The sequence below is a fragment of the Xiphias gladius genome, chromosome 24, assembly GCF_016859285.1.
Source record: "Xiphias gladius isolate SHS-SW01 ecotype Sanya breed wild chromosome 24, ASM1685928v1, whole genome shotgun sequence".
NCBI classification, from domain to species: domain Eukaryota; kingdom Metazoa; phylum Chordata; class Actinopteri; order Istiophoriformes; family Xiphiidae; genus Xiphias; species Xiphias gladius.
In genome coordinates, this window is record NC_053423.1 from 22,862,522 (window position 1) to 23,006,700 (window position 144,179).

Genomic DNA, 144,179 nt, shown 5'->3' on the forward strand with positions numbered 1-144,179 from the left:
ATCGTAAGTCTGATACGGGGCTGACGCGCCAGTCTGGATCACATCCTCGTATCTTTGAACTTACAGAAGACCGAGCTCTTTCCCTCATGCTCACCGCAACAGCAGCCATACTGAGTGCAGGAACCCTCTGGGGAATTTTACTGATTTCCTGTCCAGGGGAGGGAGTCGGGGGAGGCTGTGGGGGCTGAGCGGGGCCCGAGAAAAACAAATCAGGTGTCCTCTAAGGCCGCGCTGACGGCTGCATGAGACCTGGGATTTTGACCTTCCTCCTCTAATCAGAGCGAGTCAGAGAGTCCCTCCTCATCCTCTGCTGTCGGTCCGGCTGAATCCCCAAGGGGATCATTAAAGGTTCATTTCTTCAAGAAGCACCTCACATCACGCTGCCCCCTCTGAATCATATCTGCTTGGCCGTATCTTCCTCCTCCACATGCTCTAATTTTGCTCTTGAAAAAAGAAATAAATAAATGAAATCTCTCTCTGTTGAGCTTTTTGTCTCTTCCTAGCTTTCTGTTGTTACATTGCACACAGAATCATCTTATTCAACCTCAGTCCTTCACTGATGGTGATCCATGAACTGAGTCTGGCTCTGCTGTATTTACTGTGAGATGCTCTGCGACAAGCTAAACAGGTACTCGTACCTCACAGTTGTAGCTGTACTCAATACTGAAGAATTTGTTTGCCGATTACCGGCTTGAAAATGGAGCCTGGAATCGATCTGAGCTTCTTCTTCTTCTTCCTCCTCTGCTCACCTGAAAGAAGAAGGAAAACAACAGCTCATTGAAAACCATGGGTGTTAAGAACAAAATGCGTGTTCGATTATCGTTTATTTTCTCCAGTTGAAATATGAAGGAAAACTAAGCATCAAATTTAGTTCATAAAACACAAAAGATTCAACGATTGTTTTTTGTTTGTGATCATAACTGCTTTTATCATCTCTGCACAGTTTTTCAGGATGTTTATGAAGATGTCTTCCTTTTTTTCTACTCTAAAAAGCAAGTTAATTTTTGGTATTTTTTTGAGACTACTTGTTTCTAGTGATTCAACATTCTGCACTTCATTGTTACAAGAACTATTTATTTTTGTGATTTTCAATGAATCTCACGAGAAGGTCAAAACCAACAATGTACTAGTCCAGCTCTCAACCCCTTCTGACTTCTCAGCCCTGTCTCTAGCTCTCAGCCCTAAGCCCACTGGTTCCTACTGGAGACATAAATCTATAAAAATAAAAGGTTTTTTTTTTCTTTTAAAGGCTGATTAATTTCTTAAAACAGCTGGACACTGCAGCTTTAAGCCAACGTCACTCTAATAGGAGGAAATACTGCATTTGTTGGGGGCTATTTTCAACACATTTAGCATCTTAATACACATTTAGTGAGTATTCGCAGATGGAGAACGGCGTATGTGGGGCTGACTCAAACTAAACCACCGTGCCCATGTTGATCGTAATGAAGGAACATGTTCCCCGGTGCAATGGCGGGACTTATTGATGTGTTTTTATCTGCTTCTGTACAGCCACAGAGGAATAAGATGTATCAGGATTTGGCAACTCAGGCAATATTTTGTTCGTAGTACGGTTCATTGTTGGTTTGGTCTTTTCATGGGATTCACTGACAGCAAGAAAAATACAGAATATCACCGGCCTTCTGTTTTAATTTTGAAAAACGCTCTGACATAAAGGACAACAATTAGCAACCCTATTGGCAGACAGGTTGTTGTTGATATCAGACAATTGTACAAAAACTGCATTTTAAAGTTTTTTAATATCCGGTGCCGGCATTTAAAAAATATCTCTCATTTTAGGATGTATACACATGGTAACTACTGTATGGTTAAGGTTAAGGAACGATTTTGGTCACGTTACCAAGTTCCAACAGTAACTGAACTCCTCAACAGTAATCATGCAACGGATGTAAATCGTGCCCTGCAGAATCATCCAATACGAAGCCAACTGCTAGGAAACTTGGCTGTAATGATGATAAGCATTGAACTTGATTGTGTCATCTTCGATATTTTGTACAGTAGCTGTGTGTGTGTGTGTGTGTGTGTGTGTGTGTGTGTGTGTGTGTGTGTGTGTGTGACTTACTGTCTGCCTTCTCACGATGTCAAATAAACCAGCCTGAACTGAACATACATCTCAAAAATAACATTCAACAATTATTGAGGGCAATCGCCTCTAAAAACAGGGATAATACCTGAAAACAGACAATAAGTGAATGTGTGCTGCAACATTACAATATATCAATTAGGAAAAATGTGACTTTATCCACCAAAAACGTTGCCACTTTGTAAGCAAAAGTCGTTGACTACTAAATAACCTAAATAATGATCTCTGCGGGTTCGTAATGACGTTGTGTTTCGTGGCGGAAATCGTGTTGCGGCTTTTTTTCATGACTTGATTGCTAAATTAGTGATTTGAAAAACAAAAACACACTCCATGTTTGATCCTCCTAAGGATCAAAAAGGTGTGTGTCATCCGAGCACCCTTTTCGCCGTTAAAGGTGAACTGGTGGATTTATTTAAAACAACTTTAGGGCTGCGTGGTTTCAGTCTCTCTGGACGTGAACTGACACACACTCGGTGTTCTGGGCTCGGCTGACCTTAAGAGATTTTCAATCGTTTTTAAGTTTAAGGTTTCCAGTCAAATTGTGGTCTGGTGACGGCTTCGTTTCGAGACGATCAATGACAAAAAATAGATTCCCTTTAAAGAATGTGGCCAGTGGAAACCTCACCATTAATTATTTAGGAACGCTGTACATTATTAACGATGACAACTGGAACCAAATCCGTCACGATGGATTTTAAATGATTGTTTGACATCATATTCTCTTTATGTGCACCTAGTAGTCGGGTCTTCGCTGATGCAGAAAAAAACACACACACACACACACACACACACACACACACACACACAAAGAAAATCAAACATATATTTAATTCAGTGTGCTGCACAGAATTGATCTCCAGCAGTGTATTGATTGCAAGTTTAGTGAAGGTATTGATGTATTGATACTTTAAGCTTGTATTATGAACATTCACTGCAGGCAGGCAAAACCTAAATCACTGTAATACATCTGCAGGGACCTCTTCTGACTTTATAGTGACATTAATCATGTTTTTCATCTACTATACTCACAATCTGCCCAGTATTTTTCTCTGTGAGCTGTCATGTGTGTATATTATTGTGAAATACATATTAGAGGATCACCAGAGTCGTCTTTGGTGAGGGAACAGCTGGCAAACAGTTGGGTAGATGTGTGCCAACTCCTCTGGCTATTTCTGCAGAGACAAACATGTAGCCCCTCCATCTGCGGTTCTTCCACGGTGCTTCTGCTGAACTCAGGTCAGCGCCACTCTTTCCACTTGAAACCTACGGACTCGGAATAAAATATTCATCTGCACGAAAACAGACAATAACTTGAAGGCAGCTGGCGAGAGTCTAAACTTAAGAGATTGAATAATAAAAAATAAAAAAAAACAACAGATCTGCAGAGCATGACTTTATCTAGTGAAGGATGCAGCGGAGATTTAACCTGTGCAAACTGAGTTCACATGAATATTTTTATCTGTTCACATACTGTAGATTGTTCATCACTATTTTGTCTCTTTGACAGTTAACAGTATAGTATAAACATTTAATCATAGCAATAGTATTATCTACATTTTCTTGCCAAAAAAATCACCAGTATTCAGGGAAAAAAAAGCCTCTAAAACCGAGACCTCAGGACACAAAAACCGACCACCGTGATGACATGTTTTGGGCAGGGTAAAATTCACTCAATAACCACTGAGGACACTGAGGTCATGTCCTCAGTATTTTGGGGGGACGTCGAGGTTTTTGCAACCTGTCACCATGTATAAATTCTTTACTTTCATGCACACATTTTTTTATTTTATTTGTAACATTACATTAGAGACAGGACCTTTAGTTAATTCTTAAATAAATTGATGTGGAAATGACCAAAATAATATGTGTAACCCTACTAGTAGTTCGCTTTTCTAACAAATCCAGCCCACATGTAGGACTCACGGTCCTAGAGTTACATTAGAGTTACAAAAATCCTGGCTACCTCCCTGGTTTTACTTATTCAACTGCAGGAGAAAGCCTGGGACGCATTATGCCTTTAAATAAAGTATTCGTTTGCATAAACATGAATAAATAAAATGCTTAAAGTGAATCCATTTTCACGTTAGCCAGAGAGGAATCTCTATCACGTTAGAGGAGGACAACATCACTGATTTCTGATATTTGATGGAAGGTCAATACTGACTGATATCAGCCAAAATGTAATACAAAGGAAAAGCATATGGTGATATAAAAATGAAAATGTAGTTATAAAAGAAGATTGTTTACCAATGGTTTTTTTTCGTATCCATGAAAATATTAATGGATAAACCTCAAAACCTTACAATAAAACAAATACTGAAACATTTCTGCCTTGCTTTAAAATACTGTAATTGGTAAAGGATAAATGTTTGTGAGGGATATCCCATTCACTCCAAACCTGAAAAGCCCAGCTACCTCGTGGCACTGACGCCGCAGCGCTGACGAGACCCTGAAACACTGACCGGCGTCGCCATGAAACTCTCTACTTTACTTGCTGCCCGCTGACCTGTGAGGTCAACTATTTGATCTGTTATTTTCCGCTGACTTGCCAGCGTGCATATTACAAAACCAACATGTCTGCTGCAGCTGACGTGTTTTGCATTTTACAACATTCAAGCTACATCTGGTCATTTTCCATCTTTTGGATCAATATGAGCAAACGTCTAGAATGGTTCTTGGTGGTTTTATTTATGCTTAATGTCATGTACCCTTACTTAAACAAAATCATATTGCATTTAATGCTGCTTCTGCAGGGTGAAGACGGCGCTGCCTGGAGGTTTTGGATCAGGACTACCTATTGCTGAGGAACACAAGCCAGGACTTGATGCAGAGTGCTGTAGAGATTTGCATATTATATTTTTCTGTCTTGTTGTTGAAGTCAGCAGTGAGTAATGGAGGCAAACAGCCTGAGCTACAGAGGCTGGGCCAAGAACAGGGAACAAGCCTCTGCTAATTTCCTGGCAAAAATTCATAATTAACACGTTAGATGTAGAGGCAGCGGTTGTCAAGGTAACTGATGACACCGCATTATCACTTGGCGCTTCTGCATCCTCCATCCTCCCTCTTTCCTCCCATTCATCAAGCAGCCATTGAACAGCTCCGAGCAGGGAGGAAGGGGAGGGCAACCCCCACCTAAACTCGTATTAAACTCCTATTTATTCACTGAAGAGAGTTCACACTCTTTTATTAGTGTGGTATCAATCTTGTAAAGACAATTACCATAATAGGTGATTATACATTAACCTACAATGGAGAGTGGTGGGCCTGGGAAATAATATTTTATTGCATAAACCATACTTTTATGGCTGTACACTTGAGTTTCTTTTCATGGGTCGGCTCACCCGAATTATAAAAAGGTCTATTTTGTCACTTACCTCAAGTATCTAGTCAAGCAGATAGTTGTGGATTTCTTTTCCCAGTACAATAGAGGTGAATGGAATTTTGTTCGCGGCGCACACAGCATTGAAAATTTACAAATTTATAAATTTGACCGGCAACATGTCTTTCCAGAATCAGTTTCCCCCTTCAAACCGCAGAACCCGCTGTTTTCATAAGGACTGTTTCTTTAGTGGAAAGTGGTTCCGATGAACTCAACAAAGTAACCTACTGGACTAGTTGTCGCCAGGAGTCAACTTCTGCTAACATTAACATTAACATTAAGGTCTGTTACCTTCGAGAATAGCAGCAGCTAACAATATTGAATCATGTGCTAAAGAGGAAAAGCTATTTGGATGGGAGGATCATTTTTGCAAGAAAAAAAAAATCACTTAAGAGGTCGTCATAAAAAAATATAACAAAAGGAAGAAACGATGACCGGACAACGCAAACGAAATTTGGATTTAAGCTAGCGAAACACCCGCGTAAACAGCAAACGTTAGCCGAGGTAGCAAGTGACGTCTACAGGAAGAACTGCTAATGAAAACAAATAAGGCTCGGTGATTCAAATACTGTAGGTTTAGTCAAACATATTTAAAAAAATATATTCGGATACATTAACCGTCAGCGCACTGCAGAGGTCTTTACATATCAGGAACGATGCGAATAAACAACGGGAAAAAGAGACGTCTTAAACGGCGGCGATAAAACAAACAAGATTCGGACAGCAGCTAGCTAAGTACAACCGGCACCGGTCTAGGTAGCCAGTGACACCTGCTAATGAAAACAAGTAGGACCCGGCGTTATGATTTAAAAAAGAAAAGCAAATTAAAAACTAAAACAGAAACAGACTCAAACGTCATGTCTGCCAAACAACACAGCTCCTTAGCTAACGAGGATGAGTAATCATTTTCGGTGCGTGCGTCCCTACTGAACTACATTAAATGTCAGCGCATTAATATTTACATCAACCGTGAGCGGCCGCACGACCGCGTGTCTCGGAAACTTAGCGACGGTTTCGAACGCGACGAGAGCCAATCACGTGCGAGGGCGAGAACTACCCGCTCCACGATTGGTCGATCGTTTCCGGTGTTCGGGCGCTGCGAGCGTGGGCAAGTGCCCTCTCGTCCAATCGGCGACTGCGGGCCGCGGAGCACGGCGGAGCCTCGGCGGACCCCGGCGGACCCCAGCGAGAGCGGTTTCCTCGTCGGAGAGTCGGGTTGAGCGACGCCACCGTGCGCGGGAGCCCCCTTGAGCATCGCCGGGAGAGCGCTCAGACATTACGGCGCAACGACGGGACCGAAACAACGCGACCAGACTCGAAAGCCGCGCGTCCTCTCACCGATTTTATGCGCTTTCCTCGTGTTTTGTTCGGTTTTATTTCTCCTCGCGTCGGAGGGGGAAACAGCGAGCGAGGCTTCACTGCGGCTGAATCAATTTTCTCTCCTCCAGACCTGGGAATTACAATGAAAAATGTAGGTGACACGTTTTCTTTCACAGTCCGGGAGCCACAGTAGGATCCAAGCGGAGAGGGCAAAGAAGACAGAAGGTAAAAAAAAAAAAAAAACAAATAAAAAAAAATCTGCGCTTCTTGTTGAAGAGACGTGGAAATTGTGAATCGAAGTGACATATCATGTGTCCAGCCCTGCGTAACTTCAAAGCTGGTCACATTTGGTGAAGGGGAAAATGGGTCTGTGGGGGTCGCGGTCTGCATCACAGCGTCCTCTCGGTTTCTTAATTGTTATTGCCGGCGAGTGACATTAAGTCGGAGTCGTCAATAATGCCACATTTTCGGCTCTAGGGCGCATGTGTGCCACTGCGATGTTTGCGCTTCATTGTTGAGCCCTCGTTTATCTTATTGAGGGGGGGACCTGTTATCTCCACCGCATTTTAGTTCAATTCAAACGATGCACTGTTTTCTCTCCCGTCTCTTTAAAAGGGGGAAAATGGTGACGGGCGCCGCATCTATAGGATCAGCATCCTCTCCGCGGAGCCCCTGCGTAAAGGAAATTACAGGTATTCTTATTTTTATTAATTTTTTTCTTTTGGTGCCTTCATTTCGTCGGTGCGGGTGGTGCTGCAGTGTGTCGGGCAGGCGAACAGGTTTCATCACGAGGCTCCGCTGCCATGAACGCACACATACGATGCAGGAACGCCTCGGCATAGTGCAACCAAACCCTCCCATTTTGTGTCTCACCGATGCCCCGAATGCAGCAGCAGCAGCAGCGGCAGCAGCAGCAGCATCGGTTACACTTGGAGTCACCTATAGCAGCTTGACAAAACAGAAATGGGGAAAAAAAAAATGTGTGTTTTCGTATGCATGTGTTTGCCAGCGCGTGCCACATGGGAGCCATGCAGAAAAAAAGACGGATCACACACATGCACACACACACACACACTCTCAGGGCCACGACTGGCTCCGGCGTGAGCATAATTGCCTCATGAATGCTAATGCATCCTGCTAACGCAGGAACACTGCAAGCCGACTGCTCGCCCCCTGCACTGCTGCCTCATGGGCTCGCAGGTGCTGCCCAGCCTTACCTAACCCGCATGTGTGCGTTTGGGCATGCAGGCGCGTGGGCGTCTGTGTAGGTGAGTGTTTGTGGATGATATCAGCTTGCATATGGTTGCAGGGGCCATGTGTGGTCGAGGGATGTGTTTTAACCAGGATTTTTTAGAGCTGCACACCTACACCTGCCTCAGCGGGTTACTAAAGTGAGGGTACATTAGAGAAGTGCTTCCCGTCCTCACACACTTAGATTTGGCCTCTTTGGACACATAAAAAAAAAAAAAAAATCCTGGTGTGATGCTTCACCTGTAGCAAAGTGACTAATTGAAACTTAAAATTCAAATACAACCTGAAACAGTAAGTGTGTGAAACAACAGCTTTTGCACCCTGAGCTAACTCTAAATAAAGACGGAGGATTTAACATCTGCATATCACACCCGGATATTATGAACAGCTGCCCCGGAGTTCGGTAGCAGGAAACGTTTCAGGGATCGAGGTAGCACTGCAACGTATGTGGCGTGTTTTCTTTCCTGATTGATCTGTCGATTCATTTTCAGTCAGTAAAATGTCAGTAATAGAGAAAAAATATCCGTCCTGTTTTCCAGAACTCATGGTGATGTCTTCTCATTGATGTCTTCACAAAGTCGAAAACTCAAACATATTCTATTTATAAATGTACAAAATGCAGAGAGGCTGAAATTCGTCACTTTTGAGAAGCTGTGAACAGCAAACGTTGAGCATTTTTGCTCAATAAATCACTCAAACAGTTAATTGATCATCAAAACATCAGGCTTTTAATTGTTTTTTTAAATCTATACTTGATCAATTGATTAAACATTTCAGGACTATAAACATGGATGATGTATCCTCTGAACACATAACATCCAAAGTCTCAGTTTTGTCTAAAATGGTGAAGAATGCCCGAGGTGATGCCTTAAAATTGCTTATTTTGTTTGACTAATGTTTTAAAACTCAAAGGTGTTTAATTTATAATTACATAAAACAGAGTATTGTTGCAGCTAAGGATTATTTTCATTATTGATTAATCTAGAAATAATTTTTTCTATTGATGGATCAATCATTTAGTCTATAAAATGTCGGAAGATTGTGAAAAATGTCCGTCAAACCTTCCGAGGGCTCAAGAGGATCCCTTAAAATTACTAATTAAGTCAAACCAACAGTCCAAAAAACCAGAGTTATTCCATTTACAATTACAATTTACAACTTTGCAATTTGGTTTGATAAATGGCTTCATTGATTGTTCGAATTGTAGCGTAGACCGATCTTCTGTCGATCAAGTAGTCGATTAATCGAATAAAGCGTCAGCTGTCAATGACACATTTCTATGTCAGGTCCTCAAAGTCAAGGAGCAGCGGCATCTTCTCAGAGCGTTTTTAACGTCTAACATCACCAATGACGGGTAAAAATCCTATGCAGGAGAGGAAGAGAGAGAGAGAGAGAGAGAGAGCACGCTGCACTCCCACAGCAGCCTCCATAGACCCGACTGCAGTGCAGCCACAGGACATGTTGCGTTTGAGTGTGGGGCATAGCTGCGATTATAGACGCGTATAACCCTACAGCTGACTGATCGCGCTTTGAAGCTGTTTGTGTGCCTATGTACGCCTACCTTTGAGTGAAATCAACAAGTTCACGCCCACTCTCCGGGGGCTGTTGAAAGGCATTCTGGGAAACGCAGGGAACCACTGACTGAAGTGGAGGCAACCGAGAAATTTGGTACAGCGAGTTGATGACAAAAGCGTTGCACATCACAGACGGATGACATAACAGCGTCAGAGTATCAGAGGGGGATCGTTCCTCAGAATGCAGTGTGCTTTGGGTGACGTTTACCTCGCTGTCTTAAAAGGCAGTCTAGACAATGATCTGAAGTTGCTGTCCCTCGTGGCACGATGGGTGACTTTAGCTCATTCACGGGTTGTGCTCATTCCCGATGCGGTGGAGGAGGTGGATCGTCTGCGGCTTCAGCGTCCATTATGGTCGTTTCATGAGTCAGCGGTGATTAATCTAATAGGTGGTGGTCAGGCTTTCAGTCCCCCCCCCGGAGAACGAGCTGGAAACGGGCTTTGTGCGTAGACAAGCGGCCTCGACCGCACCCCCGGATGTTGGGGGATTTTACCGGCGGCTTGTGGACACACTCAGGTATTCATGTCATCCCCGGCCGTGTGGGCACAAATGGCCGATGGTATTCTCTGCGTACAGCAACCTTCAGGAACAAAAAGCTGTTGTATTTGTGCCGCACAGTGACTCCTCTTCCTGGGACTCCTCCACTTCCTCATTGATGTGAGTGAGATATGTACTGTGCCTATTTACAGGTGTGGAAAAACCCAGATCCAACATCTGTAGGTGTATTTTTTTTAGATGATCATCTCTGAGAAGAGCAGCACACATAACCAAAACCTTTACCGTCCAGTGTCACTCGCTGCCTTTTAAAAGGGACACGATGTAACTGTGCACCATTCATTATTTTATAGAACAATTAAGTGACTTTTTAAAAAGTCCCCAAGAAGTGTAGAAACATTTAATAAATGTTTTTTACACACTATAATGTAGATGTAAAGCAGCTATAAAGACATTTTAAGTGTTTATTAATGTGCTGTACGTGACAACAATTTTAACCTCTCCTGAAGACATACTTTATATTATTACACCTATCGTCATTCATTATCTGTGTTTACAGCACCCTCCACTTATGGGTGTCCACAGGAGCAGGTATAGTTGTTAACATATACATTAATGAACACTTGTATCTACTTATAACTACATTTTAGGGTGTTATAAACACTATTATTGAATGATTATATACTACTACAGATGCTAAATAGGCGGACCTCAAGAACAGTGTTACCGGGATGTTAAACGTCTAATTTTGGAACGACCCATTCGTCGTCTGGCAGACGTCTTTATTAAAAGTTCCAGTTTAATGGGTGACATGTGGCTGACCCGGTTGGGCTCACTGCTGGCTGTTCCCAGGTCAGTCGGGAATGTAGACCGTGATAGTGGAGCAGATTCAGAGCCTGCGCGACAGGACTGGAAGCTATTTAGAGTCGATCGCATCCCTTATGCAAAGACAAAGTAGAGCAGCTTTTTATTCACACTTTGCCTGTTTCACTTCCTGGAATTGAATTGACTCTCTAGATTTGTAAAACAAGCTTTTTTTTTTTTGCATGAACTTCTCAGCTTCTGAGTATGTAGACCCAGCTTTAATATTGGCACATTGCCCCTGTGCCAGTGGCTCCTATAGGTTTCTGTGAATGAAAGAAACTGACTCCAAGATAATAAATCATTGGCTGTATACAAGATCTATCAGATTACTGATCTTGTGAATCTCCTACTGAAATGAACCCATATCTCCTACTCAATACTGCTTATAATCATATCACAACTTTAAATGAATAAATAGACTAAATCCCTGTATAATTAAATTGACAATAACAGCAACAACCAATAACGTCTAATAAGGTTGGGGTAGATGACTGTGTGACGCCATAGAGTATAAATTGTGACTAATTGTTTGAATAACCGTTTTAGTAATTTTTTAAGACAAAAATCTCAAATATTTGCTGTTCAACTGTTAAGATTTGATGCTTTTCTCTGTCACACATGAAAGTTTGTTAGACAAAACAAGACATCTGAAGATGTCGTCTTGGTCTGTGGGAAATAAAAGGCGTTTTCTACTATTTTCTGGCATTTTATAGACAAAACAATTAATCGGGTTATTAGAAAAAATAATGGACAGATTAACTGATAATGAAATTTTTTTTTTTAATGTGTTTGTCTAAACAATACAGTGGACGTCATTTGCAGCCCAAATTGAGAAAATGTCAAGCTCTTTGCCATAGTGCTTATACCGTGGTATCTATTGCTTTAATGCCTCTGGGTGTGTTACGCCATTGTGTGCGACGTTGCACACAATGTAACAGTAATGGTGTACCTTTTATTTGTGTTTAATTCACTGCAATTCACTGCCGCTAATTTTTAGGAAACTAAGAGGAAAGTTTCAAGGAAATTAAATGGACCTGTAAAATAAAACATTGCCCATTTTTTTTTGGGTTCGTCTTAAACGACCAGTGTGGAGGATTTAGTGGCATCTACTGGTGAGGATTGCAAACCACCTGAATACCCTCACCCCTCACCTTCGTAACGTTGGTTTGTCCGTTCTGGGCTACTGTAGAAACGCGGCGGGCTCCGTGGAAGAGGACCCCCTCCCTGTGTAGATATGAAGGGCTCATTCTATGCTAACGAAAACACAACGATTCCTCGTTTCAGGTGATCCTACACCAATGAAAACATTATTATGAATCTTATATTCCATTTTCTGCCAATAGATCGCCCGGATTCTTATACACTGTTCCTTTTAAATTTAAACATTTAGGAAGTCTTTTAGCAGGCAACATTGACATCCACTTTGTTTTTGCGTGGGAGCATGTCACTTTATTCAAAGTCAAGCAGTTGTTGACGACGCGGTTCTGGCTGCTAGATTTAATGACTTGCATGTAAAAGCATGTAGTGGTAAATCGAGTGATATTTTATAGCCACTTGAAAAAAACGGTATAGTGTTTTCTCCTTACTTTACTGTTACAGATACAGCTTGTAGTAATTTCTTATTTATGATCACAGTGCTTCCCGTACACAGTGTAACCCCTCACTTATATGCATGTAAATATTTTGTCTGGCATCTTCCCGCAACCTTTTTGTCTCGTTTTTCCCGGGAAGACACTTGGCAGCGGTCATGGTTGTTGCAAAGATTGTTTGTTGACACGTTCCGCCGATCCGGCTCGCCAGTGTTCATGTCTGAGCGGAGCCGAGCGGCCACCGAGTGCCACTGTTTCAAACTGAAATTATTTAGCGAGTGGTTAGTCATAGTCCTCAGGCCTGGAGTGGTGTACAGCTGGCATGATGAGAGCTGAGAATGTCCCTCGCCGGACCAACACCTTCCAGTTGGCTGCGAGGGAGGTGCAGCTCTCTCTGTGAGGCCTTTTCTTCCCAGTCATATCAACCACCTTCAACAGATGGGAGAGTGTGGCCACATCCCACTGCTGCACATACATGACAGCAAAACATTATGCTTAAATTTACGCCCTCTGAAGCTGTCACTGAGACAAAATTACACCGATGTTTCCACGGAAAGGGAATAATTATCACCCAGATCAGATTGACTAATTATACAGTCGATAATCTTTTGAAAGAAATAGTCAGAGTGGTTTCGCAGGCCAGCAGCATTGGGACTAATAGAGCAAAAAAAAAAAAAATGGACAGATTAACTGATAATGAAAATAATCGTCATTTGCTGCCCAAAATGAGAAAATGTCAAGATCTTTGCCATAGTGCTTATACCGTGGAATCTATTGCTTTAATGCCTCTGGGTGTGTTACGCCATTGTGTGCGACGTTGCACACAATGTAACAGTAATGGTGTACCTTTTATTTGTGTTTAATTCACTGCAATTCACTGCCGCTAATTTTTAGGAAACTAAGAGGAAAGTTTCAAGGAAATTAAATGGACCTGTAAAATAAAACATTGCCAATTTTTTTTCGTTTTTTGGGTTCGTCTTAAACGACCAGTGTGGAGGATTTAGTGGCATCTACTGGTGAGGATTGCAAACCACCTGAATACCCTCACCCCTCACCTTCGTAACGTTGGTTTGTCCGTTCTGGGCTACTGTAGAAACGTGGCGGGCTCCGTGGAAGAGGACCCCCTCCCTATGTAGATATGAAGGGCTCATTCTATGCTAACGAAAACACAACGATTCCTCGTTTCAGGTGATCCTACACCAATGAAAACCTTATTATGAATCTTATATTCCATTTTCTGCCAATAGATCGCCCGGATTCTTATACACTGTTCCTTTTAAATTTAAACATTTAGGAAGTCTTTTAGCAGGCAACATTGACATCCACTTTGTTTTTGCGTGGGAGCATGTCACTTTATTCAAAGTCAAGCAGTTGTTGACGACGCAGTCCTGGCTGCTAGATTTAACGACTTGCATGTAAAAGCATGTAGTGGTAAATCGAATGATATTTTATAGCCACTTGAAAAAAACGGTATAGTGTTTTCTCCTTACTTTACTGTTACAGATACAGCTTGTAGTAATTTCTTATTTATGATCACAGTGCTTCCCGTACACAGTGTAACCCCTCACTTATATGCATGTAAATATTTTGTCTGGCATCTTCCCGCAACCTTTTTGTCTCGTTTTTCCCGGGAAGACACTTGGCAGCGGTCATGGTTGTTGCAAAGATTGTTTGTTGACACGTTCCGCCGATCCGGCTCGCCAGTGTTCATGTCTGAGCGGAGCCGAGCGGCCACCGAGTGCCACTGTTTCAAACTGAAATTATTTAGCGAGTGGTTAGTCATAGTCCTCAGGCCTGGAGTGGTGTACAGCTGGCATGATGAGAGCTGAGAATGTCCCTCGCCGGACCAACACCTTCCAGTTGGCTGCGAGGGAGGTGCAGCTCTCTCTGTGAGGCCTTTTCTTCCCAGTCATATCAACCACCTTCAACAGATGGGAGAGTGTGGCCACATCCCACTGCTGCACATACATGACAGCAAAACATTATGTTTAAATTTACGCCCTCTGAAGCTGTCACTGAGACAAAATTACACCGATGTTTCCACGGAAAGGGAATAATTATCACCCAGATCAGATTGACTAATTATACAGTCGATAATCTTTTGAAAGAAATAGTCAGAGTGGTTTCGCAGGCCAGCAGCATTGGGACTAATAGAGCAAAAAAAAAAAAAAAATGTGTGTTATCTGTGAGATGCCTCACAATGGTCCTCATTCACAGTGGCTGTCACTATCTGTTTCACGGTCGTGACGACAGCATCTGGTGTAATAAACTGCGAGTACACGATGTAATCAATAACAACATTTACATATCACATAATAACTCCTGACACAAACAGTGATTCACCTCAGTATTGATTAAAGCTCTGCTGATTGAGTAAACGCTCACTCCTCATATAGTTGCTTTATAGACGATGTCATTTCACAGTTATTGGGCATTTTTTTTTTTTTTGCATCTCTTATTCTGCACGTCATGTTTTCTTGTTTGGTTCATTCACTGAGTTTATTTTTTGTAGTAGTTCATTTCAGCTTTATCATGGCACAACCAAGGGTGGGCACCAGTTTTATTTTTTTTTTTTTTACAAATGAGTGGTTCAGGTCAGGTTCGAGACAGGCTCCAATCAGACAGTCAGAATTCACATTTTTGGAAGGACTCACTGCTTTAGGAAGGTCCGTCTTTGCTATGCCAATGAAATTACAGCGAAAGGTTTCACTATTGTTTAAGCTGAACGTTTCTGAGAGTGTCATCCGCTACTGTTTTTCATTTACTAAACAGACTTTAGATTTAAAGACGCCCAACTCCACTTGTATTTGGCTGTAAATTTCCAAACTCACTGGGTCCTGGATGCTAAAAAAGTTAGGCAACAAATTCTTTAATTTATTCAGCACTTTCAATAATTTATTCATTAATTTTACCCCCCCCCCCCTTTTTTTTTTTTTTTTTTTAAACAAAATTCTCGTCCCGTTTCAGCCAAGTAGAAAATGAAAATGGCCCCATCAGGATGAAGTAGCATTAACCGGTGAACTAACTGTAAATATTAAAGGGACATTCCACAGATTAAACAGGAAGTCAGGTTATCTCAGCCTCTGATGCGTTGATTTTGATCATTCTTTTTTTTTTTTTTTTTTTAATAATACATGTCCTGCAAGTCCCCGAACGTGATAAAACTGCGATACAGAATCGCTGCGGTTTGCCTTTAAGACACGATTCCCCTTGATATCACTCCCGTTGTGTTTGTGTTTGTGTCGAGAGCAGGAGTGGGGCCCAGTAACTCTGTGTGCAGAGTGGTATCTGTAAGGTGCAGCATGTGATAAGGGAAAAATAATCAGTATCAATGGGGTTTTAATATTTAATGTAATACGTAATGGTATTGGCTGCTATTAACCTTTTGGTTGTGTTCAACCTCAAGCTCTTCAGGTCCTGTCGGGCTTCGGCGGGATTGTGCGCGTTGTCGAACTGTAAAAGGTCAAACCCTCTATTACATGTTAACAGGAGCACCGTGACAAGGTTTTGCGAGATGGGTTCTGCTGACTGGATCAAATTTAGAGTTTAAATAATAGTCAGACTTTAAAGAACTTGTGTTTGTCTAAACAATACAGCGGACGTCATTTGCAGGATTATATAGAACTAACTTTGTGGGTAATATAAAACCTTTCATGCAGCACCATTGGGGGTTGCAAAGGTTGTGAAATGGGCTGCTTTGAGCAAATTTTTTCAAAATAAGTAATTGTTTTCTGTGCCTCCCCAAAAATTGCAGGTAAGTCCCTTGATGATAGGAAATGGCATTTTAGTGGCGTCTGTCCTCAGGAATTGGTCCAGGGTGTTATGTAGGGACAGCCTTTGTAAAAGTAGGCCAGGTGGACCAGAGGGCAAGTCAGGGGCAGTTGTGTTCTTGTGCATAATCTTCAGATCCTCGAAAATGAATTGATTTTTAGCAATTGAAGATGAGATGAAGTAAATAGACCTTCACATGGATGAACGCCTTAAAGTTTACCCCTGTCCCAGGTTGATACTACTGTTGCTTAAGTTAAGATGTTGCAGGTGGCATGATGGGAATAGAAAATATGATGAGCGTTATGTATTTCATAGGTATCCCCAATGGTGTACCATGATACAACGACTAAATATTCACTGATTTTTACAGCACTTGTTTGTAGAGTGCTCATGTCATACGGAAGTTTTAGGACACTTGGAGGAATCACAACTCAAAATGAAGAAGACTTTGGAAAATGAGTCATTAGAGTTGAGTCCTGTTATCTGAATCAAAGTAGCTTCAGAATTACTGCATATATTGTAAGCGTAGGTGCGGGCGGCAGTCAGACTGCAGTAGGTGAGGTTTTAACAGTGAAGACCCACTGAAAGCAGTGCGAGGCAACGTGGCGTCTGCGATTCGCTTCACAAAGCCTTATGGGATTCCAGGCAACGTGGGGCCGACGGGTGATGTGAGAAATGGAAGGGGTCCAGGGTTAAAAAAAATTTCTAACTGGATGCAAATGTCGGCGAAGCTGTGCGCTTTGCAGTAATTCGCAGAAAAAAATGACAAAGAAAAAGTGTTGAAGCAGTGGGACAGGAAGCTGAGTCCTTTGTTGCAGTGGATGAGTGTCTGTGGAGACGATCATTTGTGGGATCCCTCTGTCGGACGTCCCTTGCCTCCAAGTTTACAGGTACAAACAAAGAGGAATTGCCCACAGTGACGGGCCAGAGGTGGCGGAGGCAGGGCCCTGACTTTATTCTGGGAAACAGCTGGTTGAAGCCACAGGTTTTGGCTGGTCTATCCTTAATGATACAGGAATTCATATTAATTTTCTGTCCTGGCAATATGTTCCATTTTTGTTAATCAATTTGCTTAACCGAATGTGTTATGGGTGTTTTATATTGTTAGTATAGTCATTAGAAATCTTATTAGATTGTTATTAGATTAGTACAGAGGGGAATTAGTAGTGCAATAAGCAAAACATTTCTATTTCCTTATTGTACCTTGTAGTGCTGAAATAATTAGTCAATTAATTGATTAGATAATCTACAGAAAATTTACAATCAGTTTAAATAGTTGATTAATATGTTTAAGTAATTTAGTAGTCGGCAAAAATGCCAAAAGTGAGTACAGCTGCTTGTGTTTAGACGACATTTAAAATTTGAGAACTTCAGTTTCTTTCCTTAATGGGAAAAAAAGGTTTTATAGACGAAACTTGTTTGTAAAAAAAGTATCGTTTTGGTATCGGTAAGGAGGTTTGGGTAAAGAGGGTATTGTATCAGCCCTGTGTACAGTACACGGTGGTTTTTGCCACGATTAGTTGATTAATCATTTAGTCGCTCTACAGAAAATGAATCGGGAACTGTTTAGATAGATGCCAAAAAAAAGAATAGCACCAGACTCTCAAATGTAAGAACTTACTGCTTTACTTTGACCTCCAGGATATTGCGGTGGGCATTTTTCACTGTTAATGTTAATGTTTGCTAAACAAAACAATTAATCAATTGCGAAAATACTCGGCAGAGTAATCAGTAATGAAAATAAATGTTTGTGGCAGGAGAGAATAATCCGATGGCAGCAGAAATGATTGGTTGGTTTAAGTCATTTATCAAAGAAAAACGCCAAAGTTTCACAGCTTCCAGTTCCTCATTTGTGAGGGTCTGCTGTTTTTCTCGGTTTGTATTTCATTTTAAATTGAATATCTTTGAGTTTTGGACAATTGCTCGGGAAAAAAGTCACCTTGGGAGTTTTCATAATGTTTAGAAAAAGGTAAACAATTAATTGATTATATGAAAAAATAATCAATAATAAACACAATACTTTAGTTACAGCAAAGTATGTACTTTAACCACCATAACTGGGCTTTGTTTCCCTTTTTAATTGAATTAGTATTGTTCATTCTGACTATAATTGGACATATTTTAATTATATTGTCCCTCAGAAATAGGATAGTTAATATTATAAATAGGTAGTTTTAATGTTGTTTCCTTTATTGTGGATTTTATTGAGCTCTAAATCTGATTCCTGGCGGCAGTGATAAAGTGTTTAATATGAGGCAATCGAGTTTATGAAAGCATTGTGAAAGTCGTGTACCATACATTTATGGTCTGCAAAATAAAAAACCCAAACCTCACTAAATGACTCACATCACCGTGCTTTGTATGTGTTCGTCAAGATGTAACGTACTTTGTTGAATTGTGTCGTTATGGCTCAACCCGCCAAACACCAGATTACTCAACTCTGGCCGAAATAAATCGTTATGACTTTTTATGTAGCGTCATTCTGATGAGAGTTAATGGAAGCACAGGGCCTTCTATAATACTCCCCACTTAACACTATCGTCTGAAAACTAGGCTGCATTAATGGATTTTTATTTTTAAACCAGTTTTATTCCACCGCCGCCGCATCACTGTGTCAGGACCAAGGGCAGTGCATTGACCTTTACGGACAGGGTTCACAGCGGCGACGGCTCTGCCAGCTTCGCCCCAGTCCATGTCAGAATGCAGAGCCATACTGTTGCTGCCGCCGCCGCTGCTATGTTCCCCTATGCGCTGGCACATTTCCCAGCATGCTTCAGAGAGGGGGGGGTCGAGGGGCAAAGAAGAGAAAGGGAGGAAGGGTCAGAGAAGAGGTGAGAGAGGAGGCAGGTGGAGTGCGGTGTGTTCATAAAGAAACCCACCACGGTGAGATGACAGCCGACCGACGTTGTTGATGTGGACGCCGCCGGACTGACTGACGTTTGTTTGTGTTACAGAAAAACGCACATGACACAAAGAAAGAAAAAGAAAAAGCTCCAGATAGTAACAGCGGGAACAAACGTCTTTTTTTTTTTTTTTTTCTTCTCCCCTTGTTTTTTCGCTTTCTCTCTTTTCAGTGCTGCAGTGCTATTCTGAGAGAGACGCTTCGGCCCACGCACTGCCAGAGAGGGAGGGAGTGAATGGATGGAGGGATAGTGTGTGTGTGTGTGTGTTTTACAGGGGGTCTGCTGCACTAACTCGTTGCCTGTTGGGGGGCTTCTGTGTCTTTTAAAGCTCATGTGTCCCTGCAAGGGAAAGTCAGGCGGGCATACAGCAGCGAGACAGATGTGCAGGCACATATATAGGTAGTAGGACCTGGGTGACTGGTTGAAATCAATGTAAAGATAGTAATACTATTTTTTCAATATTGACGTATAGTACAAAATGACATGTATACATAATTACCATGTGTAAATAATCAATGTGATGTTCAGTGCAATGAACTGCATTACATCAGATACTCCTCTAGGGCTGCAACTAACAATATTTGTTTGTTATTGATTCGCCCTTTCAGTTGCTCTTAATTACTAATGTATTAATTGTTTGGTCTACAGAATATCAGAAAATAGTGAAAAAGGCCGTCTTTGTCGTTCCAGCCCCCTAAATACCAAATAAATCCACAGTAAAATGATAGAAAATAGAGAGAGGCATCAAAAACTCACGTCTGAGGAGCTGGAAACTGTATTTGGCTTCATTTACTAAATTATTAAATTAGTGAAACTGTTAATTGATCATCCAAATTGTTGCATTAATATATGATCTCATCGATAAACTGCAGTATTACAATTATCAGTTAGTAGAAAGATGTCAGCCAGCCTGCAAAAACAGTGTAGACAGGAAAAAAAGATTGAGTATTGCAGAATTTCCCCTGAATACCAAGACTAAAGCGTTCACAAAAGTCAGATCCCTCTCTAACCTGAGGTTCTCTTTTCCATACGCGCTTTCCGAACTACAAGTTGTCAAGTTCCTTGTAATTGAAGCACAATGTGGCAGAGAGTCAACAGACTGGTACCACATCTCTAAATGTCTGAATCACTCAGGAAGGCATTGCTCACACATTTTAGGTTTTGTAACTCGCTGTGCTTAAAATAACTGCATTTTTAAGTAGATTTTCTTTGGAATTACTGCGGTTTGGATAAATTACTGGAGATCAGAAGATGCAGCATTTAGAAAGTTATATATCAAATAGCAATCTTAAAATTTACTCACAGTATTATTTAATTGGATCTGCTAAAATCAGGAGGAACCTGCCCTTTTCAACCCCCGGCAGATACTTAAAGCAGGGAATGCAGTAATATACAGTATTTGTCCAAGCTATTACATATTAATTCCAAGCCGGTTTTGAGTAGCCACGCTGGTGTGAACACACTGGAATAGTGACAGAAGTGTTCTCAAAGTCAGCGTGAAATAAATATTTCAAAGTGTGCCGGCGACAGACAGTAGTGTCCCGTAAATCACGGAACAAAGGAAATGCTGCAGAGGCTTTAAACAAATTGTCGGTGGTGAAACGGCATCAGATTGATCTTTTTGAAAACAAAAAATTAAGTTCAGAATCTCCTGGGAAACACTCAGCTCTCCCCCCTTGTGACGTTTAATCAGCAGTGGTTTTCAAAAGTCACAGTTTGTCATGAATCATGATTTTCCTTTGACTACAAAACAGTAGGGGTGGGCAATGTGGATAGCATCAAGGTATATGTCACTTTACTAGACCCCCCCCCACCAGTAATTGACCGGGTATGTGTCAGCCCATAAATGACTAGAAACTGAAGTACAGAACTTCCAAAGACATGTTTTGAAACGGCTCCACCATTTTATGGTTCGTCTCACAGAGAGTAGTGACACGTTTATTTATTTACTTTTTTCAAGTGTCCGGCGCATTTCCAGGCTCACCTTTTATATAGTGTATATTGTATAGTAGTAATATACTGCGTTGTGTAGAAATGGGACACGGCTATAGTGTTCCGGCACATGCTGTTGGCAGGAAGGCGGAGCAGCAGGTACATGTATACAAGCAGCGAGGAAAAAATCCATACATGTGTGCGGCACACAGAGCAAAGACAAATGGCCGGGCTCAGCAGGGAGACGGGAAAAGCAGGAAGATGGAGTGAGACCCTGCACAGGTTTATGCAGGCAGGCAGACAGACAGATACAGACGCAGCCATACAAGTAAGCCATAAACACAAGCAGTCATACAGTATATAAGAAAACCGGAAGACATGCTTAATAAACACGTTGCTGTAGCGGGAAGACATAATAAAGGTCCTATTTTCTCTGTCTGTTTGGTTTTGGCTGCTGTAACCACGTAATTCCCCTTTAGGAGTGATAGACTCCTTTCTCTGTCTCTATCATCTGGTTATTTTGAAAACTGATGTAAACTAACAGCAGATTTCATGTAAGAATTTTTTTAATTTGGGGGTGTAAACAGGGCTGGCGGTGCTTTTATTGTTATTTGCTTATGTTGTATTATAATCCTCCTATATTCATCACTGTACTTTCTCACAGTAAGTTTGACCCACACGCACAGAGTCTTAGATTAATAAACAAGGGGATTAACAAGCAGAATATCCTTTAAAAAAACACAGTCAGAGTCAAAATTCCATTACTTTAACTTCCTGGACAACAGTGTTGTCTTTAGTGTTACCTCATTGTGTTGTAGTAAGCATAAACAATAACAGCCAATAAAACAGTCCCCCCTCTGGCCCTTACATCCTGTTTTACCAGGCGATAATATCAAATTCAGGAAGAAAAATGGACTGAAAATGCTGCAGAAGTCTGTATCTTAATGTGCTATTCATTTAGAAGTTTTACTACCTATGTGCGGTTTTGCCGGCTGTTAAATTTTGGTCGAATTTATTAGCGAGTACCACGAAGTCTTACATTTATATCCTGTGAAACCGGCGGGCGCCCAGTCCATGTTTAATCCTTGAACAGACACATCCGTATCTGTGTGCACACATTCAGGATTTGAGTGTTTTTTTTTATTTATTTTGTTTCTATTTTTATTGACTTAATGCACTTATTGCCTAGAAAGCCGGCGGAAGTTCGGCGGTTGGTCAGCGCGGGGCTCCTTATTTCCCACATCTGAGGAAGCGGGTCGGAAAGGCCCCCCGGGGGGGGGTCGGGACACGCTGATGTGAAGCCAGGCTGTCAGGGCAGCAGAGCGCCCAGAACTGTCCGGCAGACAGGAAAGTTGTGGCCGCTAGGTTTGTGGGTTACTGTGGTCCAGGAAATAGTTCCCGTCAACTCCTCAACCCTGGGATCAGAACATCCTGTTCTCATATATTTTTCTCCTCCACTTACGTTCAGAGAGCAAAGTCCCTTTTCATCATTTCCTACGCTATAATTATTCTCTACCTTGCGGGTTTTCGTCTATCCGATGTCTTGTTGCACGTTTCGCCTTTTGAAACTGCAGCTCCGATGCTTCTGTCAGCTGTTGGGTTATGCTGTTGCTCCGGAGACCGAGTCTTGTCCTGCTGGCGATCTCATTTTTTTGTTTGCTACAGAAAGAACCAGCACCTAAACATAGAAATTCGAAATCTAAAAGTGCGTTTCCTTTACAGGGTCGAGCTTCCTGGTAAGAAAAACCAGGAGGGCCTGCGGGAATCTCGTCACAGCAGGATGAAGTCATTGCCGGACCTACCGTGTATGTCAGTCCGGGGTTTGATAGCATTTTGTTGAATCCGAATCCATTATCAGATCCTCTTATCAAACCTAAATCCTTTTGAATCCCTCATCGAATCTCTTAAAAGGTTTATCGTTCATCATTTGCAAGTAACTAAAGTTGTAAATAAATAGAAGAGATTGGCTTTAGATCTGTGATCACCTGTTGTTGGGCAATAAGCCGGAAATACAACAGTTTTTAAATGTTAGCTGCTAAATTCATCAACATTAACATTAACTAAGCTGGTCTAATTAATTTTCCCAACCTGTAGCTCCAACCTGAAAATGAGCTGAGCAGCAGAAGATATGAAATGTTGATTATTGATTGATATTGATTGTTGTGAAACAGCTGGAACCAACTGACCTTTAGACCTGACTTTTGAAAAAATACTTGGTCCAAATAATAGGGCTGGATAAAACAATAAATAAATTTAAAAAAAAAACAACCTTTTCTGATTAATCAGGATTTTTATTTGAATGATCCAGTATCGTTTCTTGAAATACCGAGTAAAGTTCGATCTTTGAGTTTGCCGACTGTCTCAGTAAACATGTACATCTCTGCTAAATGTTCTGTCTGCGCGGTGGTGACCTGTTGCATTTGTTGCAAGTCGGGGCCCCCTGATGTTTCAAATGTCTAATTTGTGGAAAAGGTCATTTAAAGTTAAAAAGGTAATGGTTATATGACCATATGGTTCTATGGTTGTATGAGTCGACCTGCATCGAGAGCGTTTACAAGCGGGACGGACTGGAAAAACGACTCTGCGCGCTGATCTGAGCTCTTGGTTTTGTGTTTGCTGAAGAAACATTCTGTCTGTGGCTGCGAGATGTGAGGCGGTGGAAGTCGAGTGAGCGGTGTGTGGATGCTGCTTTGTTCCGGGGCACCAGCTAACAGCGGTCTGCAGATACCAGGCCCATGTCTCGTCCTCACAAACAGATGAATTAGTGAGCAGACTTCCGGTTTCTGCCCTGCCTGTGCTCAGAGTAATAGGTAAAGCTGATGTGCCGTACTTGGTTGAAGCACCTGCCGCTGTCCGTGGGACAGCTTTTATTTTATTGAAACATGCCCTTGTACATGACACTGTAAAACGAGGCTTATAGTGAGTGGATCTGAACTGTGATTTTCTCATTACCTCATAGTCATCTGACTATTTCTGAATTTCTGTTCGGCGGGACGTCTGTGGGCAGGTTACTCTCTCAGCAGCTGTAGCTACCGGCCAACTGACGGACTTACTGCAGCGAATCGATTGCTCTCTCACAACCCTTTCCCTCCGACAGCTGGCATTTTTTTCTCACTGCCTCTTCGGGCTCATCATCTGTGACGGGCTGTAACCCTTGGCCGTTGGACGGATTTTCTCCCTGGCTAATTTCTGCGCTGCAGACGTCGGGGAGACCATGCGAACTTTCCGGCATTTATTACATCCGTGGCAGCAGAACGCGGTACGCCAGCCTTCGGAAGCTGCTGCAGGTTAAAACCGGACTAACAAAACACTTTTACGGCTGATTGACGCTGAAAGACTCACTGTAGGCGGACTTGAAAACGCTCGCCGGCCTAACAACGTTAAGACTGCAAACAAACCCATAATATAACAGCATAGTTACCATAGTACCAGTCAAAAATAACACCCGATGTCGTCAACGGTAAATGAATCATATTCGTCCTTGAGTGTGAGACAATCCCCACTTTTTCAAACCTTATTCCCAGTGAAAGATGTTGCCTTGTATTCAGGCCAGCGTGGAATCCTTCCTCTCGTGCGTGGTATCACAGGGGCCATAGGTCAAAGGTCATGAAGGTCACTCAGTACATAGACTTTATGGCAACATAAACTACAAGTATTAGATGAGGGTAAGAGCCCATCAGTTTTAGGGTTTGTTAGATTCTTTCCTGACAGCAGTGCTTTGCTGAGCCCCTCCCATTCCTGGCGCTGCAGGCCTCATTCTGTAAACAGAGCACGCACACACACACACACACACACACACACCCACACACACACACACACACACACACACACACACACACACACACACACAAGCACTCATGCACACACATACTTGTACTTCTGTCTTTGTGAGGACACTCGTTGACATAATGCATTCCCGAGCCCCTTACCCCAACCTTAGCCATTACAACTAAATGCCTAAGCCCAACCGTTGCCCTAAACCCCAACCTGACCTAAACCTCACTCTAACCTGAACCCTGAAAAACCAGGTCTCAACCCCAGAACGGCCCCGGTGAATGGGGGGTCAGAGAGTGAGGACCGGCCAAAATGTCGCCGCTTTCCCAAAATGTCCTCACTCCTTAAGGTATATAACTCAAACTGGTCCTCGCGAAGATGGAAGTACAAGTACACGCACACACACACACACACACACACATCTGTGGTCTCTTTCCTCTGTCCCTCTGTCAGTCCATATGGAAGCTGTCATGTCGTCTGCCTTTTATCAAAGTCGGATCACGACTGCTCCCATCTCCTCTGTCAGCTGATGTTTAATGTGTGTGTGTGTGTGTGTGCGCCTGCGCGCGCATCGTAGGAGCTAGTATGTGTGCTATAGCTCCTTCAGTTAAGCAGAATATCAGGTTTAATCAGGCATTCAGTAGCTGTACTTACAGTTGCTCAAGGCCAGAGCATTATATAAAATTACCTCCAACCTCCCGGCCTAAATCACAGTGTCTCCAATGACAGAAACGTCCTCTCTGCCCAAATTAAATCCGGGCGATGCGTTTGTGCATTTCCTGACACAGGAAGTAATAAAGTCAACCTTGTGAGCAATATCTTAAGTGTTTCCTGATAAATAGTGCGGACAGTTGGACTCTACTGACCTCACATTACTGGAATTAGGGATATTGTCTCTTGCCGACATTTTGAGGTAAACAATGTATTTTTACACTGTGGAGTTGGTTTTTTTAAATCAGTATTAAAGCTTAGAATATCTTTACATGGTTCACTAAAGGCCTCCCTGAAAGATTTTTTAATTTCACTCAAATCAGTAAAGGTCGCTGTTGTTGCTTAGATTTTTCTGAATAATGCACATTATTTTTCAAGTAAAAATACTAAAAAAAAAAAAAAAAAGCTTCAGACGTTGATATTTTCTGCTTTCCTCTGTTTTATATCTTTGTAAACTGAATATCTTCTGGTTTTGGACTAATGGTTGGATAAAGCAAGACATTTGAAGACGTCACCTTGGGCTCTGATAAAATGTCAGAAAATAGTGAAGAATATCTATCCCGCTTTTTCAGCCAGTCGAGAAAATAAGCAGCAGATAATTCGACGATGAAAACAGTTGTTATTTGCAGCCCTAGTTTGATATTTCATTACAGATGAAAATCAAATGTGAAGAATTGCTTTCACAGACTGGAATGATGCCACAGAACTCAGACATAACCAGCAGAATGTAATAATTTATGTTTTCAACGAAAATCAGGTATTTTTTTTCTTTTTGGCATTGATCAGAAATAATCAATCATATTAAACCCTGTGATTCCAGATTGCAGCAAACCATCAATGAGAATGTGTTTTTTTTTTTTTTTTTTTCTGGTAACAAAAAAGTTACTGAAAAATTACAACTTATGCAAAACATCTCCACCCACTCCCTGAAATGATTTCACATTTATAACGGTTAATCCCTGCCAGTCATTTAAATACGCTCATAAATTTGTGCACCACCATTGTTCACAGTTCAAAAGCTGTTTTAATAAGAAATTATGACAAAAAGGTTGAACTAGTTCACATCTTGTCGGTTTGGGAGAAGATGAAAAGAAGTTCACGCAACGAGTTGAGTGAAATGGGGTAGAAATACCAGTGATTTCTATAAACATTTCCAGACGACTATATACATACTGAGGATATGCTGAGTCTTTTTTTTTTTAACCAACATTTACGTCAGCACATTGCACACAGCAAAGCTGGATTGAATGTATCCTAACAAACACCCTGTGTGTGTTGTGTTCTTCTGTTGCAGTGTGAAAACTGCCGAACAAGTGGATGTGAACCTGTGAGGGAAAAGAAAACGGAGAGAAGGTGGAAGCGACTTGGATCCCGTCAGGACTGTCCCTGTTTTCAAAGCCCAGGCTTTAATCATTAACCATTCCAACTATTTTTATCGGTTTGATGTTGTTGGGATCAAGGTCCCAGACCTCCTCCCCTCTCGTCTGTCGTTTTGTTCCAAGCGAGACCAAAACCAGGTGCCAAACTGACTGTGTCAAGAGAACAAGCAAAAAATCTACTGAACTTACCATCAGCAAATCATCATAAGAAGAGTTTATTATTAAGTCATTTATCTTTGGAAACCCAATTTAGTACAGCTCCCTTTCTCTCCCCCTCTGCCCATGAAAACGTTACGACGGTCTGCATCCCATTAAAGTCACATTTCATCTCAACACGTCCATGACGGCGTATTAAAGAGATATTTTAGAAAACAGAAACAACAGTAAAAGTTTATATCCATTGTCTTCAGTCAGTGTGTGCTGCTAAAAGCCGAGAGATGATTCATACTGGGACGATGATCAGTGCATTATTGGTTCAAAGTGCTTTATAAACAGATCCTCCAGCTGATGGTTTGTTTGTAGTTGGTGGCGTGGTAAGCGGTGATAACTCTCTACGCCGTCTGAACATTCGAAGGCCTCGGCGGGACGGTGTTTGACTGACGGGCGACACGAGCCGCATCTAAACCTGCTAAATATAGGCACCGCTACCGCCGCCATCACCGCTGCCGCTGCTGCTGCCGCTGCTGCTGCTGCTGCTATCTCAAAGGCTTGGAGATAGGCCGTCGTCTCAGTCTGCGCTGTGAAACACTGTTGACACTTTTCCTATCTCCTTCTTCCAGTTGCTTATATGAGAGAGGCCTCTCACTCTTCGCCGTCTTCTGTTTCTTCCATATGCGGCGTTCGATTACGCCCCACTGAACGACCTGAAAGCCCCCTTTATCTAATCCCGGTGACCTCCTCAACCTTTTTTCTTTTTTTCTTTTTTGCATTCTTCCTTTTATTCTACTAAAAACATGCAATTTAAAACCTTTCACTGTATTTACACTTTTTGTGGAAGGAGACCCAATATTTAAGAAGAAGAACGTAGCCTAAAGCCATACTGAACACCAGCCATACAAATACCTTTCACATTTACAAAACACCTCACGATGTTTAAGATCTCTCCAACAAAGTGATCTTCGGTCACATCGGTGCACGTACACATTCAGGGAGTCAGTGAAGAAGCCGCTGGTGAGAGGAACCAGAAGCTTCACGCATTTGGGTGAAAGAACAGATTTGTAAGTCGTGACTTTTTCTACCCGCGTCTCTCACGATCGCACCCCGAACCGAACCTGGGACCAGACAGCCCGCGGTGTCCGTGGCCGTGGCAGTGAACGTGGCCGCGTCGAGTTCCCCGTCGTCATCCCGTGTTCCTCTGTGTTGACGGATGAATCCGGACATTTTCATGTCTGTTCTGTGGGCAGAACCTCGCTGCCCTGCTAGAACCGGGCCCAAGCCCTCATTCGTTCTCTTCTGTTGGGCCAAGCTAAATTCGGAGCAAAGACACTCACACAAGGGTATCGAACGCACATAGATCCTCACGGTTTTTTTTTTTGGTCTTTTCTTTCTGTAATTTTTGTCACCGGTTTCTCGCTATTGATCGCTCTTTTGTGAATGCCTTGACATGCTCAACTGATCTCCGTCCTCTAGTAGCTGCTGGAAGGACTTTTTCCTAAAGATCTGATGCTGCTTAATGCCGTCATCTAGCAGTAACCTTTATAAGTCAAAATCACCGTCCACAACTCCTAAATACACCTTTCTGCTATAATTTTAAACCAAAACTTCAAGCATATTGACCTTTACTGACTCTCTTCCTCGAAAAGTTTTAAAAGGAAGAGCTTGTTTTTTGGGCAAATGGTGAGTGTGATGTAGAAGAAATACAAATTTATGTCACAGCTTGTGCAAAAATATAGATCCGAGCTTGTTCGCCAAACAAAGCCGGGATCTCTAAAGCTGCCAGCAGTGTTTTTTACACACACAAGACACACGGAGCTTGAACATTTGATTTGATTTAAAAAAAAACCAAAACATTATTTTTCCATGTATGATTTACACATCAGTTTATCCACGCAGGACAACAGAAGTGCCAAACTCCCAACAAAAAATTCCCATTCTCATTCTCAAAGCTCATCAAAGGTGAAAAATAAAGTTTACATACAGCGCTAAATGTTTACAGACTACATTTCCCCATCGCGGTTCCTTACGTGAATCGTAACTTTCGTGCCATGAACAACTCCCACAAAGCTCTTTAGTAGGAGATATAGGACTCTTTGTTTTTGGAGGGGTCATTATATTAAGAGTTTACAGTTTTCTCGCACTCGTTGTGTTTACGGAAATGTAAAAAAAATTTACTGCCTGTTTTGAAGAAATTTTGAATTTTGGCCAGTGGACTGTAAAACACTGCTTCGTCACCCAACAGACCAAAATCGAATATTTGATACCCGCTGCCACAAAACAAACGCGTAGTGCTCTGTATTCACAATTGGTGGAAGTTTCAATTTAAACTGATTATTTTAGATCTATAGCCATTTTGGAGGCAGTTCGTATAGGTCCTAAAAGCTCCGAAAGACCTCAATGTTTACAAAAGCTGCTTAAGGGAAAGATTTGTATACAGAGAGAAATGTTTACATGAAGATGAGAGAGTGAAATGCCAAACGCGTTCATGACACACGGCTTGAACAAGGGGAATCCGCTGAACTCCAAGAGAAACCCGTTGCACCTGCGCGGTGCGTAGAACACAAGGAGGTGTTGGTTCATCAGACTGGAGTTCAAACTTTTCGTACAGAGGGTTTTTATAAGTCGAGAAGCTGCCATCTTGGAAGAGGAGGCTGGTAATTCCCAGCGAAGTAGGAACTGTTTTATGTGAAGTTTTCTAACATCGGCTCAAGACATTTGTGCTAAAAACAATGAGACCCGCAATTTCGAGAGGGATGTTTTGCTTGTCCCTCGTTGTCCTGCTCTTCTCCTGCCTCCCTGTGTCCACGGTAACCATCACCACAGAGCGACGCGCTGTCGACGGCGACGTCAGGACTCTGACCCGCAGCGGTGGCTCGGCAGCAGCCGGTAAAAGGAGCGCCACCTTGTTCCTCCTGACTGGCTACAAGCCACCGCTGCCACCGCTGCCCGCCGGACCCAAAGTGGCGCCAAAAGCCGCGGAGCTGGAGGACGGGGATAACCCACCAGTTATGGCCGAACTCCCTCCAAAGCCCCTCCCTCAGACCATGCTGCCAAGGAACATGACGGCAGACGCCTTGAAGCCTCCGCTCGGAGCGGCCCAGGTGGCTCCGCCTCCCAGACAGCTGGTGGATGTGGACGTGTGCAGGTACAACCACACCAAGTCTGTCACCTGTTGTGTGCTGTTTTGTGATTATTCTTCAAAAAAAGTGACTTCTTCACTGTTTATTTCGTGTTAAAGTCAGATTGAAACGGCAGCTACAGCATATTCACCCTCTTTAATGTGACATATTTGGAATATGTTGTCAGGTTTTAGTCACTGGAGGAGTTTGAAAAAAAAAAAATCCCTGAAATCTGATTGGATTGTTTAAAAAAGCGGGCGTGGCTTAGCTGATGCAATGTGCTGTACTACACAGACCTGTGGAGAGACATGTAGCCGTAGGACTGTCCCCTACACACATCTCCCTCATGCACATTAAGCGGGTTTCTGTCCACCCGTTTCTACTGTTTTCAACTTGCGCATTTAAAAAAACAGGAGTGAAAGCACTGAAAATTTGAAAAATTCCTGAAGTATCGCAAGAAAGTTTTTACACTGGGCCGAGGTGGAAAAGTTGGTTTGTCAATAAAAGCGAAATGTGACAAGGCGCAGTGGAGACAGACTTAATGAATAAATCGTGACCTACATGACGCGTGTGACTTAAACGTCCAATGAAGAGATGGAAAGTAGCGGCAGACAAAAACATCAGATCTGTGCGGAGTGATTAGGAGGCGATCACGTTCCTTAAGTTAATATCAAATTTAATGCCATATTTCCATCATATTTTCTACATTGCTTTTCACCATTTGAGGTTTGACTTGCACTTGCAATTAACTGCGTCCTCTTCTTCTGCATTGGTTCAAGGGCGCCTGACTGTACGAACCACCTCCTAATATTTGCATAACGGCAGTGGATGGAAATGTCCATTGATCCGTATTTTCCTTTGCCGATTTTCTCGAAATTCAGGTAAAATATAAGCCCTATTTGTATGGAAACCCACCTATTGTTAGACCAGAATAAGGAGGATAAGTCTGAAATGAGTAAACTAGAGCTCAGCCGCATTCTGCGTTTAAAAAAACAAAAAACAAACAAACATTTGTAAGCTGAAATCCAAATACACACCCCGGACAATGGAAATGCACCGCTAGCTAATGGTCAAGTGTGGTTTAATACGATAAACAGAGTTAGGTAGTCACCTCCCACCACATTGGCCCCCAAGTTCGAGATGAGTCATCGAAATATTTTTACAGGAAGAGTAAAGAGAGAGATTTCGATATAAAAATACTCAAAAGGGATTTTTTTTTTTGGATGAGAGAAGATACATGTAAAAAGATACATGTAAATGAGCAATAAACCCAGGGACACAAGATTAGAATTTGGAAAATGTATTTTCCATTTCACTGGGTGCATAAAAAGCCGATGGGATCGGATTTAATTAATTCACAATACAAAAATACCGAAAGCTAAGCAAGAACGCTGTAGTTACAAGGTTTAAAAAAAAAAAAAAGTACTTAGAGGGGCTCTAGTATCAACTTGTTTGATGGAAACTGTAGCGGATCAGTGTCCTCCCGCTGCAGAAGTCACAACACATTTTGGGCGCAAGGGGGACATGAAATCCCAGGGAAAGGCCGTTCAAAAGCAGTCTTCTCGGTTCAGACAAAGTCAGCGTATAAAGTCGGCTAAGTTAACCTTTAAAGTCAACTTCTAGGTGGGGGGGCACATCTCCTTTATAGCACTGATTTAGTTCCATCCGTGTAATGTCCGGATCACAGTGGATGCCATGAAAGCGAGGCGCACGATGATCCTTCTCCTCCTGCAGCTCTGATCTTGATCTCACCGAGGCTTATATATTGCGCCGAGAGGCGTCCTGCCGTTGCCAGGCAACGTGTAATCAGCTCTAAATCCGTTTGCGTGCTGGCGAGCGGCCCCACACCGCAACTTACCGGCAGCAGGGGCTCGTTCGGGCCGTCGGACGAGCGGTCAGACGAACAGATCTGTAACTTGCACAGGAGCTCAAAATTCCTCGCGGGTGCCCTTCTAAAGCCCATGTTTCTTTTAATGCGGTGGTCGTTTCTGTTTCCGTCAGATTACACAGCCCCCAGCTGCTCAGAAACAATAACCAGGAGCCTTTTTTTTCTCCATTCCGCTGCCCGTTGTTTGGTCGGTGAGTCCTAACCCTGCACCTTTATAGACGGCAAGAGAAAAACGCACCAGTGAGACCCAAAGCATTTATCTCCTCTGAGTTCACGTCTTGCAGCCGGAGGTGCACGGAGAGCTCCTCCAGCAACGAAGCACGGTGCCAAGAGTACGTGGGCAGGACACAAAATGCTTCAGACCCAAAGCAAAGGCAGCAAAACAGCAACAAAAGCCATAGCCGTGACAAATGTGCATTAGCTGATTGGAAAACTGCGTCTGCAAAGGACCAGCCCGTCAGTAACCGTGATGGAAGGTAACTTAAGTACCTTTACTCAGGTACTGTACTTTCGAGGTACAGTTTGAGATACCTGTACTTTACTCATGTTCTGCCAATCTATTACTTGTACTCCACTACATCTATTTGATAACTTTAGCTATTAGTTACGTTGCGGGTTCAGATTACATTATATAAGTACTTTTACTTAAGTAAAAATTTGATTGCCACGTGTATTTCTACACTGTGGTATTGCTCATTTGCTTACTTACACTATCCGTGTACTTCTCCCACCACTGGTTAGTAGAAATCGGATCAACGAGGCCGAAGGATCCTCAGAGACTAACCGTTGTTCCTTTGGCACCCAGGCCAGGTTTCAAGGGCATCGAAGACAAGCGGCAGAGACATCAAATCCCGTGACGTGGGTGAAAAATGTCTTTGTTAAACCTTGTTCCACAGGGGTTACTTTGACGTCATGGGGCACTTTGACAGCACGTTCAACTGCTCCAAGGGCAGCTACATCTACTGCTGCGGTACCTGCCACTACCGGTTCTGCTGCGAGCACCAGAGGAACCGGCTGGACCAGGACTCCTGCACCAACTACAAGTCCCCCGTCTGGGCAGACCCGCAGGTCCCCGTCACTGTGCCCGCGGGAAACAAGCCCGACCCGGACTTCGAGACGCTTCAGCAGCAGAACAGCAGGTGAGGGCCTGGACTCGTTTGTCACTTCTAGCGGTTGTTAGAAGCTTCGAAACTGAAAATCAGAGACAGGCGGGTGGATAAATGGATGAAGGTCTTTATTGGTCACAATGGGGAAATGCAACATCACAGCAGCCAAATGATACATGAATCACACAGAAACGAACAACAGGACACACAAAGAGATGTAAGAGAAAATCAAATCCTAAAAGCATAAATAAGTAAAAACCGAAAAATGTTTTGTGTGCTGCCTGTTTTCCTTCACTGACGGAGCTGATGTAATTACCTTCCAAAAAACAGTACGGCCTACGTGATCGGCGGGGTGATATCCTTCACGCTGGTGGTGGCGGTGGGCGTCAGGATTGCCTTCAGCAAGGTGGCGCGTCGACCCCGAAACAGAGACATCAACATGCCCAGGTGAGAATCAGCCGCAGGCCGGAGAACGAAACTGCAGTTTACTCCGCTCTGCTCTTAACTAAAAAGCAAAGTCTGCGCAGTTGTATTTCATTTTGATAAACTCTGAGCAGAAAACATTGAAAATCAAAACGCAGTACTTTCCCAGACAGAAATGATGTGATAACGTGTACTGAATATGTCCAAACACGTCCCTGTACGTAATATAACGTATACTGAGGTACGGTGGCGCTCACCCCTTTTACCATGTGAAAAGTGAGGATGCAGAAACCTAAGTGCTGTGGTGAATTAATGAAATGTTCTAGGCGAGGAAAAAGGAATTTTAAGACAAGATCATGTAAAAAGGCGTTAGAAGATTAGTTTGCCTCTGATTTTTTGATTAACGAAAAATTCACGATTAATTGACGAAGACAAAAGACAACATCAAAACTATGAAGTCAGGGGCGGCTGAATGTTCCAGTGTGTCCTCCACATTCTCATCGCTCTCTGTCTCCTCTCCTCTTCCTCCTACTCCCGTCCCTCCGTCCATCCTCTGCCGTGTCAGATCACTGGTGGATATCTTGCGTCACCAGTCGAGCCCTGTGCAGCAGGGAGAGAGGAACAACACCACAGTGTTGACCACCACCACCACCTCAGACGGACGCACATCCAAAAACCTCTACACCCCCATCCTGCAGAGCAAAGACAACCGCAGTAAGTGACGAGAGCTTCGTGTTAAAACCGCTGGATTTCGGAAGAAGAGGAAAAAAAAAAAAAAGAAAATCGTATGAATTACACACACTTGTCGGGGGGGGGGAGCATAAAACGAGGCTGTCACACTCAGGCGAAATGAACGTTTGATTCAGGGCATCTTGTTGTCTCCCCAGTGACATGCGTCGCACTTCGGGTGGAACACACTAGTTGGGAATTGAGATGGTTGATGTCAGTGGTTAGTCATTAGTAAAAATATTTATCTAACAGGCCTTTCAATTGCTCGTAGTGTGGATTCACCTCTACTCATTCTGTGTCTACAGTAGACGGGAACACGTCTACATGTATTGTGCCTGCAAAAATCGAGTTAGGATTCACTGCATGTGCATGAATAATGAAGGTCAGTTCGTTCACTTGTTGAATCTTTGTCTCGACATTAATATTCTTTTTGTGCCAGAAAAATTCTCTCCAGCATCTGGAACAATATCGACGACGACTATCTTCTTTCTTCGTTAATCCTCTCCTGTAATTCCCGGGGCAGGGGGGGGGGGAGCGCTCGTCTCTTTTTGAGTTGTCAGTTCTTGAGCAGATGCTGAGCCAATTACAGCTTTAACGTAAACAGTGTTAAATAAACGCTCGACGCGGTGCTGTCCCATGACCCCCCCCCGCCGAGGGTTGACGGGTTTCTAGTGTTTCCTCAAGTTATGTCTCGGCCAGATAAAAAAACTCTTTAACAAGTCAAACTAGCAGTTGGTTTAGTATTTAAAGGCTGAAATGCAGTGGAAGTCATCTTTAAATTTTCTAATGTGAGGGCTATTTTAATTTATTTATTTAATATTTGCTGACACAGATTGATTCTTTTTAACATTATTTGTTTTATATTTTTTTTATTACTTCTCTGGCAACTCCGCAAAATCAAGCGGTGATGCTCTCCTGTTTTTGAGGTAATCGGGGCTTTGACCACGGCTCCAAAATAGAGACAAACTAAACCCGTTTTTATTGCATTTCTGTTTTCTCATTCTCATGCATTGTTCCACATTCCTCCGCGCTGTTCCCGATGAGACAAGAACGATCACGCTCCTCTGGTTTCGGGGGGGAAAAAAAGTGGTGGATCAGAGCGGCGGTGAACGTATTTGTTTCGTTGTGCTTTAACAGTTCACACAAGTCCGGCGTAAACACACGGAGACAGCACACACTCTTCCCTCCTCACCCCTGTTCTGTCTCTCTGTCGCTGCTGCCACGGCCGCTCGCCTCACACAGAAGAGAGCCCTCTTCCCTCAGTCGCTCCAGGATTGGAATTGTTTTGTGCAGATGATGTTGTAGGAAATTCCACAAAAAATCCAGTCAAGGAAAAATGCGGCGCTTTAGTACAAAATGAAAATATGCTCAAAATATTGGATTTTTTTAATTGTAGATACTCCTCCTCTCCTAGGAGTAGGGGCACGGACATTACTGAATATGTAAGTGTCCGTGCTTTTTATTTTCTGAACAGGGCAGTTTAATATCAGCGCGTTAAAAAAACAACACAGTCTGATCCTTTGCAAATGACATGCGATTGTAAAACCGGATCTGGTTTATAGCTTGCAAACAACTAGGGCTGCAACCAGTGTTTATTTTCATCACTGGTTAATTTTCAGATTTTTTTTTCTCTGGGCGAAAGTGCAGTAAACTGAACTTAAACTCCTGGATGCAGAATAAAATCCACCTGTCCACCAACTGCCCACGTTGTACTTACACTCCTTCCTCTCTGGAGCTTTCGGTTCTGCTACGTAATGTGCTGATTAACAGTTTGACTGAATAATACTAAGTGAAGACAAAAAAAAAAGCTAATTCCTGGAGGGACTGTCTTCTTCTCTTAACTGTCTTTTTTCTCTCCCTGTCCTGTTTCACCCACGGTCTCTCTATTGACACAAATGCTTACTCGACACACACGCCCCTTGTGTCTCTCGAGTGGTTGTCCGTCAGTTTGTCAGCTCTGCTTCTCTTTGCAGCCGGGAACTTGCACCACCATTTTAACCAGCAGGGGTCTGCCTCCAGCCCCAAACGCTCTGCTACCATCGGTAAGCCTCGTGGTTAGCAGCACAGCCTAGCACGGGCGGCGGCGGCGGCGGCGGTGGCGAGCCGCCGGCCGGATGAACGGCCTTCCTACCGCGCTGTCTGTCTGTCTTGTTGTCGGTTTGACGGCTTGTCGCGCTGCGCTCTTAAAACAGCTGTGCCATTGTCAGCACCACCTTGTGGCAATACACATATTTGTGGTTTAAAACGCATCCGTGTGTTCATAATGATGCATATTTTTTCTTGTGACACGGTTGTGTTGGAGGTGACACATCGTTGATAAGAGTGTGAGCTAAAAGTTGTCTGGCCTGCCCTCTGCTTAATGCAAGCCTGTCTTCCCCACCACCACCACCCACCACTACCACAAGCCTGCTTCCTAATGTGCTTCTTCTTCTTCTTCTTCCCTCTGTGTAGCAGTGATGTGCAAGTGTGCTTACAGCTGACACTACACATCAGTGGAGGTCTTAGCTTAAGCAAGGCCACTGCACTTCCCCAGTCTGTTTTCCCAGGCTTTGCGCCAAGACAAAAAACAAACAAGTCAAAAAAAACAAAAAAAACAATGCAAGCGAAAGTGATTTATCTCCCCCCCCCCCCCAGAAAATTAATTGTAGTCAGGAAATAAGTAGAACTCCTGTTGTAAGTGAAATAATTGTCCGTGAAGGCTAATTTGGGGCATCTAACATGGCTGCCACAGAATTCTGGATAAGGTTTCTGTGGAAATGTGGTGAGGATGAAAATGACAAGCGTGATTTTCGCTTAACTTTTTAAGTTGTTTCGGTGCCAATTATTCCAAGCCATTACACCTACACGTGTGCCTCGGGGGATGAATTGCACAAGAAGTCAACTGCAAAGAATAAAAACGAGTCAGAGTAAGGACTAAAGTACAAGTTTAGCATAAATACTGCTTTCATGTGTGTTTTAAGCAAAGGTTGTCAGTCGTTCAGTCGCTAAGCTTAACTAGCAAGTCAAAATCCTTAATCCTTCCATAAATTAACTGAGAAACAGTTACACAAACTAATAATTAAGTGTATACAAATAAAATATAAATATAAAATACATATGTAAGTGTTAAATATTTTAGAACGGCTTTGTTTCTGTAAATGCATTACCTCTTTTGTAGTGCTTTTAAAACGGGGCAGCGGGTTGAGGGAATGTGCTCAATCGATGCCATGAACCTCGAAGAGTTTAGTTCATTCATGCCAGTTCGTTCTTCATTTGTGGTTGTGAAGGTAAAGTTCGGATATTTGCCCTCGGTTTGCTTTAGTTTTGTCCTTCCCGTGTTGGATAACGACGACAACAGCCTCCAAGGAGGATTCAGGAACAGAACGCTTCAACTCTCTGAGTCAGCTACTGAGCACACGTTGAAATTTCATTTTTTTTTTTCCATGACACCGTTATCAAACCTCTCTGTCAGCCAACGTAGGTGTTCCCAAAAAAAAAAAAAACCAGATTAGCTTGCACTCTTGGACATGACCAGGCTAAATTCTGTATCGTGGCACAAAAAGCAGCACATTCAACTCAATATTTGGCGCTTTTTAGTTGTGTTTTCTACGGCCTTCACGCTTTAAAAACGATATGATCACACAGCTGGCATTGCTTTTTTTTTTTTTTTCTTTCTTTTTCCTCCACCGTTTGTGTAAGATGCACGGTGCAGAACTCGATGTGGTGTGTGTTCCCTGGGTGACGCTTAACGGAGACATTATTGGCCATTATTGCCCATTACTGTCAATGGACAATGACCAGTATATGTCCAGCGGTAATCTTAACAAGATCGCAGCCCATAACCATTACCACCCTGAATGGACTCGACATCGATTTTGTCTGTCTCAAACACAGGAAACAACAGCAAATGGCCAATTTCACACCGTTACGTAATCTTTTATTGCCGCTTTATATTTTTACATTCTCCCATTTTTTTTTAAACCTTTTTTACGTCCTCTGCTGACAGCCAGCAGTTCATAAAGTTTCCCCCCTAGTCTCTCTTTTTAGAAATTCATCATCTCAAATTACTCCTCGGAAGGCAGCGAGGATCCAGCAGCGGGCGGCATGCGCTTGTCGATATCACGTGTACCTTTTGGATGTGAGCGCATTGTCCCTGTTTGAATGTACCGAACCTACACATGTCAGGTCACCGCCGGGTGCACCTACGGCACATGTTGGGTCATTTAAAGTGCTGTCTGTCGGCTGCTGAGAAAATATGAACGTACTTGTATACTGTATGATGTAACTGATATGAGTATACATGTTGCAAAACAGACACCCCTGCCCCTCCCCCATACTGCTAATCTTACGTAAGACAAATCATTTTTATGTGTATTGATCGATGTGCTGCTTTTGCACTTTGCATAAATGTGAATGTGTCTGTATATAGATCCCCCCTGATGCTATCAGTGTATTTCTATGTATTTACATGTGGCTGATATGTTTGTGTTAGAGCCTCAGATGAACTGTACAGAGTTGTATTTATAGACGGTCGCCATGGAGCTCAGAGACACTTCCTGTGTTTGCTGATCATTAACCAGCTTGTGTCTTCTTCTCTTGTTCTATCTCCCCTTTTTCTTCTACTTTTTTCTCTTGCTTCTCCGCTTCTTCTTCCTTTTCATCCCTTTCCGTCTCTATGTCTATATTCAATTTCCCTTTTTCCCTTTTCTCTTCCGTTCGATGTAATTTTTCGGTGTCTATATTCTCCATTTCTCTTTCTGTACTCCCCATTATATCTCCCTTTGTCCTCCATTCTTCACCACTACTGTTCCCCATCCTCTCCCTCCTTTATCCTCCATCTTTGTCTTCTTTCACCCCCCTGTTGTTCACACACTCCTTTCCTTATTTTCCTTATTTCCATTTCTTCAACCATATTTTTCCTCTGCTTTTCCCTCATTGTTTTTCTTTTTCTTACTCTTCTTCACCTCCAATCTTCCATTTCCCTTCCCCCCCTTCTCTTTACCCCTTTTCCTGTCGCTCCCTCCGTCCATCTCTCACTGTCTCTCTCCAGAGCGTGGATCCCGTATGAACAACACCCCCCAGCTCTCCTCTGGTCCCACCCTGCTTTCAGGTAGCGGTAAAGGTCCTGGTGGCGTCGGCGGTGGCAGCATTATCGGAGGCAGCATGAGACACAACAGCAGCCACCCGTCCTTCTCCCATTCCTTCCACAACCTGGCCCAGCTGCCGCCGTCCTACGAGGCCGCCATGAAACCCGAGATCAACCGCTACAGCTCCCTGAAGCGGCTGGGTGAGCTGGGGGGAGATGAAGGGATGTAGAAAGAGGCTTGAAATGCGTGAGAGGGAAAAGGGAGAACAAGGGAGGCAAAGAGGAAAACCTGAGGGAGAGACGGAGGCAGAGGGCAAGTGGGACTAATTGATTATTCAGGGCCAGTGAGGCCTTTCAGGTAATGCAACACACTAGCTAGCAGCCGTGCTGGAAGTGTGGAGTTCATGTGCTGCAGCACAATGGCTAATGTACATTTGCTGATTACATTTGTAAAACTGTCTCAAAGGCACGAATGACTGTGTACACATAGTTAATTTTGATCATTACGCCTCAGACTCATCTTGACACATCCAGTGTTGAAAGGAATTCCCCAGTGAAAATGCTTTGAAAGGTGGCTCTTAAAGGTTTGTAGTTTGCTCCTTTGTGGACGACGCAAGCTGTAGTCAGCGTGGACCCGGGGCGACCTTAAAAATAAAATATCTATTACAAAACCTTCAAGCTTCTCTTACCACTCTCGCAGTATGATAAACTTCTCAGCTGTTGGTCCAGACAATCCACACTGTGGCAAAAAAACAAACAAACAGTAAGTGTGCTACTTCTGGTGGAGATTCGGAGCAATGAGCAGGTGATGTAAAGTCGTGTATTTAGTTATGCTGCGTTGCGGAAAAACTTTCTTTAGTGCTTGAAACATACTGAACCTGCGAAACAACGGCAGAGCTTTGGAATTCAACCAGGGGCCGACATCCTGACTTTTAATCCCTAGCTCCAAAAACATTGGACCCTAAACTTCCCATGACGTGACAGCATCTTTCATTATACCCTCCCTGCGTGGTAAACACGCACGCCCTCTAAACTCCACGCCCCCTGTTTGCAATTCTTGGCCTTCTTTTACGAGCCCAAGCAAATATAACCCAGATGACATCAATATGAAATCATCAGGGTTATTTCTTTAAAAGCTCCTCCGAAGAAACAGAGGACTCTACACAAACGACGTAATATAACTCCCCACGACTATGACTATGAGTATGACACTGGCCCAAACCAGGGGCAGCATCCTTTTATCAGGCGTCACAACATTTCTCAAGTGGTTGGATTAACACTAACATTTTTGCTTAAAACATAAAAACCTACTTTGCCAGATTTTGGCCCTGGCTTTGATTTTGGTCACCCGAGCACATGAGCATGTCTCTGCCAACTAAAAGACTGAGCCAGTTATTCTCAAGTCAGCTGGCCCACTCCCACCCCACGACTTTCTTTGTGGGTATTTTCTCTTTTTGTGGCCTGATTAGTTAGACTTTCACACAACCGATTCTCCGGTGAACGAGAGCCCATTATGGCAGGAAGCAGGCACGGCCGCCAGGAGATTTGTGACTCAGCTGCAAAGCCAAATAATCATCTCAATGTAGCCTGAACGTGTAAACTGTTTCTGCTGAAGAGCCGTAACAATAAAGTAAACAAACTGAAACAGAAAGGGGGGGATTCAAATAAAGGGTTGGGGGGGGGGGGACTGAGAGAATTTACAGAATGGGAGGGAGAGGAGGGTGTGAGACGGATGATAAGAAGAAGGGAAAGGCTGGGAAAGAAGGAAATAATTGAAAAGACGGAAAGTGACAGACAGATGGGGTAAAGGGGGAAAAGAAAAGCCTCAATTTAAAAAGACTAAGTAGAAAAGAACAGAGGAAGAAGAGAGAGGCGGAGAAAGAGGGTAGGGGAAGCTGACAGATGAAAGAAATGGTTAAAAAACAAAACCGAGTAAACGTGAAGAAAGAGAATCAGGGGCAGCCAGTGAAAGAGCTGACTGGGCAAATAAGGATACAGCAGGAAGAAAAAAATAGACATTTAGGAAGATAGAGATGCAGAGTGTTCGACTGAGCAGAAGGAGAAGAATGAAGGGAGAGGAAGTGAAAGAGAGAAAGAAAGGAAGGAAGGGAAAGAGATGTCGAAATAGGGGGAGGGGCGTTGGCTGGCTGGTCTGCAGGGGCCTGGCTGCCTTGGACGGGGAAGAAAAGACGTTGGAGAGGCAGTGGCTGGCAACCTCTCTCTCTCTCTCTCTCTCTCCCTCCGTCTGTCTTTACCTCTCACGCCCTGTGATTGCTGAAGACTGCAGGGGGAGGGGAGTCGCCTCTGCAGGCTGAGTGATGGATGGTTGCTTCATGGGTGATCGTGTGTGTGTGTGTGTGTGTGTGTGTGTGCGTGCTTGTGAGTGTGCGTGCGCGTGAATGTGGCATGGCTATACGTCTAAGTGGAAGCAATAACGAGGTGAAAGCGGAGAACAGATGGGGATCTTTATTATTTCAGTTCAGTCAAAAGGAGAAAAACACTTCAATAGGTGTCGCTGTCCAGCATTTGAAAAACGCTTCCACATCAGACCTTCAAAGGTCATTTCACTTCCCGTCGTCTTCTCATCTATGAAACGGCGTCTGACGCTTTTCACGGCTCAGATCATGAAAACTGACTTGCATGTTTTGGTTTTCTGTTTTGGAATCAGTGGATAAATACCAGATAGAAAGAGATGCTCTTTCTATCATTCGACCTTTCTCTCTTCCTCACTCTTCGTTAGCTGTCATTTATAACCTGTTTCTCTTCCTTTGTCCGTCTCTCAAATAATTCTTATTTTTTTCTATTGGTGCAACAGCGATTTTGGAAAAAAATATGACTTAACATCCTCGTCCTTGACCTTCGGCTCATTGGCGTGGTTTTTAGCACTACGCTTCCCAGGATTCTCCTGTGATTAGAAGAGCAACGTTTGTGTATTTTCTGTTTGAGAATTTCGGAGAATTTTCCGTCTGCTCAGTCGTGGTGGTTGTCGCCTCTCGTCCTGGGCTGAATTCATTCGTCCGAACTTCCATCGAGTTTGTGGAGGCGTGTTGTTTCAAGTGCTGGTGATTAAATTAGGTCCTCTGATTAGAACATTAGAGTCTGAAGGCTGCTCAGACACCAGATCACGGCACAGAGGTTTGTGGTACCATGAGACCGGATTGTACAACTCTGGAAAGTCATGATGGCAGCAGTCGCTTAATCTTTCCTTGTTCTGATCACGAGATAAACAGCACAAATGGTTGTAATCCACCAGAAATGTGCACCTGCACATGTTTGATTGCCGTTGCAGTCCGGCAAAGGTTCAGCCAAGTTCATCCTTTTATTGCCGGACAACCCCGGGGGGTTTTGTAAGGAGCTCTTTACGTCGCCGTCCCTTGCTGCGTTGACAGACTGGCCTTATCGAGATGAATGGTGGGACTGGGTTTTTTTTCTCAGCTAAAGTCTGAATGCGGCCGTAGACCCTCAATGTGGATGAGAAAAAAACAAAACCAAACAAAAACAAAGTGTAACAGGAAAATAAAGAGAGAAACCTCAAGCAGAGCAGTGTACACATAGTAGGCAGAAAAAACAATAGTCAGAGGGCCGGATGCCGTCCAAATCCACAAATCAGGTCCACAAAGGACCTGGAGTGCAGACCAGTTCGGAGGAGGACCCTGAATTTTTGATAATGATAATAATATCAAGCGTATACTAATAAGTTTGACAAAATTTAGATACAAATCACCTCTATGTATATTAAGACAGATTTTCTTTTTATTCTTTTAGTTTTTACTCGTGACGTGTAGGTTTATTTATGAATCTATCGAGGTTGACGTTGTATCGACATCTCGTGGCCAATGTGAATTCTGTTCACAACCGCTCAAAAAAATATTATACGGGATCTCAGGGTGGGTCATTAACACGGCAACAGTTGAGGTCTTAAAACATCCGTCTCGTGCCACGTTTCTTCCCCTCGGGGCCTTGCAACCCCGCCGACTTGACACATCGTAGCATTTAGTAGCAGAGTCCGCGAGGCCCCAGTCTTTCTTTCTCTTCTGGTAATTCCGAACCAAACAGAAACACGCAAAGTCGTGTCCTCTGCAGCAGATTATTTTATTTCCCAGAATAGAGCTACGAGACACTGATCGCCTCAACAGAAAAAACAGATACAGGCTGAGTCACTGTCGCAGTGAATCAGTGACACAGTGTTTTCACTTGTCTGATTATCAAACGCCTGCTTTTTCAGAAGAACTCCCTCAATGTCAGTTTTGGTGGGACGCCCCTTCAAATAGAGACTAAAATTTTGTCATTATTAGTCAAAGAGAGGGAATGCGGCCTCTCGCCAGCCATTGTATGAAACCTGGGCCTTTTGATGTAGTTCCCCGTACGGCACTGCAGAAAGGACACTGACAAAGGCTTCTTTGTCTGCGGTCTTCAGCCAGAGAGAGACCTCGACATAATTTGGCCTTATAGGACGGGAGTAAGCGGAGAGAGGGAGAGGGGAGAAAGACCAAAAGGACGGAGAGGATGAGGACGTGAGACAGACAGCGGGAGACAGAGAAGGACGGTGGTGAAAAGAGACAGAGAAACCCCTGAGAGCAGGAGGGAGAGAGGCTGAAAAAGATGGAGAGAGAATAGGAGGAGAAAGATGAAAACAGGAAAGCCAAGGAGTGGAAGAGACAAAGGAAGAATCAGAAGGAGAGGTGAAAGGAGGGGATAGACCTGACAGAGAGGGAAAAGAAGAGGCGAGAGGGAAGGAAGAGGTAGAGAGGTGGCCGGTTAAAGGTCAGGTATAAATTGGCTCTTGGGGAGCTGCTTCCATGGAAATGCTTTGAAGATTAAAGTGGTCTCAGGCTATGGAGCAGAAAGCACAGAAACACTGTATCTCACTTTTAATGAACCTCACTAACTGTTCCATCCACGTCTGCGTCTCCTCACTTCTTCATCTCTTTCTTCTCTCTTTACGTCGTGTCTCTATTTCTTTGTTTTCATGTCATTTATCTGGGCCTATCTCGTTCTTCTCATCACCCTGTTTTAAACTCTCTTACTTACAGTATGTATCTTACCTCTATTACAGTCTGTTACTTTATCTTTTCTCTCTTCTGCCGCCGACTTCTCTTTTACCTTTATTCTGTTATGCCTCATGCAATGTACATTATATCTCTGGTTCACCCCTTTTTCCTATCCCTCTTCTTCCTATTTTTTTACCAGTTGACAGGAAACGATCCCTGTCTCTCATATTTACATTTATATATTTATCTCATATTTACATGTAGTGCTCTAATTATTATTCAGTTGACAGAAAATGAATAGATTTTGACAACAGTTTAATCATTGAAGTCTTTTTTTTTTTCAAGCACAGTTTTTGTTTCCACAGTTTTTGTTGATACTTGAGGATTTGCAGCTTTTCTCCTTTTTTCAATCATTATAGCTTGAACATCTTTGGGGTTTTGGAAAGTTGGTCAGAAAAAAAAAAGCATTTCGTGACGGTATTTTGGACTGGTGAGCATTTTTCACAATTTTACCACATTTTATAGATGTGAAACCAAGTGTTTTTTATTGCACAGCTGGTAGACAGGTGTGGAAGAAAATTAGGTCATGAGCAGCAAGCACTGAGTTTATTAGAGATAAAACATTTGACATTAACTCCTGCCAGCCAGCAAATTCACAATGTGAAACATCCATCCTTGTACTAAAACCACAGGATGTAGCAGCGAAGCCAAATTGATGGATCGGTTGTGGAGAGTAAACCTGTAACATTTAGTTCTGTCTTTCTTCTGCTGAACCAGAGAAAGAGCTCGACGAGTACTCCAGCTACTACACCTCCAAACGTCGCTCCAACAACGCTCCACCATCCTTCCACTCGTCTCAGCACCATCTGCCCTGGGGAGGCGACTACACGCTGGGGTCTAGGGGCACGCTGCCCCTCAACAGCTCGCGGCCCCGTCTCCACATCCCCGCCTCCACCCCGAACCCGTATCCGCTACCCGCCCAGGCGCCGTACACCAGCTCCACCTTTGACAGGCCGCCACGCCGCGTCCGCTCCCAGGACCAGCTGCTGGCACTCGGGGAGGGCAACACGCTGTCCCGCCTGTCCAAGAACCAGCAACACCAGTACTACAAAGCCATGATGAGCACCAGCAGGAGCTCCACCTCGCAGACGCTCCGCAGGTGAGACAAGAGACAAGAAGGGAAAGAGGACAGCAGAGGTGAGAGGAAGAAGATGAGAGATGAGATGCGATGAGAGGAAAATCAGATAAACCGAGCAGATGACATACGAAAGAGAAAGGAATGAGATCAGAGAGGGTGAAAGATGAGAGGAGAGCAGAAGAGATCGTCATGATAGCAGGTGACATGAAAAGGTGGAGGAGACATGACGGAAATTCCATGAAGAAAAAATAAGAGCAAAGGGAATCAGAGAATACAATATTAAATGAATGTCAAGAGCAGAACAGTTTCATTAAAATTTATAGAGTCTGACAAGGTGAGGGGTACACTAATGAATTTTTATAACACAGAAATTCTGTGCAGACCAATTTAAAACCTTGTTCCTTGTGAGTCAAATAAGTTAAATGTTGAGCTCCTCAGTTCTTTCTTGACCTGGGAAACAAATGATCCCATGTGGGCTGGGCACTTGTATATGTCTGAGACACGATAAGCAACTAATTAACTCAATAATAGCAGAGAGGATAAAAAAGCCTGTTTTTTTTGTTTCAGGTCCCACGAGAGGCTGCTGGTCTCACCTGACCGTCTGGAGGACCGGCTCATGGCGATGGGGCTGATGGTGGGAGGAGGCGACAGAGGAGGAGGAGGTGGGATGGTGCCCACCATGGGCCGGCTCAGCCACCACCAGAAGGCCCAGTCGCAGCAGAACATCTGCGTCACGCCGTCCATGGACCGCCACCACATGATCAAGATGAACTCGCACCCGACGTCAGGCCACGACCACGACCGCAGCTCCGCCGCCATGCCCGGCATGGGCATGCACAGCGGCTGGGACCCCCACGGGGGCCACGGCGGAGGCGGAGCGGGGACGGTCGGAGGCCACCCCAACGCCCGACGGATGGCTTTCGCCAGCAAGAGGCAGAACACCATCGAACAGCTGCACTTCATCCCAGGAGGAGGAGGAGGGCAGGGACTGCGGACTGGGAGTAAGAACGAGGTGACAGTGTGAGAGAAGGAGGGAGAGAGGAAGAGAGAGAGAGTGAGGGAGGGAGGAGAGGTGAAGGAGCTGAAGACAGGATGAGGAAAGGAAAGCAGTCAGACATTTAGCGGGAATATGAAGTAAAGGGAAAGGCGAGGTGACTGAAAAAGAAATGAGGAAGAGGTTTGATCTCAGCCGGCTGCACTCTGTCCTGAGAACGAGCAGAAAACAGACCCCCCCCCCCGCCCTTCATAAAACCAAAAGTGGTGGAAGACAACATTAATCTCATAGTGAGTATAGCAAATTGATTTTCTCCTTGTCACTTTGTGTGTTGAAAAAGAGAATATTCAGCCATTCTTTGTAAAGGGAAGACAGAAATGTCCACCTAAAAAGAGCAAAAAATATCGTATGAGTGCAGTTTGAAGGCTGCTGGGTATTCGCTGTGACTTTTATTGAAGGATACCTGCTAAGTCAAATTTATTGACTTGTCCTTGAGTTTTATTGCACTGTCCTCTGAGTCCTCGAGCGCTCTGACAGAGATGCATCTGTCTTTGAATCCACTGTGGATGATACTGAGCGCCGAGGCAGAGACGGACGGGTTTGCTTGTCTTTGTATTTATAAAAGTATTTAAAACCAAACAAGTTGCTTTTATATGAAATTAACCTGATGATGATAATAATAATAGTATTAACATTGCTGAGCCCTGTAGGATTTTGTGTGTACTTGGTTGAAAACATATTTATCCTGAAGCCGGCCAGTTTGTAATTTAAAGGCTGGTGATTTGTTGTGATTGGACTATCATGAAAAACATAAAACTGCTAAAATAATCCAGCCGAGTACAGTCAGCTGTCACTTGATTGCTTTACGGCTTGATTCACTCTACGTAAAAATAAAATGAATGCCATTGTTGGGAAAAAAAAAAAACTATACCTACATCAACACAAACTGTGAAAGGCCCAGTCACACCAGCATTTAAACAGTCAAATTTTGTGGAAAAATCAATTCATGTCAGTGAAATTGTTTGCAATCACTGGATTTTCTTACAGGGTTGAAATAAACACGCGCAGTTTAATGTGGAGTTTAACTTTGGTGAACTGTTCCAGGTGAATTCGACTGATAACAAACTGTCTTTCACTGCTGACTGTTGAGGGAACGGAGAGCCAGCGAGTCTAAAATGGAGGAAGCTATCTTAGCTAATTGGCTACGCGTTGCACCACTCACTTTTATTTTACCTCGTCTGTTGGAGTATAAACATCTCCACAAAAGAGGCATGGTTTTTAGACCGTTGTGAAACAGAAGTTGATGGTACAAATACATATTTTCAAGAAAAACTATGTGAACTTGTCGAATTTGTGAAATTTTGTGAAATTGTGTCGTGACCAAGCTAAGAAGCTAAATGCTAACTGTCAGTTCGAAAGCCTGTTAGCTTGTTTAGCTCTTTTTTTTTCCCCTCTTAAGTAATTGTTTATTGGATGAAATTATGTACAATGCTAAGAACACAACGCCAGAGAAGAGTAAATGGCACACTAGAGAAAACCAGAGCTAAGTATTGTGACTGACTGTTTCCCGACTGGCATTTTAGTGGTTAGCTCGCCAGCAGCAGTCGTTCAGCGGCTAACCTTGTCAGGAGCCACTACTTCCCCAAGCTTTTTAAATCCAGATACTTCACAAAAAAGACCTGTGGATGAATTTTGCTGTGCCTCTCTATGGTGTGACCGGGCCTTAAAATCCACTAAAATCCACATTGCAGTCTGATTTTAGCTAACTTGAAGCCTTTGTACAGTGAACTCTAGTGGGTGTATATCATCTATGATACATTGTGCTGTGACCCTTTGCGTAATAATTAGTCCGATTTTTTTTTTTTTTTAAATTAGAAGACTCAACCTCGTGCAGACTCTGTATGGGTCAGACATTTTAACACGGACCCCGACAAAGCAAATACCCCTCAAACACTGTTTTAACCTTTTCATTGTGAGTTTGTAGAGAGTCGCGGTTTACTTTTTTCGCGGCCGATCGCTATTAAGCAGACCCTCCCGTACGTCTACGACGCCACACGTTACCTGCGAGTTCAGCTGCTCACCTCGTATGAAGGGAAGGGGGGGCAGACGGGTTTGAGGCCGGGGACAATGGACACTTCACACCAAGGGCTATATACCGAATTATCTTTGTGTGTCTGTGCTCTGTACAGCGTCTGCGTCCCATATTCATCTCTTCTGCGTGTCAGTGTCAGGATGCATGCTTGTGCATATGTTCACCGTTTTTTTTTTTTTTTTTTTCCCCTTCTTGTGTAGAGAAAAAAAATACAAACATGCAAGGAAATTCAAAGCAAAAGGACTTTTGTGGAACATGTAAAAACACACGACCGTGAATTCTTGATAGCGATGTCGTGGGAGAGGTGGGGGCCATAATGATGTCATATTTAGTACATTTTTTTTTTTTTTTTTAGTATTTCTGGCAGAGAGATGGACCCTCTGGCCGTTCAGGCTGGATTTACCCTTAATGGGGGTTTAAGGGACTCATGAGGCCTTGTTTGAGCTTTTCAGCTTCCCCTCTGAGTTGTATTTCAGTAGACAGGCATGATTGCTGCCAGCCATTTTAAGTCTTTTTTAACACCACACACGTGTTAATGGTTTACGATCATACGTGTAAACATTCCCCCTCGATCAGACTACGAACGCTGTTATCATGATCCTTGTTTTTATTTATTTATTTCTTGTCTAAACATGTATTTATTTTTTTAATCTCTTTGAATTTTAATGTATAATCCTGGATTTTCAATATTCAAACTTTCTAGTGGAATTAAAAAAAAAAAAGAAAAGAAAAACATTTGTATTCTCGACAACAAAAAGAGATGATGCAATCAAAGAGAAAAAAACGAACCGCATGACGATGTCCGAAGCCAGTGTTGATGATGTCATAGTGCTGACTTATGATGTCATGGCGTGTATGTGTGCAAATGTACATGCGTCTGTTTTAATTTGTGTGCCCGTGTGCGTAACTCTCTCAGTGTCTTCTTTTGCTTCTTCTTCTTCTTCTTCTTCTTCTTCTTCCTAGGAATGCTGAACCTCATTTTTTGACCAAACGCGGGTCGTGTCTTCGGCACACGAAGGCGATTTTAAGACCCGGGTCTCGTTAAGTGTTCATATCAACTTGTGATGAAATTTCAAAGGCCTGTCGTTGTTTAATTTAAATTTAGAAAATGAATAAATAAATAAAGGGGACGCTGACCAATCACGGCTTTTCTTGTCGAGCTACGTTCACCAAAGTGGGGACTTTTTTCCAAACATTTGAAGATGTAAATTACTGAAGGCTCACATTGTGTCAGAGTTTTGGTATTTGAATAGAAGTGAAGCTGCCGAGTGCGTTAATTATCACTCGGTTGACGAGTTTGTGTCGCTGCTGTTTGACTTCAAAATGAAAATGCAAAAAAGCGATTTGTCTCTTGTAAGCAACTTTCTCATTTGTGCTCATTTGAACAGAACTTGAAAGGCACAAAAGTGACCCAACGTACAGTGTTAACAGCTTTTTAAAGTTGCAGACAAACAGTTGTGAAGGGGGAAAAAACAAAATTGCGTTCGAGTGTTTTTTTTTGTTTGTTTGTTTTGTTTTTTAGCAACGGCAGTTGTTGCTGAAAGTGGCTGACAGGACTGGAAAGGCTCTGTGGTTTTTACAATTGAAAACATCTTAACTTTTAAAAAGAGAAAGAGGCAAAAAAAAAAACAAACAGGAGGGGAAATGTAAATGACACGTGAAAATTCAGTTGTGTTTTTAATGTCTCTCTCATTTCTCCTCATACCTTCAAAGATCTGATACAAATGTTGTAATCCATGTTCTGTTAAATGCTCCCCCTGATAAAACTGTGTGCCTGTATGCGTGCTGTTGTGTGCGTGTGTGTGTGTGTGTGTGTGTGTGTGTGTGTGTGTGTGTGTGTTAACAAGACAGGGGTTGGGATGGGGGGGGCACGGGCATATTTGTGTTCTCAAAGCTACTCTGCATACCTCAAATTGTATGATACATTTATTTATTACATCCCCTTATATGTCTGTTTCCAAGAATATCCAAACAAAGGTCTCACAGATGTGCAACCCTTTTGTTATTGGTGATCAATTCTTGCGTTTGTAGAAATAATACTGTTTAATTGATAATAACAATAAAAAAAAACAAAAAACAACACTAAAACTGTGTGGTATGTGATGAAACTTGACTCTTTCTCTTTGAGTTTTTAAATTACAGGCTCATATCCACAGTTGGTGCCGAAACACAACGAGTTGATGAATCGAGTCGATCGACAGAAAATTATTCTACATTATGCAATTATTCAACAGTCCCTATAAACAATTATCAATAATGCCCAACTTTTGCTTACTTTATAGCTTCTCAAATGTGGGGATTTTTTTTGGCTTTTCTCACTTTTATATCATTGCAAATGAAATATCTTTGGGTTTTTGGCCTGTTGGCTGGAAAAAAAAAAGTAACTTAAATAAACGCCTTGGATGTGAATTTTTGGTGGACATTTTAAACTTTGGTAAAAAAAAAAAAAATTTAGTAGATGAAACAATTAACTGTTTAATCAAACTAATAGTAGCTAGATTAACTGATAATGAAAGTAATCATTTGCAGCCCTGTGCACAGTATAAGAGCATTGGCTTCATCTAACAGCTACTTCTTAGATTTTTAGTCTGTAAATTGTCACCAAAAAAAGGAAAATTTACCTTCACAGGTTCCCAGTGTGACAGTAAATTACCAGTAAATGTTTGAATTTTTTTTTTTTTTTTTTAAATGTTTTATTACTAGTACATAAAATCGAGAAAAGAAGCAGATCTTTGCATCTGAGAAACAGGAACTAGTGAATCCTGGGCATTTTTTCACAGTAAATGACATAAACAACTAATTAAGCAGAAGAATTTGCCAACAATATGTGTGTGCGCCAACACATACACACATACACACACATACACACAGACACGGGGGCTTAATGACTGTCAGAATGCACAGTGATATCTTTTTTTAATGGAGCGCAAACATGCATGTGATGAAGTGATGCCTCTTTCTGGTACTTTAATTTGAAAAACAAAAATGTTTTTCTACAAAATCCTTTTTTTTTCTTTTTCTTTTTTTCCCTCATTTTACAAAATAAAGCCAAAGTTCCCAAATGTTCAGTGTTTAAACACAAGCACCCTCACAACAACTTCGTCTGAATTAAATACAGTCTTAAAATTGGCATAATTTTGAATTAAATCAGGAACTGAACTATCTGATCATAGACAAAGTAAACAAGGCAGTACTGGATGTCGACTCTCTGTACTTGACAGATGTTGATCCTCGACTCCGATGACAAAAAAAAGTACTGAGGTTTGATAACCCGGCCCTAAATACACAGTAGATCCTCACCATGTAGTGAATAGGAAATGTACAGTATGTGCATTGTGTGCGTACATAATGTGTTCACTGCACTGTTGTGCTTTTATAATCAGTCCCGCCTCCCTGTGTTTCCACACCCGAGGGAGCAATTTGAGGCTCCGCACGGGGGGGGCTGCAACTCTCCATCCCATCCCACCCACCGCTTCAGCGCAAACTATTAAATTCATTACAGTCACTGAACTAAGAAAATTAGGGAAATTACAGGAGGGAACAGGGACGTGGCTGCGTTGCTAAAGCAGGCCGAGATTCTCTGCCCTCTACCCCACCACCCCAGTGACCTTTTTTGAATGGATGGGGAACTTTAGACTGGACTTACAGCACCCATTTCTGTTTTCTGTTTGTTTTTTATAGACTGTCTTTATAGACATTTCTTACTTGTGGTAGGAGGAGAGTGGCACTTAAAAGGGCACCAGCGGGATCCCCAAAGCTGCAGTACATCCCTGCGCTACAGGCGCAGGAGCACACTGGGATCCAAAAGTCTGGGAAAGCGGTCTCAGACTTCTGGATCCCGCCTAAAACAAAATGTTGTTTTTAGGATGATATCAGTTATTTCCAAACCTTGGTAAATCACAGAGAAACTCTCAAGATGAATAGATGGGTTTTCTGTGTAGTTTGTAGCTGTTTTGGGCGAACTGACCCTTTAATAGTCCCCTCGAGCTTTTAGTAAGACTCTGTTTATTCAGCGTCTTTACACAAAATATGATCCGGTGTTTAATAGTCTCTCAACAGGTTTGCTTACTCGGTACCCGTGCACGTGTAAAAATACATGAAACACGCGCGCCACTGCAGAAGTGCGCTACTTTTTGTCTAAAACACACGCGCATATACACACACACACACACACTAAGTAAACAGACGGACGCACACACGTTCAAACGCAGCCCCGCAGCCGCGACAGGCAGAGACACTGTACCAGCGATGGCAACTCTAGTTTTATGCAAATGGGGCACCAGGCACACAGCAGCGCGTGCGCGCCCACACGCACGCGCGAAAACACACTTTGTAATGTTATGCAGCAGGCGCCGTAATGATATCTTTAATTGACTAATTAACATTTCACACACTTAAGTGTGAAAACACACACACACACACACAGACACAGGGGGCTTAATGACTGTCAGAATGCACAGTGATATCTTTTTTTAATGGAGCGCAAACATGCATGTGTGCACACACACGCACACGCTCGCACGCGCACACGCACGCGCTTTATTTATTCATGAGCATCATGCTGGATAGGATCCATATTCTGCTAACGGAAGGGCAGAGGTGGATGTGAGCAGACGGGCGGCGGTGTGGTCGCGGCCGGACAGACCAACCTGTGCCTGGCTCTACCCGGAACCAGTACGCGGACAGGAAACTACCATTTTAACGCTAGCAGCATCGGAGGAGCCGTCGTCTTCCGAGGGGGGGGGGGCTCCTAAAAAACCGACACGGGCCGGAAAACAGGCAGCAGAGGCGAAAAGAGGGGGAAAAAAAAAAAAAACCCCACGACGGAAACAAAACAAAGGCGCCGTTTGGGTGAAGACGATCCGCGAGCCGGGCGAGCTGTAGGACTGTGGCGGCGGACAATGGACACATCGGGCCGGGCCAGCGGAAACAGTTTTTGTTAGCGAGTGAAAAGCAGCGCTCCCGGGCCGATGGAGAGCCAGGCCCTTCTCTGTGTTTTTCCATGGATGAAGAAAAAGGCCCCGCTGACAGGCAGTAGGGACCCCGCTCTCACGGCGCACTCCCACCTCGATGTTTCCACACTTTTACCCCCGTGTTTGTAAGCTTTTTTTTTTTTTTTTTTTTTTCCCCACCCAGACATCGTATGTTTCCAGGTAAAAACAAACAAACAAACAAACAAACAAACAAAAAACAAGCTGTTTCCAGCAGGAGTGTTTAAGCTAATGTGTTAGCTAAGCGCAGCTAACGGCTAGGCTAGAGCTGCTAACGCTATGCTATGCAGCCGGGATACCTCCTTTATGTCACTTTAGTTATTATTATCAGCAGTATAATGCTGTTACACACATTTGAGCTTCATTTACAACACCCTGTGTGTGCAAGTGTTAAAATGCGGATCAAATAGTGCGATTTTTGCCGGTTTTCGAGCCAGTATAGCGGTATTTTGGCAGTTGTTTGATGGATGCTAGCAGACCCTGGGCAGTGAGTGCTAACGGTAATTTGTTTCTGCCGAACCTGCTCGGACATCGCTGAAACCGTTTCAGACTGTCGGCCTAAAGTCACCGGTTGTCGGCGGAGAAAGCGGACAGTCCCGCGCCGCCACCCCCCCCCAAAAAAAACATACATATATACACACACGCACACACACACGCACGCACGCACGCACACACATATACATATACATACATACAGACACACACACACACACACACACACACACACACACACATCTATCTGAGATCCAGCAGGAAGCTCCAGACCTGCGGATCAGCCAGCAAAGCAGCAAACACCATGCAAACACACAGCTCCAACCGGTCAAACTAACTGTTGGGTTTAATTAGCCTCAATTTGTCCCTTTTGCTCTCCTCTGAAACTGCTCCAGATTGTCAACATTAAAACTGTGGTTTTGACGGAGATCAAGGTGGACCACGTGTCCTTTTAAACTCTGTACACCGAACTGATGTTAGAAGCTGCTGCCTACCTTCTGTAAAACAGTACTTTTTAATAAGGAGTGAGGAGCGTGTAAGTTGGTGTTTGATCGCACAAATATTTTGTAGCTACTGCAGGTGCACCAATACCACAAAATGCTATTTAGAGAGAATCACCTTGTGCTCCGGGAAATTATGTTCATTTTTTTTTAAGACCAAACAACTAAACAATTAATTGCAAAAAATGATAAGTGGATTATTTGCATGTGAAAAGAATCGGTGGTTGTAGGCCTAAGGAACGGCTAACTGTTCATTCATGATATTGTCAGTAGTGTGCCATGTACTAAAAAACTACTGCAAACCTGTGCGTCGGTTAAACCTAGTCGTACAGCGGAGTATCTTCTTAAATAGTCTACACCACAGAGATTCACAGCCTCGGTGGGGTCGCAGGTAATTTCTAAAGCCACGATACTGAGATAAAGATTGAAATCAATAAGATGGAAATGTATGTTGTCCTTGCTTTGCGATCTGTTTTGAGCTCCTCTGTGCTCTTGAAAATATAATACATCAGATGTTGCATTTTAAAGAATAATTACATATAAAAAACACACCATAATATAATTTTAAATTAAATATAGATGATATATGGCTATAATATAAAACAAATATATCTCGTTTCACATGACAACTCAACAGCTCTTCAGTTGTTTTTGTGATGAGATTCCTGGAACTGAAAATGAGGTCAAAGGTTAAAAAAAGGTTGAGAAACCCTGCAGTGCACAGTAAAGCTATTATTCCACAAGCTATTCTTTCTTTTTTTTTTCTTTTTTTTCATATGTTGCATAACACACTTAACTGCACAGAGAAAGATGTTTAATAAGCATGTTTCTGAACCTGTCGGATTTAACACGCTCTGTAAGTGAACAGATTTGCTGTTGCCTGGGCGAGAAAGCATCATTTACAGGAGAATGATAAGAAATAAAGATGGATGACAGATTAAAACAAGTCTACAGCTGTGAAAACGAGTCGTGTAATCAATTACTCCATTGATTTTGATAATCGAGTAATCGTTATAGTCTTTTTTAAGAAAATGTCATATTTGGTGTTTGTAGCTTCTCAAATATGAGGATGTGTTGCTTTTCTTTGCTACACATGATAGTAAACTGAATATCTTTGGTTATTTAGAACTGTTGGTCAGAAAAAAGACATTTTCAAGACGTCACCTTGATCTGTGCGTAATTATAAAAGGCATTTTCACTTTTTGGCATTTTGTAGACAGTACAATCGATTACTTGATAAAAAATAATCAGCAGATTAATTGACAAGAAAAAGAGAAAGCAGAGAAGCTCAGTTAGACCACTGTTTTTACAGTGATAAAATTCACCCAGTAGCACACTACTTGTTAAATTATTTAGGTCCCTAATTTTTCTTTTCATTTTCAGTCAATGCGAGATTAAAAAAACCCTCTCTTACAACATTTTTCCTTTCAGATTTTAGGCTGTAGTTGCAGTTATAAGTTTCCTCCCGCCGGCTGTAGATATAGATGTTGTTTTGTAAAACGCAGATGACATTTATGTTTTTTTATATCTTTTCATTATCTAGTGCTACTTTATTTGCTTTTTTTTGTGTGTTATTTTTTTAACCCTCTGTCATGTAACAGGACATTTCAGCAGAGAGGATGCTCGCTGTTTGGAGGGTTTTAGCTCAGGGTGTCACTCAGCACTACAAACACACAATATAAAATGTTTTTGTTTTTTTTTCTTTATCTTGGAAGGATAGTGTTTGAACATCCCGTTGCAAATATTGGTTGTAGTTTCCTGCAGTTGCTGTTACAGTGGGGAACTAACACTGGTTTGTCTGCACTTTTTTTGATGAGATCTAAGACCATTTTTAACACAAACGTTTTTCAGAGTGTGTTTAAATCTGTTGTGTAAACCATTGTTTTATTAAATTTCCCTGCTGTGTTTTCGCCTTGGGTGTCGTTTTCACTGCTACCACGCCAAACCAAACTGTAGCAAACAGACTTGGAAAGGTGGTTGCTCTCACGTCCCCTTTTATAAGTGTTGCGTACCGTTGGGAGGAAAAGTATCATTCAGCAACAAAAATGTGGCAAAAATGTTTTCACACTGAACAAGTCTGAGGTCAACCGGTCATACGTCTTGAATTGGTGGACATGTGCCGCTGAATGCAACCGAGAGTTTTTTATTTCGATCAGTCGGGCCGCAGGTGATGCACAGAGTAGTTGCTTCTCTCTGGTTAAAAGGTCACTAATCAGTACACTCACCTGCTGTGCTGATTAGCTGGGAATAAAACCTGTAGACCCTCAGCTGCAGGTGTTTCCCAGTCCCAGTTCTTCGAGTCCACACTCATGCCGTTTTTCTGACCAGCTAGTTACCTGCCATTCACCTGGTGTAACAGGTGGGAACTAGTTCCCTGGTAGTGAGCTGGAAAGAAAATCTGCTGCGTTAGGAACAGATGTGACACCTCGCTGCCTCCTGCTGTTAGCTGAAAAATGAATAATTAAATCCTAAATGTACTGAACAGACACATTTGTCTTCAGTTTGTAGTTTATTAGATTGTTAATGTTATGCATGTGTGTTTATTCTATGTTAAAGTACAGTGAATGAATTCATGATTATTTTCCTTATTGATTAATCTGCTGATTATTTTCTTGATTAATCGTTTTGTCTATAAAATGGCAGAAAAATTGTGAAAGGTGTCTGCTGTATTTTCCCAAAGCCCAAGACGATGTATTCAAACTGCTTGTTTTGGCCAAAACCCAAAAGTATTAAATTTACAATCAGATATGACAAAAAATGAGCAAATCGACACCTCTGAGAAGCTTTAAACGCCAAATGTTTTGAATTTTTGCTTGATTCATCGATTGTCAAAATAGCTGTGACTGATTAATCGACTGACTGTTGCAGCTCTAGTTTTAACAGATCCTTAAGTCGGTTGGGTGCCTTTTAATTCAGGCTGTCCCAGATACACAAAACTGGCAACTGAGCAGAATTTAGATAACTTTGCTTTTGTGCTAAGTCGTTGGACGGCAGATTGACATCTGAGTTTGTTATTTGGATCCTGAGCGTGATTTTTGTAAAGTTTGTAGTTGATCAATGTTTGTTTTTGGCAGTTTCTTCAGTGGGCTACTGCTGAAAGTCTGATCAGGATCATTTGTTTGTTCTGAAACAGCTTCTATAGGTGGAAAATATGTTTATAAAAGCCTGAAGATGGTGAACAGAAGCATCTCTCAGCATCATTTGTTTGGTAGTTTGGTGGCTTGTCAGCTTTCTAACAGTTATATACCTTGTAGTATTCAAGACCTTTCTGCTTTCTATATTGTTCCCCATATTGTTCAGAAGGAAAAAGGCATCAAGGCTTGTGATTTTGATGTTTATTACTGCTGTAGTTTGGTGATATCTTGGATACATGATCATCTCACGTTAAGAGTCCCAGGTGTGGCCGTGCCATGCTCCAGACTGCACGCAGATGTGACGGCACATATGAGGATGTTTGGCTTCTCTGGTTTCTGTGTCGGGGGAGAGTTGTTCATGTCGAGCGCTCTGTGCACTGGGAGAGGAAGGTCTGCACTAAGATCAGACGTACGCTCAGTGTTTGTAATGATATGTCGCCCAGAAAAAAGGCAAGATGGACGACACGAACGATAAATTATTTCTGATCAGGACTTAAATGATGGTGCTTTGGTCAGGGAGAAAAAGCAGCAGGTTGTTGCCCGCAGTGAAAGAGAGAAGCTTAATTTCCTATCGTAGCGAGGGCATCATTGTAATCGGATTAGGACTGGGGTGTTTTTTCATGGTCACTAGTGTTAATTATACAAAATTTAAAACAATAGAAATGATGAAATCCCCAACGTGACTCTTTTGAGCACTGATTCTGACCAACCGGGCCAAGACCTCGCTACCGGGTCATACTTGAATAAATGCAGGATATAGGCAGCATTAAAGCGATGGGCCACTTAACTTTATTCCACTTGCTTTTTGGTCTGTAGGGCTAAAAATTTTGAAGACCCCTTCTGTAAAGAATGAAGGACGGAAGATGTGTGGATGGGTGGACGTGCTGAAACAACTAATCGATTGATCCATTTGTTGATTGACAGAGAATTAATCCCCAATCAGTTTAATTGATTTATCATTTAAGTATAAATGCTCAAACATGAATTTGTTCCAGTGCAAGCATTTGTGAGAATTAGCCGCTCTTCTTTGCTTTGTTTAAGTTGCTTTGACAGTGAATAAATAGTCGTGTGTGTGTGTGTGTGTGTGTTACGCTGTTTGATCGACTGTAAAGACAGAGGTTGCGGTCACAGAAACTCACTCGGTGTAACAATAGAAGAATATTACTCTGGTTTTGAAGCGGAGGTAACAGATTTGATAGAAAAAGGCTTGGTTGGTGAGTCAGGTGTTACGTATTATGAGTCAGCAGTAAATGCTCTGCGGTGTAGAATGCTAAGTGATTGAGTGATAGCTGACACTAGAAATGACACTAGAAGCATCGGTTTCTGTATTGGAAGTGAGGCACTGCACTCCTTGATGCGTTGATCGGTTTCTTCCTAATTGGTTATAAAACCACCGGAGATTGAGAAACGAAACAGGAACATAAGCAGTGAAGTTAATCTAAAAAACGGCAGTCTCTAAATATCAGATTGCGTTTTTGATAGAAGGGATTTGCGGAGCTTGAAGGTTGATTCAGGACACTGTCCACCAGACCACCTTTTGTTTCTTTATCTGCTGTTTAGTTTGTGTCTGTTTGTGTGTTTTGGAGGCGACAGGCAGCCATGTTATCCTGTAGGAGCTGGAGTCATGTGGTATTTTGAGCCAGCACTCTCCTCCCTTCTCCCTCTGTGTCTCAAAATTCTCGAATTGGGCAGCTACGGTTAACCATCACCAATTTTTATAGTTGATTTAATCTGCCCATTGTTTTTGTTATTCATTTCTTTCTGTCTAAGTTTCCCAGAGTTCAAGGTGACATCTCCAAATGTCCTATTTTGCCCAAACAACTGGGTTAACTGGGTTCAAGCTGTCTGGTATTAGGAAACCAGCTGAAAAAAAAAAACCCCAAAAAAAACAAAACATATTTTACGTGATTGAACAAATAAACAAATGCAGAGCTCTCGCCAAGATTTCCAGAGTTGTAAGAAAATAATTGTGCAACAGCTGCTCGGGCGTCTGAGTGTGTATTCAGTATGAGGAGGGAAGGCAGTGGCCCGGTTTGCACTTCTCCTGAGTCGGACATTGTCAACATGCTTACACTTTATTGAAATTAATTTTTATGTTTTTGAAAACCACATAAAAAAAACACATGGAACTTCCCACCCGTAGAGTAAAACCCTTTACATCTGTAATATACACTAGTGCAACATGGCCAGAAACTACAGACATCATAACATTTATCGTCAGGGTAAATAACTAAGTACTGGAGTTAAAAACTTCACAACTGCAAGAAATAAGTTTATCACAGCTGAATCTAGTTAAGCAAAATCAGTTGCCTGTGTTTAAACTGAGTTGTTTATTTGTGGGGTTCCTTTTGTGACATTCAGCATCCGGCTCGAGGTTCTGAGGGCAAGAAAAGCAATATGGTGTCGTCGAACTAACTGTGCAAAAAACTGTTTAGTTTATCTGCTCCGTGTCAAATCACTGAATCGCTTACTGACATTATTGTTTCTTTTTCTCCAACTCTTTCCACAGGCTCCCAGAAGAACTCCAGGAAGGGACAAAAGGGCAGTGAAGCAATGGTTCATCCTCCAATGAAATAACGGACACACTCCACTTCATGGGAATGCTGACCTGATTTGAAAAATCAGCATACGGTTATGGAACACTCTAAAGAAACACTACAGACTGGTTTTTTAGTATAATTTAGTATATTGTCTATTTATGATCCTTTTTTAATAACATCCCACAGACGCACTTGAAAGCTTCACTCTTGAATGGAGAGTAATACTTTTACTCTCCATTGATATATTTATGTGAGAAAATCAAGCATCAGCTTTTGGTGGATTACAGCTTGGGGGTAGAAACCACGGCAGGACTACCTCCGAAAATCCGACCTTATTAGTTTAATAAGGGTTCACTGCTTTTTCCAGCAAATACGGACTTAGTGCACGGGGTTGTTGTAGACCCGGGACACTTTGCCACAGCTGCATTGGGAGATGTTCCAGTTCAGCAAGTACCCCATGGACATTTTAGAGATGCTAAGTGGACACCAAGCCCATCAATTCAAAGGCCTTGGATTGGAACGACAACTGAGCCACCAACAGCAAGTCCAACTGCAGCATCAGCAGCAGCTCCAGCAGCAGCACCAGCCCTCCGCTGACACCTCTGGAAGCCTCCTGTCTGGCCTCGGCCTCGGATCTCTCCAGAGCTCTCGGAGTAACGCGTTCGCTGACTCCTCATCATTATTCGCCAAAATGAGCGCTCCGCCCCCATCCATCTCCCATCAGAGCCAGTCGTCCTCTTCATCTCACAGCTCCAGGAAGTCCAGTAAGATGAGCAGTAGCAGCAGCGGGAGTGGGAGTTCCTCGTCGGGGTACCCCCAGTTCCTGCGGCCTTTTCACCCGGCCGAGGCTGCGCTTGCCCAGGAGCAGCTCCACTCTGGGATGGGACGTTTTGACTTTGGTGGGAGCGGCAGTGGAGGAGGCGCAGGGGTCATCGGGGGTGTCGTCACGCCTGCGCCTCCACCACCGCCGCTGCATCCAGGTCTCTCTGTCCCCCAGCCCTCCCCTGGTCCCTCCTCTTCCTCACCCTCCCCCTCCACCTCTGCTTCAGCCTCCAACAACCCTTCCGGCAGCACCGCAGTCCCCTTAGTCGGCCAGTCTGATCCCCGAAGCCTCCACCAGCAGTTCAGCTGCATGCTCGCCGCCAACCAGTACTTCCTGTCCGGGGTCCCCACCAACAGCAGCCTGGAACAGTTCCTCGTCCAGCAAGGCACTCACAACCACCTGGGCTTGGGCCTCGGCCAAGGAGCCACCGAGTCAAACTCGGCACTGGCGCCTCCCCCCGCCCTCCACTCCTCCCACAGCCACAGCCACACAGCTCCACAGCCTCAGCAGCAGCAGCAGCAGCTGACCCCTCATGCCTTATCTCATCCACACAGCCACACTCACCACCCGCACCCTCTCCATCCGGCCCCCCAGCCTGCCCCACTGGGTGGCTTTGATTTCCAAGGCATTCCGGTCCTTTCCTCCAACCAAATAGCATCGCTGATGCAGCAAGAGGCTGGCCTGCCCCTACCCCTTCCTCTCCACCTGTCCCTCTCTAAAGACGATGCGTCAAAGTCAGGAGACAGCTCATCTACATCAGTTTCGAGTGGGGGCAGCAGGAGAAAGAAAGCGATGGCGGGCTACCTGCCCCAGAGGAAAACGGACAGTAGTAGCCACAGTCACAGCAGCCACAGCAGTCACAGCCATAGCAGCAGCAGTGTTAGTAACTGCCATAACAGCAGCTCAAGTGGGCACAGTCAGAGCTCCTCATCGGGCCTTGTGGGAGGAGGATCTGGGGGTGTTGGGATAAGTGGCATCGGAAGCGAGCCACAGCATTCCTCTCTCCTCTCATCGTCCTCACAGCAGTCATCCTCCACCGTCTCCTCCTCTTCGTCTGCCCCTCCTTCCTCAAACTCCACCTCTGTGCTTGTAGCCAACGGTAACCAACAGTTGTCCAAATCCCAAGAAAGCCACAGTAATAGTTCATCAGGCCAGCCCGAACCAGAACCCCTTTACCACTGTGGTGAATGTGGTAAAACCTTCACCCACCTCTCCAGCCTTCGAAGGCATCTCCGCAGCCACGGCTTGACACCGGAAAGCCAAAGCAGGAAGTCAGATTGTAACTCACCCAGCCCGGAGAGGATATTCTGCTGTGGCGAGTGTGGGAAGAGATTTAAAAAGAGGGGTCACCTCATCCAGCACAGTGTCACCCACTCAGAAAACCGGCCTTTTGTCTGCAGCATCTGTCAGAAGTCCTTCAACCGTCGAGAGTCCCTGACGAGACACGAGAAGATCCATGACGAGAAGCCTTTCCGCTGCCCAGCTTGCGGACGCTGTTTCCGCGAGAGCACCTCCCTTCTCAACCATGCTGCTTCAGGTGCCTGCGGCAAACCTCCCCGGAGTTCAAAAAACCGGGCCGGCACCGGAGGGAATGGATCGTCCAACCCGAGCAGCAGTAAAATGGGAGGCAGTGGAGACAGGGTAGGCATTTCCAACGATGGGGCGGCAATGGCTAACGACAAGTATGCAACAGATTATTCCAGAAATCGCTACCAGAGCCAGTCGTCCTACAACAGCGGGGTTGACGACTACAGACGATCGCAATCTTCGTCCTTGTACTCCTCAGACAGTACGCTAGCCAGTGAAATGACCAGCCAGACTCTGCGCAAGGCCCCTTTAGCCCCAACTCTTCATCCCCACCCTCAAAGTCAGCAACAACAACACCACCACCACCAACCGCAACAACAGCAGCCACACCTACCCCTCTCCTCCCTATTGGATGACTCGGAGGATGAGGTCACCAGCAGTGCGATGTCGGCCATCGCTGCTGCAGCCGCAGCTTCCTGTGATATAAACACAGAGAGCCGGGAAGGAGAGAGGAGGGATATCATCGGAGGCCTGCTGGGGGGGTTGGGGTTTGGTAACCTGGGCGGGCCGTCATCCACGTCCAGCCTCAACGGTTCCACCATGCCTTTAACTCACCCTAGCCAGCCCCACACTAAGCCCAGGAGGCCAAGGAAGCCCAGAGAGAAAAGGGACCCAAGCACCATCGTCAGGAGGAGGAGGAGCCCTGCACCTCCAGGGGACGGCTCGGAGCGGCCGTACGGATGTCAGATTTGCGGCAAACGCTTCAGAAGGGCCGAGACACTGCGACGCCACAACCGCGTTCACACGGGGGAGAAACCTCACGCCTGCGATGTGTGTGGCAAAATGTTCCGCGAGCCTTTCCACCTCACCAAGCATCTGACTGTGCACTCTGGTCAAAAGAACTACAAATGTAATCTGTGTGGGAAGATGTTTGCCTATGCACAGAGCCTGGTGAGACACGGGAAGCTTCACAGAAAAGGGGAGATCGACAACCAGGGGAGGAGAATAAAAGGTGCCGCTGCTGCTGCTGCCATCAGTCAGGTGGCCAACTCAGGAAACTCTGACTACTTCTCATCCTGCTCCCAAGGAGAAAAGTCTCCAACGTCTGGCACCCCCTCTCAGAGGCTTTATACCTGTACAGTGTGCTGGAAGTCATTCCGCCACTATTTCCACCTGACGGCACATCAACAGACCGTCCACGGTGGTGGGGTGGGGCTGGAAAAGTCCTTTCGTTGTGAAGTGTGTGGCAAAGCCTTCGCATACTCCAACAGCTTAGTGCGGCACAAGCTGTCTCAGCACGGCATCGACCGCAACGGCCAGCGTGTCAACCAGTCCCAACCCTCCGGGTACTCGCCCCTCTTCTATGATTCAGGATCAGGTTCCAACTACACCGGGTCATCTCACATGCAGCAAGGGGCTTCTGGGCAGCAGCAGCAGCAACAGCAGCAGCAGCAGCAGCAGCAACAGCAGCAACAACAGCAACAGCAGCAGCAGCAGCAGCAACAACAGCAGCAGCAGCAGCAACAGCAGCAGCAACAACAACAACAACAGCTGCAGCACCCTTTTCACTACCGCTCAAAAAACTTCCAAAAACGGCATGGACAGACAAGAAAGCACCGAAAGAAAAAAAGGCGAGTGGTGATCCACAGCATCATGAGAGACGGAAAGCTGGTGGGTGTCCCACTGAGTAAAGACACGCGCAGGAAGCTGATGATTCTGAGGAAAAAGAGGGGCAGACTGCAGGCACAGCTCAACAAAAAAAAGCTCCTGGCCCAGCTGAGGATAAAGGGCAGCGTGATGAAAGTGAAGTCGTGGTGTGGGGGCGCCGTCAGAGTCACCGGGCTCAACTCAATGGACATCCCAATCAAGCGCTTCCCCTGCCCGATCTGCCCCAGCACCACGTACGCCAAGCAGGGTTCTCTGCTGGTCCACCACGCCATCAGGCACCCACCGAGAAACTCAGGCCGCCACGCCCGACTGCGCTGCCAGGTGTGTGGAAGACGCACCGGCTCGTTACACAAAGCCTTGAAACACAGGGGCCAGCATCTCAAACAAGCTGCATTCCAATGCCACAAATGCCGACACCGTTTCTGGAACCCCCGGCTCCTGGCCCGCCACAAGTTCTCCTGCCGGGGGATGACCGCCGGCAGCGGGGGCGGGAACTGGGGACTGATGAAGATGAAATCTCCATCGTCACACGACCGGTCAGATAGTGACCATTCACCAGTCCAGCTGTCGGTTCCAGTTCTGGTCCAGCCTGAGAGATCAACAGTCCTGACTGAGTACAGTCAGTGAAAAATAGAAAAAAAAACAACAAAAAAAAACCAAACAAAAAAAAAAAAGTTTTCTAGAATAGATTGTTTTGATGTTTATTTTTTTTAAATAATCCAAGAAGCAGCGAGCAAGAGCTAGCAGGTTTTTAACAAAAAGAGCTGGGAGGACGGGGAGGCTTTAGTGTAACTCCCGTAATACCCCCGCACCCCTCCCCGGATAAATCTGTAAACAATCCTAACTTACTACAGCAGAGGTGGTTGATAATTTAGCGAGGACTTCAAAAGGCCCAGAATCAGAACCACTCTAAGTATCTGTCTCCTCTTCCCCAAAGGCGAAGGAACGCCAGACCATGTGACAATTTTAATGACACCTGTTTGAAAAATGCATCGTCATCTTTTTTTTTTTTTTTTTTTTAAACCTTTTATTTGTAATTTTCCCATTAGCAGTGTTTGCCCATAATCATGGATTGGATGCCTATTGTAGGAGTGAGGTACCTTTTTAGTACCAGTTAATTTTTACAAATTGTTTTCACATTATTCACAGTTAAACGGTATAGTCCTCGTCTCCTGCGCTGTATGTGTTTATTTGTTACCCCAGTGGAGGATCTCTCTCTTTATAATGAGACGATTTCACTTGCCCTCGAGATAAAAATTTATCTTTTTAAGAAAAAACGAAATCCTGACCTGACTAAAAGCCTCATGAAAGCGACTTTTACAAACAGTAAATAGTCTCATTATCAGGCACGAAAGGCAGTGTACTAGTTGATGTGCTAAAGTGACTGAAAAGGAGAAAAAGGAGTCGAGACAAAATAGTAAAGTGTTGGTGACCTTGTTTTTAATGTACACTACTTTTTTGTCATTTTTAAAAAAAAAAGAGGCGTGGACGGAGAGAAAACACGACTCAAACTGTTAATGTGTTCAGGATTTGAAAAGGACAACAGAAATAACCGGAGTGTACTGTACAATTCGTATTATATTTTATTATATAATGATTATTTGCTGTTTTTTACTCCAAGTATCATTTCTTTTATCATTGTTGGTATTGTATGGGTGGGAGGGAACAAGTCGGGGGCTATCTTTGTAAAACAGCGGGATGAATATATGTATCGATGTGATATTTTTTTTTTTCTTCCCCCCTCCCCGAACACCTTTTACCTACTCCCTCATTGCCACGGTTATGCCCAATTTTTTGTAACAAAAGCGTGTACACATAGTTCATTACTTAGGTCCTGTCCAGACGTGTTTTTCTTTTTTTTTTTTTTTCCTGTAAAACTAAAACATGTAATATTATTACTAAATTACTATCCTTTTCTTTGCCTAAAAGTGAGTTGTTGACAACCCTCAAATCAAATAAAAAAAAAATCTGAAATGATATGTCCGCTGTCAAAGGCTTATTATCTCTGGATGTCAGAAATAATACAAGTCATGTTCATGCTTGTGGAATAATAATTTATGCGACACTTTATAATTTCCCATTAAATTTTTACTCAAAAAAAAACTATGTAATTTGGTGCTAATTATGGGAAAAATATTAATTTGTGTTAAAGTCCCACTTTAACACAAGTAGCTATTCATTAATTACTCAACTGTTATTAGAAACTGCGTTCCTCGTGTGTGTTGAATGTCGCGCTATCCTGTGGACAAATGAATTTTTGCATGTTAAGCTGACCTGCTGTGCACGAGCCGAAAGACTCACTAGATAACACCAGCATTTAATTGGAATGAACTAATGAATTAATTAGAAGTCTACTCATTAAACACACAGTTTCCCCTGTAATTAATACCAAGCCACGTGATTCTTTCCAGGAAACATCTTGAAAAGAAAAATTTAGAAAATATAACCCCTTAAATACGTTACCCATAAAAACCCAGGGTGAAAATGTTGTGACCTGACTGTAGACGTCCGTCGAGCTGGCCAAACGTGTTGGAGGGCAGGGGAAGAACGGTGCCTTTCTCTCTCCTACCGCTCCACAAATGTATTGTAACGTACTTCACTTCGTTCGTGTGATGTGACACGAAGCGGGCGTTTTCGTCGAGCACCGCCCGATGGCCGACCCGGGGCACGTTGAGGTAGAAGACAAGGTCACCTTTGTCTCCGGAATTTCTGTGAATGGCTTAGGAATAAAACTAAACATCTAGTTTGAGGAACCTGTGTTGGCAAACTTGACTTGGACGATCACACGTAGTGACTATAAGCTCTAGATGCTAAAATACACACGACCGCAGTATCGGAAAGATCTCCCCCAGGTCCTTGTTGTTTTCACTGTGCCGTCCGCTTGAATTAGAAAGAAGATTCAACATCCTCCTCTAATAATCGCCACAAAAAAAGAAAAAAAAAAAAACCCATGGTGATAGTTTTGGTTTTATTTGCCCAGATTTTGTGATATCCGCCTCTACAGGTTTCTGCCTCGGGCCCAATACAGAGAAGCTGAATGGAATTTAATTTACGGTGCTTTGAAACGTGGAAAAATAACTTTGAAAAACTCACAAAACCGCAATGTCCTTTCCCAGAAACAGTGTCACGGTTGTTCAGGAGAGCTCACTGTGAATAGTTTTCTTTGGAAGGACTTTCTTCAGATTAAATAACTTCCTTTTATAAAAAAAAAAAAAAAGCTGACAGTGTATTTCATCTGGATATATTCAGATTCAAATGAAAAAAAAAAGTGGCTGTCTTAAAAAAAAAAAAAAAAATTCAGTTTTAATATTTAACTATGTTCACTTTCAACTCCATTAAAGAAACACGTTTTCTTCACAGCTCAAATACTGTAGATTATGAATTGAAAAGTTGAATATCCAGTCTTCAAAGTCCTTTCTCATAAAGCGCCTGTTGGCGTAGAGTCGAGAATCGTTGAAGCTAATTAAAAAGGATGAATTATTCGTACGGGCAAGCAAGTAGTTAAACGTCGTCGCGGTGTAATGGTGATGGCGGTTCGGAGAACCGACTTCTGACCAGTGACGGGTTTGCGGTGGCTAGAAATGGTTTAAAATGATGCTGTGGTTTGGCGGGGTTAAGGTCAGCGGGACGAGTCCAGGAACAGATATTCTCGCAGCAGACGTCTGCGTTCAGACAACGCGCGGCTGCCATTCAGCCCGTGGTTCATTCCCATCAACCGGCAACAAAGCCCCAAGTCCAGGAGGATCCAGTGCTTTAAAGGGGCCGCAAACAACTGTCTTTCTGTAAAAAAGAAAAGAAAAATGCCATGAAAACTTCAACTAAACTCCAACTTCCTTCCTCTCAAAGCTTGTTTCAGATAAGTAATCCACTGTGTGTTTTTTTTTTTTTAATGGACCCTTTCTCTACAACAGGGACCCTGAAGTGGTTTTTCCTCTCTGACACATGCAGCCCCTGCACACAAGAGTAGGCTCAGAGAGCTCCAGGTGCACAAGTGAGTGACAGGAGGTCAGGTGTTGTGCACCTGGAGCACGCAGTCAGGTGAGCTGCTCTGAGTTTTTTTTATTTTATTATATTATTATTATATTAGTTAATTTGGGCTGGGAAGTCTCAGGAACCGGCAGTTGGAGGAGGTGAACAGCCGCTGTAACGTTTTGGTGCATTACCGACAACTGGCCACTAGATGGTGCCATTTAAACACAACATCCAGTAAGCGATGGCCGTCGCCCAAGTCCGGAGGAGAGAAACGTGGGGAAAAGAGTTTTACTTCGAAACGGCTCGTGAAACTCCAATCACACATTAGTGGAGTCAAGCTGCTGTTCCACACTTTCCCTGACGCATGCCAGCGTGCACACACTCCTACTCTGTGTGTGTGCGTGTGTGTGTGTGTGTGTGTGTGTGTGTGTGTGTGTGAGTGTGAGTGTGTGAGAGATTATTTTGGCCTCTTTACTACCAACACATTCCTGTCATGTATATCTGACAGCGCTCTGTCACCAGATAGGCCCCTGCAGGCCTCTCCAGGTCCTTCTAGGAACTGCTGCTCCCATGGTGCAGCTGCTGCATCTGATTCATGAGTCACGCAGATTAGTATCAACGGGAGTCACGTGATGTTGTTTATGTCTGATCTACTCCCTTAGTTCCTTTTATAGCCTGTTAATTATTTATATATATACATATTATACATAAGCATACAATACGTAACATTTGAAATAAAAAAAAAAGGGATGAATGATACACTACAGTGGTGGACGAAGTACTCGGGTCTTTTACTTAAGTAAAAGTACCAATATATTCATGTTAAAAATACTCCATTACTATCACATTACAAAAGTCTTGCAATCAAACTCCTACTCAAGTAAAAGTACTGCAGAAAAAAATCACACCTGTGACTGATACATTTTAATATAGATGAGATTTTTATTATTATTTTATGTAGAATCTTAATCTGAAAAGTAACTAGCAAACCTAATGTAGTGGGGTAAAAAGTAAAGTGTTTGTAATAATGTAGTGGAGTCGAAGTATAAATACTCAAGTAAAATATTACTGCCCCAAAGTCGTACTTAAGTACTATATTGGAGTAAATGTACTTAGTTACTTTCCACCACTGCTAAACTATCAGGTACAAAACATAGTTTGGCACCTTAACACGACAAAGAAAAATATTATGTTGGCAAAAAAAAAAAGGACATTCCTAAAGTTTTTATTTAATATTGAATTTTTAAACTATTTATCGATTCATTTTTAATACTTTTCTAACAACATACATTAAAGTTGACTTATTTAGATGGCTGTTTAAGTTTAGTTCTATATGATGTAGATAATGACAATATTGTGTGCTTTTATTTGATCTTTTTTCATTTTTATCTTTTATTACTTTTTTTCTTAATTACAATAGAATAACGTTAATTATTTCGTTTTAATGGTTATTTTATTTAAATGTTTAATGCAAACTTATTAAATAGATTTTTAATCCCCCCCCCCGAGCAGCCGACCACTCACGCGGCAGTAGCATGGGTAAACCTCTGGGCGGAGACTGTGACCTAATTTTAGCCAATGGGAGGCCGAGTGCGGCAGCGAGTGACCTATTTTCAGCCAATCGCGGCGCGGCGCAGTCGCCGGTAGGCAACAGTCGGCGCGTGCCGGGGCCATGTGCTTTCTCCGGTGTCGAGATGGGGACAGTCGGCGGGGAGAGACGCAGACGATCCGCGGCTCTTCCCTCCGTTTTCACGGTGCTAAATACATCTTAACCACTTTAAACGCCATGAGCTAAAAAAAAACCATTACAGCCTGCAGTTGTTGCAGAGGTAAAAACGCCCCTCGGGCTGCTGGAAGACACGTTAATAAACGCAAGTTTTACAGCCTACGCTCCCGACACATCACAACATGGCGGTTGCGTCTCTCAACGGCAGCAAACTCAAATTACGTTCAGATACAAAATGGAGTAAAACGCCCGAGACCCGTGTTTGCTGTGTTCTCACTCAAGTCCAGTCACGTTGTGGGTAAAAAAAAAAAGACAAACAAACAAACAACTGTCACATTTTCTCGCATTTCTCGCACAGAGCTGAGAGTGGGGGCGAGGGGTGATGGGGGACAGTGAAACGGCGACCAGCTCGATGTCTCAGGACCGGGCGTCCGGGCATGGTTAGTCGGACTCTCGATCCCGGGTCTTCGCCGTTGCCTTGGCCTCTCGGTTTAAATGACAGCGTGAGAGAAGAGGGGAAGGGCGGAGAGCGGAGTACAACTCGGGGCTGGAGAGAGAGGGGGGGGGGGTCGGGCGGACGGACTCGGTACGCAACAGTCCCAGCTGTTATCCGCTATTGGCTGAAAATGACAAGGAGGTGTTGTGTTTTAATGCGAACACGCGTGGCGTTCAGGTACCACGCGGTGGGGGTGGCGGGGGGGACAAACACACGAACAGTGCCTCTGTTCAAAGCGGGCGCCCCCGACGCATTTTTGGACCTAACGTAGTTTGGGTTGATGCACTGCTGGGACCGAAAAACTAATCAACCAACATCAAACAGTGATTCAGTTGAATAAGAAATCAGACAACAGAAGCAGGCTTCTATATCACCACCCCTTCTGGTAACACTTACTCCTGCCGTTATAAGCAGTGTATACACATTTAATAAGTGGTTTATTACACGCTCTAATGTAGCCTAGTTGTAAGCAGCTGTCAGGTCATTTTTTAAGAATTATTTACATGTCAACACTCACCTTCTCCTATGAAGACATGAAGAAATGTTTTATCATTACAACTGTGTTTTACTGTATTGTCATTGACTACCTGTTTATATACGCCAGCCTACATATATGGATGCCCCCACGGGTTAAGTCGCAGTTGCTAACAAATACATTTATTTATCTGTTTATAAGGATATTATAAGGTGTTACAAACATGTATTACATGTTTATATAATGCTTATTAATGCTAAATAGGGGGACTTAAAGCAAAGTGCTACCTAAATGCCACTCAATGTGCAGTAACTCCATTTAGAGTTGCTTCGAGAATGAGACAGATAAAGATACATACATATAGTTTTTATTGAGTTTCAAAAAGCTTTTTTGGAAAGAATTTTAATAATTTTAGATTTTTGGCTTAAAACTAGTATTAAATGTAGGACACGCTTGACTTTAGATGCTTTTAATGCCGCTCAGAATTTGGCTAACATCCAGCTATATCCCCTCCGTGATGCGTTGAATCTGTTGGTTTACAACGTAGGTTTTGAAATTGTCTCACGGGGGGAATGTTGTTACACGTGTAGCGTAAGATAATGAGAAAATACTAGTTGAACCAGCTCAAGCCATTCAAAGCCCAGTCACTCCCGTAGCCTGGTGCCGCTAGGCTCGGACCTAAACCGCAGCCCCCGTCTGGAAGCCGCACATTTCCCAGCTTTCCCGTGCGCCGTGAAGGCGTCCCCGTGGCTGGAAGGGGAAAGGGGGCGTCGCCCGGGCGGGCGGGGCCTCCGTATGCAAACGAGCCACGCCCCCGAGCGCCTTTCCCCCGTGAGCGGTGACGTCACGCGAGCGGCCCGTGTTGGTTCCAGCTGACAGAGAGAGAGAGGGAGGGAGGGAGGGAGAGAAAGAGAGAGAGGGAGAGAGAGAGAGGAAAATAACAGCCATCAGCTCCATCTATCTGACTCTCATACTACTGGATATTATTATTTTTGGGGGGGATCTCCTCATTTCCTTCATCTTGTATTTTTCGCTTGTTTGTTTTTGCTCATTTTTCTTTCTCTCTTCCTTGGAGACTTCTCCCACCGCCGCGGCTCGACTCTACCGTTTCTGCTGTTTTCTAATCCCCCTCTCTCTCTCCACTCATTGCATGGGACTACAGACATCCGCGTCTATTTCGGTTTTCATTTTCTCTTTGTGTTTCTTTTTTTTTCTTTTGCTTCCCACCACCGGGGCTAAACGTTCTCCCAGCGATCCGCCGACCGACCGACGGACCGGACCGGACCGGACCGGACCCGACCGTGAGCCCCCGTTTCATCTCCGCCAACTGGAGGGGGACTTCACTCCTGCGCCTCCGGGTTTGAATTTGTCTTCCTGCGACTGCGAGCGTTTATTAGTGCGGAGCTGAGTTTGTTTAAGGAGGGAAAAAAAGAAGAAGAAGAAGAGGAAGGTGACAGCGACTCCTGAAGGCTCAGCCGGTTTGAGAGGATAAATTAGACTCTGCCGACATGGTGCCATTTTGGAGATAAATCCCCCTCTTTTGGTATTTCGTTACTTTACTCCTATATTTCTTCATGGGACGGGCGGGAAAGCGGGACCTCAGGTGGAGATCTTGAGCGCACACAAGCGGCACCTTCTGACGGCGCGCCTGTCAATTAGTAGGCCATCACTGGACTAATTGGATTATTTTTATCTTTAACTTACAGTCTGCAGGTTGCTCCACTCCACCCCCTCGACCCCCCGCCCCCCAACCCCCTCGTGCCTCCCCTCACCCCCCCTCCCCCTCCCCCCCTCCCCTAGAAGTTATGTCAAGGCCTCTCACTCAGCTCTTGCCGCCGGATCTCCCCGCAGGGGCCACCAGCCCCCAGTTCGGGGCCAGCAACCCGGCTGGCAGTGGCCCCCAGGGTGGACACCTGACCTCCATGACCAACCTGAAGTCCCTGCTCCAGCTGCCAATCAAGACCGACCAGAGAGGCACCAAGGACTGCTGCGAGATGAAAGGTGAGTGTGTGCGCACGTGTGTTTTGGGTGGGGGTGGGGGTGTGTGTGTGTGTGTGTGTGGGGGGGGGTCGTACAGGCCTGAAACTCGAATTGAAACTTCTTAAAGGGATGATACCGGTCGCTGCAGGGATGCTCTGGAGAAATGCGCTTTTGATGTGCTCCCAAGTGCGCGACGCCCTTTCAACGCGCCGTGAGCACGGTGCGTGCCCGGGTCAGCTGTCGCTTCGCCGCTTCACAGCGAATTTCGTCGCGCAAAAATCAGCGTCAAGTGCGTTAAAGTGCAGCAAGTTCACCGTGGACTTCAACTGCGAACGCGCTGCTTGAAGCCCCCGCGGAAATATTCCGCGAATGTTGTTGATATGATGTGAGACGCCGCTGAAATCAGTGCTTGGTTGATCAGTTGGTCGATGACAGTAAAGTTTTTAGCAGGTTGGTTTTTTTTAAATTTTTTTTATTTTGGATAGTTGATTCATCATTTTGGTAAATTTTTCCTGCCACCAGCTTCTTAAAGGTGAGGACGAGCTGCTCTCCTTTTGGTACATATTTAATTAAACTGAATATATATATATAACCAGGAACGCGAGTACATCACGCAGTGCTCTGGGGAGTTGTAATGGGCTTTTTGCATTATTTATACTTTTTTTTTTTTTTGTTGAGGTGTCAAGCAGCCGGCAGATTCGTCGATAATCGACATAATCATTAGCCCTGATGCAGGAAATAGAGACCGTGATAAATGGTCATCAGAAGGGCCTCTGGTCGCAGAAACATCAGAGGCATATCGCGGTGATTATTCACTGGCGCGCATGTGAACGCTGCTTTCACTTCAGCCTTCCTCCTTCTGGCCCCCGCTGGGTTCCCACATTAGACGTTTCCCTTTCGCATCTGGTGCCGGAATGAATATGATCAGGAGTGGGAGGAGGGGGGAGGGGGGAGGGAGGAGGGGGAGTAAAAAAAACAAAACAAAACAAAACAAAACAAAACAAAAACAAAAAGGCAACACCGTCTGCAGCTGGAAAGAAAAGCAAATGCAGTAGAAGCAGTGGTTTGCGTCGAGATAAAGGCTACGGAATAGTTTCCCATCCACCAGCTGCCGTGACAAACATTAACCAGGCCGCGTCTCCTTCCTCTCCGCGCCGTGGGGATGTCATAACTCCCGGTCAGCTGCTGTCAAACACACACACACCCGTCGGGTCTGGTGGGCTCGCGAGGACATCGCGAGGACATCGCGAGGACTCGCTGCGCTCTCCGTCCTAGCCTTAAAGTCAGCCCGTTCTCTGGTTTGTCTTCTTCTTCTTTTTTCCTGTCACCGCGAGGACAATGCTTAACCTGTCCTCACAGGCGCAGCGGGCTGTCACGAGCCAGCCCTCGCAAGCGTAGATGGAGCCCAGCAAACACACGCGCACGCGCACGCACACACACACACACACACACACACACACACACACACACACACACACACACACACACGCGCGCACACACAGAAAGATAGAGGGAGAAAAACAAAGAAATCACATTGCCCAAACGCCCCCTGCCCGTTGGCGGACCCTGGTGGCTGCTTGGCGCAACTGCAGTTCCTTTCTTTGGAATTTTTTTCTTTTTTTTCTTTTCTTTTTGTTTTTTTTTATGTTGCTTTGCATGAGCAGGAGGAGGAGGTGGAGGAGGAGGAGATGATGGTGAGCCCGGCTGACAGGCTCTCCATGGAGTCAGAAAGCGGCTCAGAGGCCCCCGCCACAGCCCCTTTGGCAGCACTCGTGGAGCCCATGTCCCCCTAATGATAGGTGATGCGTTCAGGGGTGTAAGAAAGATGTTTGTGTGCGATGTTCCCGCATTGCCCGTGGCTCTCGTTGCCGCTCCCTCCGCCACCATGCGGAGTCGACGTTTTTAACTCCTTCCCCGGCTAGCTTTGTTTGACGCCCGCACAAACACCCACTCGTATCTATCACATCTCTCTCTCTCTCTCTCTTTCACACGTCTTTTGAGTTTTTCCTCTCACACTTTCCTGTCTCATCAGATCACTCCGTCTTCCACTCTCTTCTCATTTACATTTTCTCGGGCTTTGCCGTCCCTTCTTTGGCACCACGCTCTCTCCTCTCTGTCCCTTTTTCCAAACCCATTTTATTTGCAGTCATCTCTCTCTCTCTCTCTTTCCTCCCCCTCTCCTCTCACATCTCTGTCGAAACTTGCACAGATCCTCTCTCCCCCCTTTCCAGTCTTTCTGTTTCTGTCTTCTCACTGTAGCTTTTCCTTCCCCGGTGCTGCGGTCAGTTCCCAGTTTATCAGGCTCTAATGACTTGTCCACTTCACTTTGACGTGTCGCTATCGCTTTGATTAAGCTGTGTCACTTCCGCTTATTCCTCCCATCCATTTCCCCCCTCTCTCTCCTCTCATTTTCTCCTCCGGCTGCTTCTTAACAAAGGGATTCCCCGTTCTTTTGAAGTCTTCTCTCGTTTTCATATGGTCATTTTCCATTTGTCCTTTTCTACGGAGCCTACCCAGAAGGTGTCAGGTTTTAGAGCGCTGAAAGCACCAGTGCCCATTATGCAGAATGGCCCCTTTTTTCAGATACTGGATCATAATTATTGATGCACTAATGTGTGCATCCCTTTAACGCTGCAGCTGCTAATGGTGGAGGGGGATTTTAATTATTTTACACACTGCTGTGTAGCCTGTGAATTCACCCCTGGGGATCAGTAAAGTCTTATTTTAACCGATAATAATAATACATCGTGATTTATTTATTTAATCTAACCTGCAGTATTCATCCGAATCCGCAAAGTAACCGGTAACCAAAAGTTATCAAAAGGGCAGTTGAGTAAAAAGAACCCTATTTGCCTCTGAATCGTAAAGTACAAAGTGACAGAAAATGGAAATACTCAGGTAAAGTACGACTGCCTGCAAACAGTACTCAAGTTACAGTAGTTGAGTAAATGTACTTAGTTACTCTGCACCAGTGGAACTGAAGTTACAGGGTGTTGCGGTTACTCCGGTGGATCCGGGATGTGCGCCTGGCTGCTACGTCCTGATGCTGAGATGCCGACAAGCGCTCGGTCCCCCCCCTTCCCGTTACCAGAGTTAGGTTGCCACGTTTTCCGGTGTTGGGGCGCTACGGCACGCCGACCGTCGTCCCGGTCGGTTCGGTTCACATACATATCGCTTGCGTAGCCTGACGCAGGACCTGCCACATCTCGACGCTCTTGCCTCGACCGCGTCTGCTCCATCAGCGTCGCGAACAGGCCGGATCGCGGAGGCTACGCTAGGCTAGTCAGTAACGCACCTACTGCTCGGCCACTTCCGTAGGCGCATTACTGACTAGCCTAGCGTGGTACGTACAGTAAAAGCATCTTAAACTGCTAGCAAAAAAAAAAAAAAGGATGCGTAGGAATAAAACGCCGCGCCGAACCTTTTTGCACCTTTTGTAGCCGCTGACGACAGAATTCGCTGGCGACCAGCCAGGCTACCGTGGCTCGCAGCGGCGTTTGTAAGCAAGGGTGTTTTTTTTTTTTTTTTCGCCCGTTTGTCAAGTAAATGGCGACGTTTTCTGAAACAGTGTCTCGTTTTCATTTCTACTGCTGCTAAATAATCATAATCTGCGCACGCGGTCCGAGTTTAGTGACGAATACACAGGAAATTCGAGAGAAGCTGGCAGGGCGGCGGAGGAAGATGTGGCCGATGATAATGGCGGAGAGATTATGAGGGACGTGAATATGACGGCCTCGACTCCTCCGCTCTGCTCCTCCACCCACCCATCCACCTCCCTGTCCCCTCTCTGCTGTTTTCCTGCTGTAATCTCTCGAGTCTTTATGTTTTTTAATCCCTTTAACTTTAAATTTCCGGCCTTCCCGACGCTCTCCCTCAGCCTCTGTAGCGCTCGCTCGCTCTTTTCTCGCTGCTCTCGCATGCTCTGTCATCCCAGCCCAGTTAAATATGCTCTTTTATTACTATTTCATTGGGTTTTACTATTCAATGCGACATTTATTCAGTATGCTCTTTTTTTGGGGGCAGAATCCTTTTAGAATAATATTACCAAAGGATCAGTGAACAAAACATTCTCCCTCTTTCCATAGTGTTTCATTTGAATTAGGTTCCTGTTTTATTTGCAGGATTTCTTTTTATTTTTTTTTTCTGGTGATGGTTTATTGATGCCTGAAGTCTGTATCTATCTTTCCATCGGACTCCCCATCCCTCTCTGGCAGGTCAGAGGGGAGTGCGGGGTCAGTCAAGTCAGCTTTATCACCACATGCCTTTCAATGACCGTAACTAAGCGCTTTACGGGAACTCGAAGGACACGAGCGCCGGACGAGAAGCACAAACCACGGCCAATGTTGGACGAACAACAGCTCAGCAGCTGTTTGTCGACGGCTGTTTGCCTTTTAAAGTAATTTTCCGTCGCAGTATTGACACGCTGTTGCCGCCAACGAGTCGGTCCCTTTACATGAACGATGGGAGTCGGCTCCCGTCTGAGGGCCCGTTTCTTTTTTTTTTTGTTTTTTTTTGTGTGAATTAATTCAACACAGAATGGTAGGACGATCTTTTTCGCCACAGCGTTCTGCCACGGTCACTGACTGAGCGTCGCGTCGATGCGTCTGCTGTGCGACCGATCGCGTGTGACGACAGACAGGGGTCAAACCGTCAGGTTGGGGGGGAGTTGACGGTCTAAAAGCACAGAATGGTTGTGTTTTGGATAATTCACTGTTCATTTTTATTATTTTATTTTATTTGATATGGAAATTACAGTAGCGTTGGAATTGTAACGTACATTTCATGCGCAAGGCCCAGATGCGCTTTGTTTAGTGTTTGTAGCGAAACACCAACTTACAACGTTCAATGTAAATTAAACATTCAACACAAGTGTGTAATCGTGTTTTTACGTGAATGTTTTTATACCAAACGTAATGAAAAATATTGGTCTTCTGGAAATGATAAGGTTTAGTGTAACTACAGTTGAATAATTTAAGTGATATACGTGCAAACAAACCAATCATAGGTCAAAACATTGCTCAGTTTGGCTGAATTATAAAAGCCAGACGTGGTGCCGCATGAAGAAAGCCGAAAGAACCGGCTCTGATTGCTGGGCCGAGCCAAACGATCTGGCTCGCCGAGAGGATCCGGACTTCCCATCAGTGCGGCGGAGGCCTCACCAGCTGTCAGCGGATAAACGCAGGAAATCCTCGCTGATGTGGAGCTGGAACGAAGTGATCTAAGGGGCGGTCTGTCCATCAGATCTGAACCAAACTCAGTCACGTTTTGAGGTTTTTGTTTTTTGTTTTTTTTAATAAACCAATGTACAGAACAAGGTCCAAGAAAAGAGCCGGCGCTTGTGGAACCAAATGTCCGTTTTGTGCCGTGCTCAAGGGCTCTCGGAGGGCGATTCGCTCTCATGGGGGTCATGTGTAGTGTACAGTTCATACCAGCAGTGTTGCCAGGTGCACGATAATTATCCTAAGTGTCCAAATTGCAGTGGTTTGTACAATGTACGATCAATAACACTAACAACCTGTGAATACGATCATTTTGACACGTCATGGTTCCATAGTTTGTTTGTTTTTTTCACGAGAGCGAAATGGTTTAGGGCTGATGTGGAACCGGTCTTTTCTTTGGCGTCTTTGTGCAATTATTTGGTTTTCGGTATCCGGCAGCGCTGCACACCGGCTGTGTTGCAGAGTCTGGTATCTGTCGCCGCTTGACAGTTGATCCGTCTATGCAAAACCTATAAAATAGTGATGAATAATAAAAACATAATCTCGCAGTAGCATAATTAGATAAGACTCATAAAGCCAGCAAACTGACTCAGTAATAACAGTTACACAGCAAAATCTGAAGTTTAAGGCTGTAGAAGCAAAACCCGAGTGTATTAAATTAAACAAGCTTGCTTGATGTGCTTCATGCCGTGTGCGCTGCCCTCCGGGGATCAAACCTGGGACCACCTGGCTACGCGACATATCTTTTAAGCACTTCATCGAAGCACCAAAGTGTGTGCGGGGATATTTACAAGTAATCGGTTGGTCTCAAAACTTTTAACGCGTCCGTAACTGCACCGAATTAGTGGCATCGTTTATAATTGGGGATTGAAAAACGTTTAGTTTTCTCAAGGTAAAATCACGTTTTCGAAATGTTTTCTCCGAAGTGGACACAGTGTGTTGGATTAAAGGCCTGCGTTAGTTTGACAAGTACCCTGTAGGGTTTTGTTCCAACATCAATAAAGAGGACGCTTTAATTACAGTAAACTTATGAGTCTACTGTGGATGAGATTATCAACCTTTCTCTGCACAGTTAGAGTCACACCGACGGATTGTTTCGCAACGTTCCCGCTCTGATACTAAAACTCATTCCGTTTCCACGTGTCTGACTGCACATTTCCACGTTATCTTACCATGTCAGACTGGATATCAGTTGTTATTGGCGCTTATCTTCCTTTTTGCCCTTCAACACAAACACAGAGAGAAGGGAGGAGGGAGTTTCATTACCCTCTGTGAAAAAAAAAAAAAAAAGAAGTTCAAAACGCAACAGAGCCTCTTTTCGTATCTCGATGAAATCTCTGATAACAGCTTAATGTAAAAAACCCTTTCTTCCGTCTTCTGGACAGACAAAGACAAGCCCTTGGACTCTGATGAAGACTCATTGGGTGTTAACGCCGGAGGGCCTGGTGGGGCGGGAGGAGCCCCAGGCTCCGGCGCCCTGCGACCCAACTCCCAGTCAGCCTTCCTGGGCCCGCTGCTGTGGGAGAGGACCCTGCCGTGTGACGGGGGGCTGTTCCAGCTGCAGTACATGGACCTGGAGGAGTTCCTGACCGAGAACGGGATGGGGATGCACAGCAATGGGCCCAGCTCCACCAGCGCCCAGATCCCCTCCCAGGTAAGACCGGTGGAGACCAAACACCCGCAGCGTTACGAACTTTTCTTCAACCTCACCTGGGAGAACAAGATTTATTTTAATTAACAAGCCGTAGCCTTTTTCGCACTCAGCTACAGAATAAAGCTAAAAAAGGAACAAAGCCGTAAATACTTGATGTAAATCCGCATCCCGGAGCATCAGGGACCAATAACAGTTTGCCCATCATTTCAGTCAGTAGGGATTTTATGCAGCTCTCTCTTTTCCATCTTGTTGTTTAGACTACAAGGAATATTTAAGTTCGTTAGTTCACAGAGTTTTGAAGAGCAGGTTATATTTTTCATTTTTTTTTGTGCTCTCCTCCCAAGAGTTCACAGTCAGCGGTGCCCAACCAGAGCTCCCAGTGCCCTCCCACCTCTCCCCCACCCTGCTCCTCATCTTCCTCCTCCATGTCCTCCTCATCCTCCTCTTCCTCGCTGCTGGGACTGGAGACCGTCCAGCCACAGCCGCCGCCCCAACAGCAGCAAAGCATGATGGGAGGCCCCGAGTGTCTACATGGTGAGTGACCGCGAACTTCAGAACGATCACAGCAGTGAGCCTAGAGGAAATCTTTAGAACCCGGGGGCGCTGCCGGGCGGTTTTATTCCACTTTGACCTGCTGAGATGGACATTTAAATTGAATTTACGACAATTTAAAACATTGTTCATCGGTTGTTATCGTCTTTCATCTTTGAAACCTTTAAAACGTATAGAAATAAAACAACTTTCTCGCTAGAACCGAGAAAGCTTTTCTCACTGTCGCTCGCAACAGCCAGATTCACACTGACATCTTCACATGAGAGGGAAACGTTTCTGCGCCAACTAATGCAGTCAGGCGTATATGAAGCTGCATATGCAAAAGCCCTTAATGTGATCTGGCAGTAACGGGGACTCGGATCCCCGATACATTAAACCCAGTTCAGCCACACGACTCCTACACCAATAACCAGAGTAGGATTCTCTCTCTAATTATATCTCCATGTGATAAATGGCTGACACCCTGTTCTCCGGCCGTCCTCGGTTCCGTCCGACAGCCTGTTTTCATCCGTTATATATTCATAATTTATTGTTTCCTCCTTCTGATGCTTTTGATGTGAACCAGAACTGCCAGAACACAGAAGTGCCTTTCTGTCTGTCTTTCTTTTACTTTCCTTTTCTTTTTTCTTCTCTTGTGGAGATTTCACAAGTCTGACAACTTCCAGTTCTGACTTATTGAAAACATGAAGCCATTCTTTTAAACGCTAATGGTCATATTTTCATCCTGTGGGCCATCAAATGAATCACCAGAGCTAATTTCATGACGTATTGATGACAGATTGCCACGTCTCTGTGAACGTTCAGTGTGTATGTAGACATTTAAATGAAGGATGAGCTGAGAGCGGCTGAGTCCAAATTGTTTGATCACGTTTCACGTGTCCAAGTTAAGACAGAGCTGTGCTAGTGCGTATATACGCCTCGTTCCCCCCGCTGGAATCTGGGGATTTACCACGTATGTACCTTAAAATAGGTATAAGCACCTATCTGCGAAGTTGCAGCCAATCATGTTACAATTAAGTCAGTCTTTAAGCCCTGGAGACAAGCACTTGATTAAGGATAAACTTTCAAGGGTTCTCTTGTTTTCACAAATCAAGTTTGAAGGTGTTCAAACCGGCACGTATTTTGTTCGAACCAATCTTGAACAGAATCCACGGATAAATAGGTCTATCTGACGGTGAACTTTAAGCGCTCCCTCTGCTGGACCACAAGGTAAACTACTGAAAACGGTCTGACGCGCTCACAGGCTGTAATATATCGATTCTGAACAGCTCTCTACATTTCAAATATTTATTTGTTTGTTTTTTAATGTTCTAATTTCGAATACAAAGTGACAGCCCTAAAGCTTATGCAACAAATCTCCCTTCCCTTGCTGTGCTTCCATAACCTGCGAGCTTTGTTAAACGTGATGCAACAACCTGCGAACACAACAACAACCTATTTTCACGGTACAAAGTAGTGAATATGTTGGCAAACTGTTGTCGATTTACGCATTCGACCGATACGGAGCAGCATTAGCGCTCACTGGAAGTTAAATTTGTGTCACCTGATGAATCTAAGTCCAGCATTCCCTCTCTTTGAGCTCTGTTTTTGGTCTCCACCAGCTGCTGAGGGAAACTTCTGGCTCTGTAGCTGCTAAATGCTCCACCATGTTCACCAGCTGGTCTCTGACTGTGTCTGTCTGTAGTGTCTGTAGTGGGTAGTGTGCAGTGGGGCTTTTAGAGCTTTTTCCCTGAACGCGGCTGCCTGCTGTGCCTGTGGACAACGCTGACGAGAGCTGTGAGAGTGAACCAAAACAAGTAAAGGCGGCTGGAAACCAAACTAATGAGCTGAATGAAACTAAGATAAACGCTTCGCAGAGCTGCCGAAATGGATGATTTTTTTTTGCGGCTTCATCCTTTTCACCTTACACAGTCATTTGGTTCATTGCTAATATAAAAATATCGATCAGTGCACTAGTAGCTAGCTACAGACATGATGCGAACACACCCAGGCACATTATTAAACTGTGTCAAAAGTACAAAAGAATATCTTACAAATATACCAGCGGCAGTCACAAGGTAGAGAAGCGGTGTTAGAAAGGTGATCGCACACACAAGTATCGTTGATCACCTTAAGCATTTTCTAGCACCTGACTTTTGTTAAGCTACAGAACTACAAAAATATATTTATCCATAAATTCAGTAAAAAAAAAACAACATAAAAAACCCAGCAACCATTAAATCCATATTTTCCATTTAAATTTCTCCTTAAGTTGTTATAACATTAAAAAAAACACACCATCTTCCTGCATCGTGTGACAATGTTTTGTATTTATTTTGTGTCAGCTTGTTCAAACTCTTCATTGAACCGTGTGATTCTTTACACGCACTGCAGATTTGAATATATTTTGGCTGCTCGGAATACATTTGCAAAGAGAGAGACTCCTATGGACACTTCAGGATTTAAAAGGCTTGTTATTTGACATATTTGTTGAGAAACTGTTGTTGACTGGGTCACTTCGAGGGACGGTTTTTGTTCATGTAGAGATAATCATCTCTGTACTTAATGTCATCGTCTGTGCTTCACACTGAAATGGTCTCGTGCTTTTCAGAAAACTTGAGTACTATGAGTATGCAATATGAAGAGCTTGGACTCAGCTAGAGGCAGGGAGGAAAGAAAAACAGAAAGAGAGAGTGTAAGAGAGAGAGAGAGAGAGATAAACTGCCCAGCAGGATCAGATTCTGAGAAATCTGACTGGGACATTGTGTTTGTCTTTTTCTTCTGTGTCATAAATAATAAGAGAGGAGATGTTTCACTGTGAAAAAGAGCTGAAGGGTAGCTTGAAGAAAAAAAAAAAAAATAAAACACAAAAAACTGTTGGAAGATGAGACACAGAGAAACAGAGATGCATTAAAGCAAGCAGCCTGGATGGAGCTGCTACAGAGCAGAGAATACCACTGGATACTGCTGCAAGGCTCTGAGTGCGTCTGTGTGTGTGTGTCTTCATATCTGCCCTAAGTGCTTCTGCAAGTGTCTATGAATATACACCATCAGCGTGTGTTATGTATGCACGCTTCTGCTTGTGTGTGTGTGTGTGTGTGCGTGCGTGTGCGTGTGTCTGTGTGTGCGCTCGTGCGTGTGTGCGCACTGAACTTTGAACATGCATATCAGAGTGTCCTCTTTGTTTCGGCATTTGCATGCAACTGTGTAGGCTTTAATGTGAACATGCTTTCATCTCTGTGTGTGAGTGTGAGTGTGTGTGTGTGTGTGTGTGTGTGTGTGTGTGTGTGTGTGTGTGTGTGTTTTTTTCTCTTCTTTACTCTGAATCATAAACACGTGACTGGGTTGAGCGTGATGCATCCAGCCAGAAATCCCTCAGGTCTTTGTGGAGCTGAAGTGTTACTACAGAGCTGCAGAAAGAGAGAGAAGGAATCAACCAGAGAAATAGATGGAAAATAGACTGGAAATAATAATCCGATCCACATGTTTGATTTTAATTCATTCGGGGTAAATAAGGAGAGCAAGCTCAAGGGGAGGGAAATCACAGAAATATGGATGCAGCCGTGGCTTTATAAGGCAGTCCGATGCCGTTTTTCACCTGTTTGGTCTTTAAAATATTGTAAGTTACAAATAGTGAGGACACAAACTGAGGTCTTAAGCGGGAAGCGGTCAAAATGGAGGAAAACCGCATAGATAAAACAATTACTAAACCAGCTGTTAGGCGCCCTTGACCGTGAGAGAAATGGCGCTTTCCCTTCTTCTCCCTCAGCTTTTCCGTACCTCACAGATTCAGACTAAACCCGGCAAGCTCAGGCTTTTGCCGCAAACGTCCTCTGAGAATCAGCTGAGCCCAGGAGCAGGACCAAGCAGTGCTTTGATGTCATTCACTGTCTCCCAAAACCCCCAAACCTCGTGATCAAAGCTCCGAATTTTCAGCTTTACCTGACTTTTCTTTTTTTCAACGAAAATACTCGTAGTTTTTATAACAGAGCCCCACAAATCCTGAAGTTGTCTTTTTTGTTGTCTTTTTTTTTCTGCCGCAAAAAAACCCGATAAACACAGTTACTACTGCTGCACTTAAAAGAAAATATAGAAAATAAGAGGCAGGAGATGCTAATGAGCCTTTGATCATGTCCCTTAAGTATGCGATGTTATATGTATGTATAATAGTTTGTGGTGCAGATGGTATTTTAAGAATGCTTTTCACCCAGACTTTTTCCTTTTTTTATCACAATAAAAACAGATAAATTCCTGTCTCTTCTTTTAAAAACCGAATAATCCTTATGAGCTGATATTTAAAATCAGTGTTTTGGCTTCAAAATGGAACATTGATCTCTCACTGCGTAGCCTATTTCACATGTTAGTATTGTTCGGGAATCAATTTTGCTGGATAATTTAGAAGAAATTCATTCATTCGTTTCCAGTCCCCCAGTTTAATAAAATAGGGGAACTGATATCCCGGCCAGCTGCACTTTCGTCCAATCAGGTGCGTGAAGCGTTCATGTTGCTTGCATGTTGCTGACGATGCTCTCGACGCCCAACGAGCCTCAACCAGCGAAGTGGCCTTGTGATAAAAGAGGATAAGCAGAACTGATGAGAAGAAAACCATCATGGCTATTATTGTAAGTCAGACTATGTCATTGTCTGTTTAATGTTGTTCCCAGCAAGGAAGTGTGGTTGTGCAACGTCTTATTTTCTCCGTAAAGAACAATCCTTTCTTTCCTTGGCTCAAGGAAATAGATAATGAATTGAGAATCACCTTTACTTGTCGTTCAGAGCGAGCGGTTTCCAGGTCAGTTCGCGCGGTCAGAAGCCCTCCCGGTGTCGGACTGGCCATCGGGCAAATCCGGGACAAACCCCCATGGGCCGCTTCATCGTCGGGCCGCGACCGAGTGTCAATCCTCAAAACGACCCGGTGTCCGGGGCTGGGTTTCATTCCCCATCCAATCCTGAACCTTCTTAATCAAAAACAGATTTTTAACCTCAGATTCCCATGAGCCCGTGCATTCTGGAGAGTGCATGAACTCATTGAACTGCGATGTGAAAGTATCTGCCGCACAAGCTTTTCACAGCTTTTAGGAAAGCTGTCCTTAAGGGGGATCAACAACTAAACTGGACACAGAAAGATTACTGCACTTAACATGTGCACCAGACATAGAGTTTGATGAATAGACACCAGGTCTGACCCGCTGTTGTCAATACGTCACAACAGACGGTTTGACACGCGTGAGAAACTGCACCTGGATACACCTGGATAGAAATTCCAAATCTAAATAACAACCCAGATCTAATCAGTTGGCCATTTGCCTGAGGCTTATCTGTCAACCAGACTTCATGGGAATCTGTTCAGTTTTTACATCCTGCTTACAGACACACGGAGAGACTGACAGTGAAAGCAGAAGTGGTGAAGCTTGAGTGGGAAGTACAGACAAAAACAATCAAGCAGATATGAGAATTTGGCGTCTGTACTTCTATAAATGTATAGAAGCCCAGACATGCAAACGAGCCAGTTCACACACAGCAGCTAAATTCAAAACTTTATTTTTAAGGGACATTTACATTCGATTTGCTTTGGCTTGTTTACAGGATGGATTAGAGCTCAGGCCTCAGTAATTAACCACGTGTCATCCAGTGTCGGATCTTCAGTGGGAATGGGCTGATTTTCAGCTGTCAGATACCTCTTTGCCCTCCAGTTGTCTGTGAGTGTGAACGACCGCAGTAAGCGCGTCTAAATGGAGCTCAGGATCCCCAACGTAAGCAGAAAAAAGCAACACGCCTGATAAAAAATATCAGGTGAACAGTATTTTCTGTAGTAGGCATAGTGAAAGGAAGGTTGTACTTTATTGTTTAAGCTGCATTATTTAACAGGTATTTTGGTCACGTATCCACCATTTCGGACTTCTCACAGTATTTTGCGACACATAGCAAGTACTTTTATTTGCAAAATCTGAACAGACATGACTACGATTGCTTCTGCAGCGGCATTCGGGAAGATGTTGACCGATTGTTGACAAGTTGACGACTGGGAGGATATGCTTTGCTTCCTAGCGTTACAAAACACACACACATATATATATATGAATGGAATTTTGGAGAATGTGAGTCCTTGTTAGCCTGGATATCAACGGTGCACTGAAACATCAAATTTGTTGAACTTTGACCTGAGCTGCGCTGACTTCGTTGGCCCAGTCAGTCACCAGTCAGTCACCACTGCTTGGACTGAAGGGTGGATGAAAAACTGATCGCTTGTGTTTCTGAATTTTCCAGAACTGTACAATGACAAACTGGCCACAAAACTGGTGAAAACATAGTTTGAGCCTCTGAAACGTAGCAATCCACTGCCATCTACTGAAGCTATGGCACAGCGCCACCAGGAGCTCCGGAGTGGCAAATACTGCGCCGACCCACGCACAGCGCATTCAGGCCCTTGTTTTTCCGCCGTGATGTGAACACGCCTTTAGCTAAACCATGCTTCCCGGGTTAGCCTAGCGTAAATCAGCTAGCATCTTGGTATGAGGAACAAAATGGAGGACCAAGAGTTGAGGATCCAATGGGATCCGTGCGATGTTGAGCATAAGAAGGCTAGCATTATTTTTACAAAACAGTCCTAACTCAAGGTCCGCTTACCAGCTTTTTCTGTAGCTTTTACCCACATCACACTGTCGTCATCAGCAGATAGAGTTTGCTCAGTTGTTGCTGACTTGGCTCTGTCGACATGTAACCTCAGCGGCCTTCAGCCAACGCGCTCGAGCAGTCCTAAAACTGCTATGGGTAAAGTTGTGGCAGGTCCCGAGATCGCATTTCAACATCGATCCCTCTCTGTGACTGATTCCGACGCACCTGCAGTAAGCTAATATCGGCCAATACATCGACCATGCCGATTAGTAAATTTAGCTCCAGTTGGGAGCTCTGGAATCGCAACTAAGCGGACCTTCAGTTGGGTTTGTTTTCTCAAACTACTATTTCCAAAGTAAAAAATTAACTTTGATCCTTGCCAATCATTATGCTTCTGGACATAGCAGGCATCACTTATGTGTACAGGCAGACTGCACGAAGGCTAAAACGACCTGGGGTGACTCCTTTGTCTCCTGGTGTTTGATCTGCCTCCGGTTGCAGGAATAACGACGGCCGTAGTAACGTTAATCAGTGCAGATATGTCACCATACTCGGGTGTAGAAAAACACTGAATTTAAGTATGTGTAATACAGTTCCCAAGGGCCTGAGCCTTGTTGCAGTGCTCCCTCACAAGTGCTTAGTTTTGTAATTAAGTTGTAACAATAGTGACATACTGTAAAGCCTTTTGTTTTCTAGATTACTTCTCGATTACGTCCAAATGTTATCCTTCCAGTTTTACAACCGAAATTATGACCCATAATCCAATTACTAGATTTTTTTTTTCAGTTTTATCTTTTACATTTAGGTTTTTCTTTTCCACTCCTTAACCAAAAAATATATCAAAATGTGTGCAGAAAGGTCAGCAGTCAAGCCACTGCAGCCCACACGGTATAGACTACCCTTGGCCTTCTGAAACCACGCGTATCAATTCTCCGGCTGAGATGCAGCTACTTCGCCTCAAACAGAAACCAAATACCAGCGTCTAGACCAGAGGAATCCCAGATAAACCCTCGAGGAACCATCACCCAGTGAAATGAGACATACATCGAGAGCTTCAATCTGACATAGGAGGTATTAAAAGATGAATTCAGCTAAATCTGGAACGTGCATTGTTTAGGAAATGAGCTGATGTTCTGCCTCTTTAAAAGAAGAGATTGCGGGATAACGCCGCGCCGAGGCATTCGATTCAACATTCGGGGCTGGGATTAATCCTGGTGAGGGAAGGGTTAAACCAGACACTGACTCTGCACTCTGTAACACTGCACAGAGAGAGAGGGAGAGAGGGAGAGGGAGCACTTCTGGAGGGGGAGAGCCAGAGCCCAGTCAAGACTGTTCGCTTTGCATGTTTTGAAACCTCTCTCTCTCTCTCTCTCTCTCTCTCTCTCTCTCTGCGACTCACACGCTCAGGCCATGTGCGGCTGCCGCCTCACGTGCCGCTGCAGAAAGTATTGGAGCGAGAGAGCCAGCATGCGAGAGAGTGAGAGTGGGAGAGAGAGGGAGGAGAGGGGAAGGGAGGGGCTGGCGGAGGAAAGCGGAGGGAGATAGAGAGCGAGGGAGAGGAAGCAGTGGAGATTACAGAGCGAATAAACACCGAGGACCAAGCACAAAAACAAAGGGGAAAGATTCAGGGAGAGGAAGATCTTTGGGACGGCAGAGTGAGCGCTGATATACGGGGAGGATTTTAATCGTACCCAGTTACTGTCTGCGTACTGTACAAGTTCACAAATTCACCATATCAACATGTCCAAAAATAAGTCCCTCCTCTGCCACGGAGGACGTCCCCGGACCAACCCTGAAGCCACCCGGGGCCCGAATTCCGAGGTCCTCCAAAGCTACGCCACAGAATAAGCCTTCCAGAGCAGACCGTATGGGTGTTAATCTGATTAGATCTGATGCCCTTATCGACTGCGCAACATCGTCAGTTAGTGCCTTCCAAGCGCGAATGACCTTTTGAAAAAGAAAAGGAAAAAAAAAAAAAAAGAGTCGCATGACCTTTTTTCCACCTCTGCGGTTGAAGGCAGCAAAACACCGGTGGCACATTGTGTAGTGCGGATCCACTTGTAGCGACACACTACTGTCTTTCTCTGCACAATGTCCTGTAATGAAACAGTTCTCGTATCGCCGTAAATCGGACAACATACTCGCCGATGCTGATTTATCCGTGATAGGCCAATATCATCGGCCGACCGATATATGGGTGGGGCTCTACTCGTGATCATCAGGAGGGAGGATGAAATGATTGTGGATTGCTAATTTTCCAGTGTTGTAAAATCCGGTCTTATGGTTTAATGAATTGTTGTACAGTGTTTTTGGTGTAAACATTCATACTCACGAATCTGTGACTCACGCTGGCCTTCCCAGGTCCCATGTCATGGTCTCCCCTGTACCTGTAGCAACTTGCAGTAATACTACTTGGTTAAGGTAGAGATTGCGGTCATGGGTAAAAGAACGCAGCATGAATGTTTATCCCATTTTTTTTTCTTTTTCTTTTATGAGGACAGTCTCACCAAGCGCAGGCCTACGGAGCCCGAGGGGTGACGGGGCCCCTAAGCCAAAGACTCAGTATGTAGCGATTGTTAGCAACAGTTTTTGTTGGGAAGTAGGAATGTCCCAATCAATTTTCTTTTGCTGATCTAATATATATATGTATATACGTGTATATAAGTGTATATATGTGTATATATGTATATATATATATATGTATATATGTATATGACCAAAGGCAGAGTGTGAGCAATGACTTAGAAAGATGAGAGAGAGAGAGAGAGAAGGAGGGGGAGGTCACTATTGTCTCCACACTGTGGTGACATAACTCCCAGTCAGTGTGTTGACATAAGGAACAAGTCTCCTGGGGTGTGCCACCTGGACTGAATTGTTTCTGGTTTGTGTGTGTGTGTGAGAACTGTTGTCCTTGCACACTCATGTGAACGTGCACGTGCCTGACATTGTGTTTTGTAAGTGTGTGCAGACGCGAGTCCAAGCCTGCCTGGGTGTGTACATGAACGTCCATGTGTGTGTGTGTGTTCAGCGTCTGACAGCTCAACAGGAATTACGCTGAGACAAAACCCAGAGGTTAAAGATGCTTGAAAAAATCTGAGTCTGATTTAAAACGATCACGTGCATTTATAAAAATGGCTAGAATTAAAAATATTCTTTTACTTGATGTTCATTGAAAATGACTGTAATTTAATTTAGAAAATAATCTGTGCTTGTGCTTGTTTGAATCATAAACAGCAATCTAGTACATTTAAAAAAAAAAAAAAAATACAAGTCACACTACTCAAACTAAAAATGAAAAACTACCACAACCACACACTGCTTTTAGTGAGAGGTCACAAATGAAAAATGTTGGGAACCAATGCCTTAATGCCCTTTAACGGTGCCTTTTGTTCCATAAGCTTATTAAATTTTTAATAATGGAAAATATTAATCTCAAAAGTTACTAGATACTGCAGCTGTCAAATACATGTAGTGGAGTGAAAAGAGCACGAGTGCCAACATAAAGTAGCATAAAATGGAAATACCAATGTAAAGTACTAGTACCTCAAAAGTACAGTAAATGCACTTAGTTTCATTCCACCACCGGAAAATGTGCATGTCCTTTTTTATACTTTTGTATTTTATAGACCCAACAGCAAATTAATGAATCAATTAGATGCAGTCGACAGATTAATCAATAATGGAATCGAGAGAAGGAGCCTCCATGTTCTGAAAGAGGCAGAAGTCAAACATGGCGGCAGACGGGAGCGGCGGCGAGGAGCTGGAGGAGCGGCCTTCAGTGTTTATGTTACAGGGAGGGGAGCCCTCCTTATATAAGACACTTCCTATATCACATAACATGTTGAATTTCCAGCTCGTGTTTCTCTGTTTGGCCCATGCAGCTGCTCACAGTTCATCTCCCTGTCGTCCACTCTGAACAGGAAACGGAGACAAACTGAGCAGGAAACACTGATTACTGCTGCTGAGGGCGGCGCTAATACCGACACTACTACTGCTACTATTATTACTACTATTAGTACCTTGACTATTGATGTCCGTTTATCTGCTAAGAGACTCACACTGCTGCTACTGCTACTACTGCTAACAACACAACTGCTACCACTGCTACTATTATTATTATTATTACTTGCCACTGCTACTATTATTACTGCTAGTACTGTACTATTACTGCTGTTACTGCTACTACTACTGCTGCTACTACTACTGCTGGCACTGCTACTACTACTGTTATTACTGCTACTACTACGTACTACTGCCCACAACCACGCTACTGCTACTATTACTACTGCTACTACTACTGCTACTAATGCTACTACTACTATTACTACTGCTACTGCTACCGCTACTGCTACTACTGCTAACAATACAACTGCTACTACTACTACTACTGCTACTACTACTACTACTGCTACTACTACTGCCACTACTACTACTGCTACTACTACTATCACTGCTGCTGCTGCTACTACTACTGCTACTACTGCTAACAATACAACTGCTACTGCTAATACTGCTACTACTGCCACTGCTACTTTTTTTTTTCTTGTTGTAATTATTATTTGAAATGATTCTTTATTGTCCTTATAGTCAGTCAGTCTGTTTGCTCATAATTCATAATTGACTGTACCCATTATATGGGCTAAATGTTATAGTGTGTCATCTTGTTTCTACCAGAGCTCCTCTGTTGTTTCACCTCCTCTAAAGAGTAAATCTAATCTTTTCTTATATTATAAATATATATATTATTAATATATCTTGTATTCGATTAGTTTCTGTTGCGTTTTTAACAATCAATTTAAAAATATTGTTAGTTTAAAATATAAAAGTGACTGTCATAACATTAGTGTTATCTCAAAAAAACGTCTTTCTTGGGTGGTGTTGGTGTTTTACCGGTTCAGTGTATTAAAAATCAGTGATAACGTTGGTGCATGCAATGAATGTACACTGCCCAAATGGAACCTGGGCTATGCAGTTACGTGGCATACCACTTCGACCACTAGGTCACAAAAAATATTTTTTAGTTGTCTTTTTTTTTTTTTTTTTTTGTCAAGAAAAGCAAAAAGTTATTATAATTCCTATTTGTCACAGTAAAGGATGAAATAAAACCACTTAGTTAAAGAAGATGTAGACTGGGCACCTCAGTTTCAAAGCGAAGGGAGCTAATAACAGCACTTTAAATGTAGTGAAGTGCCTAACTTTAATGAAAACTCACTGAAGAAGAAAATAACTGACTTAAAAGCCGCTGGAAAAGTACACAAAAATATACTCAATTACAGTAATCAGAGTAGATGTAAATTGTTACCTCCATCCTTGTATAATTAGCATAATTACCATTCTGGTAATTGCATTGTTTCTCTTTATTACATAAGAAAGTACTGAAACAAGAAAAGGCATAATCACATTTAAAGGGGAAAGCTTCGTCCTGTTTTAGGAGAGTGGAAGATGGTGATGATGATGATGACGATGACGAGAAGTGTGTGTTGGAAGAGGCTTTTAATGTGGGAATTACATCTTTATTTTACCTTCTTCGCCTACCTCCACTTCAGTTTTTGGTTTCCGACGTTTCCCAAAATGCCGTTTCCCCCACCCCCCCACCCCTCCTAGGAGAGCAGCAGTGAGTTCGTTGCATTCAGCCGCTGGTTTGTTGTGTAGGTGGATCAAGTGAAAGTATAGTCAGACCAAGCGAGCGATTAGTCAAGAGGAAGAGCTGCTCACCTGACTCTCAAACCTCAACTTGTCTATTTTCTGCCTCCGTGGGCGCCTCTGCCCACTACGGCTGATTTCTCCTGTATGCTTCGAGGACACTGGAGCAAAATGGAGGATAAAGAGAGAAGGTGTTTGCTTTTAAAAGACAGAAGCTAAAAAATTTCCCTCGTCAATGTCAAGTTTTAAACATTTTCTCTTATCAGACTTTCTCTAAACCTCGAAACGGCTTCTCAAAAGTTTGAGAGAAAGAAGTTTAAAATGTTTCAAAGTGCTATATATCATCCAAATTCATCAGTATGCCTCAGCTCGCTCCATCCGAGGATCAACACTTCACATCCTGAGGCGAATCCTGTGATGGAGAATTTAGATGATACAGCAGCAGTTTTAAGATGAAGGATTTCAACCAGGATTTCTTGACTTGACAAGAATGTGAACAAGAAATGAAGGCTCTAATTCTAAACTCCTAAGTCCTTGAAAAGTCCTGAGTATGTCAGACTTAATGTAGGAAGTTTAGAGTTGCCGTTCTGGTAGACGCACGGGATGATGTGTGATGTTTTTGGCATGAAGATTGTCCAATTTAAATATCAGTAGTGCTTCATTTTACAGGTCCTGTAATTTCCAGATAATTCCCTGGAAACTTTCCTCGCGATTACTTCAAAATTGGCTGGTACTTACTTGTCAATTACAGGGATATTTTTCGAGAAAGGCCTACATAGTTTGTTTCTAATTATAAGGGACGTGGAAAAAATTATATTTGCTAGGGTCATTAAAGGTAACATTGTATTTGACTGGTCTTTTATTTCCTAATAATTTCTTGAACGTTTCCTGGAAAGAACCATGTAGTTTGGTACCAATTACAGGAAAAAAAGAGTTTTAGTTTACATGAAAGAAATGACTCCATGTAAACCCCGTTGACTATTTATAAGACGTTCATTTGTTGTTTGAAACGTTATTCTTCATTTATTATGAATTGTTGGTTTGTCTGTAAACATATTTCACATTTTGCTCGTGCAGCTCACCGGCTCACCTCTGAATTAAAGTCTCAAGGTTGCGCTAGCTTAGCATTTAGAAATAACTGGAGGTTTACCAACGGATCACTCTCTGTTTTACCTGTAACTAGTACCAAACCAAACAAGGTTCTTTTCAGGAAACTTCTTGGGAGATTGTTTGGAAATTTGGAAAACTAGGAAATGATGTAGTTGGTGAGTGGGAAAATAGTTCATAAACAGACGTCAATATGCAAACAAAAATTCTCAATTGTTGATGAGACAGAAAATGTTCCACACTGAGTCGCTTTGATTTACAGGTCTGGTCTGTGGAAATTAGGTAGAAATATGTTTGCAAGTGTAACTGCTGAGTCGGTGAAATTTTATAGCATGGAGTCTGTTTTCTTTGTTGATCGTCATCAGTTTGGCACACAAATCCAAGGAATATTCAGTGTAGCTGAAAACTAGAGGGTAGCTGGCCATCCAAACATTATGCAGCATAAACGTCAATTAAATTAATATTTACCGATATTTCCAAGCAGCTCAATAATGTATGGCAGTTCAAAGTCATGGAGAATCCAAATTAAGAATTTTTGTTTGTCTCTCAAGGAAACTGATGAATTTGAACTATTGTTGCATTGTTCACTTATAACGAGCAGGTACTTAATAACTGTAACGACTAATACTTTCTCCATTTCCCCTTATAATTAGTACCAAATTTCGTAGGCCTGTCTTATATATATCCTATCTATACCCCGAAATATCCTAAGAAAATTTTTTTTCGGGACCTGTGAAATAAAATGTTACCTAAACGTCATAGTTTTGGGTGGGAGTTGCTTCAATCCAAAAATAGCATTACTACGTACAGTATTTCAGCCTTTCAGCTGAATTCGTAGACGTGACAGACCGGAGGAGAGAGTGACAGGCAGAGTGACAGGCGGAAAGAGAAAAACACATAATCTTAGCTAAATTAATGAGAGCAGAGCGAGAATCCAAGAGTCAGCGGCTGCCTCCTCTGAATGGCTCCTGCTCACAAACAGGAAATTAAGCCAGACGAAGCCGCGGCTTGGCGACTGTTTACCCGGCAGCAGTGGGAGCTGTGTTCTTGAATCAGTTTCAGCTTTTTGCCCAAAATGGTTGTTATTAGGACGGGGCTTTGGGAAGACTTATCCAGGATCAGCCCGGTCCAGCTGCCAGAGAGTGAGATCAAGCCAGCAGCAGTTGATCTGATGCAGTCGCCGCTTCGGACAGATGGAGCGGAGGATGTATGGACGGATAAAGAGGGTGGATGGATTGTACGTTGCAGTACGGGTTGTGTTGTGGACAGCACTCAAAGAGATTCATGGTGACTTCATGAATGTTTGCATAAGCATGTGTACAGTTTGTATGTAGCATGTACTGTAAGGATGGATAGATGTAGAGTTGCAATTATATGGATTAAATTCATAATCTAGTTGTAATATCAATGGATTATTCAATTGACTGATCAATAAAATATCAAAAAGCCGCGAATATGCATAATTATAATAGAGAGGCGATTGAGTGAACTTGTTAGAAAAACATTTGCTTGTGTACACATCCAGCAGTCATGGAGAAACATTAGCTTTCATTTGGACTCATGTTTTTGCCATCGTGATGACTATTGTGTCCACTGGTCAACCTCTTTTAGCTCTGTTTTTGGTCTCCACCAGCACCCGAGGGAAATATCTGGCTCTGTAGCAGCTAGATGCTCCACTACGTTCACCAGCTGGTCCCTAACTGAGCTTTTTCTTGTTGAAAACGTGGTGATGTCGATGAGAGCAGCGAGAGTGAACCAAAGACGCTGTGAAGCTGAGGGCCGTTAAACCAAAACAATGAGTTTAAAGATGCTAAAATGCTCCGTAGAGATGAGGAGAAATGCGGAGTCAGGTGATAATTACCTGTCGGTTTTTCACAGCAAACAACCCCTTTCACATTACACAAAGTCATTTAATCCATGTTTAATGTAAAATATTGACAATAGCAGCTTTAATTTAAATAACCAGATGTGTTATTGAATATTTTTTAACAGCTTTCCAGATTCACAAGAGTGAATTCATTGAGAAAAACAACATGAAAAGTAAGAAACAGATTATTTACAGGAAAGAAAAGAAAAACAGGTGATGCTCATTGATCAAATGCTGTTGAGGACACCGTCACTATAACAGTGGAGATTTGTGTCTTTTGTGTCAGTTTGGGCAAAGTTAAATTTAATTTCCGCAAACAGAAACACGCATAAGTAGAAACACGCAATTCATGTTATCGAGACTGATTTCAAACAACTTAAACTTGGCTCCCTTTGTAACAAGTTTCCCCAGTATTGTTATAATAATTTAATTGAATTTCGAATCGCTGACGGGGGACTGATTTTGACTTGTACAGAAGGGCATGGCAGAAAACATCCTGGGAATCACTGCATTACATTAATTAACAAAACCTTTATATGGTAACACTTTACTTCATGTCCCGCTATCTGCCATTTACAAGCAACATCTTATAACCGGTTTATACCCCACTATAATATTTATTAATATGCCATATTTGTCAAACTTTATTACTTCTCAGATGAAGACATGTTTTACATCAATGCAACTGTGTTTTGCTGTGTTGTTGTTCATTATCTGTTTATACACCATCCTCCACTTCTGGGTGTCAACAGGAGGAGTTTATAGTTGTTGACAGATACATTAACAAACACTTGTATCTGCTTAAAACCACATTATACTGTGTTATAAACCATGAATTAAATGTTTATATACAAACTACATAGGGGGGCTTAAAGTAAAGTGTTAACCTTTAAATATATTTATATATGTGTGTGTGTGCGTGTTGTGGTTTTTCCATTGTTTATGTAGGTAAGTTGACCAGTAAGAGTAACATCACAGGCGCGTTTGGGGCAGTTTATGGTGTTCTTGCACCGTAGAGGGTGGTGGGGTTCAGTCCTGTAGTTCAGCGGTGGCATTTGAACAGTGGTGGCACCGGATAACAACACCGAGGAGCCTTAGAATTGAAGCCTCTAACGAGAGAAGAGGAATTTTAATCAGGTTTCGTCGGCTCTGCCAAAATGTCAGACTCTGCAGGACGGCAGGTTGCCAAGACTCTGCCCAGTAAACAAGCTACTGTATTTTTGGGTCCATGTGACTTTTGTTTACAAGCCCCTTGTCTGATTGCAGCCGGGCACGGGGAACCTAAAATATACAAAAAAAAAAAACTCAACTTTTCCCACTCTGTTTTCAGACCAAAGAAAACCAACCATTGAGGACAGTGACTGCAGAGTGGAGCAGAGTGATGCCTTCAGGTCACACTGGAGGTTATGTAAATCCAAGCTCTCATTTGGAAAAAAAAAACCCCACTGAGATATACCTTCTGTCGTTAGATACAAGTAGGGAACGCGGGATATATATTTACCTAGTATGTCACGACTCTCATTTTGCACAACAAACTGCGTAAAAGTGTTTTTTTTTTTTTTCATTTTGACCCTTGAGGGTTTTCATAAGCAGATCGAAATCACCGAGGAGTCAAACGATCGGATGTGAACACGGTCGTAAGAAGATTTCTATCTTAAGAGTCCAGAATCAGAGTATTCAACTCAAAAGCCACCATTCACAAAGTTCATAAGCCCGGAGTTTCCCACCCCTGCACAGTCAAGTGTTTTCAGCTGGAATTCGGGGGGGCTCGGGGATTTTTTTTTTTTTCTTCCGACGGCCTCTCTCCCTTCACACACACACACACACACACACACACACACACACACCCCCGCTCGCCGCGGAGTGTCAGCTTGATTTTTACGAGCCCGCGGAGGATTTGGCTGCGGTGTCGTGGTTGACACGCACCGTGGGACGACCGAGGGGCTCGCAGCATCAGTCCAGTAACACAAGTCGGTGTCGGTCGTGCTGCTCTGACATCCGCACAAAGCAAAAGCAACTGACGACCCGTCGGTGATGCTAAATCTGTCGGATCGATCATTAGCGAGAGGGACTTCGGGTACATTGATTAAAAAGCGACCAGAATCTCCCCTAATCTCTGCTGGTGAAAAATAACTGAACCAGTCGAGTCGCTCGGTGTCAACACGTCGCTCCTCTGTTTTAATTTGCTCAAGTATGTGAAATCTTTCCACTACTGTTTCAGTCGATGCCGGTCACCGGCTCTGCGGTCGTTTATAATCCGCGGCCCGGAGCCCGGAGCTCCAGAAAAGCGCCGGCTAACGCTTCTGGAGCGGGTTTTGGGGGGGAAATGGGGTCCGGTCGAGGCGTCTGATAACCGGCAGGTTGAGTGATACGACTGAAAATGGACCCGCTGTTCTGGGTTTCCGTTGCTTCGCGGTCACAAAAGCGGCGCTGAATGCCGAGTGGCCGCGGGGTGAACGCAACCATGGAGGGGTTTCACATTCAGGGCCACACTTTGTGCCACCGGGCTCCGAGAATCACTTCGACCGATTCAGCTTTGTCTCACACCAGTTTAGTCCCGGGGACATTTCACCACAACATCGCGTCTTCTTGGCCTATTTCCTCCCTTTAAGATCCGGTGTTTTGACGTTTATTTCATTCCCTGACACTGGTTATTTGCAACCGTTATCGTGCTTTTGGCAGCAGACGTGAAAATGTCACACCAGTGCGTTATCTGATGTCTTTCAACGGAGCATTTCTACGCGTCGCAGGCCCGATTCCCGACCGGATTTCTCCCATTTGCTATTTGTGGTTCGGACCGGAGGCATCCCGGGCCCGTGCCCGAGTCACAGAAGCCGACTCCCTCCCACCCGGCACCACAGAGGGTTAAACCAAAACCCGATCCGCGCCGCCTGCTGCACATCCAGGCACGACGTGAACCCGCTGCCCTCCCGAGTGCTCCCGGCTCAACGCTGACACCTGGTGGCGAGTCGGCGTCGCTGCAGCGACCGTGGGAAAGCAGTGCGGGAAGGCGCCGTCGCGGCCGCCGTTTCCACCTGCCTTTTGAACATGCGAGGCCACAGTTCAGAGAAAAGGAGAGAGGTGGACGGACGAAATGGAAAAGAAAAGAAAAAAAAGAAAAGAAAAAACCGAACGTCCTCACTTTGCCACTCCACCCCCAGTTTGAATAACACTTGAACATACTGTCCACTGTCTATAGGGTAATCCTCTTTATGGTTAACTCATCTCAGTGGGCCTCATTCTTGGCTGGCTGCTCTCTGGATGAAGTGGCAGAGAGAGAGAGAGAGAGAGTGTGTGTGTGTGTGTGTGTGCAGCGCATGTGACTGCAGCCCGAGGCCTCTAGATGGAAAGTGGCTGAACGCCACTCTTAACGCTGCGACGGTTTGACCTGTGCGGGATTTTAAAAGAGCCCGAACACCACTGAAATTGCCTGGTATGGAACAGATTTAAATCCGATCCCTCCCATGCTCTAGACCTGCTACTGCTACCGGCCAGCCACCACTCATACAAACGATAACAACCTCTATTTGTTCAGCACCCGTCAAACCAAACCGGTTCACTTTGGCTTCGCGTAAACGTAAGAGGAAATAAAAAAAGAAATACAGTTACAACCTATAATAAACGCAACGAAAACCACAAACGGTGAGATATTAGAAAATGGTTAAACTAATCTTTTAACCTAAATATCGTCTTGAAATTGTTAGAAAGCCTCGAAAGCAACACATAGAACATCATGGAACATCAACACTATCAAAGTTTATATTTCCAGGTTATTGCTGTGTGTTAGGGGCTCTTTATAGGCCGGGTGTGATGTGGGAAACGCTCCCTCTCACAAGTTTTTTTGTTTGAACCCATCACGACGGAGTAAACGTTGATCGCACAGCGTGCCGGCCGTGGGTTAACGACACCATCTGCATTTTGCACGGGCTCCCTACAAGCCTGGCTTCCACTATGCAGTGACGTCCGCCACCGGGCACGAAATCTCCACGGGGAAAACGGAGGCCCCGACTTAACGGCGCAAAGGAAGCGCGTCTGCCGCTGTGCAACCAAAACAGGAAGAGGGGAAGCGCTTCTGTTGGTCCCCGGTATAGGTCGGCAGCTTTCCCCCCGGGTAGCGGAAACGGCAGACGGCGGAACAACCGGAGTGACTGCGGGAACTCCACCCGGCGAAAGAAAAAGAGATTGATAGAAACCGAGGTCTGTTGCCACATTGAAAGCAATTTGAACAATATTCCCATCAGCCTCCCGTGTATGTTATTCTAGACCTGATGTCCAATGGGGATAGAGATTCAAAGGTTTCTTTGGTTCTGTGATTGAAAAGCTTATAATGCCCTTGTGTGTAGGTTGACTACGCAGTTTCTCAGTCCATAAAAATGTAAAATTTAGAAACAGAATCAGTCTGCACACTGAGACAAATCCTTAAATTCATACGACCGTGGTGAATTTAGAAAGTTGCGGAGTTGCAGTCACCAGAGAAAAAAAGACAGACTTTTCACAAGTTTTCTGATTGTTTGTCGGTTAAATCGAGTCCTCTAGTCACTAGGCAGCTGTCAAACCTTTAATAATTTCCATCGGTTTAAATCAATAACTAATAGATGTTGTTGTTTTTTTGTTTTTTACCATTGGACCTGGTTCTGGAGCAGGCCAAAGGCGGGGAAAACATGGGCTTAACCCTCCCGTTTGATGATGACGAGTTCGCATTTCTGTTGGGGATTGTGTCTCGTCATCGCCCCCAGTGCCTTCAGCTCTGCCGCTGCTGCTCTCTGACATGTGACCGTCCTCAGTGAGCGGGCAGATGGGCTCTAATCTGCAGATAAAACCAACACTAGACGACGATGATTGGACGGCTAAACGAGTCATTAAACCAGTCCTGCTGATTCTGTGTTTATTACATCTGAATGGACTGTCAAACAGATTATACACCGCTGGGAATAAATAGATGATTAACCAGCACAAACTCTGGTACTCTCCTCCTCCATGTGTGCCCCGTCCCTCTCTGAACTCTGTTAATCAATGTGTGGTTTTATTGATACGACTGCCGCAGATTGCCATCTTTTAACAAAGTGTAGCGTGCATGACGGCGGTGGAAGCAACGCGTGTGCTGCAACGAAACTCATCACAAAAATTTGAAATGCGCCACTATCACATAAAAAAAAAATCCCGGAACAACTGATTGACAACTGAAGACAAATAAGATGTGGCTGTAGATCGAAGCCAAAAAGGAAAAGGGTAATGAGGTTGATTTGTTCCTAAATTTAAGTCACTGTGATGCAGGAAAAACAAGAGTCGTACAGCTGGTTAGCGGATTTTTTTTAATTTTTTTTTATTAAAGCACAGGTCAAGTTCTGCCCCAACTGCCGACCTCGGGGCGGACTGGGATTTAATTCAACGAGCAACTGTTGTTAATCCTGACACGTAGCTTCTGCTGGATATATACACCATCTTGGACGACTTGGACAATTGTCCCATGGTTGGATGGACTTTGCGGTTTTGTCCGTGGTGGGAGTTTATTGGGCTTTTAGGCAACAGGAAGCTATTGTGGCTAAGTGTGATAGCCCGTCAATTAAGACACACATCAGAGGAACTGAACTACTGAAAAGCTTTTAGCTGAAAAATTGTAGCATCTTTGCTAGACGGAGGTCAAGAGTCTCTCACTCCTCAACTTCGATGCAAAGCTTTCTTGGCCATTTCCAGTTCACCTGAGGCCCTTGGTTGCTGCTTGGGTACAACAAACTAAATGTTTAACAAAAAAAAAAAAAATGTAATTTTAATTTAATCGCATTCTTTAATGACCTTTTTACAGCCACTTGACCGAGAGCTCAGGACCTCCATTACGGCTTCCAGGGCGCGTGTGTTGCATCGTCTATGCGCCGTATAACCACACTCTCTCTTTCACCCTCTCAGGTGGTCAGTCGGTGCCTCAGGACCCATCGCCCTCTTCTACCTGCCCTCCGGCACCCCCCGGACCTCCGGCGGCCGCCAACGGCGGCAGCGACATCCTGGTTAACTTTGACCCCGACCCGGCGGACCTGGCGCTGTCCAGCGTGCCGGGCCAGGAGGCGTTTGACCCGCGGCGGCACCGCTTCAGCGAGGAGGAGCTGAAACCTCAGCCGATGATCAAGAAGGCCCGCAAGATGCTGGTCCCCGACGAGCAGAAGGTACTACATCTCCCACAATTCTTAGCCTTTCATAAAGAAAAGTCTCTGACTATTCCAATTTGGGAATGTGATCGATGGGAAGTGGGACTCAGAGAGAAATTGATTGATAAGATTTTATTTTATTTTTTAAAATTCATTGAATTTAAATCAAAGCAAAAGTCACGTCTCACATGATCGTCGCTGAAAAAAATTAAATATGGAAGTAGGATTTTTAAAAATTCACTCTACTAAAGAACCAGGAGCGAGTGAGCTGCACCTCAGCTTTATAAAGGTTTCTAAAGATCAATACCACAGAAGGACTCACTTAAAAACCCTGAACCGAACCCTGAATCATGACGAGGCCTGCGGCTCTTTGACAGCTCCTGTATTAATGTGTAAAAAATTGAAGGAGCGTGACACTCGCTGGTATTGGGGCCTCCTGACGAGAGCCCTAAAATATTTTCCACTCAGGTCATTGCACAATTGGAGAAGCTCTGATCAATGGCTTCGTGCTCTCTCAGTTCAGTGCAAAGCAGCTGCAGCTCCGGAGGCGTTTGTAATTTACGGAGAGATGAAGGCGCTCACCTTCAGTGTTCAGCCGCAGCCGGTTTCATAAATCTTTTGTCCGCAGGTTTGGATAAAGGATCCCTGACCAGAGTTGAAGATGAAGCTCGGCTTACTCAGCAGGTCCTCATTATTGAGCCTTCAGAATCCGCTCTGTGTTTAATACCAACGCTGCACTGAGGAGTAAGAAAATCTGGCTGCGGATTAAAAAATCAAAGATACTCCAGGATCACAACGTTAGGGAGAATATGAATTTTAGATAACCTCGTTTGTCTTCAAAAGACTGACCTCAAAGCACTGAACCCTCTCAGAACGTTGCAAAAGGGAAATTATTTTTCTGAGTTTTACAGTGGAAGGATTTTAATTTTGCTAGGTGTACACACATCTGGCTCTCTTAGGAAACAACTCGAACCATTTGGGCCTACAGTGATTCCTCTGGCACAGATCTGTCAGAGAGAGACCGCTACAAGGTTTTACTTTCAAATTGGGTTCCTGCTTTGCACTCAAGGTCCAAGTTTAACACAACATCCCGGTTGTTTCCTATCTTGTTCATCGGCCAACAAATTTCTTTCATGCCCCAAAAAACAATGTTGCGGACTTTGGTGAGACAGCAGGGCACGGCTGCAGTGTATTTATTCATTCAGCTGAGCAGCCCAGCAGGGCAGGACTGTACAGCTGCATTAAGAGAGAGCTGCATTTCATAAAGACTTATTAACACAGTTTTCACTCCAATCATTGCTGTTGTTTTTCCATCTCACATTGATTCCCATCCTACGCTTTGCAAGACGCAAAGTATTGAATATTACTGAATTTAGCAGACTTTTAAACACTTTTGTATACACGCAAACCATTTGATCGCTAGGTAGCTTTATGTGTCCGTTCGTGACCTGGTAGTTGTCTGTTAACAGTGGCAAAAGCCAGTATAACACAAGGAGGTGTTCCGATATAAGAAAGTAACGGTGAGGCGGAGTCCGTTATTTTCTAGATGAGAACATCTTGGAGTGTATTATTGCTCTTATATCGCGGTCACCTACTACAGGCAAAAATAGGTAGCACGAAGAAGTGTTGTCAGTATTGCTAACTGCAGTTTAAAGTAATACTCCCCCAGTACCATCTTCTGAGTATCAACCCCCCCTCCCTCCGCTGAAATATAATTACATTTGTCATTTGTGATCAATGTAAGTTACTGCGGCCGCTAGCCGTGCTACTGCGGCGCTTGTGCCACAATGTATAGACGATAAATTCGAGCAGCAGAGTGGGGAAAACCATAAATGTCCGCCTCCTAGGTTTAATTCAACTCAAAATTAATCTTACTCAAGGATACCAGGAAGGATGGCTATAATATCTCACACTTGACAAAAACAACTGCAGAAGTCTCAGTCTCAAACTTGTGGCAAATGGCTGCAAATCCACCATCGCTGGCGGTTACATCTATATTAACACCAATGCGATTGATTGAGATCATTCAAATGAGCTATTCGCTGTCTGTATCTGCTTTCACCTGCTAACAAACCCCTACAGATATAAGACGGTTGAAAAAGCTAATTAAGGCTACCACTTTAATTTATTTGGGGTGACTACAAACGGTGGATTAACAGTGGAGGTAACTGTCTAGGAAAAAATGTGTGAATGCTCCCAAGTCAAAATAACCGCTAGAAGCGATTGTAAGGTGTCTATTTAACCATAGTTTGGCAAAAACTAAGGTGTTAAAGTGGGTTTACTAACATTCATGGATTCCTTTAACATACTTTGTGCATGGATTAAGAACCATTGCTTAATAATTTGATGTGGTGAGACACCTGCTAGTCATTCAGAAATGGCCAGGGGATAAAAATGATAATTATTTAGTCTTTTCATGCCAAGGTTCTCACAGTCCAGTAGCCTGTCGTGGTTTTCGTGTTCCGCAGTTGCGGTTATTCAGCTGTTGCTACCTTTCCGGCTGCCCTTCATCTTTTCCTAACATCCTTTCTCTCTCATCACATAAATGACCCTTCTCATCCCACTCTCTCCTTTTTTTGTTGTCTCTCCTCCCCCCACCTTCCTCCCCACACACCCCAACATACCACACCGCCGCCGCTGCCGACGACAGGACGAGAAGTACTGGAACCGGCGCGTCAAGAACAACGAGGCGGCGAAGCGCTCGAGGGACGCCCGGCGACTGAAGGAGAACCAGATCTCGGTGCGCGCCGCCTTCCTGGAGCGGGAGAACGCCGCCCTTCGCCAGGAGGTGGCCGACATGAGGAAAGAGCTGGGCCGCTGCAGGAACATCATCAACAAGTACGAGAGCAGGCACGGAGACTTGTGAGGCGGAGGAGGAAGAAGGAGGCGAAGGAGGGGAGGGGCAGGAGGGGAAGAGGAGATAAGAAAAGGGTACAAGGCAACCCAACGACATCAGCACTTTAGTTGAAGTGGCGAGGGGGAAGGCTGGCGTAGATCTGCAGTAAGTGCCGTGCAACACTGGGCGCAAACACGAAAAGTGTGTTTTAGTGTGTACGCTGTGCTTCAGGATGTCACGACAGGAAAGTGACGCACAGTGACGCCATTTTTTTTCCCGTCTGACTCTTTGTAAATGCTGCTTCGCTGAATCCACACGACGTACTGTATCACCACCTTGTGTCACCCCGGCAGCTTACGTCACCCTCGGTGCTGTGCTTACGCCCGGTGTCGCACGGCGTTTATGCAGGTAGTGCGTCCTAGTGCTACTCCGGCCAGTTCAAACAGGGTGTTGAATTCACATTATGCCAGTGAAATCTCACTTTTTAAGCTCAAGGCATGGACACAAGCCAGGAGAGGTCAGATGTGTAATTTTTTTCTATAAATAGGACAAAAAACATGTATATTTTTGAACTGGGCAGGAAGGCAAGACTAGTCCAGCAAAGAGGAGGAGGAGGAGGAGGAGGTGCAGGGTTTTCGTCCATAACGCAGAGATTTTGACATAGGATTATTGTATATTTTTCTATTAGCAGAGATAGTCAGGAGGAGGATTTTGGAGATAATCTTTTGTATATTTTATATATGGGGCGGGGAGGGGCCGTTAGCTGGGCTGTTAGCTGGACAGTCACGGGGCCACACAAAGCGCTTTTCCTCCCAGCTGTTTATCGCTAAACAACAAATAATCTATTTTCGATTTCACGGAGCAGGTTAGTCGGAGGCGGAGGCATAACAGAGAATGTATCATGGTTGAATCAGGTATTTCACACGGTGTGAGACGAGGCGAGGTATCTTAGCAAAGATTGTTTTTGGGTTAGGGGGCGTTGGAGCAGGATGGTGAAACAAAAATTGTATAGTTTTAAAAAAAATTTGTGTTCGTTTGTTATCTTTACGGGCTCGTTCAAGCACTTGATTTGTTATCTTCTATTTGATTCCGTGTCTGATTTTGAAATAATCGCAGGGCTTTTATTTTTGAAGATGAAGGAGAAAAAGAGAGAGAAAAACAGGAAGTAATTATCAGAACAGCTGGATGTGAGCAGATGTTTGAGAATAAATAAGGTGGAGAATTTCGCTGGCAGGTTTTTGCATTCAGTTGGGTGGACGTGCACTGCTCACACAAACACACTCGGCCACACAAAATGTTGATAATAACACAACACGGATGTGGTCTTTCTCTCTCTATTTACTCCTCAGTTTGTACAGAAAATGCAAAAATGAAATGTTAACTGGTTTAGGGTGGATTTGCCCAGATCGAACAGTGACTGAAACCTTCAGCATGCAGACACACAACAAAGAAACACGTAGACATGCACAGTCCTCACCCAGGTTTTAACCCTTATTGTTGTTGTTGATGTTGTTATGGACTTCTATGGTGCTGATCTGATCTGATCCTTCACCTGACGCACACACACACACACACACACACACTTTGACATAAATCACACACATGCAAACACACATAATAAAACACTTCCACCATCTCAAACACAGTACTGAACTGCCTATACCCTTTCTTTGTCTTTTATTCCTTCTTTTTAGTTTATTTTTTCTTTCTTTTGTTGCATATTGTATTGATAAATCGTATATAGATTTACACACCAACACTTGTCTATACCTCTCCTTCAAACTTTACCCAATGAGAAACGAGAAATGCACCCTACTGCTACTGTACCATACAACTGTACTATTGAATATTAAACTATTCTCTCACTAGATATATATGTGTATATGATATATGCTTGAATTATGTGATTATAGTTGTAATATACATAATTGAATATATTACAGAAAAACCCATTGGAATCATTTTGTCAGTTTTTTCTCAGGTGTTTTTGTCTGAGGTATTAAATACACGTATTAAAAAAACATGCAAAAAAAAAAAAAAAGAAAAAAAAACTTTGATTCGATCCCAGAATTTGTGGTTTGATTTATTTTGTTTTCTGGGGGGAGCATTTCAGAGCTGTTGGGTTTTTTTTTAATGTTATGATTCTCTTTTTACCCCACTTTATTACTAACTTCCCGTGGGACGGGAAACTTCAGACCAACTGTCCGTTCACTAAACCCCCCCCAGAGGTTACCGTCGCTATGCCTGTCAAGCTGCACATGCTAGAGCTTCGCGGTTACTGTGGTAACCATGGTGGCACATCCACCAAAAAATTCGAAATTCCGAGTCATTTCTTCCACAACAATGGCTCCTTGATTTCACACAGAGGTAAACAAAAGCATCTTCCAATTTTTTAGTCAGTGACTGTAGGGTTTGACCGGCTGAAATGACGGTTGTTGATTGGCAGATTTTATCAGCCGCTGCCAGCTAGCTTACTAACATCAGCTCCCTTGCTGTGTCCGACATGGTAAACGTAAACTCATCACTACTCACTATATAAATGACCCCTCAACAGCTTACCCTATAGAGAGCCCATGTGAAACCGGGACTAAGTAGCTGATGTGACAAAAGAAAAAACCTCATTACACTCCCAGTGACATTTGTAACTATGCTAATAACTAAAAATGCTGCCTTGGAACAGAGCGTTCCTCAACAGTAGGTCATTTGGCTCCCTTCATATGTTTAGATGAGAACGGCAGTTGTCGTTTATTCAGTATTATTGTTTTCAGCGGCACTCAACAAACACCATTTCCCATAAACCCTAGACGCTCATGGGCTAAATGTCACTGTTAGACAGAGGAGACGAGTCCATGAGCAAGTGCAATGGAGATTTTTACGGATACGTACAAAACCGGGTTAGGATGAAAGTTCCCTTGGTGCCATTAAATATGCATTCGATGGCGATGTTCGTGATATCATGCAAATTCAATGCTGTTTAATGATGCTGAAAAGACTGAGGCAAATGACAACCATTGCTGGCAGAGCTGATCAGCTGTGGCTTGCTAGCTAATTAAGCTAACATTATCATGGGAAAACACCGTCTCCGGCTGACTTTCTGATGTTTCCGGTGACTCATTTTAAAACAAGACCCCCCATAAAAGGGCTCATTATTTAATAATCATGTATAAAGCTAAAAGACTGGGGCTAAGCTACAATTCCAGGGCAAAAATTCAACATCCTCACCAGTTGAAGATCCAGGTGGATGTAAATAAATGCCTTTTTTCTACAGTTTTGAGCTAATTATCCCAAGTATTTAGATACAATTTTATAAGAAAAACATATAATACCAATTTGTTTTTTTTCTTTCAAGCATAGCACCATTCATAGTTTACAGTTGCAGATACATAGGAAGTCAGTTGGACAAACAACACAGAGGTTTGATTTATGTTTTAGTATTTAAAAAAACCAAAAAAAAACAAAAACCTTTTGCTATGATAATGTTTAGCTTTTAGGGTGAGGAGAAAAAACAATAATTTAATTTCACCAAAACTTCCACAAATTCACTAAAGAGCAGGACAGAGCCACTAAATGTACGTCAAACTCTGACATAGTTTCAGTCCAATGTAATGGAGTTCCCGAGTCATATCTTGGCCTCGGCGGTCATGCTAGGTGACTATCGAAGGTAAGTTAGCCAGGCGAGCCAATGTCAGCCCAACCCACATTGTAATCCATTTCTCCAACCCCCCCCCATCACTCTTACTACAGCCCCATGCACACTCCCTCAGTATGTTGAGAAACCCAGAGCTCGACAGACCTGCCGTACCCAGCTGCGGTCGCTAAGCTACGATTGGACGGTTGCTGTTCTGGGGGCGGGGTTTAGTGAACGGTTACTTTAGAGCTGTTGTGTCTTTATTTAGAGATGGCAACTAAATCTAGAAGATTAAAAGAATTGAAAGTTCTTTCATCAAACAGCTTGTTTTCTTCAGGGGAAGCTGTGATTTGATTCTCACCCAAATCCCCTTTTCGTTCCCAAGTACAACTTTTGCTTGATTTCCCATGAGCCTGTTCGCCGTTGGCACTGTTCACAGAGACTTACCCGAGCCCCAGGTGAATTATGGGAGCTGTGGTTCTGTCCTTGATAAAAAAAAAAAAAAATATATATATATATATATATATATATATATATATATATATATATATATATATATTTTTTTTTTTTTTTTTCTTGTCTTTTCTTTTTTGGGAATATGTTTAAAACTGTTACACAGACACAGACTTTTGAATTTAAATCCCTGGAAGAAAAGTCTCAGAGCTTCTTACGCTTCCATCTGTTGATGGAGGAGGGAAGCTGTGTGTGTTTTTTCTTTTTGATATCTGGGATTTGGGGATTTCTTCACAGACGTTTCAGAAACTTTTTTGACAGTGCTATTTTTCTATGTAACTGTGTTGTTGAGCGTGCCACAACTTTTTTCTCGGGCGGGTTTGTTTGCGGCCCGCTCTTCACACGGTGGCAGCGACAGTTTGCTGCTGCAAGATAAAACGGCATTGCGGGTAACAATGACAACAATAATAATGATGATGACAATAATGCACACAGCCTTGTTGTTTCTCCTTCAACTTTGTGGATTCTCAGCTAATTTCTCTCCTTGTTGTGACTGACTGTTATGAACTACAAGTTCCATGAGCGCAACACCACCCCAGCCCCTCACCAGTATTGTGTGCTGTCCACAGGGATGATGGCAAATGTGCCCTGGCTTTTTTCCCTCCAAACATCAATAAAGGCTTATCCTTACTCACAACCGAGTTTTTCTGATGTCTTGCTGTGTGATCTGAAGGTGTGTACAGACCCGGTGGAAACCGCCACACTTACTGTTAAGGCTAATGTGGGAAGTGTCGTCACCTGCAGGTCCGTTAATGGCCACAAGAGACGGGCTCTGCAGGGAAGAAAAAAGGACTATGCTGAAATGAGTGAGAAACTCACCCAACAGTCCAGAAAAATGCATACACAAATATACCCCAAACCAAAATAACACAAAGAAAAAATGTAGAAGTTAGATTCTCAGTAGCTCCTTTCCTCATGTGTGTTTTGAATAGTTTAAAACTGTATTGTTCCATTTGGAACCATTAAGGAACCATTACGGCTTAAAGAGAAGGCACATGAAAAGATAAGATTAGTTCTTTTTGTCAACAAATCCCACAAAAAAGAAACAAAAAAAACAAAAAAACAAAACCATCAGTGTATTGATCCGGCAGACAAGCATTGTCTCTGTATCTCATACCTACGCGCCATAGAGCTCCATTGTTTCCAAAAACTATTGAAAACGAATCACTGAGCCACACTGTTGCACTGGGTCACATGTTCCCTCATCACCATGAACACAAACACTGTACTTTATTTTGACCCAGTCTCACACACACTGTCCTGCTGCCCCAAATACTCACTAGAACAACAAATGTGTATCAATCCACCGCTTAAAATAGTCCCCAGCAAATGCACTATTTCCTCCTGTTTGAGTAACATTTGATAGGAGCTACAGTAACCAGCTGTTTTAGGAAATTACCGAGCCCTTTTTAAAAAAAAAAAGAAAAATTAATCTTTACATTTGTGATTCATTTCTTAAAATGAACATCTTCAGTAGGGACCAGTGAGGTTGGAGCTGAGCGCCACAGGCAGGGTCGGGAAGTCAGTCTTCTGAGAGCTTCTGAATAGAGAATAGTGTCAGCCTTATCCTTGAAGACCAGCAGCTTATTGTAGTATCGGTCTAGACTTCCTTTTACTCTGCTCGGCTTTGTAAATATATATGAAATCAGTTGTCACCAATCCAGCTTTTTCCAACATGAATGTTTGTGTTTTGGGTCGGGGTAGAAAAGTTGGTATTGAAGTAAGTGTTGAAAGATGGTTGTTTGCTCTTTTCAAGGGATTTGTTGACAATAAGAGACATACGGAGAACACCAGCCTCATCCTTTAACGCCCGTGTGTCCCTTGATTAGTTTCTTGATTGGTATCTCGGCCTATCACAGTCCACAATTGTGTTTGCTGCTTGCCCGTCCCCCCTCAGCTCCACCCGGCTGCACAAACCGTTGCAGAAAAAAGAAAAAAATCTGGATTTCTAGCCTCCAGACGGCGAGGAATGTAGTGGAGGTTGGGAAGTCCAATCTCTCAGAAACCAGAAAGCAGGTGACGACACTGACGCTGCCTCCGTGTTTTTCTGCGAACTGAAATTCGACGCTCATTCCAGTTGTCGAACGCTGTTGAGAATATGACGGCCCCGTATGTGAAGCAGACTATCCTGTAACCAGCCGGACAAAGTTGAGTGTTACTAACTGTGGATATGGTAGTTTGAGAAAATAAAACCTTAACCCGAGGTCTGTTTTTCTAACTTACTAAAGTTCAGGTGAGATTTTGTCTCAAACAGGACAAAGGTTTGATTCCCACGTCAGCCAGTTTTATGTCAAACCCCAAAGCATTTTACAGGTTGAAGTCTTGAGTTGCCATTTTTTTCACATGATCTGAAATTTAATTGCAATACCTCGGTATAATGATCCGTCTGATGTTATAATCCTGCCTCCCTCTGACTGTGTGTGTGAGGTATTGAATAATAAACTGAATGTTTCGCAGAAAGTGCACCAGCAGACCATTGGGAGGCACTCGGACCCTTCAGACATCTTCTCTCTTCACACATCACATCCACGGAGACGGAGTGTGTTGTTCGTGTTTGTGTGTGTGTGATCGCATCGTTTCCATGTGCATGTACAGTTGCATGTACAGTAAGTACATGTGTGCATGTGTGTGTGTGTGTGTGTCTCTTTTTAACTGAATACTCCGCATGCATGGATGCATGAATGTGTGTGTGTTTTCCATGGCCGCTCGCTAATTGTGGGTCCACTACAGATTAGACAGTGAAGACCCTCAACCTCAGTTATGTAACACACACCAGCCTGGCCTGTGCGTGCGTGCGTGTGCGTGTGTGTGTGTCTGTCTGTGTGGGAGTGGATTGCCTTGCCACCTGTACGTGGTGGGCCGTTTCAGCTGTTCGGCGATGTTTGTGTCACCAGCGCCCCCCCTCGTCGCACTGCCGACCATCTGCCCAAGCTGTTGCTGATGGTCCGAGCCAAAGCGGGCTACGCCGGCCCACTCTGTGCCACACTGTGCCGAAGCAGTGCCAGGTTGTGCCAGGCCCTGTTACCCTGCTGCTGAATTTATTTACAGTTAGCCCAGGGGAGCGCCAGATAACGGGGATTTGAAATCCATTTCATAAAATGCAGCTGCATCTCTCAGTTTTGGATTTTTTTAGAAGTAGACTCATACAAATCACCGGACCAGACACCATAAACACTGAGGTAGCTGATATATCCACACTAATTTAGTATTTTCTGCTCTGTTCTGTTATTTCCGTGGTTTATGTGGCTGCTCATGTTGACCACCCAGTCCATCTGCTTATTCCAAGTTCCACTGAATGTTAAAAGTGTTAACCACGACCTACCAGGACACTACTCAGGAGAAGTATGCGGAAGCAAACAAGTTGCCCTCACTGCAGCGAGGTCCCGGCTGCAAGCTGTCTATGTCAAACACCTCACTTAACTACTTTAGTGCATCTCATAGTTTGCCCTATGAGTTTTCCCGATTTTACATTTCAAATTTTTTAGTTTTTAATTCAATGATGTAATCCACCAGTATTCAACAATGTCACGCTGGGGGCAAAATATCCCAGCTGACAGATTAACGCTCTTCTCTGCTGCAGCCACATTTACAGTCTAAAGCCCTCAATTAAGACAAAAAAAAAAAACTGGTTGCATTTCCGAAGTGAATGTTTACCTCTGTAGGGATAAGAGATGTCAGAGAGTAACAGAGCCAACATCTGAGTATCCGCACACCTGCCGCCTTTTCCGAGCTGGGGCCAGAGATCGGATGTAGACATCACTGAGAGACTAGTTGCCGGGCCCGTCACCGAGCGGAGCACCGGTGCATCTCGTAACTCAGTGTAACTGTAATGCTGTGGTTCCACTGGCTAAATTAAAAAATGCAGGGCTTGCAGAGACTGGTTTAATAAGAAGTTGCATCAAAAAAAGATTGCGAATCTTGCAAAACGAATCGTAACGCAACAGGTGCAGCAGCCTCGTAATGGAAATATCGACAATACTTCTACTAATTCCCATCATTTTTAATGAGTAACGAAGACACAAAAAAAGGGGGGACAAAGAGGAAGTCAGATTCCCATCCGAGATGTTTCCTCTGGCTACGGGACTGTCACTTGTTTGGGTTAATGTGCTTGTTCAGACGAATCATGCGTAAACATACGAACAGCGATTTAAAGCAACACGAAATGAATTTATATGTAAAATCCAAATGTCAGATTGTTGAAAGTTCTTAAAGACTCTGTGGTTGTTATTTAGCATAAAGGTGAAAAACAGAAAAAGAGGCAGAAGCAGGTCACAGATTTTCCTTGTCGCATTGACTGTGTTCGTACGTTACAGTGTGTGAGACAGAGAAGAAAGAAGAGATCAACAGAGAGAAGAAATGGAGGGAGCCGGATCGAAAACCAGAGATACATGCTGAGAATTAATGCTGCCATTTTGAGTGAGAGTGTGTGTGTGTGTGTGTGTGTACTGTCGTCTTCTTCAGACCCAGAGGAGAATTGGGTGAGAGTTGAGTTCAATGTTCCACCTCAAGTCTCAATGGGAACCAGATGGCTGACCCTCCTCGCTGAAACACACACAAACACAACACAACACACACACACACACACACACACACACACACAAAGACCCACGTGGAGTTTAGGCATTTTACCTCGGATTGCCGTTCGTCCTTTAGTTCACTTTCAGTAAGGTTTAGTGTTATTAAGAGCCAATCTTCCCAACCAAGCTGTAATTTCATTAATTTAGCTTTTTTTAAAAATAATCAGTAAAACAAATGTAGGGATTACTTGACATGAGCAATGTACACACAAGACTTGATTAAGACACAGCAACATCCCCCTCTTCTCCTGCTTAAATGTTCCTGTCCCTGACTCTCTGTTGTCATCTCTTCAGTCTCTGTGGTTGCCTTGACGACCCCACGGGGAACACGTGAATGTATATGTAGAGTCACACACACACACAACACACATACACACACACACACACACAAGCAAAAGACCTCATGGTTTAGGCATTTTACCTGGTTTGCTGTTCGTCCTTAGTTCACTTTCAGTAAGGTTGAAGGTTACAGAGCCTGAATCTTCCCAACCAAGTTGTACTTGCATTAATTTAGCTTTTAAAAAATAACTGGTGAAAATATCAAATGTAGGATTACTTGACATGAGCAATACACACAAGACTTGATTAAGACATGTTAAAGCAACTCTTCTCCGTTTTAAATGTTCTTGCCCTGGACTCTTCATATTATCCTTCTGGGGGTCTCTGTGGTTACCGATGACCTTCAGTCAGGGGAACATTTAACGTATATGTAGAGTCACACACACACACACAAAGACCCACGTGGAGTTTAGGCATTTTACCTCGGTTTGCCGTTCGTCCTTTAGTTCACTTTCAGTAAGGTTTAGTGTTATTAAGAGCCAATCTTCCCAACCAAGCTGTAATTTCATTAATTTAGCTTTTTTTAAAAATAATCAGTAAAACAAATGTAGGGATTACTTGACATGAGCAATGTACACACAAGACTTGATTAAGACACAGCAACATCCCCCTCTTCTCCTGCTTAAATTTTCCTGTCCCTGACTCTGTTGTCATCTCTTCAGTCTCTGTGGTTGCCTTGACGACCCCACGGGGAACACGTGAATGTATATGTAGAGTCACACACACACACACACACAAAGACCCACGTGGAGTTTAGGCATTTTACCTCGGATTGCCGTTCGTCCTTTAGTTCACTTTCAGTAAGGTTTAGTGTTATTAACAGCAAATCTTCCCAACCAAGCTGTAATGTCAATAATTTAGCCTTTTTTAAAATAATCATTAAAACAAATGTAGGGATTACTTGACATGAGCAATGTACACACAAGACTTGATTAAGACACAGCAACATCCCCCTCTTCTCCTGCTTAAATTTTCCTGTCCCTGACTCTGTTGTCATCTCTTCAGTCTCTGTGGTTGCCTTGACGACCCCACGGGGAACACGTGAATGTATATGTAGAGTCACACACACACACACACACACACAGACAGACACACACACACACAAAGACCCACGTGGAGTTTAGGCATTTTACCTCGGTTTGCCGTTCGTCCTTTAGTTCACTTTCAGTAAGGTTTAGTGTTATTAAGAGCCAATCTTCCCAACCAAGCTGTAATTTCATTAATTTAGCTTTTTTTAAAAATAATCAGTAAAACAAATGTAGGGATTACTTGACATGAGCAATGTACACACAAGACTTGATTAAGACACAGCAACATCCCCCTCTTCTCCTGCTTAAATGTTCCTGTCCCTGACTCTGTTGTCATCTCTTCAGTCTCTGTGGTTGCCTTGACGACCCCACGGGGAACACGTGAATGTATATGTAGAGTCACACACACACACACAGACACACACACACACACACAGACAGACACACACACACACAGACACACACACACACAAAGACCCACGTGGAGTTTAGGCATTTTACCTCGGATTGCCGTTCGTCCTTTAGTTCACTTTCAGTAAGGTTTAGTGTTATTAACAGCAAATCTTCCCAACCAAGCTGTAATGTCAATAATTTAGCCTTTTTTAAAATAATCATTAAAACAAATGTAGGGATTACTTGACATGAGCAATGTACACACAAGACTTGATTAAGACACAGCAACATCCCCCTCTTCTCCTGCTTAAATTTTCCTGTCCCTGACTCTCTGTTGTCATCTCTTCAGTCTCTGTGGTTGCCTTGACGACCCCACGGGGAACACGTGAATGTATATGTAGAGTCACACACACACACACAGACAGACACACACACACACAGACACACACACACACACACACAGACAGACACACACACACACACACACACACACACACACACACACACACACACACACACACATTTCCTGTCTATTCAAGGCTTATAGCCAACACTCTGGTGTTGCTTATGAGCTGAAAAAAAAAAAACCCCAGAAAAAAACGTACTTTAACGCTCTTGAATTGCTCAATTCTGTGTGTGTGTGTGTGTGTGTGTGTGTGTGTGTTTTATTTAAAGGCGGCAATTTACAGTAAAATGATTTTTTTGGGATGTTTAACCTGATACATTTTTAACTGTAAAGGCGTTTTGTAAGTGTTATTTTTAGTGGAGAATATTCTTGAACTTAATGCACTTCACACAAAGTATCTTCACTCGATTCCAACTTAGTGTTCACTTCCTGCTTTTTAGGTCAAAGCGATTTTTTAGGGGTCAAACGTCGGTTTCTAAGGTCAAGACCGAGCTTTTAAAGCGTTGAGTTTGTTGCGGGTTTTTATTTATTATTTTTTTTTTTAGGAGCCTGCTGACCATTTGTACCGGACACTGCAAAACCTGGAAAATCAGGAAAACGAGTGCGAACATCGTTTCTTCCGGTGCTTCTCTCTGAATGAAGCATAGTCGCTCAGCTGGCTCCAGTATGCTCCACGGTGATTGGCTCGTCCGCGACCCGTCGCGTCCAATCGTTTTAACGCAGGTGCAGAGCGCGGATATTAAAACGCCGACTGCCGGCGCAGGTGGAACCAGTCTGTGCTTCCTGTTTCGGACCCGCCCGGTCGAGGAGTAAGTGACGGCGCCGTGCGTCCTCTGCCGCCCGCCCACCGCCGGGGTCAGCCGGTCGTCAAACCTCCATCACCTTCGGACGCTGCGGGACAGAGGCCAGAAGTTTATCCCGCGTTCGCCGCCCTGCTCCCTGGGTTTCCACGCCGGGGTCTGAGTTAAGTGTCTGCTGCCCTGCGGGTTGTGCTGTCAACCATGTTTGGGCTCAGTGCGGGTTGTGTTTCCTCGCCAGTGCCGGTCAGCTACAGGTGCGTCGTTGTTGTGGTTGTTGACTGTTGTCATTTCTTGTGAGTTGTTGTTGTTGTTGCTGTCATCTGTTGTTGTTGTTGTTGTTGTTGTTGTTGTCTTTGGTTGTTGTGATTTTGTTGTTGTGGTCGTGGTCGTGGTCTGTTGTTTGCCGCTGTGCTGCTGCTCAGATTCAGCCTGTGATGAGGATGAATCCGGGCCCTTTACGGCCTCCGTTATCATGCTGTTGAATCTCTGTGAGTTTATTTGCATTCAGATGGTGGTTGGTGGTTCCTGGCATCTGCTTCTCTTGTTGTTAATGCCTCAAGTGATAAATTTGAATACTCCTGTTGATCTTTGGGTATTTCTTAATTTTATTTTTTAAATATTTTATGTATTTTCCCCCTTTTGGCGGTTCGGCGTAATGGCACTTTATGTCATAATTTAATCTATTGCTGAATTTGGCCAGCTGGCTTGCATAAGAGCAGCTTGCATTTTTATTTATTCTTCTCCCTGCACAGTCTTAAGTGGTTCAGTCTGGTTGTAGAAGGCTTCCCTCGGATCAGGATGCCGTCGGTGCCCTGTTGCGTGTGCGTGACGGCAGCCAGGATGTCGTCGGAGCTCGTCTCGGATGGGACGAGCTTTGCCAGCATTCGGGGGAAATTTCAACGCGCTTGTTGCGTCGATTCGGGATGGCGGCTCTGTGGTTTCGGGGGCTCCCCTCTAGTACTTGTGAACGAGGGAGAAACCATTCCTCATCGCTGCTCAGGTGTCTGGGATCAGATCTAACCGTATAAACGTTGGCTATAAATGGTTTGGACGAGGCCTCTTGGTTCCAATGAGGAGAAATCCTAATGCCACATTTGCAGTAGTTTGTGATTGGCCCCTTCCTGTTTCAGCCTGACAGTGTCCCCTCTGGACAAAGTTAGGCGCATGAAGAAATGGTGTTCCCGGTTTGGTTGGGGATGGGGGGGACTCGCCCGTGCTCAACCCCATCCAACGCTTCGGGAATGAATTGAAACTCCGACAGTGAGCGAGATGCAGGGTGTCGCTATTCCTGTCCGGTTTAATCGTGTGAACGGCGAGGAAACGTCGCCGGTGACGGGAAGAGACGGGACCTGCGCGTTATTGTCTCATGACCCTGGTAGGAAAAAAAAAAAGGACCACTCCGGTGAAAGTAGTAGATACTGAGAAATAAAACTCAGCTCTGTCATCGACAAGTTCAACCCAACAACAGACGGTAACGTGTACCTAACCTGCATCAGTTATCTCTAACATATACACACACACACACACACACACACCTCCCCTCATACCTGACGGGTAAGTGACACACACACACTTACCCGTCAGGTAAGAGGGGAGGTGTGTCTGTGTGTGTGTGTGTGTGTCAGTGTGAGGTTGAACCAGGCAGTGAAATGTCAGCGGCAGCATACTGATGAGAGAATCAGGTGGCCTGATCTAATTGTCTCTAGGCGGCTGCAGTCGTCCTTCTGTGGGCTCAGTCAGACAGATGGCAGGGATCAAGGTCCCACAATGCATTTCTCAGCCTTCAGATTTTCACACTAATAACTCACTGATGAATCGCCCGGTTAGAAGCTGGGCTTAGAAACGCGCGTGTGTGTTTTTACTGTTGTACGTATATTTATTTGTTGATTATGTTTTATGACAATATGTTGGAGATGCGAGGTTTTCACACAGGACATTGTCCTACAATAGGACACAGCTTTATTGATTCCTGTCCTGCTTTTGACAGCAGGTCAAGCGTGTGAATCTCGAGCAGAATACAACATGGAGGATGACGTGACATGTAAATCGGCGGTAATCTATGCAAGTGTCTCCACGTGCAGTCTGTCTCTACGCGCAATAATCTGTGTGTGAAAGATCAATGCGATCAATACGCGGTAGCATCAGAAATATGTAACAGAATCATTCTTATCAAAATAAGGGCCTTTCCCACTTTAGCTGCTTTTATTTCACTAGGAGAAAGATTAGCTCCACGAGAACATGGATGGTTCTGATTTAGGAAAATACAAGGTTTACATTAAGCGTTTGCTCCAATATGAAACTGGGAGAAGCAGAAGAAAGTCCCCTGAAGTTCAAGTAGGAGTTCATATTTCATATATCTCTCTCTCTCTCCTCTCTCTCACATTATAATTGTGGTTAAATTCTACTCAGGTCTTATTTTTGTCTGATAGTTCTGATAGTGATAACATTGCCCCTCACCGACATACAGTAGCTCCTGAAATCCAAAGCGGGCTGGTTTTAAAACATCCAAGTCGTTAGACCCATTTTACGTCGACGTGAAACAGAACGTGAGTTTTAATCATCGGGATGAACACGCTGGCATAGCAGGGTCATCACTCCTGAGGACATCCTGCGCTCGTACGTCAGTGTCTGCCGCTGGTTGCTGGGATGCACAACGTTAGCAGAAAACAATCGGGAAACTTGTGACGCCGGTTAGATGATATTCAGCCGCTGAACATATCTAATGCTTTATTTATTTATTTTAAAAAATGCAGCGTAACGGGTAAGCTATGGGATGGGCTGTACGAGACGTAAAGGAGTCAAGGACATGCCTGCACAGGCGTTCCTAAAACCTGAATAAACCTAGTCCAGTATCCTTAAACTTCAACAGTCCACTTATAGAACCAGCTTTAGCCGCCTGGGGATGGGGGTGCAGTATCAGAGGACACCCCAGCACGCCTACTTCCCTTGGGTGTCTACACACCAGGTAGTTTGCAACGGGCAGTAATTTCACCCTGCACCTTATTTTGTTTTCCAGATAAGTTTGAGTAACCTGTGGGTTTGTCTACAACCTGTCTGTCCCCCCCCCCCAATCAAACTTCTTCTCAGGGATGTTGCTGTGTTCTCAGATAACAGCTGTTAACAAAGTGAGTCCAACTTTATCATGATGGATTAAAAACGATGGATGAAACTACCAAATCTGAAAATAAGATCCAAAGGGCAGTAAAGTGAAATTATTTACGATCTTGTAAACATTGTAGCTTGGATCTTAAAGGCCCCATAAACAACCTGTCAGGGTGAAGTCTTCACCTTTAAAGAAGCCTAAACCAGTAACCCTGGTCTCCACTGTGATGATGTGGCCTTGCCAGAGCCTGCTGACATTTCCCGGTTTCTATGGAGGCTCCGGAGCGACTAGAGTCAACAGAAAGGTGGAGCTTGATTAATGAGAAAATGGCTGAAGTGCAGATGTGCAGAGGAGACAGATGTGATCTCTCTGGTTTGTTCCGACAGAGCAGCCTGACGCACACTTATATGCTCTTTTAGCCACAATGGTGCCGTTAACACTTAGCTCACAGCAGAGCCTCTCATCCTCAGTTCTGATTCGCTTTCGAATGTATTTTGACGTTGCAAATTATAAAATAATGCGTGAAATGTGTAGGCGAAGAGGTTGTGCGACGACGACGACGCGTCTCCACCTCCTCCCGCTGTACAAACATGAAGCCAAAATGTCCCGGATACGGGCGCTGCCATCTTTGCGCTGGGGACGTCATTTGGAGCCTGAGTCTAGTGATCAGGCGGGTCGAGCCGATGGTCCCGCCCATACACCCGCCTGACTCAATCGCGAGCGCACACACACACACACACACACACACACACACAGCTGTCAGTCATGACGCCACACCCCCTTTTTATAGCATCACATAGCTCGTTGAAACCAAACTTTTTCAGAAAAATAAACACTTGAACATACATGAGTGTGACAAGAACTACCTGAAATGACAGAAAACATCTCTGGGAAAAATTTATTTGACATGTACTTTATTTTATTTTATTTTTTAAAATGTATTTATTTAGGCTCATTTCCCACCTGATAACATGGAGGCGGCAGGGTTTATGACCTATACTGCAGCCAGCCACCAGGAGGCGATCGAGATTTCCTTTTTTTGGCTTCACTTCACTTTTGGGGAGGTTGTCCTGTCGTCCATCTTTTATTACGTCATCACCGTGTAACGAGTGTGGAAGGAACAACAAACACACAGTCAGAAAATGAACAGTCAGCTGACGAATGAAAATTTAATGTGGAGCTAATTACAAGTCATACAAAATATCGGGGTATAAAAAAATTCAAATGCAGCGGAGGAATGAAAGGGTCTGGTTAGAGATTGTTTCATTTGACAGGTGCAGGTTTCATTGGATCGTGTGCTGCAGTTGTAAGATTTAAATATGTGAGGTAGTTTGGAGGCTTTAACGTTTTATACCAGCGAATGATTTTTCCTGCCGATAAGCAAATCCACCTAACTTTGACTTTATATTTGATACTTAGAGCGATAAAAGCAAAGATATTAATGATTAACTATTGATCAATTGTCCCTGTTTGTATTTTTTTTTTCGTGTGTCTTGTCACGAATGCTAACACTGCTTAGCCAAGCTGCCAAATGCAAGTGGCAGTTTGTCAAATCTTATCTTGTTCCTCTAAAGCAAACACAAACCTTAACTCCACTTACTTGCTTTCAACTGCCTTTCATGGTCGTCTTCTGTGGATGGCATTACCTCTTAGTACGAAATCGTTAAAAACTGCTGTTACCAAGGTCAAGAACGAACTTTTATGAGTATTATATGATGGATTTAATTTTTTACCAAGACACACATGGTTTTCATGTCTCAATATTTAATTTTTGTCGTACGTGTGATTTGTGCTGGTAACTCTGAATCTTTTTAATATTGTTTTTTTTGTGCCACAAATGTGGGAACGTGGCCACTCTGAGCTGCAGTCTAACGGCCAGTGTCATAAAGTTATATTACCGCAGGTCATGACTTTTTATTCTCATCGACAGTGCCTTTTGTGTGTCTCAAAGTTTTTAGCTTTTAATAATTTAAAGCCAAACTGTTTCCATAGAGGGGACTGGATGAGAGAAAACAGCAGATAAAGTAAATACATAAATGAAAAGGCTTGAATGGTTGAGCAAAGTTTATGGGACCAGAATAAGAAACATGCAGTGACTGTTTTTTGTAGGATGAAACTCAGTGAGAAGGAAAGACTCATTAAACTTGCCGACTGTGACCTAATGATAATGGGCCTCTTTATTAAAGGGGAAAAAAAAAAAGAATAATGTCTTTCTGCAAACTGACAAGTAGCTTCAAAATAATCTGTACATGAAAAGAAACGGACGACCTTCGACCAAGAAGAATTTCTTTACAGCTAAAATGTGATGCTACATTTTATTCATCCCTGATAACTTTGATCAACAGAACACCTGCTGTATTTGGTAGAAGGCTTCCTTTTTACCGCCAAGTTATCATGGAAACTGGGACACTTGTATTTTTGTCCATTCCCGGAACGCTGACTTTTAACTTATTTATTTTTCCTCTTCTGAGAAGGTCAACGTTTTACTCATTACAGTGTGATTCAGCGCTTAAATTGGACCAGAGTACGGGTACGTTAGATTTCTGTGCAGCTGAGTTTGGTTACTTCTTACTAAGGGCCAGAGACGGAGTAAAGAAAAACCCCAAAAAAACCCAAATCTTGTCCTTTTAGTGAAAAACGTAATGGCGGGGCGAAAAAGGCCTGTTCCCAGACAATGTCCAGCACGCACACACTAGTTATTTAGAGATTAATTATTCATTTCATTTATTTATTTTTAAATAAAATCAAGAGTTTGGGCAAATAGTGTTTTTGTGAATACCATTCATTAAACTAATGCTAGCCAGATGGAGCAGAGAATAATGCATTGTTTCTGTTTTTTGTTTTTGTTAACGTTAGAGTTGTTTCTGAAACGGTAGAGGGCAGGTGAAGTTTTTCATGTGTCGGCTTCATTTGTTCGAAACTATCTTAACTGTCAGTGGAGTTAAAGAGATGAGAACACAGCGTGAAACCCATTTCGATTTATTAAACTGAGAGATGATTTTTCGTTGAGAATTTCTTCTATATTGAATTTTGAGCCCCCCCCCCCTTTTTTAAATAACTTGTGGACATTAATTAGTTTTTTTTTTTTTTTTTTTGTAACCTCTTGTGCGGGATTTACACACCGACGTCTCGCTTGTGCATGTTAGATCCTGAGACGATCTGAACCTCTGAACTGAGCCCCAGAGCAGGTTAGCCGAGGAGCAGAGGTTACCACGGTGATTTGACCCGGGGGGCAAGAGTCAGGCAGCTTCCAGAAGAGAGAGAATCTGGGCTTAAGCTGAAGCTTTCCCTGCTGACTGTCCAGTCTCGCTTTGTGAAAGGTCGTGACGAGCCCCAGTTATTGATCAGAAACCCTGCCAAACAGACTTGAGGTGATTTTGTGTATAAAATCTTTCTGATCAGGTCTTTAAATACTGAGAAAGAGACTCAGGAGGAGGCAGGTTTATTTATCTACCCCCCCCCCCCAAATCGAGGTTTCATCCGCTGCAGACTGACAGAAAAATCAACTGCAGGTCATTAGGGCTTCAGCCAGGTCGGATATACATACAGTCCATCAAACTCACCCATACATCCGTTGTCACACATTCAATAGCCCATGTACCGTCCCTCCACGTGACCACACATAAATCAATTGTCCTTCTCTCTTTCTATCCAACTTTTGGCCCCGAGCCGCCATATCGTTGACTTGGCCTGACACTCGGGGCCGCTAATGATGTGATGGAGTGCTCATTTGTGTGTTTCTGCGACTGTGGGAGGCCTCGATCTGCTGGATTTATCCTCATTAGGTGCACCGCTGAGATATAGCGACTGAAAATGTTCCAGGTATACAGTAAATATTGCCAATATTGGTTGTCAACGAGAACTATTATACACAGGAAAATGGGTTAATCAAGCGCAGCTAAGTGCATGCATGCAAATAATCAGCAGAGAGAGGGAGTTCTTCAATTAGTTTCAGTTTTCTCCATTAGAGTGCATTAAATTAAGGCTGATTAAAGCTACGGAGAGAGTAATTAAATATAATGGTGTGTGAGTGCTGTGGAAATCCACCTTAATACGAAATTGACAAGAATTCTGCAATATTAGTAGTAGCAGAGCTCTAGGGCTTAATGTTTATTAGATAAAAGTAAAAAAAATTTGATGATGATGATGATGATGATGATACTTCTTACCTGTAGTGACCAGGCCAGTTTTGAGCCTTGATTTTCTAAATATTATAAACCTACTATTGAGAGATTTTTAAGACTTGATTCCTTTCCTGTTTGTGCTGTAAGTAGAAGTTTTGTATTTTCAGCAGCCACGTGTTCAAAACGATGGAAAAGCTGCTGCTGCTGTTGTTGTTGTTGTTGTTGACTGAAACCTCTAAACACCGGCTCGGTACTCGCTTCCTTCGGTGGCCATTTTGTGTCGGACAGGCAGCGGAGTCAGTCCCAGTGCTGAAATTGTAACTTCCTTTCGTTACTCAGCTCCACATCCTCCACGCCTACACGTCGCATCTTTTTCTATGTAACACTAGTAGAAATAGAAATCCAGACACTGCACTTTAACAGGCAGGCAGCCCTACAATTTCAAAGGGATTTACTGACCATCAGACCATCGCCTCAGAAGTGCAGTTACGCAACCTTCGAATCTAAAATACAGGTGACTCCTGAATGTACGCATACAGATATCATCTGCCAAATTGGCCAAGAAGACACGAAGTTTAAACAAGACAACTTTGGAGTTAACTGCAGTCGCATTTCTCTTTTTCTTGGTGTAGGCCAAGGCCTACCATGCAGCTCAACCATATCCCGGACCAGTCTGCCCAGTGGACACAGAGACCAAACTGATATCAACCCTCCATCAAAACCCCCAGTAAGACGGCGAACAAGCCGACCCCCTGATGTCAGAGTAATGAAGCGCCACTGGGATCTGTAGCTGTAATGTTATCGCTGAATTTCAGATTTTTTTTATCGCTGCCCAATAAAAACTGTTTCCAACTGCAGCACTTGAGCTATAAAAGTAGTGGAAGAACAACCCTCTGTCTTTTCAACACTTTACCGCCAAATGTAAACCTGCAGTGGTTAAGCGGCATCCGTCAACGGTGTACGCATCAGTCTCAGCGTCATCTTATAGTACTCTGTCGGTAATCAATAGACTGATTTGTTCAAAAGATGTTTTAGTATGTTTAAAACAAAAAAAAAACTCCCTCCCCAAAGGATATAAAATTTACTGAAGATGATAAATGAGAACTTCCTGCAGGGTTTGACACACATTGGTGTTGCTCTGTTTACCACATCCTGAGACTTTTTCAGTTCAAGCTGATCAATTTTTAGAGCACAGCTCCCTGACAAACAATTTAACACTGAGTGGATTATCCCAGCTAAATAAAGTGAAAGTAAACGCGTCCAGCGGGATCACTCTGAGCAGAGAGGGAGGATACTCCCCAAGTTGGTCTAATTGGTCCTCAGGGAGCAGCCAAGGGCACTTTATGTGGAAAAAGAGGCGTTTTTAAAACGCGCTTTGAGAAGCGGAGGCGCCTCCAGCATCATTTAAAACACATGCCTGCATCAGCAAAGCCAAGAGGTTTGTGGGTGGGTGAGGGCAAAGTGTCAACACCGGTTTGAGCTTGGCAAAACTCTGTAGCAGTCATTTTTGGTAGACTCCGGGAGCTTAATTTGAAGGAGAAATTGCGTCAGTTTTTTTTGGCTTTTGTCAGGGTCTAAAACTGACACTGGTCCTCACAAAGATAGAAGTACAAGAGCGCACACACATGCACACTTGCTGGTGTATCAGCGAGGATGTGGGATATGTGTCCTCTCTGTAATTACACTGCAGCATCCTGAATCGAGGAGCATCCGGTAACCTACTGCACACAATCAAGCGAATCACATTCATGTTCAAAAAGTTCATGTTCCAAATCCTTGCTCATAACAACAGAAGCTTTATTTTCTGAGATGGTTGGTACACGGAATGTGACCCTGGTGTGTTTGCTGTCCAGGATTCTCAGGGGCTCCTTGAGGGAGCTCCAGGCTGTCCCCAGCCAAAACAGGAATGGGTATTGTCAGGTTCAAACAACCTAAATCCATAGGGTGGTTCTTTGTCACATAATCATATGTCGGCATAGTTGCACTATCTCATCTTAGAAGCCTTGTGCCTCCTGCTTGTCTCAGAGACGGAACTATCTGTCTCGTCTTGATTTGGGGAGTAGCTGCTTCGCAGCAGCAGATATTCCCGTGCGCATAGCCTTCAAGAGTGCAGATAACAACAGCTAATGAGCAAAGCATGGGATAACTTATGTACATTTTTCTAACAGGTATATATTTTTCTTTATTTTTTTCTTTATTTACCGATACTTTAGTGCTAGGAAAACCTTTTCGCACTAGTCTTAACTCTAGTCGACCCATTTCTTAACCCCCTGTGGTTAACCCTGCCAAAACCAGCATTTTAAAGCTATTTTTAGCCCTGGTTGCCGGTGAAGTGTGGTGTTTTGTTCATTTTGAATAACCCAGAAAATTTGCAAATGAGCATATTAACCTCAGCTCCTCCAATGCACAGTTTGTGACAATAATCCTCTGAATTTTGTTTTCAGTCTGAGACTGCACGTGCTATATATGGATAATTTATTTGAACTCGATTCCTCTTCAAGTTTAGATGTGGTTTATTTGCATGGGAATTGGCGAGAGACATTTACTGTAGTTCTGCTGTCTGCTGGTTTCAGTTGAGCATTCGGCTGCTAGTAGCAACAAACACTGACACGGTGCTTAAAAAAAAAAAAACAGCTAGGGAGAGAAGTTCATACCCTGGATTGTTGGTTTTGAAAAGTTAACAGAAATGGTCGGACAGAAACCCCCACATGCTGAGGTCTGAAAGGTTTCGGGGGGGAGGGAATCCAAGAAGCGGTTCAGGAGAATAATCCTGGGCCCCCCCCCCCCCCTTTTTTATTTAAGGTGCTTTCACACCTGTAATTCAGTTAGTTTGGTCCAGGTGACATAAAAAATTGGAAAACGACATTAAAACCAGGTACCAGATTTAACAGTTGACAGTAGTGATCATAATACACTGATGGTTGGTTTTGGTCTTAAACTGAATTTGAACTCCAGAGAGGAAAAGACTCCTCATTCACTGCCGAATGTGACATGACGACAGTTTACCAGAACTGTATTTGCAAGCCCAGATTCATTTTAAATCAGGCAGTGACTCTGGCTAACGAGCCCCAAAACAGAAATGTGACACATTAAATGTTTTCCTTACCAAAGAGAACAAACTGTGTGATCGCACCAAAAAAAACCATGTCTATCCGGGGGTCCTCGGCGCGGAAGAAAAAGTTTGCAAACTCGAGCTCTGCCGCAGACTGGAAGTATTTATTTCATACAGCGTTTGATAGATTTTCAAATTAAACCGGTGACTTAGGAATGAGGCGGTGATGTGAAGTGTGAAGAGGCTCGGTGATCCGGTGTTACAGTAAGTGTTCTTCCTCTAATGACTGTTTATGGAAGGCTGGCTTTGTGAATGAATGTTAATGAGTTTCTGGGAAAGGCTTTTTAAAGAAGCTGTCGCCTCCTACAAAACGGGAGAGCTTTCTCACAAGAGCCCAGCAACCCACAGACACAGGCAGAGAGTGTACATATCGAGTACATACATTACACCTTCACACACATACATTCGATGATACTCGCATATAACATGACGTTCATGCATATTGATGCACACGTGTAAATCTGCATAAACGCACATGCCTCCCTCGAGTGTGGGTCTGTGTGGGTCTGTGTGTGTGTACACGTACACACACACAGACCCACACACAAACACAAAATGTTGATCAAGGTCACTTTTGGTAACATAACACACAGACTCGCCTTCATTTCCTGGAGATTTACCCTAAGCACAACCACTACATGCTAATGCTAACCCGTGACCCAACCTTCACCTAACCCCGACCTTAACCACTGACCCGAAAATTCTGCTTTTTCCCAAATGGGGACGCGGCTTTTGTCCTGGGAAAAGACATCCCCAATTAACTGGTCTTCAGTCGGAACTTTGTTCTCAAAAGTACCCTATGACAGAGAGACACACACACACACACACACACACACACACACACACACACACACACTGACCTAAACCTAATTCTAACCTGAACCCTAAAGCCAGGCCTTAACCCTCAAACAGCCCTTTGAAGCTGTGTCAGAAAGGGAGGCTCAGCCAGAATGTCCTCACTCCGTAAGGTATATAACTCAAACTGGTCCTCAGAAAGCTAGAAGTACAAGTGTACAGACGGAGACAGACACACACACACACACACACACACGCAGATGCTGAGTATACTTCATCCAGTTGGGTATGCTCCATTTGCCATCTTATTTGCCCACTGAACCATCTCTCTGTGTGTATTGTGTTGTTCTTTTTCACAGACTCTAATTAATGCTGTGTTGCCTCTGAGAGAGTCGTTGGCCTCTACATCACAACCGTGTGCTCTGTGGCTAATTACAGCGCCATCGTGGTACAGTTAAATAACCGAGGAGGGATGCGGGTCAAGACTTTGGGGTCTTTTTTTAATTTATTTTTTAATCACAAAATGTGCACATTGCCGCTGTTGCAAAATGAGAAACATTTTGATCACCAAAAGTTTCTCACGTGATGAGAGAGCGTTGCTGCACTTTGTTGAATAGTTCTTTTTTTTTAAACAGGTTTCATAAGCTGAAGCGGTTGGAGAGAGGTGTGTAAGTCCCCAAGGGGATACCTGGAAATCCCCAAAGCTGGCGTTACGAGATAACAGCAACATGTCACATGGTTTGCATATCTGATTTTTCTGGGTAAAACTTCCTTACTCGCACATTTGTTTTCGCATGGATGGATGCCTCACTGAGGAGGGGCACCGAAACCTAAACCACACCAGAAGGAGACGAATCTTAATGGGGACCGATGGTGCTCATTTCCAGCTCAGTGTTTCTAATTCTGGGACCTCACTGGAGTAGCTTTGCATGATTTATCTCCTAAAATCAAACCAGTTTAAACTCCGACGATGGAAACCGGACCGGCGAAACCTTAAATCGACCCCGGCTTTAATCTAGGAATAAATCTTTGATCCAGCATGTGTTCAGTACTTGGCTTCAAACCACATTTCTCTTTTAATAATAGGATGAACGAGTCTTGTCTTTTTTTTTTTTTTTTTTTTTTTTAAAAAAAAGGTACCTTTCCTGAAAAGACTTTTCTAAGAAGCGAAAAGACCAAAGGTTTTCTAGGAAAAAGGGACCCCACAAATATTTTCTGTTACATCACACCATGGAACACACACACACACACACACACACACACACACACACACACACAAGGCCTCTGTTTTTTTTCACTAGTTATGTCTTACCCTCTTACATCACAGGTTTCACCCTTTTATTATCTCCACCCCTTCGTCTACATAACTCTCTCTCTCTCTCGCTCTCTTCGCTCTTTCTTCTTGTTCTAGCGTTTACTTGACCTTTGACCCTGACATTCCTTTCCCTTCCCACACCTTCCCTGGTCTCTGTCTCTCTTAATTTATCTTCATCTTTTCCTCCTGTATTCCTCAAAAGCTTCATGAATTTATTTCTTCCTGCCCTTGTTTGTTTCCTTTCCTTCTTCCCCTACACTCCACTCCTTTCCTCTTGTCTTTCCTTATTCCTTTCTTTTCTTTCCTGATTTGTTTCTTTTCTCCGAAACCTCCCCTCCACATTCCCTTTTTCTTTCATTTCCCTTTCGATTTGTCTGTATCGCTTTCCTCCGTTGCCTCCTTTTTAGTTCCTTTTTTTTCTCTCCCCCACCCTTTCCTATCGATCCTTTCCTCCCCCCTTTCCCTCCTTTCCCTCATGATTTGTCCTTATTGGTCCTCTCCCCACCTTTTTCCTACACTCCCTTACTTTCCTCATCTTCCTTTCCTTATTTTTCATTGCTGATTTGTCTCTGTCACTTCTTTCACCACCTCCCCTACCTGTTCTTCCTCCCCTTGTTCACCTGTTGCCTTTCCTCCTTCTTTTGCCCCTTTTCCATCTTGACGTGACCTATCATTTCTCTACACCAACATCACTACATTTTCTTTCTTCCTGTCCTTTTTTTCATCACTTATCTCCTTCACCTCACCCCACACTTCCTACACCTTCCTTTTACTCCTCCCTTTTTCTCCTCCCTCCTTTCTTTCTTCCTACCTCCTTTCTTTCTCTTCCCCTCCCTTTCCTTCCTAATTTGTTGTTGTTGTCTCTCTTTCCATCGTCCCTACACCTCCTTCCTTCACTCCCTTCTTCTGTTTCCTTTCCTCATTAGTCCTTCTGCCCCATCGCTTCCTTAGTATTTTACTCCTTTCCTTTCCTTCTTCCCCTACACTTCATTCCTTTCCTCTTGTCTTTCCTTATTCCTTTCTTTTCTTTCCTGATTTGTTTCTTTTCTCCGAAACCTCCCCTCCACATTCCCTTTTTCTTTCATTTCCCTTTCGATTTGTCTGTATCGCTTTCCTCCGTTGCCTCCTTTTTAGTTCCTTTTTTTTCTCTCCCCCACCCTTTCCTATCGATCCTTTCCTCCCCCCTTTCCCTCCTTTCCCTCATGATTTGTCCTTATTGGTCCTCTCCCCACCTTTTTCCTACACTCCCTTACTTTCCTCATCTTCCTTTCCTTATTTTTCATTGCTGATTTGTCTCTGTCACTTCTTTCACCACCTCCCCTACCTGTTCTTCCTCCCCTTGTTCACCTGTTGCCTTTCCTCCTTCTTTTGCCCCTTTTCCATCTTGACGTGACCTATCATTTCTCTACACCAACATCACTACATTTTCTTTCTTCCTGTCCTTTTTTCATCACTTATCTCCTTCACCTCCCCTACACTTCCTACACCTTCCCTTTACTCCCTCCTTTCTTTCTTCCCTCCCTTTCCTTCCTAATTTGTTGTTGTTGTCTCTCTTTCCATCGTCCCTACACCTCCTTCCTTCACTCCCTTCTTCTGTTTCCCTTTCCCTCATTAGTCCTTCTGCCCCCATCGCTTCCTTAGTATTTTACTCCTTTCCTTCCTGCCCTTTCCCTTTCCTTAGTTTCTATTTTTCTTCTCTACATTCTTCTTTCCCTTCTCTCCTACTTCCCTGTTTCTTTCCTCCCCTTTCTTCCTGATCACCTCCATCATCTCCACGCTTTACTTCCTTTTCATCCCCTCTTTCTTCCATACTTCCTGCTTCTTACTTTCTGTTTCGTCTTGTTTCATTGCTTTCCACCATTCCTTCATTCCTTCTCTCCCGATTTGTCTGTATTACTCTTTCGCATTCCCTTTCCTCCCTCCTCACTTCCTTCCCTTTCCTCCATCCCTTCTCTCCCCCACCCTCACTACTTCTTATTTTGCTTCTTTTCTCCCCTCCTCTACTCAGTTACTTTATCCCTCTCACATCCCTCTGTCCTTTTCCCTTTTCCATTCTTCCTCTCTTCATACTTTCCCCTCCTGATTTTTATTTTTTTTTTATTTTTCTCCTTCTGCTATACCTTTCCACACCCTAACCCACTCCACTCCAGCCCACCAGTCTCGCTCTACTCTTAAATACTTATGGTTGTTTCTCCCCACCTGGCCACCGATTGGACGTTGTCATGGGAACGCCTGCAGGAGGGTGGTTGGGGGGTGGGCGGGCGAAGTGATACTCATGTCATGCATGAGCACGTGTCTGTGTCTGTCCGTGTGTGTGTGTGTGTATGTGAAGGCTTAAGTGCTCAGGCATGTTTGTGCTTGATGAGCATGTCAAACTTCGCTCTACGTGACATTCCCATATTGACTTGACATGCACGTATAGTGTGTGTGCATGTAGTTATGCGTATGACATGGATTCTCACCGTGTGTGTGTGTGTGTGTGAGTGTGTGGGAGAGATAACTAGTGAGAGAGAGAGAGAGAGAGAGAGAAAATATTGTGTACTCAGTTACCTTGCATGACGAGTGTGTATGCATTTCCTACATCTCTGGATACTCAGCTGTGTGTGTGTTTATGTCACGTGTGACGGCCATATGTCTTACATTACTATTCTGTTCTGTCTGTGTGTGCGTGCTCTAAAGCTGTTTTTAGCCACGTGTGTGTGTGTGTGTGTGTGTGTGTGTGTCTGTGTGTGTATGTGTGAGTCAGAAGCCCACCTGCTTGCCCATTAATATTCATGCAAGTCGGTGACAGTGCCGCGAAAATGTTGAATTTCCACCAAATCATGCTTTCTGCACGTGTGTGTGTGTGTGTGTGTGTGTGTGTGTGTGTGTGTGTGTGTGTGGGTGGGTGGGTGGGTGGGTGGATGGCATTAGCTAAAGGCAAGATGAGCTTACACATACACTTGAGCTCCTTCTCCACATCATGGAGCAGCTCTGCTGGAGCTGTGTGTGTGTGTGTGTGTGTGTGTGTGTGTGTGTGTGTGTGTGTATCTGAGCCCTTAGCTGCCGAGGAAGGGCCAGAGGAAGAATCAGGTGACAGTCTGAGGGAAAGCAAGGACTGATTAGAAAACGCAAATCTGGCTAAGAATGGATCGTAGAGAATGAAACGGAGCATGGCAGCGCTAGTCCCGCTTTCCGCTGAATTAAAAGCGACTTTTAAGAGAAGTACAACAAAAACATGCTCAATCTTTTAAAGTGAGAAAACATGTATAGTCATTAAATACAATAGAACACTGAAAAAATGGTGCAATTTTCACATGAATTTGGAGAAAATGTTTACACCTCTAAGGCTCACCTAGTAACAGCCTGTATCTCATTTCTTTAATCCCTATTGATACCGAAATGTAAAATCAAGAACTTGTGGCTTTAGGTTTCGTAAATGTTGGAAGTATTTCTTTATTTAGCTGAAAAGACCCTTTAACTGTATCAGTACAACTTCAGTCGTCTGCATCATGACACATTTCTCAACAACCATACCGTCTATATCTACGTTGTCCAAAAAAAATTAAGACACAGTTCTTGATTGGATTTGTGCAATAATCCTGAACTTCACCAGGACACGCACTGTCCAGGCTTCAGGTGGAAGCAGGACTTTTATTTTGGGAGCTGCCGCCTGTTTACTCTGTGGACTCGGCTTGAATGTTGACAGGTGCTTGAGTTTTGAATGAGGAGACGGAGACTTGACCTAATTATCCAAGGGGCTCCTCTTAGTTGGACGTGCCCAGAAAAGACTCCATAGGAAGGGGGCCAGAAGTCATCCCAGATCAGACGTCCACGCCACTTCAGCTGGCTCCCTTCATCGTGAGGAAGGGGGGGTCCTAATCCAAGCTCCTGGCAGAGTACCCTGGCGTCAGTAATGGGGGTTCTGATTCTCGTCCCAGCCATTTCACACCCAGGTGCAAACCGTCCTAGAGCGCGCCGGACGCTTGCGGTCCGATGAAGCTCTTAATGGCATCATCCGAAAAAAGCAGACATGCTCTGTGTCCCAGCATTTCTGTGACCTTCCGAAATGGAGCATCCCACATTCGTGCCCACTTCATATGCTGCGATTGGTCACCTGTGTGAGAAAGGTGCCAGGGATTGAACTTCACTCTTGATGCAACTATTACTGTCACATTTCAAGTAAACGCTGAGTGCAAAACTATGAATATCTTCCAGGAGAGGAGAGACGATCCCCGTAATTACAGTGCATCGTGCCTCCCCGCTCTATGAGACAACTGGATTTTCATCTTATAAACTCTTTGGATGTCTGATCTGGTTGGACGACACCACTTTTGGTATCACCACTGTGAACATACCGAAATCCACCGAATATCAGAATCGTGCATACACACACATCTATGGCCCAATTTCCATTTTTCATCCTACTTGCTCTCATAGCTGCTCTGTTGGGGGTGGGGCGAGTTGTTAGAGTGGTGATGGGGTTGGGGGGCACGCTTCATTAACTTGCTGTGTTAAGTGCCAGACGGGTCTGTGAGCATCTAAATTTAGTTCATGGAAAGAAAAATAAAAGCATATTTTAGATTAAGCCTCAGTGAACCCTTTAGCTCCTCTGCCGTCAGCCCTCCCTCTCCTGCTCTCCTCATTATTTTTATTTATTTATTTCATTTATCTTTTTGTCTCCGTGGGGAGTCAAAGAGCGGTTAGAGGGAGGTGATGTTTCACGTCCCGTTTGGTCTCAGCGGTGCAGGTGCCATCATCGCCGCCTCCATCGCTGTCACGAGCAGCGGCGGCAGTAGCGTGCGGCCGCTGGGGTTTAATTGGCTGCTCCGCTGCAAGAGGTTAGCCTCATTTGCAGGCCTTGTTATCCAGCCAAGTATGTTTGTGTTTTGTGTTGTGTCATCGAGGTGAAGCCGTAACAAGGTTAGCAGTAAGAGAGACTGCCAGAACAAAGATTGGCGGTCTGGCTGTTTGGTCATTGTGGTGACTAACAAGCTAATGGACTCACTTTCTGACTGACTGACTGATTCACAGCCTCATTCAAAGGCTGATTCAACTCCTTTTCAGAGAGAGAACATGCTAGAAAAGTGGACCTGAAAATGTAGTGCAACTAGTTCCCATACCAGTTCAAATGCTTTATTAAGCTTCTAGCTTTTCATTTACAGTGGGTACAGTGTGCGGTGTAGGTACCCACGGGAACTTCTGGAAATGAATTCAGCTTTTTCAGACTTATTCACATAAAGGAAACAAAACAAAGCCTGAGAGCAGCCGACCAGGGTTGAGATTGACAGCGTGCCTTAGCTAAGGCAGGCTGGATTACCAGCCAGGGACAGTGGGGAAACTGCCCTGAGGCTACAGACCCTCAGGGGCCGAACCCTCAGGTTCGATTGGTGTCAGTGGGTTTCAATTGCAAATTTCTTTAGTCTCATGCACTTTGTGGGAGAGTCCTGGACGTCAAATAGAAAGTTTAGAGAGGCGGCTGTGCACTTCCTTATACGATTTGGGAAAATTAACCAAATGCGCGTTTGCCAAACATGCTAGTGAGTCATCATCCTTAAAATGTTCTCTTTTGTCAAAACAGTTTCATTTGGGGTATGATTCCTTCTTACGGCGCATCTGGTGCCCCACCCCCCACCCGTACCCACCCACCTATGCCATGTTGCGCCCTCAATCTGACAAAATGAATTTTTTAATAAAAAAAGTATGAAAATCAGCGTGTTCTGCGTTTGTCTTTACACTTGAGGTTATACAGATAAAACATGTCCTCACTTTTGGGATTCAGGTAAAATAAGGGACTGTGGCTGACTGGCCCCCTGGATGGCTGGTGGACTGGATGACTGGCTGTGTGTGTGTGTGTGTGTGTGTGTGTGTGTGTGTGTGTGTGTGTGTGTGTGTGTGTGTGTGTGTGTGTGTGTGTGTGTGTGTGTGTGTGTTACGGCAGTGTTTCGGTTCAGAGCCGATTATAGTAATAAGACCATCATGGGATTTGGCATTTGGAGAGAGGATACAGTGGCTGGGAGCTGAGCCGCATTGCTGCTGGCTTCAGAGGAGATTTACGGGTCTGTACGCTTTCAGGGAGAAAGCAGGAGATTGTGTGTGTGTGTGTGTGTGTGTGTGTGTGTGTGTGTGTGTGTGTGTGTGTGTGTGTGTGTATTTCCTCTCAGCTTTCACTCCATCTTACCACCACTTTCCTCCTGTTCTGATCCTCAAAGTGCCTCCCATCTTTGAGTGTCATTACTACATCCTTGCATCCTCCTTCATGATTTTAGCAATTTCTTTCATTCACTCTCCACTTGGGATGACTTGTCACTCTTTCCATCTCCTCTCATCACGCTGCCTCATTAGCCTTCCTCTCGAAGACCCTCCTCCTTTCCCAAAACCTCTTTCTTTCACCTCCTCTCTTCAACGTCTTCCCCCCTCCTCGGTCCACTTTCTCTTTCTCCCCATCATCCTTCTGGCCACGTCACTCCCCTCCGCTTACATCTGCCCGCTGCAGGGTTTCAGATGTGGATTTCAGTGAGGGGAGCCGGGGGCGAGGAAGAGGAGGAATGCCAGGGAAGGGGAAGGGGAAGGGTGCCAGAGCGGAGAGCGGAGGATTCATGGGAGAAGCCCATTGCCAGATGGGAGAAGGAGGAGAGAGGCAGTTTCAAGGGTTTTACCCATCGTAGCCAGATGTCAGACACGTTTCAGATGCTCATTACCCGTGAAAGGATCATATTTTTTCTCTATGTATCGCTCTCTATCTCTTTCTCTCACACACACTCCCACTCACACACTCAGAAACGCAGTTGCACAAACATCAGCGTTGCTATTCCACCCAGTTCCCTCACACCTGTACACGCTCGCTCTTGTCTCTGTCGGGGGGTCGGATCATTATGCCTGAATGCAGCGGTACAAACAGTACGGTTACTGTATGTCCCACTCAAGTAAAGTTACTTTTGCTTTACTGATACTGCATTTCCCAAATTCAGGATTGTTTTTAAACAACTGGAAAGGAATTAAACGCAGGTTGAAACAAGACTGGTCCACAGCCTTGAGCTTCTGCTGCGAGCTGTTCACCGTGAGGGGGGAGGTGAATGTCTGAAACAAATTTCATGGCAATCCATCCAATAGCTGTTGAGACATTTTCCATAAAACTGCAATTGTGAACCTCGTGGCGAAGAAGAGATATAAGTGAGGACGTTAATTAGTGAGCTTTGGCAGATTGCGTTACCTTTGGCCGGAGCCAGGCTGGCTGTTTCCTCCTGTTTACAGTCTTTAATTCTAAGATAAGCTGAGAATCTCCCGGCTCCAGCCTCACACCGAATGGGCAGATGTGAGGTTGGCATCGTAGGTGAGCAAGCGCAGCTCCCAAAAAAGGGTTTAGAGCTGTTCTAAATGCCACCGCGTGAAGGTGGAGCGAAAGGCCGCCAGTCCCGGAGACGGGAGAGATGCAATGAGCTGGACAAATCGGGATGACGGAGAACACTTTCGGAGAGTCTCTCCTCGAAAGTGTTGATGGTGTTTGTACGCAGGAAAAGTGACACGAGAAGTCAAAGTGCACGCTTCCCCACCTCTGCACACCTGACCCGACTGCTGGCTTCGGAAAGTTAGACAGATATTGTCCAACCCAGTCCGCCCCAACCGGAGCTGGGTTTCAGACGCTACTCGACGATCCGGCAAAGACTTCTCTGTTGGATCTGTTCTTCTTGCTCTCAGTAAAACCTGCTGCTGGGCTTTTCACATTTATCCGCTCTAGAGATTTAGCTGGCTCAGTGTGGACGCAGTGTTGGGATAACCCCCAGCCCTGCATATAGTCTCAAACACACCAGCATGTAGGCACATGCACACTTACGCTGATTTGTATCCATCCGTCCGTGGAACAAAGTACAACAGAAGATTAGTTTCTGATAAAGGAAGGGCAGCGAGGGATCGCTTGCATTTTCTTCTCCCACTCTTCCATCGTTTCTACTCTTGCTGTGGCCTTTTCCTCCCTCCGTCCTTGCTTTCCTCCCTTTCTACCTGCTGTTGAGTTACCTCCTCCTTCTCTCCATCTTCCATCCTCCTTATTATATTGCCTTTTTTCTTTCTTTTTTAAGACTAGCACGCCAAATTGCTCCCCTCTCCTTTTCTCCGCTCTCCATAGACTCCTTTCCCGTTTCATTCCATGCTCTCTACTTCGCTCTTCTTTCTTTTAACACAATTCAAATAATAATCCCTTACATGTTCTGGAGCTCTCTTACAGTCTCTCTCCCCACCTCCCCCCAAACCCTCATCGCTTCCCTATTCAGCCTCATTCAGCTGAAATGAGTGAACAGCAGTGGAGATAGCATTCACGTAATTAATGTGGAAATAAAGGCCCAGCTATGTGTGGTCGAAGTGGGATCCGTTGGCAGTTTGGATCCATTGTTCCCGGGATTTCAGAGCAGAGATCCCTGACATCTGAGTAGGAGACTGTGTAATTCTCACTGTTGTTTGCACGTGTTGCTGTATTACAGTTGTTAGTTATGAACTGTGCGGCTAAACAGTAAGTTACTGCTCCCAGCCAGGAAACAAAACAACGCATGACCACCCGTAAAACCGGGCCCTACGGGTACGGGAGCGGTATCGATCTTCTTATCTCTCCAGCGAGAGCAAGTGTTTTTCCAAAAAATATCGTGCTTAAATTGATTTCACCGTCAAATTTGTTTCTTTTACGTCTTTGTCTGCAATATCCTTTTCACTGTGACAGAAGAGATGGTTTGCATCACCCAGAGGTCCTGAATGAGGTTTAAAAATTAAAACCGTTCTTGTTTGCTACTGCTTCCTTCACCGCTCTTTCTTCTTCTGCCTCCTCTCCCTCTGTTTCTTTTGGCTGCTGTGTCATCTTTTGAATCAGAGTTGTGTTATTAGTACAATTAAACCGTCCTCGTCTAGCAGCACTCTTGTCACACATTACTCTGAAGTGGGCCGTTGTAATTCGATTGCGATGAGACTGATTTGATTGGGCTCCAGGCTCCAGGGTCCAGGGTCCAGTACATCTCCATGCATCTGTCTCTTCCTCTTTCCCTCTGATGTACAGATCTACGCTGTGTGTTTCTTCCGGTGCCACCGTCGTACTTTGTCAGACCCCTCTTTTCATACATTCTGTCTCTTAGTAATACGCAGCACCAGCCCGAGCATGATTGTGCTCATTTAGGCTTTTCAGACGCTAAGCTGCCCTCCGCCCCTCCATCACCGGACTGCCCCTGTCTCCAGAGATTTCGTATTTTACTGTGGTGAAATATTCTGTGCGTCGACAATTGGGCACATTTCAGTATGTAAATTATCCTCACACCCCAGTGCTTACCCTCCTTATTTGCATTGCTAACTGCAGCTGAATAAATGTGTAATGAGCGTGTCAGTGAGGTTGTCGTTTCAAAGCCATTAGCCAGCCGCTAACACGCTGATTGAAAGGGAGATGAAGGTGCTTCGCCCTCCCTCCTGTGCTCTGCTGAACTGTCCACCTGTCTTTCTCTGTGGCTCTTCAAACTCAGCATTGTTGTCACTTCAGCTCCACTGCACTTCGCGAACCACGATCGAGCGTGTCTTTGACCATATTCCATATTTGTGGCAATGCATTTTTGTTTTTTTTAGCTAATCCATTGGGTTTTGAATTGTTTATTCGTCATATGTAGTGTTAGAATTTTCCCAACGCACAAAGGAACGGTAAATTCTGAAAAATTCAAAATCGTCATATACGGATATACGTGGATTTCTTTGGACGGCAATGGTTTGAAAAGTGGTGACGGAAGGTTTTGTGGAAAGCTGATATTTATTTAAATCTGCAACAACTGACTTTTGAGCCACTTGGGGGCAGTGGAAACAATCCGGAAACACAACGCTGGCATATTATCACTGGCGAAGTTGATGTCGTGAACTTGCTGGCAAACAGTTGCCTACTTACACATCCAGCAGACACGGAGCAGCATCAACATTCATTAGGAGTCATGTTTCTGTCCACTATTTTCTGTTAAACGCTGGGGAGACCTGTCGAGCTGCGTGGTCAGGTGGCTGTTGTCTGTGGGTTCGTCACGTGATCCATTGTAGCTTTGAAGCAGCAGAATAAAGGTTTTAAAACTTGATTTTGACGCAGGATCCCTGCGGAAGACGGGGCAACAACATTAGGTAATAATGCAGGACCCGCTTGCATTGCTAAAAAGCAATTAACACAGAGTAAACATGAGCCATTTTTGGAGCCCCTGCAGAGGCACCAGGACACTCTGTCCTCTGCTCTCACCAATCTTTTGAAATTTCCCACATGGTCACTCTCCTCTTTGACTCCTTCCTCCCTCCATCTGTCTGTCCTCTGTATCTTTTGTCTCTCTTTGTGTTTTTCATCATCTCTATAATGTGCCCGGGGCCTCGTGGACCCTCAGCACCAGCAGCAAACACCAAACAACTCCCTTGGTCTCATTTCTCCTGCCTCCTGTGACCCTGTATCCCCTGTAATCTCTACCTCTTCTTTACAGTTGAATAATCCCCGACGTTTTATATATATAAAAAAACCAACATACCCGTCCTATCGGCGTAAATCACACACACTATGGCTTCAGTAGCAAAGACCGTCCGTTCAAAACTAACTGAAACTCTGTAGATTTAGTCTATTTGCCCACATGTCAAGTGCGAACACGGGGGGGAAATTTATGCCCGCCCACAGGAAGTGGAAAATCGAAGGTTAACAAGTTGAAAAATTCTTTGAGGGGCAGCAAAAGTGTGAAAGTAAAATAGCGTAAAGCATCAGTTTATTATTCATCCACCCATTTATTTCACTCTGTAAGTGCCACATGCTTGCCGCAAAGGTAACTTCGGCACCGCCACAAAAACCCTCCAGAGAAACCTTTGGTATCACGAGGCCGGTGAACATCAACAGTGTGCAGTTTACCAATGAAGTCAAGGGCGTGTAAGTTTCGATGCCAACAAAATGGAATCCCTTTCTTCTCTCTGCCTTTTTTAGAGCCACCTTTTGGGGTCGACTTCACTTGATCTTTACCTTCATCTTGCGCTCTTTCCCGCTCTCTCTGTCCCGGTTTCAGTGATGTATTCCCATGGTGGGAATGTACGCGTTCCCGCTTCCCTAAACTGGAAGCATCCAGGAAGCAAATGGGGCTACCTTCCAGCCGGCTAACTAATAGGCCAGGGTTTTTATATTTTAATTTTTAATGGTCTTCTTCTTCCTTTCTGTCTCTCTTTTTCACATTACACTACCTCTAATTCCTCTTTCCTCTCCTCCGTCATCCTCTCTTGTCCCTCACCATATTTCTCCTCTTTGTCACCTCTCAGATTGTCAGACATCAGCCTGGAAGCCGAACCTGGCATCGGCCCCCTCCCATCATCCCATCTGTTAGAGGGGAGGCTGCCGACGGCGAGAGAGAGAGAGAGAAAGGGGTGTGTGTGTGTGTGTGTGTGTGTGTGTGTGTGTGTTGGTGGATCAGTATGTTGCCACAGCACACAGATGTGAATGTGTCAGAGTGTAAAAAGTCACTCACACTGATGTGGTTTGTGTGTATGTGTGTGTGTGTGTGTGTGTGTGTGTGTGTGTGTGTGTGTGTGTGTGTGTGAGAGACACATGGGAACAGACTGGCTGCCTGTATCTATCAATCCTGCAGGAGGGCTTCAGTGTGTGTTTGTTTATCTATTCATGTATATGCTCGAGTGTGCAGGAATATGGATGAATGGAGATGCAGAAGGTGCATACATATTGGCACACCTGCCCAAACAGAGTATAGACATCACACACGGGAATAAATACACAAATGTGTGTGTGTGTGTGTGTGTGTGTGTGGCTCCCTCTCACACAAACACACACTGTCTCTTAAACTAACCAACCCGCAGCCTATGGAGCGTCTCTCTGGCGTCTCTCTGCAGCACAGTGCTGCCACCCTCTGGTGTCTTCTCACCACTGCAGAAACCCTCCAACACAGTGCACATTAGACCACGAACCCCCATTTCCTTCTGTCAGTCGCTGCATCGCCACAGAAACGCACGGCAAAAACTTCATCGTTGTCTGTAATTTGAGTTCTCATTTCCTCTTTTCTTAATTAGGTGCAATTTTTTTCTTAATTATAGTGCAACGACAGGTATCAAGAAACAGACACTCATTCCTAGAAAATTACAGAAACAAACTGAAATGTTTTTTAATGCACTGACCGATTATTTCCACTTGTTTTTAAAAAAACCATAAGCTTTTTAGGATTCAGTTTCGGTCTCTAACATCTAACTTGTATGAAGTCACGCTGCGCGGTGCAGACCCGTGCAAAATCCGTCAACGTTAGAGACACGTTGCCAGGAGCCCCTGACGCTCATTCAGAGACCTGTTGTTGTCTTTTTTTTCATAACCAGAACATACTAGTAGAGAAAACTTTGTGGCAGTACGATCAATATATTAGCATATATATATAATGTAGAGGTTCTCATTTCATTTTAGTTTCTGTAGCAAGTTCTCCTCCAAAGGAAAAAAAAAAAATTTGCCTGAGGATGGACCTGCCTTTCACTTTATTGAAAGTAAGAATTTTTTTTTCTCATCAGTTCTTGAAAGGCTTTACCTCTTGCTGATCTAAGATTTTACTCAATAAAACTGGCTGCGTGCCCAGAACCTGCTCCCTCTCTCCCACGGACCTCGCTTGGGCGCCGTATATTTTGCAGGACAGTAGCAGTGCCAACGATATCACAGCATGAATGTTACCTCCATGAATATTTATTACCAGTGTGACCGTCCCAACTTGGAGAGCAACCGTCAACCTTTTCCCAATCCCAGAGTAGTAGTTTTTTTTTTTTTTTATGCTGGTGATGCAATATTGATGTAAGGCTCAAACATTTCTGTAACTCAGAGGATAAATGTGAGCGGGCACTGTGCTGTCAGTTAGTTCCAGGGGTAGTTCTCCCTGGCAGCTCGAGTTTTTCTTACAGAAAAGTGTGCCGAACTGATGAAAAGGCACCTGCCTGCGGCTTTTTTTTTTTTTTTTTTTTTAACTTTGTTCTATAAAAACACCCACTATGAGCGGGCGTGGACTCTCTGCAGTTAACCAATGTTGCGCACAGACACAGCAGCACAGACGCCCTGGTGAAACAAGAATTTGCTTCAGAGATAGAGGGGTTTTTTTGGTTTGTTTTTTTTAGCTGAGGGAAAGGCCTGGGAAAGAATGAATAATAGAAGGCTATTGGGAGCTTGAGGATCTATTTTATTTACTTCTTTCTTTATTCCCCCCCCCCAAAATCTAAATCCAGAGGCTCACTGCTGTGCAACTGTGCCAGCTCTAAGAAACCGGTACTGTCTCCAGAAAATACCAGGTGAATCCAGGTGGAAGTCTTTTGCTCTAACATCTTTTATGTTAATAATCATATCAGCACTTTTATTTGATGTTTTATTTTAAGGCATGGATGTGATGGGTCAATGTGTAGTTTGTCTAAAATATCTCCAGGTGCAAATTAAGGATATTTTGAGGGTAATTTATGAGCAGGTTTTAAGATGAATGGATTGTAATATATTTAGGTTATAGGACTTTGCTGTTTTTTACAGGAGAGAAAAACTTAAAATACCCCAAAAACATGAAAGGCACCTTTAAAGAACTTAAATTTTTCATTAAAGGTGCATATTGAGGGGTGGTTATGTTATATTGTTAAATTTGTGGGGTTCATCCTAAATTCCAACATAATCGATGGATGAATGAACAGATTTCAATTACGATAATGATTGATTAAGGAATTTTAAGGGGTAAAAGTCCCTTGATTCAGTCACTGATTATATAACATTAAGTTAAGAATAGAGATTGTGTGTGTGTGTGTGTGTGTGTGTGTGTGTGTGTGTGTGTGTGTGTGTGGGGGTGTGTAGCGTGGTTTCAGTTGTGTTTGGGAGAAGACGAGAGACTTTTGAATGAGTGAAACAGAACGAGCTCTCAGCCTCGGCTCAGCAGGGATCACGTCTCATGTGGTAACAGAAAAAGTGACTGTGACCAAACTGGATTTTTCAAAAACACCCAGCTGCTCTGAAAAACACTGGCGAGAACAAAACAGTTTAAATTGTGTGATGAGATCCGTATCTTTTTGATCGTGACACCACGGCTCCTTATTATGATACATGGTAACACAAATGTAGAACTCAGTGTCGTCTTTAAAGATCGTTAGATTTTTAATTTATTTATTTTTAATTTCCCACAGCCACAGCGCCCATGAGCAATTCACTCTTAGTAGTTGTTTTGTAATGACGTGTTGATGACAGTCGTGGAGTAAAGTCTTCCAATCCTTTACTTAAACGTGCCAATTATTGGGAGGGGGGGTTCACCAAAGCTTTAACGACTTTATAGACGGTTAGGTAGTTTAGTCCGGTGGCTCCCAACCTCTGGGTCTGGTCCCTCCAAAGGGTCACAAGAAAAATCCGAGGATTAATGGGAGCGGAAAGAAGGAACCCCCCCCCCCCCCACACACACACACACACACACACACAACACAGTTTTTTTGTGTGTGAAATATTGGATCATTTTATCTTTGTGGAACTGAAAAATGTAATTTAAATAAATTATCAGAGAAGTTTACATGGGAGGAACTGCTAACTAATAGATAACTAATAACTATTAATAACTAGAATAACTAATAGACATCTGAAAGGTGATAAGGATCCTCAACTAGACGCGGTTGCATCCAAATAGGTTGGGAACCACTGGTTTAAACCTCAACAATGAATCATGATTTCAAAGATTTTTCTATGTTTTATTTATGAACTGAAATAAAACCGCACTTAAGTACAGTACTGGAGTAAATGTACTTAGTTACTTTCCACCACTGGTCCAGGCACAACAGTTAGGCCTCAGTTTTATTGGGACGCGTCCATGTGTAAAAGTAAAAGTAAAAGTGTATTAATGCAAACGGATGCAGTGGTGAAAATAAGAGCCGAGTCAGCAAACCTGAAGGTGCAAACAAAGTTACAGGCGCGGTCGATAATGTTGAGTCAGATAACATTTTGGAAAGCCACCTTTTAAAAACCCAAAGGAGCGGGGAGGGCCCCCCCCCCCAGGAGATTGCTCCTCACTCGATCGCATAATCACTGCCTGATTAATATGAGATATGAGGAGGTCAACAGGATACTGATGGGAGAAGATGGCTCTGTTTACCAGAGGAGGGCCGCCGACGGGGAATGTGCGTGTGAGAGACTCTCCGGGAGGATTTGTGTGTGAATGAGACCGTCGCCACAGGATAGCGTGTGTTTGGGTTTTGTGTTGTGTTGGGTGCCTACGCGCCTGAAGGTGCACGTAACTTTTGGACCAAATGATTGAGATAATTGTCTTCGCTGTTCGCCGCGTACAAATTACAGTGTGATGTCTTGTTTGGAATGATGAGGGAACTCGAAGCTTTGAAAACATCACGGAGCCAAATCTGACTGTCTGATAATT

The 144,179-nt window shown here is 43.9% G+C and overlaps 3 protein-coding genes and 1 long non-coding RNA gene across 6 annotated transcripts; all 4 read left to right on the top strand.

The window, feature by feature from the left end:
• The first annotated feature begins 6,649 nt into the window (after positions 1-6,649).
• LOC120786512 lies at positions 6,650-27,696 on the top strand. The gene is made up of 3 exons (XR_005706726.1): positions 6,650-7,028; positions 7,419-7,495; positions 26,963-27,696. It is a non-coding gene; the product is annotated as an uncharacterized LOC120786512 (long non-coding RNA).
• A 2,236-nt stretch (positions 27,697-29,932) lies between these two features.
• On the top strand, positions 29,933-46,686 carry shisa7b (shisa family member 7). The gene is made up of 8 exons (XM_040121977.1): positions 29,933-30,348; positions 33,107-33,349; positions 33,647-33,763; positions 34,305-34,453; positions 36,442-36,510; positions 39,498-39,734; positions 45,302-45,683; positions 46,230-46,686. Exons 1-8 carry the CDS (start codon positions 29,933-29,935, stop codon positions 46,684-46,686), a joined length of 2,070 nt encoding a protein of 689 aa, XP_039977911.1.
• Positions 46,687-53,556: 6,870 nt separating this feature from the next.
• znf865 (zinc finger protein 865) lies at positions 53,557-66,400 on the top strand. Of its 3 annotated transcripts, none has more exons than XM_040121763.1 (2): positions 53,557-53,846; positions 60,375-66,400. In XM_040121763.1, the coding sequence occupies exon 2, from the start codon at positions 60,839-60,841 to the stop codon at positions 65,048-65,050; it is 4,212 nt and encodes a 1,403-aa protein (XP_039977697.1). In that variant the 5' UTR covers positions 53,557-53,846; positions 60,375-60,838; the 3' UTR covers positions 65,051-66,400. The 3 variants fall into 3 exon arrangements, with proteins under 3 accessions (XP_039977697.1, XP_039977699.1, XP_039977698.1); XM_040121765.1 differs by having other exon boundaries at positions 53,557-53,782; XM_040121764.1 differs by lacking the exon at positions 53,557-53,846 and adding an exon at positions 53,865-53,901.
• Positions 66,401-72,894: 6,494 nt separating this feature from the next.
• Positions 72,895-106,694, top strand: dbpa (D site albumin promoter binding protein a). Its single transcript, XM_040122567.1, has 5 exons — positions 72,895-73,093; positions 79,677-79,945; positions 80,290-80,479; positions 101,613-101,866; positions 104,499-106,694. The coding sequence occupies exons 1-5, from the start codon at positions 72,898-72,900 to the stop codon at positions 104,712-104,714; spliced, it is 1,125 nt and encodes a 374-aa protein (XP_039978501.1). The 5' UTR covers positions 72,895-72,897; the 3' UTR covers positions 104,715-106,694.
• Positions 106,695-144,179: the final 37,485 nt, after the last annotated feature.

Excerpts from the sequence above, each read along its gene's own strand:
- shisa7b (XM_040121977.1), top strand. The coding sequence starts at position 29,933 with ATGAGACCCGCAATTTCGAGAGGGATGTTTTGCTTGTCCCTCGTTGTC. Across the intron at positions 39,735-45,301 it reads CAGCTCCCTGAAGCGGCTGG|AGAAAGAGCTCGACGAGTAC; the intron begins GTGAGCTGGGGG and ends CTGCTGAACCAG. Across the intron at positions 45,684-46,229 it reads ACCTCGCAGACGCTCCGCAG|GTCCCACGAGAGGCTGCTGG; the intron begins GTGAGACAAGAG and ends TTTTTGTTTCAG.
- znf865 (XM_040121763.1), top strand. The coding sequence starts at position 60,839 with ATGTTCCAGTTCAGCAAGTACCCCATGGACATTTTAGAGATGCTAAGT.
- dbpa (XM_040122567.1), top strand. The coding sequence starts at position 72,898 with ATGTCAAGGCCTCTCACTCAGCTCTTGCCGCCGGATCTCCCCGCAGGG. Across the intron at positions 79,946-80,289 it reads GCGCCCAGATCCCCTCCCAG|AGTTCACAGTCAGCGGTGCC; the intron begins GTAAGACCGGTG and ends TCTCCTCCCAAG. Across the intron at positions 80,480-101,612 it reads AGGCCCCGAGTGTCTACATG|GTGGTCAGTCGGTGCCTCAG; the intron begins GTGAGTGACCGC and ends TCACCCTCTCAG.